The sequence below is a fragment of the Mercenaria mercenaria genome, chromosome 16 (assembly GCF_021730395.1).
Source record: "Mercenaria mercenaria strain notata chromosome 16, MADL_Memer_1, whole genome shotgun sequence".
In the NCBI taxonomy this organism is placed as follows: domain Eukaryota; kingdom Metazoa; phylum Mollusca; class Bivalvia; order Venerida; family Veneridae; genus Mercenaria; species Mercenaria mercenaria.
The window spans coordinates 7,215,038-7,359,216 of record NC_069376.1 but is presented as its reverse complement, the minus strand read 5'-3'; the positions used below and the strand labels follow the sequence as shown (position 1 = coordinate 7,359,216).

The window sequence follows — 144,179 nt, the reverse complement described above, 5'->3', positions numbered from 1 at the left end:
CCTGGAAGCATTGACCACATACCGTGGAAACATTGATCACATACCTTGGAAGCATTGACCACATACCCTGGAAGCATTGACCACATACCGTGGAAGCATTAAAGACACACCCTGGAGGCAATGACCACACACCCAGGAAGCATTGACCACATACCGTGGAAGCATTGATCACACACCCTGGAAGCATTGACCACACACCATGGAAGCATTGACACCATACCGTGGAAGCATTAAAGACACACCCTGGAGGCATTGACCACACACCCTGGAAGCATTGACCACATACCGTGGAAGCATTGACCACACACCCTGGAAGCATTGACCACACACCATGGAAGCATTGACCACATACCGTGGAAGCATTGAAGACACACCCTTGAAGCATTGACCACACACCCTGGAAGCATTGACCACATACCGTGGAAACATTGATCACATACCGTGGAAGCATTGACCACACACCCTGGAAGCATTGACCACATACCCTGGAAGCATTGACCACATACCGTGGAAGCATTAAAGACACACCCTGGAGGCATTGACCACACACCCTGGAAGCATTGACCACATACCGTGGAAGCATTGACCACATACCATGGAAGCATTGACCACATATCATGGAAGCATTTACAACTTAAAGGAAGAATATTATTTAAAATGTCTTGTTATATTAAAAATTCCTTGAGTATTGTTTCAATTGTTTAAGAGGCAAACAAAGCTTTACAAAAACACAATTGTTTATAGGAGTCAGTCTGAATTTATTTGGTTTGAAGCAACTCATCAATAAATATCTCCTTATATACTAGTATATAAAATGGAAGATAATATTAATTTAAACCCACGTACAAGTGTTTTGTTCCGAGGTCAAAGGTTTCTAGGATGACAATTCACACACACTTATATGAATTCAAAAGGTCACATTCAAGTTACATGAAGTATTTACTATTGTATAGAACGCCACAGCTGTCTTATATCAGGACATTTTATATAATCATGTCATAGCGCGATGTTAACTTTAAAACAGTATCTTATTATGTTTAAAGGCTATGTTATTATGTCAAGGGTAAAGATTAGCTATTTAGTTTCAGTCGTAGGTTGTTTTTTGAATATTACAGAAAAAGCGTTAACATAGAGATATACACGAGCTTTTAAAGAAACTACATGTTTAGGGGAGAAAATAACTGTAAACGACTTAAACATACAGTCGTCGCCCTTAAAATTATATTATCTAGCTCCATTCACTACAATTTGATACAGAAAATTATATTATATTGTACAGCTCCGTACACACTGTAATACTGAACATTACATAGTGTGTACCACCAGTCTCTACAATGTGATACTGGACATTATATTATATTATATAGCTCCGTTCACTACAGTGTGACAGTGGATATTATATAAATATTGCATTCCTGAGAGGGTGATATGAAACATGTTCACCGCGAGATATATGAATATTGACCAAGGCGCCAGCCGAGGTCTATATTCATATTTCGAGGGGTGAACATGTTTCATATCACCCTCTCAGGAATGCAATATTTATTTTATTATACCGAAAACGTATAAGGGTCAAAGCATTTACTGGAAAATCAACATAATAGAGCTAAAGTATTTAACATTAAAAAGTAATTACTAACCAAATAATGAAGACAGAATTAAAGAGTCTTACTTGTTAGCACTCATAATTTGTGGCGACTTTGCTTTGTAATAAGACTTTTTTGATAGATTTAGTCGAGACGTTTGTAAACATATCGCTGACTCCTTTAATTATTCTAATATTTCAACATTGCGTCAATCAGTAGCATTCGAAAAACGGCGATAACTTTCTGTTTTCTAAATGAAACATATAAGTGTGAGCACTCATTTTCTTAGTTAGATCATTTCCAAACTTATTGTGGTAGTTTCGATTCAATATTTGATGAAAAATTGTTTTCGAAATATTTTGCACGTAGCATAAAAAAGAAAATTCGGCCGTGTTCGCACATGCAAGAGCACCAGAAAAGGGTAATTCAATCCTAACGTATAATTATATAAGCGCCTCGTCTGAAAATTTATCAACTCCGTCTTTTAATCAATTCCAAAGTATCAATCTCTCAACGGGTGATATGAAAAAATAATATCACATGCGCAGAAAAACAAAATAACGCTGTTGCGCATGTGATATGAAATTATGGATCATATCACCTGCGCAGAAATTGAAAATTACGATTTTGCGCATGTGTTATAAAATCACTGGGGAATATGATATATTATTCAAGTTAAACTAATGGGAAATTTGCATTGGACATTTATGTGAGGTATAATAATATATATTATCCACCAACGTTCACTACAATTTGATACATTATATAAATTATTACATAGCTCCAATCACCACAATGTGATACTGAACATTATATATCACATAGCTCCGTTCACTACAATGTGATACTGAACATTATATATCACAAAGCTCCTTTCACTAAAATGTGATACTGAACATTTTATATCACATAGCTCCGTTCACTACAATGTGAAACTGAACATTATGTATTACATAGCTCCGTTCACTACAATGTGACACTGAACATGATGTTTTACATAGCTACGTTCACCAAAATGTGATACTAAACATTATATGTTACATAGCTCCGTTCACCAAATAGCTCCGTTCACCACATAGCTCCGTTCACCAAATGTGATTCTAAACGTTATATATTACATAGCTCCGTTCACCACATAGCTACGTTCACCAAAATATGATACTAAACATTATATATTACAAAGCTCCGATCACCACATAGCTCCGTTCACCACAATGTGATACTGAACATTATATATTACATAGCTCCGTTCACCACAATGTGATACTGAACATCATATATTACATAGCTCCGTTCACCACTCCGTTCACCACAATGTGATACTCAACATTATATATTACATAGCTCCGTTCACCACATAGCTCCGTTCACCACAATGTGATACTCAACATCATATATTACATAGCTCCGTTCACTACAATGTGATACTGAACATCATATATTACATAGCTCCGTTCACTACAATGTGATACTGAACATTATATATTACATAGCTCCGTTTACCACAATGTGATACTGAACATTATATATTACATAGCTCCGTTTACCATAATGTGGTACTGAACATTATATATTACATAGCTACGTTCACTACACTTCAATGCTGAACATTATAAATTACATAGTTCTATTCACTACAATGTGATACTGAACATTATATATTACATAGCTCCGTTTACCATAATGTGGTACTGAACATTATATATTACATAGCTACGTTCACTACACTTCAATGCTGAACATTATAAATTACATAGTTCTATTCACTACAATGTGATACTGTGATACTGAACATTATATATTACATAGCTCCATTCACTACAGTAAAATGCTGAACATTGTATATTATCTTGCTCCGTTCACTACAATGACTTAATATTGAAAATTTTGATATTTTCTAGTTCCACGCACAACAATATTATATTTGAGCTAAGCTCTAATTTGTCTCGGTTTACTACAAAAAATGATATTTGACATATTTTACAATCTGTCATCGTTCACTACAACATGGTATTCGATATTGCATGGAAACTGGTTCCATTGACCATATGATACAATCTGATCATGCCTACTGTAATGTGATGATTAGCATAAGCTTTAACTGGCTCCTTTCATGGCATAATTATTATGATTCTTTGGCATAGGCACGCTTCAGTATAATATATGTTAGACCTTAGAGATAAAATTGAAGTTGGCTTCTTCAACTACAAAGTAAGAGTTGGTAAAGATATAGATTGCTACCGTGCACTTCAATGAAATTTATAAACTGGAAACATTTAGAATAATATCATAATTGACATGCACAGTTTACACTGTAGTGGAAAGATAGAGCATAGACGTATTCTATGTACGATACAGAATAGGGGTGTGGTAGAAAAGGGGTTTGTCTGTTTGGACAAGCAGCGTTAAACGAAATTTAAATAAAACTTACTTAACTTCAGACATGATGTATGTTAGTATTAGAACAAAGAGTCTATTTGAGAAACTTGCTGACTGACTGGTTAAGGTAATCGGCTGGTTAATACAGGTGACAGCTAAGACAGGTTTATCTGTAATTTTTAAACATTTTCCTTTTTAACTCAGTATTACGCTGTATAAATGTGTAATGTATTTATGCATTCGTGCAAGATTATGCGCTGTACAAGTATTCCTTCGTGTCATTTAAAATACACGCAATGAAACCCGGAAGACATTTCGGTTAAAACTTTTCTTTGTGACAGTCATGTTTTAAGAATAAACGTGTTTAAAGGGAGGTGACAATAATATAAATTCTCCTTAAGTATAACCTGCTTATCTCCTTTTAGAAAGACATCTTGATTTAAGACCATTATCATCATCACGTTAAATGAACATCAAATCTTCATTTCTGTATAAGAAATCTTGAATTAATCTAACATTGTAGTCAAGAAATATTCACACTTGTCAGCAGCACATTATAAGTACATGTTTAAGGTTTGAGAATAAATAGTTTTCTTAAAAGATGACAATTAAAGCTACCTGATCACAGCTGGGGTGAAATTTTTTGAACATGAAATTGAGAAGATAAGTGAAAGTAAGTGATAAATAGTGACGTTGATTTTTTACTTAAATTCAAAGACGTATAATAATAAATTATAGCAACGGTTTACTCTATTTTGCATAACGAACTAATATTCGGAAATTTATTAGAATATCTTGCAAAAATTATTTGTCAAAAAAGTTCCTACCACCAATCAATTTCACAGTATACACATTTTAAGGATTTTTGGGTGAAAATCATTTTCGACAAAAATATGTAAATACTAGTAGGTCACTTTAAGATGCATGCCGTTGCATTACCTATATCTTTTATTGTATCTCAAACCGACACAAGTTTGGTCAAATGACAAGAACAACCTTCGTTCTGAAAGAGTATCGAACACGCAGTGGCAAGGAGCAACTGATTCAAAGTCGCATTCCTTTAACATTTTTTTCTTTCTATTTGAGTGTCGATTTAGATATTCACGTTCATTTGCATTATTATTATTATATAGCCATTTTTTTTTTTTTGCCAGTTTACTATGACCAATTTGATATGTGTAAATTGATATTCTGTATCACTGCACTACATTTCATCCGTTATTACTTCTTTCAATCTGTCAAGTTCACAAAGAGGCAAACTGACAAGATTTCCCCGTGCTATTGTCAACTTAAACAAATCAAGGTATATGTCCGAAGAATCCCGAATTGCCTAATAATAATACGTCATCTCACGGAAATTGCCGAGTGTTATTAAGGGTCAACTATCTTAAGAGAACAAAGCTAGGAAATGTCCGAAGACTGCCGAATTATCTAATGATATTACGTTATCTCACGGAAATTGCCGAGTGTCATTAAGGGTCAACTATCTTAAGAGAACAAAGCTAGGAAATGTCCGAAGACTAACGAATTATCTAATGATAATTAGAGGGTCATTAAGGGTAAACTATGTTAAGAGAACAAAGCTAGGTATATGTCCGAAGAATGCCGAATTGCCTAATAATAATACGTCATCTCACGGAAATTGCCGAGGGTCATTAAAGGTCAACTATCTAAAGAGAACAAAGCTAGGTATATGTCCGAAGAATTTTGAATACGTCATCTCACGGATATTGCCGAGGGTCATTAAAGGTCAACTATCTAAAGAGAACAAAGCTAGGTATATGTCCGAAGAATTTTGAATACGTCATCTCACGGAAATTGCCAAACGTTATTAAGGGTCAACTATCTAAAGCAAACAGAGCTAGGTATATGTCCGAAGAATGCCAAATTACTTAATAATAATACGTCATCTCACGGAAATTGTCGAGGGTCATTTATGGTTAAGTATCTTAAGGGACATTCGCCTTCACTGGTAAAGATTTGATAATGTGAAACTTTCTTTGACAAAGATATAAATGTTTTTGGCTGGTCGGTCTCCCCTCCAACATTGAAATCACTTCGCTATGGACAGCGTTAATATATATTTCTTCTTTTAATTCTGTATTTGCCGCGGATACTCAAATGATTCATTGAATCTTTGTAGAAATAAACTTTCTCGCATTATTACTTTGACAGTATGGGTATGTAATTTTAAAACTTTTGCTAAACAGATGGACGTATTATGTTAGATTAGGATTACTATTTAATAACCATATGAATAAATAAGTTACAAGACTTTTTTTTCGAACACCCCTCGTATTTCCTACAAACATTTCCGAATATATCTTTATATTAAGTTTAAAACAAAGCGATCCAAGTCGCAGTGAATCATTCAACCCGGAAGACATATAGTCCTGGATAAGGACATGCTTATAGATATAGTTAACCTTCATAGAGGTAAACATGTTTAAAGGGATAGAACAACGATGTTATTTCTCCTTATCGCATGTTATCCCAAAAGTACAATTAATTTCCCATAGGGTTACATACAAATATATCAATGCAAGGCTTTGACACAATGTTCTGAAGACAAATGCAAATACCTTCACTTTAGAAATCTATCCGAGAGAAACACAAAAATCACTTTTAAGTGACCTGTTGACCTGCTACTTTTCTCCTCACATCTGTCAGAATGAATAGTGTATTGCATTTTTACAAAGTGAAGCGGTTCAGCCTACTTTTTGTACAAATCCGCAGACAGTCATTTGCCAAAAAAAACATGATTTTCCAGCAATGTTTTACCACTTTCTCTTCATTTATATCAGATCTATAAAATTTGACCACTTTCAGAAGCTCAGGATATCTATTTACAATCAAATCCATCATGAAATGAGGGACCTCTTTTCTCTCGGATACACTTCCTTTAGTTGGGTAACGAAGGGCAGGTAACTGTACCTTATTACCTATTTAACCCAAAATCTTTGCCGAACCCAAATAATATTTCGTGGTGTTCATATCTAATATATCAGCAAACAACCGGTGAAGTTTGGACATTCTAACTCATGCATATGAAAAATGCCAGCAATATAGCTATGACAGGTGAAAACATTATTTTTGCTACAATTCTGAGAATGACAATTTCAGCATTGAAAAAACTAAAATTGCAATATCTTCTTTAAAAGTAGGAATAATTGAATGAAATAAAAAATGCTGTTCTTTCTGCATTCATGGTAATCTGAAAACACACATGATTTAATGCGTATGTTAAATTCTGCCAGAAAGTATCTTTCTGAAAAAAAGAACCCACTTTTTTTATCATTACAGTCAAATGTCAAAAGGCAGCAAATAATCAGAAAACCTGTATATGCAATATATTGTGTCATTTTAAAGAATACTTGTATGCCCATTAAGTGACAGGCAACTTTAGGGTACATGTCAAACACTGTACAATATACAGCTCCTTAAAGAATGTCATTTCTCCCAATTGAATTCACAAGTTTCTCGTTCACACCTCTTGTCACAGAGGCCTGTTTCAATATACGGGGTCCTGTGTCCTGCCAAAAATGCCACACATGTCTTATTCTGTCTAATACACAGGTTTTCACTATAAATATGGTAATTTTTAGCCACACTATTCATAACACTATTTGCTTCATTACTGATCCAACAAACCATGAAAAGAAAAGGTGAAAAATCTCGCAAGAAAACACATTTCCAGAAGGGTTATACTCCTGGAACAAAGGCTTGAAACTGCCTGTGTCCTCTTCCGATGACAATGAACCTGAAATACAGCCTTCCACTTCACGGATGAACACCGACGAGTTCTCTCTGGTGACCAAGATGTCTGCAGACGGCTCAACACTAACCACCCCTGACTGTGAGGGATTCTCCAGAGCTCCACGGCTGCTACGACCGAAACCAAACACCGACACTGACCTGAAATCAGAGGGAAAGAATTCAAAACCATGTGAAGGCATGAGACTAGCAGACAATGAAAAGATGACACAGGCATTCAACACAGCTATTCAAGGCCATATGAACTCCTCGGAATGCCAACAGCCAGACTTCGAAGTTGCTCGAGAGAAGAAATGGGGTATGTGCTGGAAGGTTACACTAAAATGCTCGAACTGTAATTATGTTGCACCTGAGCAGAAAATGTACAAGGAAGTCATCTCTCCCAAGCCTGGACCTAACCCAGCAGCTCCAAATATAGGACTGGCCACTGGTCTACAGGACACTCCGATTGGTAATACAAGGTTCCGGTATCTGGCAGCATGTATGGACATACCACCACCATCCATTCGCAGTATGCAAAAGTCTTCTAACAAAGTTGCCACAGCTGTGACAAACCTGAACAATAACGACATGAGTGAGAAGGTGCAGATGCTCAAAGAAGTAAACAGGAAACGTGGCAACGATGAGAACATAATAAATGTAGCCATGGACGGACGGTACAACTCACCGATCATTGCCAGCCGCAGGAAGCCTGGACAGAATGCCTCTCAGGCTATCGGTTTAGCATGCGAGACTATGACCTCCCAACAGTTTATTATAGCTGCCTGTGCTCAAAATAAACTGTGCTGGACAGGTGCTTGGCTGAAAGGTAAAGGAATGAATGTGACTTGTCCTGGAGGGCATGCAGACTGCACAGCAAACTATCAGACACATGCCCCTCTGTCAGAGTATGAAATGGGGAAATCTATCGGCACCCAGTTAGCACTACAAGGGACTTTGATCAAATGCGTTACAACAGACGGGGATTCCAGATCAGCTGAGGGCGTGGATGCAGCACTTAAGGCACTAAACCCAATGTGGAAGGTAGAAAGACTGGCTGATCCAACACATGTCGGACAAGCTCAATTCCGTCAGTGCTACAGAGCAAATTTCAGTACAGAGATGTTTCCCGGCTCAACCCGCAGACAGAAGCAAGATTACCAAACAGCCTTCAGTGCAGACATTAAAGCCCGTTGTAGTCTGACTCTAAAAGCACTATGGAAGGAAAAGGCCGGGGACATCAATGCTATCAAGAAGGTCTTACCAAGTGTCCTGGATGCGACTGTGGCTTGTTATGATGGAGGCTGCTCTAAGTGTGCCCGTCATTCCTACGTATGCTCTGGTTCCGACCCAAACTCCTGGTGGCAGAGGTCCAAGTTCCTGCATCACTACCAGATAACCAACCTGAATATGGACAATAATGACAGAGTTATACTACAAGAAATCATCAAAATGAAACTGAGTGTCTCTGCTATTGAAACAATGCGTCTGTTCACCAGTACACAGAAATGTGAGGCAGTGAACCGATCAATCAGTACGTCATTGCCGAAGAATGTTAACTATGGAAGGAATGTTGGTGGCCGGCTGGCATCCACTGTGCACAGACTGAATAATGGTATTGGGACTTCTGCTATACAGAAATGTGAACACTCTGGGGTGAAACTCTCAAAAAAGACTAGGTCTTATCTGAAACAAATGGACAGTAGTGAAAAGTACATGAAGGTGTACCAACAAAAACCTGAAACAATCCGCAGGAAATTACTAAACCAAGGAAGAAATCTGAAAGAACATTTAGAGTATAAAAAGACACATACCACTACATCGGACTACAGCAAAGGTCAGTTAGATCCAAGGCCATCCACATCCAGGGGAGACAATGTTGACACTCTTACTCGATGTGAGGTGATTGAGGCAAAGACTGTACCTGCAAAATGAACCAATAGTGATATATACCATTCAATAAATAAATAAATAAATAAACAAATAAATAAACAAATAAATAAATAAATAAATAAATATTTGAAACTGCATACTGTGTTGACTTTTTCTCTATGAAATGAAGATTTTTTTTTGGATACCCTATAACGACAAGTCAAGATATATACATTCAATTAATCTAAAATCTGAAAATGTAAATATAATTCCGGTGTTGTCCAGTGAGAAAGTTATTCTATAAACTGTACTTTTTCTATTGTTCTTGTCAAATCCCGATCAAGTAAAAATTCACCGAGTAAGCTAAATTAGCTGACTTATCGGGCTAAATAAGCTGATCACGAGATGTGCCGACTCTGTCTTTACGTGAAACAATGAGGATTATAATATAGCTATAATATTGTACATTACTAAGAACATATAGGTCATCTGAGTACATAAAAGTCATGTGAGTGCACAGCACTTGTGTAAGAGAATCTGCAGCCAGTGTACATACAGCACCTTGAAAGGCCACACTCTACAGGGATCAGTGTTGGTTTCATGACAATTTTAATTTCAAACATGGCTCGGACACATTCAAATAGTACGCATACCATTAAAGAATACAGTCCTTGTATGGCCTGTGCCCTACACAATGTCCAGTGTGTTTGCACCTCTGTCGCATACAGTTAATATGGTGGGGCTCAAGGGATAGATGGTCTCGGTAAATGCACAGAAGTTGGTGGCACAGGTGTGAGACGTCCCCCTCGGGTAAAACCAAGATCCTGTCGGACACCATGTAACTGAACCTATATACAGTTACAGTAGACCATCTATCCCGGCCAGGTAATTTAACATTGATAACTCCATATATATAATGGCCCTGTTTGGTGGCACCAGTCCATAGACGGCAACTGGAATCCTGGCTCGCCACAGAATTTTTTTGTAATTTTTCAGCATGCTTTTGAAAAAAGCCCTCCATTTCAGGTCTGGATTTCAAAATGAGGCTGCTACACAACATCTTTCAATATTTAGAACATTTCAAAAGTGAAAGTAACTTTTTTTTTTTTTTTTTAATTTTCCCCCTCGGCCGAGGGCATATATTCAACTTCAAACCTCATAAAACTGAAACATTTTAGCCAAAGTGATTAAATAATCAATTGTATATGTTTAGAATATATCTACAACCTGTCTATGAAGTTTCAGCTCATTCCAAGCAGAAATAAAGCTTGTATGGACACCGGTTCATTTTCTGCATTCATATCAGGCCCAAAAGTACAATTAATTTCCCATAGGGTTACATACAAATATATCAATGCAAGGCTTTGACACAATGTTCTGAAGACAAATGCAAATACCTTCTCTTTAGAAATCTATCCGAGAGAAACACAAAAATCACTTTTAAGTGACCTGTTGACCTGCTACTTTTCTCCTCACATCTGTCAGAATGAATAGTGTATTGCATTTTTACAAAGTGAAGCGGTTCAGCCTACTTTTTGTACAAATCCGCAGACAGTCATTTGCCAAAAAAAACATGATTTTCCAGCAATGTTTTACCACTTTCTCTTCATTTATATCAGATCTATAAAATTTGACCACTTTCAGAAGCTCAGGATATCTATTTACAATCAAATCCATCATGAAATGAGGGACCTCTTTTCTCTCGGATACACTTCCTTTAGTTGGGTAACGAAGGGCAGGTAACTGTACCTTATTACCATCTTGGCTGGTAAAGCAATTGTAAAATAACATTTTAAAACAGTTTGAATATTGTGCAAAAAACGACATTCTGTATACGACATAAGAATTTTAACATTTTATAGAAATCGTGAATGTCGTGCTTAAAATTCTATATGTGACAAATGTCATTCGAAAAATATGCTCTAATGTCGAGAGAAATACCCAGAAAATTACTAGAATGCAATATATTCTATAATGTTACAGTATTTTACCGACGAATGGGATAAAAGTGCGGGGGCCAAAATCCTTATTACCGTTATAGACGAGTCATTATATCAGAACAAGCCTTTAGACAGATCACTTCCAAATCAAATGTAAGCCTCACAAGTAGTCCAAATATAGATAGTGCTAATTTTTCTACCTTTCCACGTGCCCTTCCTCAACAACATCGTGTTTTCTTTTTTTTTACCCTACCGCGTTTCAGTATGTATCACCTAGTATTCTTTTCTATCGAAATTGGCATGTTAGGTAAAATGGTTAAAAGTAACACGGGCCAGTTACGCTTTTGGCTCTGGATACGTTTTTTCCTAGCTCCGTGTAGTCGGCCGGGTCTAAAATCTTACCTGAGATAACGGAATTAGACGAAATGGAAACGGTCATCCATCCAGATTCAGCTCATATTTGCGGAAAAACTAACGGTTATGAGACACTTTCTGTCCCACCATTATTTTTGTCTGATTACATGCTTTAAAAATGTACATTTGTTTTAGGCCAGTCATTTGCAAATAATACTGCACATGACGCGCAAGGTGTGCAATTATGGCCATTTTTTGCCTCATAATTTAGTGTCATGAAACCTGTGTTTTACTAGTTTTTATCACAGAAACAATAGAATCGACAGGCTGAAAATGTCACATAATGAAATGCTAAGTATATGCAATACATCCGCTCAACACTTACCTGTTATTAATCAAAATTGGATTTTTGATTTTTTTTGCACTGGTATCAGTGCAGAATGGCGGCGTAAAAATTTCATGTGAAAAGAAAAATTGAAAGTAGCGAAAAAAAAGTAAATACAGCGGGTTGCATTTGATGAGCTGTAGTTTTCTTATACAAAAGTTAATACCCCCTTTTCTTTTGGCAATTATAGAACCCGTAAGCGAACAGCAATGATCGTGACAAGATTGCGCGGATGCCCAGGATGGTCTGGATCCATGCTGGTCGCAAAGCGACAATGTTGGTTTTCTCATGGCGCGGCTCAATTATTAATTTATCTTTTCAACAGTTTCAGGCGGTCAAAACTTAGATCGATTATCACCCACATGCTTAGATCATTGGGAGAGCGCCGATCGCGGGGTCGTGAGTTCGATTATCCGGCGAACAGTATGTTCTCCGTGACGATATGATAGAAGACATTGTGTCTGAAATCATTTTCAACCTCTGTTTCATGTTTGGAATTTGGCAGTTACTCGTGGAGAACAGGTTTGTACAGGTACAGAATCAAGGAACACTGGTTGGTTTAACTGCCTGCCTTTACATAGCTGAAATAATTCTGAAAACGGCGTCAAACCCAAAACAAAAAAGAAAATAAATCAATCGATTATCAATGCATATGATTCCTAAATATGAAATCCTATATTTATATTTTACTCGCTACTGGTGCGTGTTTACATCACAAAAACCAAAGTACGCGAAAAACTCTTGTACAATTGAGTTTCTACCTACAGTGAACATTTTTACGCAGCCAAGAAAATCACATGATAGTCGCTTTTTTTCACGCACAACGTCCGTTTACGCCGCAGGTAACTTAAACGCCATCTTTGAGGTGAGAGAGGTCACGTGTACGTGGATTTCGAACGGAAGTAAGAAGTAAATACACGTGCAGTTAAATATTTCAAATATGTTTATAAATACACAACGTGCCGATCTTCCGACACAAGTAAATGTATTATTTCCTTTTACATATTTCGTAGTAATAGAAGGGAAACATGTCTATGATATAAAAGATTCGTGTTAAAGTCCGTGAAAGATTTTATGAAAACATTTCCTGATATCGTGCAGCAAAATAAAAATGACCGAGAAAGTGGGCGACTTTGCAAGCAGAAACGGAAACCTCCACAGCTGTACAGAAACCTTACATTAAAATTGAACAGTATATCTCAAAACCACAGAAACTTTTAGAAAACGAACAACATTTTTTTTTTAAATAATTCACCATTCTGTCCCGTAGAATTGGATACTTAAATATTCTAAAAGGGTTGTCTCCCTTTAAAAAAGGAATGCCATTTGTAAAGAACAAAAGTAAACGATTATCAAAAACGATGTTTAAGTTACCTAGTTATGTAATGTGTAAGTACTGGTACATTGTTGCAAGTGCACATTGAAGATGGAGACATGTGACAGCTTTTTTAAAATGGTGAGCTTTTTCAAAGGAGTTGAACTGTCCAGAAGTGTACCCCCTTCATACGTAGTTTTGCCTGAGCCAGTTTTCTCGTCGTGATCAAAAGATAATAGGTAAGGGAAAACCTCTTGGAAGCACAAAGCACTAAAAACAAGGCCCAAGGGCACGAATTTGCAAAGTAGGACTACAACAAATAGAAGCTGTAATGGTAAAAAAAAATCAGACGGGTTGCTTCAAACATCTAACAAGTTATTAATTTAAGGGTCAAAATGGGGCCGGGGGTCGGGGAAGGCGACGTCTGACTGAACGTCAAACGTTACGCTTCGCAACGTCGCGTCGTTACGTTCTATTAAAACTGTTGGAAACAAAATGGCGTCGATCGATGCAGCCTCTCCAGACGTTTTTTTTTCATTCTCGACTGGGTAACCTAAGAAGAAAAGAGAAAGAAATTGAAGGCAGAAGTGCAGACGATTTTTTTGTGTTTCAAACGAATGTCTGGAAAATGAAAAAAAAATGATAAAATTTATGATAATTCTAGTGTATGCTATAGAACCTCGGAAAAAAATTATCGAACACATTTCCCAGTGTATACAATAATTCGGCATTTAAGAAGCTTAGGCTTACAGTCTAGATCAATCCGTTGAAAATGTTCATGATTACAGGAGAAAACGTCTTTATTTTTGAGACAAAATAAAAAAAACAACAAATGATTCAATGATCTAAGCTACTGAAAGATATTCTCAACTTCGGTAGAAAAGTTACGCCCAGATCCAGCTAGATCTACTAAAACACTAGCTAGAACCAAAATACATTTCATTCAGAATCATATATTTTCATATTAGATTCCAATATCATAATTAACTTCTTTCAGTAGACGATAGAATATGTGATAGGAACAAGAAAGATAACTCGAGCGGAGCTCAATGAGCACTATAGTTTATAGAATAGAATTTGTCATCAAATATGACGCAATCGGTAAGCACGCTGTGTGAAAGAAGCATTTTTATGCTTGATATCGCAGAGGACTGAGAGATCGATTCCCATTGGAAATTTGTAAAACTATTTTTTTCTACATCTGAAGTAATTATTTACAATTTTGATTTAAAAAAAAAATGATTTCAGCACTAAATTTTGCATTTTTTTATGTTGAACCGTTTATCCGCATGCTTATATACATGTACATACTTTTATTTCTAATGGCCGGTGATATTATTTCTGTACTTATAGCCATGATGAAATATATTGGAAAAGTAAATTTGAGGACTGGAAATCTCCTTCAATCATTCGCAGGAATAAAGCGGGTAGAATAGTTCTCAAATTTAACACTGATTCAATAAATGAATAAATAAATAAATAAATAAATAAATAAATAAAAAGGACACAAGATAGAGAAATTCGTATTGTAGATCTATATATAATTTCTTTGGTGTATTTTTTGGGGGCGCCGGGATTATTTTCTTTCTACCTTAGTTTTATGCCGCCTAAAACGTTCGTTTTGCTAGTACCACATACATTTAAACTGTACTAGTAGTTTGTCTAGTAGAATGATTATATTTTTGAAAGCTAAAATTAGCATTCTAGGACAAGTGATCGGGTAAAAAGGAAAACTGTACACCAGATCCTGGTGAAACTCGTCGCTGCAACCAGCGCATGTTATATTTATACCGAAATCACTACCAAAATATCCAAAATACCACTGAAATTGTTAAAGAAAAAATCTCAATGGATTCAAAATATAGGAATGATACTTCATTGCAGTGTCCAAATAAAAAGCAATTAAATGTGTTTTATATTTCATCCATGCATAATACACTTACACACTAATATCCTCTGAGAATATTAATTTGTAACTACATTGTATTCTAGATGAATTCGTATTTTGATTTACAGGGCGTAAAGTTAGAGTTAAAGGTACTTGCTGAGCTTTTGGATGGATGTAAGAACTGCGAAAAACCCTTGAGGCTGTCCAGTTGTACAAGTGAAAGCCGGTATGGACTCTCGTAAAAGCCCGTATGGACTCTCGTGAAAGCCGGTATGGACTCTCGAGTGGCCGTACTATACCAGGCGACAGTTGCCAATACTTGAACACAATCCCAACAGGAAGTTCACATCGAGTTAAAACTACGAGGATGCCGGGATTCGATTTCAAAACTTGCACTAGGTATTTGTGAAATTTGTTATTTATTCGTAATTTTCTTTTTTTTGAACGATACTCGATTATATTTTCAATTTGTAATATTAAAAGTTTAGATCATTGACCATCAACAACACATAACACAAAATATATCAACATTTCGGGTAAAAACCACGTAGTGACTGGTTTGAGTCAAATTTCTTTGCTTTAATCGTTTTGAATATTCGATAATCAGTACAAATTTACTCTTTATATAAGCTGGATTCAGAACCTTCGCTCAGAAATGAGTATACATGTGTATATGGAAATAGAGGATATGCTTTATAAAAAAAATCACCATAATCACTGTGATGTTTCCATAAAAGTTCGAACTCATGACCTTAGACATACGTTATTTATCAATTATACGAATGTTTCCAGCCATGCTGCAGACAGGACTCGGCCCGTACCAAGTTTCCAGCCATGCTGCGTACAGGACTCGGCCCGTACCAAGTTTCCAGCCATGCTGCGTACAGTTTCCAGCCATGCTGCATACAGGACTCGGCCCGTACCAAGTTTCCAGCCATGCTGCATACAGGACTCGGACCGTACCAAGTTTCCAGCCATGCTGCATACAGGACTCGGCCCGTACCAAGATGCAAGTTTTTTTTTATCTGCTATCAATATTCCCCCGATAGACCCAAAGAACTTGAAACGCCGGGAGGAAGAGATTGGCTTATCAATAGAACAATGCGCAGAGGAATATTGCGTGTCTCTCCAAGAAGACATTAGATCAGCGAAGTATTTATACATTCTACTTATTCATTCACTAAAAATGCTAAGAAACGTATATAATGTTATACTTCATTATTAGTAATTATAATATACGTAAAATACATTTATTGACATGAAAAAAGGTTAAAATTTAAATTCCTGCGGAAAAGTTGGAAAAACATTAGGGACTGTTTCACAAGATTTAAGCGGTGCACGTGACTCGTGAGATCCGATCTAGCAAAATCCACTGGAGCCGAAATTGTAAAAAAACAATTATTATATACCTCCACTTTTTTTGTTTGTTGATCTGTTATCGAACAAAGGCCTAAATGTTTGTCAAATTTAAAGTAGAAATAAGTGAAGGCTTTTTGTGTGTTGCTAATAGAGCTGTGTCTGGTCTAATGAATGTAGTCCGGCAGCATACAATATAATAGGTACAATACGGTTTATTTTTGCTTGTTCATATTTACTTGTAAAATACATGATGTATTTTACAGAATTCATATTGGTATATAATATATGTGCTTGAACGCTTTATGCGAGTAGTTGATTAAATTCATTTTGAAAAAGTTTTCAGCAGACGTTACCTGTGTTATACACTAAAGTTGCTGATATTGTTTGTTTGTACTTTTTTGTGTTTTTTTTTGTTCATAACTGCAGAAACGACAATGGAATAAGAATGCCGTTTGATAGACCATGGCAAAGAAGAGGCAGTGGTCGTGATTATAACAGTTTGTCGGGTAAAACCTTTTTTTTTCCTACAATATCCATTTCAATAATAAAATGAAATATCAGGAAGCCGCTATGTATCTAGAATCAATATAAAATAATAACATTGTAAATAATTACTTCACAAATATTTTGTTCCATTGGAAAGTTATTAAATTGCAGAGTTTTCCGGGCATGAGACCAAAAAAGGAAATAAAGAGGTCCGTTGGACCTCGGGCAAATTGTTCTAACTAATGACCGAAGGTCGGGACCATGAAAAACATCATCTCGTTTGTTTGTAAGTTTATTCATTGGGAAGATTGCTTTGTAATGTTAGTGGGAGGATAGTGTAAGATACAGAACATGCCCCAGTTCTAGAAACATCCCTGGTTCTTTCACGTGCCAGGTGTAAATCACTCGTAAACTGGATTCTTATCCCTGTGTTAGTAACATTTACGTTGGAGGAGCGTGGACTCGAACTCATTACCCTGGTTTCGTAGTGTGTCCGCTCAATAAATATGCTCCTTGTTTGAATCTGTTATAAATCACTGGTCAATAATTCGTGTTATAAATCACTGGTCAATAATTCGTGTTATAAATCACTGGTCAATAATTCGTGTTCTTGATCGGCTGGTTAATACTTAATGACCGGTTTGTTAATAGAAAAACAATTTAAAACATTAGCGCATTTTTAATGCCATGACATCGATGACGATTTAAAGGCAAGTCATTCCATGAAAGTAAAACATGTATGCTTTTCCTTAACAGGACACGCTACGTATACTTGGCAAGAATATAACAAAATGTATCGCCTATACAGTACGATCGCTGGACTGTAAAAAGTGTTCCTCTGTAAATGAAAAAAGGGGACGCCCAGATACAGCACGATTGTCGTAAAAACCACACAGGAAGTGCAAAATCGCTAGAGGTATGCAGTGAAGTCAGTGATAAAAATAAATAAGCACAGTTCTTGCACGGCAACTGATGAAGCTGTTATAACAACAGTGTGACCTGCGTTTGAACCGGTACGCGCTCACACGCACGGACGGATATACATCGGGTGATGGCATAACGGTATGCCAGTCCTTTTTTTATTTTTATCAGAATCCAACATTGTTATTTACATGATCATGCGGCTTGTTTATATCATTTGAATATCAAATCGTTCGAATTACCATAATTTCGAAATTTTGACCCTGTATATATTTATATGTACGTATACATGTTCTAGTTTGTATATAATTATACGTGTATATACATATATAATTTTTAAACATAGATGATAACGAGCTAGAGCACAACCATTGCCAGGATACGAACGTCCGTGAAAAAAAGTCTGAAAGTCAGCGACAGAAATCATTGTCGTAAATCATTCACAAATGAAATGTACGAGCTTCAGGAATCACATATTAAACAGCTTCCCACCACAATGATAAACTACCTGGTGAATGATATAGCGTACGCTACTGAGCAAAACAAGGGAAAGCCAGATGCACTGAGAGCCTCACTTCTAGCTATTGTGCCAGATGCATTCGGTCAACATGACCAGTGTAACAAAGACTGGTGCGGATACTTGCAAAATCCAGGTAATATCCAATGCAAGTAAGTCAATTATTTGTAGATGTTTTAATTCTCGCTTGCACATGTGCTCTTGTCGATAGAGTATAATGTTATTTCTGATCAGAAGATCGAAATGTCCATTAGACAATATTTTCGCTAATTTTCGTAGGAAAATGCGTGTAGATCTTACCTTTATCAAGTTGAAAATTCTTTACCAATTAGATGTTATACACTTATTGAATGTCTGGACAGTCAATAGTGAGAACTATTGCCCGGTGTCAGAAACAGGTATTATCTTTTTCATTTTTGTCGAAACCGCTTGCGGAAGCGATTACCTAGTCATCAAAATGGCTGGTCGGTGTATTTGCATGCGTCATGTTAGATTTTGTGCGGCCTATAACTTTGACATGCATTGAGGAAATCTTGTTTATATTTGGCATGAATCTTTAACTCATTGAGATGGGGTGTCATGTACAAACTCCAGGTTCCTTTCTCAAGAGTCAATGTCACTGTTTGGGATCAAAGGACGGGTTTGTTTATTCTTTTTAGCTAATATATTTCACGGAAATAGTCAGAATAAATAGTACAAGAAACTTTAACACATAAAATGACGAGTGTGTGGGAACAGATATATTTTCAATGTCTACCCATAGAGTTGACCTTGAGAATCGTGTTACTTAGCAATTTTGTTTAGTTTTGAAGTAAGTACGATTTATATAAGTACTTTGAAGTGGCTACCAAATGCATCAAATGATATACTTTTTTTAATTGCAGAACTCTTCCATACGGCAAGGCGTTTACAGGACAAAGACTCTTTAACAATCTCACCAAATTGTTTCAAAGAAAGACAGAAGAGTCGCAATCCTTGTCACAAGCTAGGAAGTTCCAAAGGAAATGAATCCTTAAATCAAATAATATCAACAAAGGCCCCGGAAAGGAAACACTTCGGAGGCAGTTCTTCACTGAATTTCCGAGTGACATCGGGTATACCACAAAAGAATGTCGGAAGGAAATATTTATTAGAGGTAATAATACATTAAATATTGAATTATATAGAGCAAAATATTTAGAATTAAACTGTTACCATTACTGTTATAGATATCAAGGCATATAAATATAAAGTTAATGTTTGATTTTCATTTATAATACTTTTACACAAGTAACTAACTCACAGTTAAATAAACTAATGAACAAATGATTTTACGGACCTTATGTACATAAAAAATAAATTACCTATTCTCTTTGAGGATCGTTTCTGTGACCAGCAGCAGTCTAGTCTATAATCCTCAAGATTTCGATGATACTGAATCACTGTATACATTATTACGTCTATTGATCACAGAGCTGATTTAGCTCGAACTTCACACCTTCTAGTACAGATGGCGAATGATTTGATGCAAAACTCTCAGTGCGGAGATCGAACCTGCTCATCTTACTTGAAATCTGATTAACAAACTGGATACGCTTCAGTAAAACAAACCTGTTATTTAATAGAATTTTCCTCTGAAACACGTGAACAAACGAATGTTCCTCTCGCTAGAAAAATTTACGGGCAGTAATGCAGCTCGATTGACAAAAAAGCGAGCATTTGAAAAAAAAAGGAAGCAAGCAGAACGTAGTTTTAAACGGCGTAGACTCCTAAAGAAACCAAGAAAAAGAAACACTCTTAGGGCAGCAGAAGTCAGAGAATGCCCAACATATCAGACGGAAGTTGGACATTTACAAGAGGTTGATTTAAACGAGATTCCTGTTCCAACAGTTCAGAAGCCACTAAGCAGATCCACAGGGCCGCTAAAAACGGTGTGTTTACTTGATCTTGCTATGTTTGAGGGTACTAGATCTATATCTATTCTATAGATTCTACTCAATACTTATGGAAATACACTGGACGTTATGGAAGACTCATAAACTAATTAACATATGCAAGAACTTTACAATAACGGTTTTAAAAGCAGGAATTCAAATTTATTTTTACATGAAGTGACTTTTGCCTGCCATATGTATTTTTTTCTCAAAGAGTATGTGATAAACTAGTTTTTATTGGGGATACGATTTATTGTCCAGAGTAACAATCTATATCTCATGATCATGATTGGACCACAACTGAATTTAAGAATTAGGTATACAGACACTAAAAAGCAAAATGTCGCGAAACAAATGGCGGATTTAAATAGTCCTCATTTGTTTTGTTTGGTAGAGCTGTTTTCCTAATACTTTCTTTGCATTTTTGTTTCTGAATCACATGGCATATCTATATCTAGGCTTGACATGCAGGTTGCAGCTCCATTATAGAATAATAATATGACAGAATTTGTCAGTGAACCTTAGATCAAACACCACTACTACAATTTTAACCTATTTTGCAGTTTGTGTGTTTGACTGAAATTATTTTTCTCGCACAAACATGACCCCCATTGCTGTCTTGATTTTTAAGTTTTCATCAGCACGCACTAGCTGACGTATACGCTTGTTTCACATTAGATACTTTTCATGTCGTATCATTCTGTGACCTCCGACAAGTTTGACAGGCGTTCAGTTTAGATACTTTTCATGTCGTATCGTTCTGTGACCTCCGACAAGTTTGACAGGCGTTCAGTTTAGATACTTTTCATGTCGTATCGTTCTGTGACCCCCGACAAGTTTGACAGGCATTCAGTTTAGATACTTTTCATGTCGTATCGTTCTGTGACCTCCGACAAGTCTGACAGGCGTTCAGTTTAGATACTTTTCATGTCGTATCATTCTGTGACCTCCGACAAGTCTGACAGGCGTTCAGTTTAGATACTTCTCATGTCGTATCGTTCTGTGACCTCTGACAAGTCTGACAGGCGTTCAGTTTAGATACTTTTCATGTCGTATCGTTCTGTGACCTCCGACAAGTTTGACAGGCGTTCAGTTTAGATACTTTTCATGTCGTATCATTCTGTGACCTCTGACAAGTTTTGACAGGCGTTCAGTTTAGATACTTTTCATGTCGTATCGTTCTGTGACCTCCGACAAGTTTGACAGGCGTTCAGTTTAGATACTTTTCATGTCGTATCATTCTGTGACCTCCGACAAGTTTGACAGGCGTTCAGTTTAGATACTTTTCATGTCGTATCGTTCTGTGACCTCCGACAAGTTTGACAGGCGTTCAGTTTAGATACTTTTCATGTCGTATCGTTCTGTGACCTCTGACAAGTTTGACAGGCGTTCATTAGATACTTTTCATGTCGTATCGTTCTGTGACCTCCGACAAGTTTGACAGGCGTTCATTAGATACTTTTCATGTCGTATCCTTCTGTGACCTCCGACACGTTTGACAGGCGTTCATTAGATACTTTTCATGTCGTATCCTTCTGTGACCTCCGACAAGTTTGACAGGCGTTCATTAGATACTTTTCATGTCGTATCCTTCTGTGACCTCCGACAAGTTTGACAGGCGTTCATTAGATACTTTTCATGTCGTATCGTTCTGTGACCTCCGACAAGTTTGACAGGCGTTCATTAGATACTTTTCATGTCGTATCGTTCTGTGACCTCCGACAAGTTTGACAGGCGTTCAGTTTAGATACTTTTCATGTCGTATCATTCTGTGACCTCTGACAAGTTTGACAGGCGTTCATTAGATACTTTTCATGTCGTATCGTTCTGTGACCTCTGACAAGTTTGACAGGCGTTCAGTTTAGATACTTTTCATGTCGTATCGTTCTGTGACCTCCGACAAGTTTGACAGGCGTTCATTAGATACTTTTCATGTCGTATCGTTCTGTGACCTCTGACAAGTTTGACAGGCGTTCAGTTTAGATACTTTTCATGTCGTATCGTTCTGTGACCTCTGACAAGTTTGACAGGCGTTCAGTTTAGATACTATTCATGTCGTATCGTTCTGTGACCTCCGACAAGTTTGACAGGCGTTCAGTTTAGATACTTTTCATGTCGTATCGTTCTGTGACCTCCGACAAGTTTGACAGGCGTTCATTAGATACTTTTCATGTCGTATCGTTCTGTGACCTCTGACAAGTTTGACAGGCGTTCAGTTTAGATACGTTTCATGTCGTATCGTTCTGTGACCTCCGACAAGTTTGACAGGCGTTCAGTTTAGATACTTTTCATGTCGTATCGTTCTGTGACCTCCGACAAGTTTGACAGGCGTTCAGTTTAGATACTTTTCATGTCGTATCGTTCTGTGACCTCCGACAAGTTTGACAGGCGTTCAGTTTAGATACTTTTCATGTCGTATCGTTCTGTGACCTCCGACAAGTTTGACAGGCGTTCAGTTTAGATACTTTTCATGTCGTATCGTTCTGTGACCTCCGACAAGTTTGACAGGCGTTCAGTTTAGATACTTTTCATGTCGTATCGTTCTGTGACCTCTGACAAGTTTGACAGGCGTTCAGTTTAGATACTTTTCATGTCGTATCGTTCTGTGACCTCTGACAAGTTTGACAGGCGTTCAGTTTAGATACTTTTCATGTCGTATCGTTCTGTGACCTCCGACAAGTTTGACAGGCGTTCAGTTTAGATACTTTTCATGTCGTATCATTCTGTGACCTCCGACAAGTTTGACAGGCGTTCAGTTTAGATACTTTTCATGTCGTATCATTCTGTGACCTCTGACAAGTTTGACAGGCGTTCATTAGATACTTTTCATGTCGTATCATTCTGTGACCTCTGACAAGTTTGACAGGCGTTCAGTTTAGATACTATTCATGTCGTATCATTCTGTGACCTCCGACAAGTTTGACAGGCGTTCAGTTTAGATACTTTTCATGTCGTATCATTCTGTGACCTCTGACAAGTTTGACAGGCGTTCAGTTTAAATACTTTTCATGTCGTATCATTCTGTGACCTCTGACAAGTTTGACAGGCGTTCAGTTTAGATACTTTTCATGTCGTATCATTCTGTGACCTTTGACAAGTCTGACAGGCGTTCAGTTTAGATACTTTTCATGTCGTATCATTCTGTGACCTTTGACAAGTCTGACAGGCGTTCAGTTTAGATACTTCTCATGTCGTATCATTCTGTGACCTCTGACAAGTTTGACAGGCGTTCAGTTTAGATACTTTTCATGTCGTATCCTTCTGTGACCTCTGACAAGTTTGACAGGCGTTCAGTCCGTTTTTCCCGTATCTGTAACATTTCTCTTTATGTGTCGTTTCAGAGCACAATGCTTACATTGTCCAGATCGCGGCATTATATGGAGAAGAATGTTTTGAACTCTACATCTTACCGCTGAAGGAACTAAAACCCAATGGCATCAAAAGCAACCCATCTTACTGTACAAAGTAATAAATTGTATCACAGAAACGAAGTAGTCAATACGTGTCCACTGAACAGTGCCTTTAAAGATTTCATTGAGTTTTATTGTTTCCGAACTCACTATCGGTATTAACATGTTAAACATTTGTTACTGACAACATCTCAACAAGTACCAAATGCGGGTACGTCCATTTGTCCGATGTTCAAAAACGAAAGCCTTAGTGTCACTTGTTGAATCTTTCTATATAACTGTTTTGAGTTTGCCTAGACTCAACTGATTCGACTGTTCCAAAAGATAAATAATAGTAAAAACAAGCATTTGGCGGCCGTTCAACCCCGAATATGTAACAACTTCACATGCTGCATATTATCCCTACATGGTTTCATGTCTCTATTGGACGGGCGGGCGAGGGCAACACATAACTAAGGTGGACCGAGGAGGGAGGGGGTGCACAAAAAAAAGATGAGTTGCGTCACGAGAAAACAAAAATTATGTGTTTGCGACAAGCAGGGGTTCAGACCAGCCTGCGCATCCCATGCTGTTCCGCGCAAACAGTTTCTCTAATTGCAATAGGCTTTAATAGCGAACAAAGCCACTCTGTTGGTTTTCTCATAGCACGGCTCAGATTATTTCATATTGTAACATTTCAATGCAAAAGAAATCGTTTACCGCCAGCTGCACCTTAAATTATACTTCATAACACATCTTCTTGAAATATGTCCAAACATTTCATGCGAAAAAAATATACGGCTTTCTTTTTACGACGGGTTACAATGAAAATTCATATCATTTCCGACTGTAATATTTGCATATGTACATGAATATGCACTTGCTTATTTGTACTTTGTCTCGCAATTGTACAATCTTCAAAGCTGGTAACCTGAAAATTACCATATATGTTCACGTGATAAAGACAACTATGAAAGATAATAATTTCCACATACAAGAGTGAATGTAAGGATTAGAAAGTATTAGATTTTTTTTACCACGGATTGATAACTATCTAGTTGCAAACAGCATACGCCGTTTTAGTACTAAGACGTTCTCCGTATAATGTGCGTAACGTCAGAAAAAAGCGGGAAAATGCGCAACGTCACTAGACATAAATTCAGCTTCTAGTCTGCCAATATTCTCTGAGTTGAATAGCAGTCGGATAATAACCTAAAAAAGAAAAATTTCAAGATCAGAATTTCGGAAGAAATCAAATGAGGCATATGATAATTGTTTGTAAAACTGAGTTATGGTTGTTCTAGCACTAACAAGTCGCTTTACGATTGTTGCTCAACATATATAGTTCAACGTATATAGTTGAAATTGACAATATTCTAAATAAAACAGTGTAATATATTTCACTGTGATATTATCAGATGTATTTCTCTGTGAGATTATCATATGTATTCCACTGTTAGATTATTAGATGTATTCCACTGTGAGATTGCCAGATGTATTCCACTGTGAGTTTATTAGATGTATTCCACTGTGAGATCGTCGGATGTATTACACTGTGAGACTGTCAAATGTGTTCCACTGTGAGATTATCGGATGTGAGATTGTCAAATGTATTCCACTGTGAGATTATCAGATATGTTCAAGTGTGAAATTATCAGATATATTCCACTGTGAGATTATCATATGTATTCCACTGAGAGATTATCAGATGTATTCCACTGTGACATTATCAGATCCACTGTGAGATGATCAGATGTATTTCACTGTGGGATTTATTCCACTGTGAGATTATCAGATGTATTCCACTGTGAGATTATCAGATGTATTCCACTGTGAGATTATTAGATGTATTCCACTGTGAGATAATCAGATATGTTCCACTGTGAGATTATAAGATGTATTCCACTGTGAGATAATCATATGTATTCCACTGTGAGATTATTAGATGTATAACGTTATGAAATTCTCATTAAGTAAAATAATTTGAATCGAGAAATATACTATAAAGAACAAAGTGCGACCATAATTTTCATCTTGTTTTAAGCAAATAATTTAAAATTCATACACAATATATGAAGGAACGTCATATCTAAAACTAATAATTAATTTGCTACTTTTCTTTCAGACACTGACGAAAGCAGATATTTTAAAGACAGCCAGATTACTACGAGTCTGGTGCCGTACTACTTTTGTTAATGGTTACGTTCCCACTAGTAGGACACTAAGTAGCTTACAAGTGTGTTTGATGCCATTGAGTGACTGCATTTGGACAAAAGCCATAGGTAAGTAATTATCATGTATTAATAAACCATTCGCCCGGCCTATAACATCTTTCACGGTGGGGAAACCACGTGACTAACTTGGGTAACGTGCACGCAAAAGTGCTAAAAATAGGCCCGCTTCAGGTATGTTTTTTCACTATACTTTTTTGATCCGCATGTTTTAAAACGAGGATTACGTGCATAATACCCCGCAATAAAAAGCCTCTCTTTCAGAGGATATATGTAACTTGAGGAAAACTCTCTCCCGTTTTTACGTAATCCTTGCCCAACGATTCGAAAAGATGCCAAATATTTGTAACGAACACGGCTGTTCACAAGTTACGCCTAGCACAGATTTGCATGAGAATTTCCGCTGGACTTTAAGTTTAAAATAAAGGGCTTGTCAGTGTCCAAAGTCCTGTACCAAAATACATTAACATGACTATTCAGGGAATATTCAAGATATCGTAAGACAAGGGTTTGCGGTGGTTAACGTACCGTTGCGGTTTTTTCTGGAGGTGACGTAACACGTCATTTTTTTCCCCTGAAGGGTAAACGTTATAACGTCAATGTACTATTTATCATGCATGTTGACCATCTTTGGTCTTTAAAATGACTGAATTGTTAAAACAGTTTTGACATTGTTTAAAAAAGATGCAAATGATGGGAATAGGCTGTGTTTTCTTTCGGATAGGTTAGTAAGTATATACAGAAATGCTTCAGTGAAAATGTTGTAGCGTCGGTCCTCATCTAGCTTGGAAATAATTACACGTTTACAGCTCTTGTATAATTATACAATAAAAGAGGTTAGATGGATAAAAATTTTGAAATTATTTTGCTCTAAATCCATCTTTATGCGCATCTGACCAACCTGACCATGTATCTTTGAAGTGAAAAAAAGTTGGCACAGTTGCTCGGGTGATGAGAAGCTAGTACTTGTTCTTTCCATGTAACGATAGTTAGTTTCGTTCTTTACAGATACCCCGCACAACCATATGATTCTGACGTTTTGAATGAGAACAAACAAAAAAGAAGTATTAATTATGCATTTGGTATAATTGTTGCAACCTGAGAGTAACAGCAGTAAAATATTATCTATTTATAGCACGGAGAATGGCGAAAATATTTGCCAGGAGTGCGAAATGTCTTTTCGGAGAAAAAGTAATTTAAAGCGCACCGAGAAGAGACATAGTGGGAGCGTGTAACCTACCCACTGTTTTGGGAAAAAAAAACTTTTTTTGGGAACGACCCATTTTCAAAAATAAAACAACAGAAAAAAACTTGTTTACTTTTCTTTTTGACATGTGTATATTTTGTTTATAAATTGATTTTACTTGGATTCCAATCAGTTTCTTATACATACAGAGAGGTAAGTAAAAAGGGTGTCAGTACGAGTTATGATTCCTTATCGCACTGCACTATCTTTCATTGACCTGTAGTAATGTACAAAGTATCAAATCACCCTTCAAAGTTTTTGGCTTGGGCTTCAGTCAAGCTTCTGCGTTTCCTTTCATGCAACAAAGGGAGGTGATTCAAAAATGGGGTCAGCTAACGTAAATGGCTTCTTGACACTGCACTTTGCTTCACTGACCTCTATCACTTGTATCAAGTATCAAGACAATCCTTTATCATGGTTATGACATTGGCCCCAGACAAGTTTTTTCCTAGATAAAGGGAGGTTTTCAAAAAATAAGTCAGTTAGTAGTTATGGTTCTTTGTCACTGTACTTCCTTACATTGGACCTCTATTTATGTGCAAAGTTTCAAGTCAATCCTTTATATAATTTCGACTTGGGCTCCATATTACTAAGCATCTATATAACGATAAGGGGAGGTAATTTAAAATGTGGAACATTACACTGCGGTTCCTATCTCAATGTGATAAAGTATCTTCAAATTCTTCAAATAGTTTTTGACTTGGACTTCAGGACAAGTCTGTTTTATAAGGATTAAGGGGAGGAGATAATTGAAAAATGGGACCACCTAGAGTTCATGGTTCTTTGGATCTGCCACATCCCCATCTACTGTGTTCGATCATTGTATGAAGTAAAAAATTAGCAGACCTTTATTTAGTTTACTTGAGTTAGGCGTCCGGACAAGGAAGCGTGACGGGACGCAGACGGGGCGACCTCGGACAGATAGACGGACGAGGGAAAAAGGTTGATCCCTATATGGCGCAGATACTTTGTAGTAGGCGACACAAAATCTGTCGAAGTTCAACTGGACTTTGGTTAAAAAAAAAAATTAAACTTGGTTGACGACATTTTTCTAACTTTTTTGTGCGAGCCAATATAGCTTAGTTTGAGTAAAATAGTTATTGTTAATTACTCGGTTAATGTTATATAGGTATTTGATTGTTGTGAATGAAACTGCCTAAACATTATTACCGAGGCTGTTTTCTTTATAAGCTTTGATGGTTAACTGACGCATGTATAGAATCTATATTTATCAAGCTTATGTCAGCATTGTATAAATTTAATAACCCTGGAATGACTATGTCTCCTTAGATAGGCAAAATTTAGGTCAATACTGATATGGTGTTTCCATAAAAGTTTTTTTTGAAGGAGGTTCTAAATGAATAACTAGCTGACAATCAAACTGTCACTAACCCACCAGAAAGAATGAACATTACTCCCGCACGATAATGTGAATACGACTAGTTGTTTATATTATTGGCTGATTGTTATGGGTCAACATTTTTTTTGGCATGATAGAACCTCCCATCAAACAGTTTGTCAATGATTCAAATAAAGGTGCATGCTGTCTTTTTTAAACAAAAAAGATGTCTGAATGGTAACGTTTGAATACAAGAAAAATATGGTGATCAAGCATGCTTCGTTCCAGTTATCGTTCAGAATTTATACTAATTTCAGCATCATTTACAATATAAAAATGTTTTACAGATTCAGGGTCATCAAGGAAGATTTGAACATATGGATTTGATTTTAAACCCTTGCGACCAGACGGACATGGTTTATGCCCTTGAAACCTAATTAAATTTTGTTAGTTGGAGAAAAAAAAGTTGACATTAAATGGCAACTGACTAACAAATGTGTTCGGGGTTCAAATAACATCACGATGAGACCATAAAAACTCCTCAATTGCTATTCATTTTCACTGTAGCATTTCTGTATATACTAAACCACGAAAGAAAAACAGCCTGTTCCCAGCATCTGCATCATTTTTGTTTTAACAATATCAAAATGTTTACAGTTCAGTCATTTTAAAGACAAAGATGTTCTACATGCATGATAAATAGTTTTGACGTGGTACGTTACCCTCTGGGGAAAAATGACGTGGATACGTCAACCTCCTGAAACCGCAACAGTGTCGTTACAGCACCTTTGTGTTTCGATATCGTTAATGATTACCTGAATAGTCATGGTTAAATATTTGGGACAGGACTGTGGACTGATGACAGCTTTATTTTGTTAAACCTGACATCACAGCGTAAAATTCTGTCTGCAGAATCTGTGCTAGGTGCGCGTTACTTGTGAACTTGACGGTGTTCTCGTTACCACAAATATTTTGCATCTGTCGATCGGTTGGGCAAGAAGGATTACGTAAAAACGGGAAGGGAGTTGCATCAAGTTACATATATCCGGATTGAAAGAGCTTTTTATTGCGGGGTTTATGCACGATATCTTGTTTTTGAAAAAACAATGGCGAGATCAAAAAGTTATAGTGAAAAATCAAAAAACATACCTGACGCGGGCCTTAGTTTTTAGCACTTTTGCTCGTGCATCGTTATCCGATGTAGTCACGTGGTTTCCCCACCGTGATCTTTGTCGTGGGTAAGATTTATGATAAATAACATGGTGAAGCTTTATTTTGTTTCTCAATTGGTTATCTGATTTTATTCAAATGTTCCTCTAAAAGCTTGATAAACGCTGTAATATTTACTTTGTGGCAGTTCTTCTTTTCACCAAACATGGAGAGATAAAACATTTAAGGTTATAGGTTACGGAACCCGTTATTATAATAATCATTCCCTCCCCCCACCACCCCCCCCCCCCCCCCCCCCCCCCCCCCTCCCTCCCCCCCCCCCCCCCCCCCTCCCCCCCGCCCCCCCCCCCACCACTTTGTACACGATTTCGGTACTCCTCGGTTATTATGGAAAAGTCTGTTCAGCTACATGCACGACCGAAGAATTGCCGAAATTGCGTCACGGCAGTATACGTAATTGGACGGAATTGCGGAGTGTCATTACGTTCACCATTACCTTAACTTCAAAGGAATCTCACATCTTTTCGTACTTTGAATACACTGAAACCTAATTTGACAAACTTACTTAGAATACGTTTGTGCCTCAGTGAAGAGGTCGGACTATTTTGATTTTTTTCGTTTATTTCTTAAGGCGTCGGAATTGCTTTCCTAAAATTCATTATTTTTATGATATGAAATTGTAATTTGGATATATCGCTTTTTGTAAAGTAAAAATATGTTTGGTATCTTTAGCTAATAACAAGACTAATTTTATGTATCTTCTTAACTGTGTTATTCTGTGCTGACTTGATCTGAATATGGGCATGATGTTTTTATTTTTCGAAAGAAAGGCGCTGTGGAGGCGCTAAGTCTGTTTAAGTGATTGCGACGTCTGACTTCATTACATAGTTAAGTGGTTTGGAAAGGTTTTATCGTTTTCTGATATCTAGGATGGTGTAGTGCCGCCACAAGTACCGATGAAGTTTAACATTGTCAACGTCACAAATAGTGAAACAGCATAGAGACGTATTACTTCCACAGCCATTTATTTTTCGTTTACGTTGCGGACGTCAATAGGATTAGGAAACGTGGCCCAAATACGAACGCCGAGGAAAATATTCTCAACATTTGCCTGTTCGGCTTGAGATGTGTAAGTCGTGGCTATTTGATTTATCTTTAAGATATAAATTACACCTAGAAAAACGAATACAACTACGGGTTAAGATGACATTAGTTAACTGCAACTACTGAGGAAAACATGTAATTGTAGGATTATAAATCGTTGGATTATAAAACCCAAGTATTTGGAAATATTATTGCGTTTAAACTAGGATGTAGCAATACCATAGAACCATAGTCCTTTGAATTCTTTTAAACGGTGTGTTCTTAAAATTCGTAGAGCAGCATACATAATTTATCCCATTGTGTGAAAATGAATAAACAAGGGACCTGCTGTTCAGTTGTCGTAAATATTTATCACGTGACAATGCTTCTACAAACGGTTTATTATAATTATTATTTGAAAGGGGTCAACTGGTGACTGCTTGACAAGAATTTGTGAATAAGATGACCATAGATAATATGCAAGAATCATGATAATTCATTGGTTTTGTTGGCGATATGATAAGTTTTACACTGTAATAACTTACTTTTCTGTAAAAAAATCTGTAATACTAAAATTTTGTCATGTATTTTATATTAGATTTTTCAGTAAATAATACAATTTCAAATGAAACCCTAAAATATATGAGCATTGCCAGGCATCAACATTGATAGTTTTTTTGTAGCCTGTCATATTGAACTTACTTATCTGTGGGAACGGGATACCATAATTGTGGCTCGTACCGCTGAGGTGAAATGGGCGGTCAGTGAGGTTGTGGGTCGGGGCCGTTTTATTCTATCGGAAGATATATGTGCATACCAGCTTTGGTGTTATTTAGGTAAAGAGGATATATTTGCGGATTGATCACGGTGACTAGAATTGACGGGGAAAAAAATCGTCTCTTTGTACTTGCACTTAAATCATACAGTGCTATAAAAGAAGACAGGTCCACTTGTGCTGGAAAGAAATCTGAATACTCACCAGAATTTTCGGACAAAAAAATCATGGATGAAACACAAGGTAAATTTTAAGCGGGGAAACTGAGGTAAGTATGATATTTTTACAATAAATCCATCTGTCGTGAAATTAAGTTCTCATTTTCAAAATTATTCCGCACTTTCAGGAAAACTTATACAGGGTTTGTTTTAACATTCTTGAAAATAAACAAAAATAACCACAGAGATGTAAAACTATCAAGTTTGTCGTCATTTATTGCTAGCATAGATTTTTTCTTTTAAAAAAAGTATTTTAGGAAAAACTGTTTAGGATACGATTGAATCTTGTCTTTTCCAAGACATTTTCTGATCATTGTTTGGACAAAAATCAGGACTTGTACACCGTTTACTAAGGCTTTTCTTCAAAGAGAATATTAATAATGAACAAATTCAAATTTGATAATAAGCGTGTAGCATTTTCACAGCTAAACTTACGAAACACGTTTCATAATAAAATATAGTGTTTTTCCATAATTCATGGAATACGTTAAGATTTCTGGTCCGAGTTATTTTATTTGACGCAGTGAATTATTTTTCATCTAAAACAACATGTTGAATTGTTGATTCTGTATTGGGGACAACAGCTCGACAATGTGGGCGAATCTAACTGGCGCAGAAGAATGACTAGCAACACGTACCGCAGATTGGGAGATGAGCCGACATATAGGCCTATAGCAATATTAATACAGCGTTTCAAAGTACCATACTCAGTGAAAGTAACTTTATTTACAAACATATACACTATTGAAACATTTCATATTTTGGATGATATATTTAAGGGTGCATGGTGTTCCTATGATAGTGCGCCCGGCTCGAGTGCGGGAGGTCGTGGGTCCGATCCCTGGTGCGTCATAATTGTTATGTAGCTTCCCTTCTTGGCACTAAGAGGACTGTCAGTTATTGACTTAGTGGGGATAACCAGGTTACGTGTTTACGGCGTCGTAATATTCAGTGAGTCAGATTCTATAAAGTTGGGATGTACAAGTAAGTGATGCGTCCGTCTGCCAAGTTATAGAAAACAATGACAAATCACATTTCGTCAAACCTTCGTTATTTGTTTTTATATAGCAGTTCATTTAATGAAGGTATAACATTGAGACAAATAGGAATTTTATTATCTTATCCTATAATATTGTTTTTAGTCGTTTCAGACCTATGTTTTTACAGGATATAAGCGATAAGGCACTTCAGTTTTGTATAATTATATCCCGTTTTTCTCAGAAAATGAGATAGATCAAAGAGGATCAGATGAAAGAGAAAGTAAAAATTTAGGAAAAAAAAGTTTTTCTAGTTAAAATTAAATCTAGCCAGACTATGGTTGTATGAACAGTTCCCAAGTTTTTGAAACCCAAAGTTTTAGAACTTCCTCCTTCAGTTTTCAGCTATATTAAAACAGTGCACTAGTTCGTTTCCGGCGGGGAAACTAACATACCATTTCTGGGAAAATCAGACGATGGGGCGCCCAATTGTAGTCGTCCACGTTCCTTGGAAGACTGTATGATACAGCGCCACATGTTAAGGTGAGAACAAACGTCACTGTTCAGTCTCGTAGAAGTCGTCTGCAAATAAAGTATTAGCAAGGTATACAAATATGACATTTTTTGCTGATTACGAGTTCCTTTCACTTCGAATTAAGTTGATGCAAAGATTTTTTATACGGGGGGAAAACCGAAGGAATAAGATTTTTCTGTCTATAGTAATGTGTACGTGTACGTGTATATATGTCAAAGTAAACTATATTACCGTTTCAGCTTGCAGGAATATGTTCTTACCTTAATTCCCGGAAACTGCTGCATCGCGGTGATAATTTTCAGGGTGACGTTCGACAAAATTAAAGTTTCTTACGAACAAACTTCAGCAGGACAAGTTATTCTTGTTCCTGTCTAGTATTCTAACGAGTTGAAAATTCGCGGTATTAGATGGAAATCGGGCTTTATTCGCGTCTCTAGTAATTTTTTTTTTTTTTTTTATTGGATTCACTCAAGCGTCCCGCTTATAGTTTCCAATATTGATAATTGAATTATAAATGTGCATTATAGTAGTGTTTGAAAGAACAAAATCATCGCCAGTTTTAATTTTTAATGTGAAAAGCCAAGTATTTTACAACTTGAATCCCCGTGCACCGTACGTCTTTACAAGTCGGGCTTTGTTCTTTTCACTGTATTGAACAATCGTAAACGTGCCTACTTCGTCACCTACCGGCACATCGAAGGCCATATGTGGCAATAGTTACCAGACCATGCCGAGATTTAAAACAACATGATGGAACTACACATAATTCCTGGCTTTTTTTGAGTTTGGGTCATTCAGTACATGTATTACGGACGCTGAATTCCTATTCAATAATCACTTTGACGCATTAAAATGCGATTAAAACTGTTTTACCGTTTTCATTCCATAAGACCGCGTAATCAGATAAAAAAAATCGCGACAGTTTTATGCACGCGCGGCGGGTTAAGTGAATTTTTATTTCTCGGGAAATGAAAGTATTGATGCGGTACGTTCCGACACGAACGGAACAAATTATTTGGTTGGCCTTAGGGAAGTGCACTATTACGACTCGCTACATGACAGCGGGGCTGTCTATGTCCAAAAATTTTCGAATCTCAGTGTTACCCCTGCTACCTTTCTATTGCAGGCAGGAAAATGGTTTAAAATTGGCGGCCTGAAAATTCACGTGAAAAGAAAAATTGAAAGAAGCGGAAGGGAAGAAAATACAGTTGGTTGCATTTAACGAACTGTAGTTTCTGATATAAAAGTCTACAATCCTTTTCTTTGTGTTTTTGTTTTTTTTTCTAAAGCGTTAAAGGTCTTTATGAAATGGTACGTTTCGAAAATTTGATAATCTAGATAAATGCTCGGAAGAACTGTTATGAAGTAAGAAATTTTCTACAAAAACAGCCTAAATTTAGTGGTGTTCAGCCTTTAAAATAATCCACACCCGTCAGATGTTGGAATATTTCTCAAAATTGGATATAAAAATTATATATACAGTCCAAATAGATGCTGAAGCAGATGCAAATATTCATGCTCTGACCGGGACTCGAAACGGACTCCGCAACTAAGAGCCAGGTTTGCTTTAACAGCAGAGGTTATAGTTAGCAATGTAAGTAACACCTTCATTCTTACCAGTCTTCATTTACGTGAATGGAAAAATATGTTGTATAACAAATGACAAGTGCGGAGTTACTCCGTGTTATCGCGTGTCTGTGTTGAATTTGTAGTGCTTGTTGAGAAAAATATACTAACTGTCTTAACATTTTCAATCGGGGTCAAACTGCCTAATTTTCTCTGGGTGAACGCCGATTCGCCCGGGCGTGAGTTTTCGAACTTCGAGCGTGCAGTATGTTCTCTGTGCGATTATGATGGAAAACTCAGAAGACATTGTGCAGAATCATACGTTTCTTTCACTATGATCATGTGGGGAGTTTTGCAGTATTTGGTGGAGATCGGTTTGTACATGTTACAGATGAATTCCAGGAAACACTTGTTAGGTTAATTGCCTGCTTTACCTAGCTGAATTAATCGTGGAAAATTCAGCGTCAAACCAAAGCAAATAAGAAAATAAAAAATAAAAACTATTATCAAGCAACATGGATTCATAAATTACGAATCCATTATTTTGTTGTTTTACTCGCTTGGTGGTTTTACATAATAAGACTCAAAGTTACGCGAAGAACACAGTAAGTGGAGTTTCTACCTACAATGAAACATTAATTACGCAGCCACGAAAAGTCACAGGATAGTCGCGATTTTCACGCTTAACCACGGTTGCAGTTAAATATTTTAATTTGTATAATACCAGCGCGCGGAATTTCCTACTACAAGAAATGTATTATTTCTTGTACAATTTTGTAGTAACAGAGGGAAACATGTATGTTATAAAAGCTTCGTGCTCTAAAGTCCGTGAAAGATTTTATGAAAATCATTTTCTCGATATCGTGCAGCAAAAATAAAAGTGACCGGGAAAGTGGCATCTTTGCAAACAGAAACGGAAAATGTCACAGTGCACTGAAACCTTACATTAAATTGAACAATATATCTCAAAAACCACGAATTTTTAGAACACGGAACAACATTTTTTAAAAATAACCTATATGTTACAGACATTTTGAACAATCTGTACCGTAGAAAACTGGATACTTAAACTATTCTTAAAAGGTTGTCCCCCTTTTTTAAAACAGGAATGCCATTTGTAAGAAATAAAAGTAAACGAAATTCAAGTAGTATGTAATGGTGTAAGCTGTGGGTACTTGTTGCAAGTGCCATAAGACCGGAGACATGTAACAGCTTTTAAAAATGGGTGAGTTATTTTAAAGGAGTTGAACTGTCCCAGAAATGTGCCCCCTTCATAAGTCCCTTATCGGAATATACACGTGACCGGAAAAGAAGAAAAATCCGGAGGACACGTACTGGTCCAGTGCCTAAATCCGGACACCATTAAAAATCGTTTTGCGGTCGTGATGTTTTACTGGAATGAACCTGTTCGGACACAGCGAAACGCTTTGTGAACAGTTCGTCAACAAAACAGCTGTGTGAATGTAAGTATTTCCGGAGAATATTTACCTTCAAATATCCGCCACCGCTAAAAGTAAACATTGTGTGTGCGGGGCGAATGACGGTCATACAGCGCACGCCAGTTATTTGAGATTGCGACAAGGTACTAATTTAATGAGAAAACAAGTATTCCTGTTTGCCGACGACTCTTTTTCTTAGTTGATCAAAACTGATGGTAAAACATGTTTTACATTTCTGTACTACCCTCAGTATTTATATAAGAAAATTTAACCGATTTCTGTTATATAATAATATTAATTCAATAGAGAAGAAAATGCCAGCATTTTTGACAAGGGAAGACAATTCATAAGATAAACTCGGCGTTGACCGTGCCGTACGTCGTGAGTCTGTATAGTGGCATATAGTTGCATCAAAGAGTTATAAAACGAATCAACAGAATCTGCATGTGGGTAAACATTAATTTCCGCATACGACAGATTTGATTGCATTTTATATTATGTTATATTTGGCAGTTATACAATTAAATTAGGAAACTAGTCATATGATCACGTGATTAACAGGTAATAAAACTCAATCGAGCGGAGAGGGATGTCTGTATACAAAATTTACAGGACTGAATTCTATTGCTTTGTTTCAAACAAAGTCTGTTCATTTTTATTGTTTGGAGCACTGATTCTTTGCATTTTCTAACGAAATAGTGTTCCGAAATATTTAAAGCACTCTGAAGGTCGATTTTGCAGCTTTTACTGGCCCACTTCGGATGATTTTTTATGATGAAATAGCAATTTACGATTTTGTGTGTTTTTGCATAGAGTTTTATAATGAAACTAAAATTACTACTTTGAAATGTGAGGCCACGTGCGGTTTCGGAATTGCAAAAGTTCTGAGTCATAAAATCACCAAAAAGTGTCCGGGGGTTTTAGGCACTGGCCAGTATGGTGGGCTTATTCTGCCACGAGATAGTAGGTAGCTATCGCGATCACTTAAAAAAATATTGTTGTTAAAAGCGAAGGTTTTTCTGAAAATATTTTCTCAATAGTGGAAGGTTTCCTAAAATATTATTGCGATACTTTACATTATTTTCTCAAAACCTTTTGTTTTAGTGCCCACAACTGCCGTTTATTATCTAGATAAGCTTTCGCGATACTTTCAGAAATTATCGTGATATTTCGAACTTTAGAAAAGTTTATGTTAATGCCTAAAGTTTTCCCGGAAATAGAAAACATATCGCGGAAAAAAATAATTTATTGTGATAATGTTTTCAGGAACAAAATGCACAATTTGCTGGAAATGTGAAAATATTATCGAGATAGTTACCGAGCATCCTCGTGGCAGTTCCAAGCATTATCGCCGAAATTTTGCGCTCTAAAACATTTGCCGAAAATAAGTCCTGGCTTCCAAAACTCTAAATGCCGCTTATATATATTTTTTTATAGTTGCGGCTTTACCAAATCCAGTATATAAACCGAGAGCGCTGAAGATCTTAAGCTAGCAGAAAATAGAAAAATATTTAGAAAATATTATGTATTGCTGAAATATGTTCACAAAAAAGCAGACATTTCCTGGAAAGTTTACAAATATCTGATAGTACTAGCTTTCCTGTGGCAGAAATATGCCACAATAGATATCGAGCTCATTGAAAAATTGAACAATGCTGTTCAACACTTCATTGACTTTTACCATGTGGTCATTACAGTCTTAAAGGCCACCACTATGACGTATTTTGATGCCCGAATATTAATGTATCGTTGTTTGAAGGAAGGAAACATTTAACTTCGGTCGGAAAGGGTTTTGTTTGCTGACACCTTTCATTCTGTTGGAAACAATTTGTTCACCCTTCCACTACACAAGATATAGGCAGCAAAACTACTGCCTTCTTGTTCTTCTTGCTTCTTGCCATTATACCTTCTGTCTTCTGTCTTCTTGCCTTTTTAAGCTTTTTGTCTTCCTGCCTTCTTGTTTTTCCTGACTTCTTGTTTCTTATGCCTTCTTGTCTTATTGCCCCTTCCTGTCTTCCTGCCTTCTTGTTTCTTGTCTTCTTGCTTCCTCCTCCTTTGCCTTCTTGGCTCTTGTTCTCCTCTTGCCTTCTTGCTTCCTGCCTTCTTGTTTTCTGCTTTCTTGTCTTCTTGCACTCTTGTCTTCTTGCCTCTTGCCTTCCTGTCTTCCTGCCTTCTGCCCTCTTGTCGTCTTGGGCCTTCTTGTCTTCTTGCCCGTCTTGGCTTCCTGCTCTCCTTGCTTCTTGTTTTTGCTTCTTGTCCTCTTGCCTTCTTGCCTTCTTGCCTGCAGCCTTCTGTCTTCTTGCCTTCTTGTCTTCTTGGCAACAGAACGATACTCATAATCCACTTTGTCAGAATGATTTAGGATTAACATTTGTTTGATGTATTATTTACATATCTTTTCTGCAAAACATCATTAGGAGGCAAGCTCCACAACCTTTTAAATTTTAAATGTCAAAACTACAACTGAATAAACCAATCCCTAACCTTCCATCCAAACCCCCACCAATCCATAATTTATTCACTTTCATTCTACCCAACAAACCCCCCCCCAAACCCAACCCCTCCAACCACAAAACCCCCACCACCCACCCCCAAACACACCCCCCCACACACCCCCCAACCCCCAAAACCCCAACCACACACCTATAAACACCATCACCCAAAAAAACCCACCTCAAACCCACCAACCCCCCCCCCCAAACAACACAAAAACCAAACTCTACACCCAAAACAACCCAATCAAACCACATCAAAACAATCAACCCCAACCCACATAACCACCCCCCCCACACAAACCCCCCCACACCCCACCCAAACCAACCCACCCTAACCTCTTCACCCCCCTACCACATACCCCACCCACCCCCTCACCCCACCACTCCCCCCCCCACTCCCAACACCCACCCACCACCCCCACTCCACTCACACCACCCACAAACCCATCCACAACCCCCCACCTAACCCTACAACCCCCAAACATATTCCCCACTCCCACACCACACCACCCCCCCCACTCCCCCATCCCCATCCACAACCAATTACCCCATCTCACCCATTCACCCCCACTACCCTCCCCCCCTCTATCCCACAACCCCCATAAAATCTCCATTACAAATAAACAACCTACCAAAACCCTCTACAATATAAACAAAATACCACCACCTTTAAAAACCCTCAATTATACCTTCCCCTAAAACTACAAAAAAAAACAATTTCAACATAAACAAACCATACCAAAGACTAAATCAGATAAATTCTAAATTCTTCCATACCATTCGTGATATCATCTCATACAATAATATAACATGCAGTGTAGTCGCTGCCGTAACTATTCTTAGTTATAAGTTCATTTCTTTTGGTTTAGATAACATTCAGCTAATCCTGTTGTACTTATACGCCATCGCATACTGGGACCGCAACCACACTCTGGGCCACAAAACCACAGCCATGCCCCCCCCTCGTCAATTATCATCTCTAATTATATATTACGCCCGGACTATAGCATCTTTGTCGTGGTAAAATATGATAAACATGGTTCAGCTGGTAAGTTAGTCCTCAAATAGATTATTGGATTTTATTCAAAATTAATATGCCTTTAAAAGCTTTAATGAAGCACTGTATGTCATATTCTTAAAGTTCATTCACTTTTTGATAGTCTTTCTCGCAACATGGTGGAATATACATTTCGAAGTTTTAGGTTGCAGAACCGTTTTAGATACTCGAGGCAGTAATATCTTTGTATGCGATTTCTGGATTTCCTATGTATTTACTGAACGTATATGCACGTTTAGCTACATGTACGATCGGAAGAAGGAAGAGGGGAGAATGCCGGAGTTACCGTCACGGCAAATAAGTAATTAGACGGAAATTAACCGTTAGTGTCATTACGTCACCATTACTTAAACTTAAAGGAATCTAAAATTTTTTCAGTACGTTTTTTGGGGGAATACACTGTAATTGAAATTATGAAACTCATAACATGTATAACGCCAGTTGTTTCAAAAAATGTAGTTGCTAGACCTAAGTAGGGGGTTGAAGAAATACGTTTATAAGCGGATACCCTCCGTACTTTTCCCCCTTTTGGGTAATATCGGCACATCTATATAATATGTAGGTCATTACAACAATAACTATAGATCACGGTCTGTTGTCAGGGTGAAGAGGACGGACAAAATCTGATTTGATTTTTCTTTATCTTTGTAAGGCGTAATGCTTTCTAAAATTCATTATTAATATGAGATGATAATATTGTTTAATTTGGTATCTCGCTTTTTTTGAATGTAATAAATAATGTTTGGTCATCTGTAAAGGAAAACATTACCTTATAATGTATTTTTAACACTGTTCTTCTGTGCAAACTTGATCTGAAATTTTGGCATAATGATTTTTCAACAAAAATGCACTCTGAAAGCGCCTAAGTTGTTTAACATAATTGCGACGTGTGCTTTTTACTATTATGTTGTATGGAAATGTGCTTTTCATTTTTACTGGTGTTTTAGGCTGGTTAGATAGTGCTGCCACAAGTTTCGATGAAGCTTACGTTGCCAGCGTCACAAAATAGTTGATCCAGCATAAATACTTATTGCAATCACAGCATTTTTTACGTTTATGTTGCTGACGGTCATATGCTTAGGAAACGTGTCACCAAATAACTTACGCCGAAAAACTACTCTCCATATTTGCTGTTTGCTTGGTTGTAAGTAGCACTAAAGTTTTGATTTATCTTTAATAGATTTACCAAGATAAACGAACAAAAATCCGGAAATATACAAATTCTAGGCTAAATATTGAAACGGTATCCGTAAATGTTGATTAATCTTTGAATAGCACCAATAATTGAGAAACATAACAAAATAAAAAAAGACTTGGAATGTAGCCTTACTGTTGAATAAGACTAGGAAGGTAGCCAACAAGGCCATAGTTCTTTGACTGTTCTGAACCATTTTCTTAAAAATTCTAGAGTTACACTGGTATGAGTTCATTATTTGGGGCTTGTATTTGTTGTTTTCTAAATATAGTTTACATCGGGATAGTCCACACACGTTCTAATCATTTCGGAAAACACTACTTACTTAGAAGGGGGTGGGTGCTTGAGATTGTGCGTTAGACGAGGGAATATGCGCATGTTTTATAAGTGAATTTGATTAACATTTTCTACAGTTTCATTATCACAGTCTACTAAACTGTAAGATGTCATATTAAAAATGATGAAGATAGCATCATGATCGTTTTCTAATTGGCGGAGGTAAAACCTAAAAATTATTTGGAAAGAGTTGATATGTTTGTCTAAATATATTTTATAGGGCTGCGGAAAGAGAGTACTGCAATCTTCGGATGGTAAACGTCTCTTTTAAAAGGATGCGGGTGTGTATCATGCGGACAGTTTGACTTACCAAGAAAATAAAAAAAACCACTTTCCTCATCTGCCCGAAGAAATCCTGCACACTGACTGCCAGCGACCTTCCTACGCTTCTGGGTGTACACTAATGGAACATGGTTTATCCGAAGGTACTTGAATACACAGTTTTATGAGCCGAGTTTGTTTTAGTTTTACAATCGGCATTTCCGTGTGTTTCCGTAATCTCGTTGTTGATTTCGGATCTTTCTGTCATGATGGGAATATCTTGAGTAACGCTGCAGTTGTATATGACGTAATCAATGAATGTCATTTTCTGTCAGTTCATCAAAGTTGTTAAGTTTTTTTTAAGAAATTTAATTGCGTTTAAAACTACGTTATTTGACTTCATTATAAATCGAAAATTTTGGTTTCTATTCATTGCTCGAAGTTCTTATCGATATGTTTCAAATTGTAATACAAGAAAAGAATTTTTTGTATAATGCTAACATACCTTTATTCTTCCGTACGCTCCATTTAGTATGCTCGTTTTTTTCAAAGCATGGAAAAATTTTGTAAAAAATAATATTGGATTTTTATTTTTGAAGTTATGATTACATTTTTGATGGGATTCAGATTCTTGTTTATTACCTCTAAAACGCTCAAAAAACGCTCTCCGTTGACCCGAACAATATTTTTTACCCACTCAACACCTACTTCCCATTTGGACACCCCCCGCCCCGGGAGAAAAAAATTGACTGGGCTCGCTCTGTCACCAATCTTCCGATAGCCAGTTGGATGGCTTCCTCTCACAAGAGTTCTAACATCCTGGAACGAAGGGTCTGCATCCGTCGTGAGGGGGTTAGAGATTCGAAGTCAAAGGCCTTAATTATAACGACTTGGCTAAGGAGGCCAGTCTGAATTGCGGCTGTTCTCAAAAATACTAGATACTAGTTATAAAAACCACTGGCACCAGACCAGAAAGAAAATGCCTCTGTACATGTTATATCCTACCCCTAGGTATTCTATAAGAACCATCGGACATGTACGAGGATACAATATACTATCCCATTTCCGATCGTATATTACGCCACTTAAAAACGCACAGGTTCGGCCGAACGAATGCGTACTAGTATATTGAACAAAACGATAATGTATCTCCATCGTGCACCGGTCACATTGTCGCAATATTCCATATTGAGAGATTGCTCCACATATTTTTAGCTTTCGTCAATTACAAAAAAAACTTGCGTGAACGCCACTAATGAAAACATCCGGTCTAGAGGTCCAGCACTGTGCACATGTTAGGGAATGTAAACAAAACAAAAACAGAATGCAAACTATTCACAGTTATAGCAATTATAAAAAACTCGAATTGATGAATGAAAATTCATTCTGTATGTGATTTGAATTTGAAATCATACATTGGTAAACATCTGTTTTGTTTATTATTTAATCCATTTTGAACATTTATCCTGACCAAAATATACACATTTTTAGCATACACGTGTAAGGTAAAATGACGTTGACATACATTTTCACATCTGCCAATCAGAATGGTTTTATAATCTAGAAGAACTTTCACCAGAGACAGTTCAAGCAAGTTTTTTGTTGTTACGTTGTGGGAAATGAACTGTAAATTAAAATAAGCGTTGTTTCTTTCTAAGGACAAGAACGTATTGAGAAGAAATGTGACCGGTACGCAATGGAAGAAAATTTATTCGCGTGTTTAATATCATACTGATCACATTTACAGAACTGCGTGTTTGTTTTGAGTTATGAAATGCCGCGACTGAAATGGAGTTAGTATATTTTCCCGTTCCACGGGACCATGGGTCTTAATAGAATTACACAGGGGGTAGGGTTATAACATGTTGTTTCAGAGGGGCTTTTTTTTTTTATGGTCTGGTGCAGTGATAAAAACCTGAATTATGTGTGTGTCAGTTGTAGTTAATGTAAAAGCGTTTCTTTCATCTCTTTAAAATTCTTGTGTTTAAAGGTAGTGTTTACTTCTATGCCAAGCGAGTTTTTTTTTAAATTTGACGAAGCTTTATGTTGTTTCGGTGTGTGTAATTATAAAATGTGTGTAACTAAAATGATAGAGACGCATAATTATTATGATGTAGGTTTTAACAGATGTTTCCCGGAGTGGCCTTGTCAAGCAATATATAACTTCATTTGATACAGAAAAACTTGCTGAATAAGTTCCCAGCGTTCAGAAGGCATTTACAGGTATGTTCAGTTATATTTTAGCAGAGATTGCAGTATGTGTATTGATATTAATTACAAAAGTCTCTAAAGAAAAAGACAAGAATGCTTATCTTAATTAAGAAATTGTTCCTCACTGGGTGGTACTTTTACAAAAATATTAGCGTTATTTTCTTTGTGTTAGCTGTAACAGTCACACGTCATTTTATGGTCATATGGGACTTTCCGGCTCTAAGGAATATCCCAGGTACCCACTCCAAGCATTACTTTGTGCTGAGGTGGACAATCTTGATAGAACCTCGCACATCCACAAAGTCCACGTTAATGATTTTTACTCACATGAAAGACTTCTATCCACACGAGGTTAGAACCTATATCGTCGCTCGAGATGGCAAGTAAAGTCACCGACCGTAGGCCACTCGGGCATGTAGGCCCGTTCCCCTTTAGGCATTTATTAAACTCTGAATCGTGTGGCGAGAATTAATTCGACTTTTGTCAGTAGCAAATGTTGACGTTCAAACAGAAATAAAAGGCACGACCAGAAAACTCTTTAGATTTTTTATCCAAAAAACTGACCAAGGTACTTTCACACAAAATATCATGTAAAAATGTAATTCTTGTACGGAAAACTGAAGCAAAAAATAAAAATACTTTTTTCGCCATTCTCTGTTTGTAAAAGAAAAAGCAAATTTGATTTGCTATAAATTGATATTAATGAAGACTTTTCCCTCTATAAAATATGAACAGCTATTAGCTTTTATATTTTTTAACTTTAAAAATGAAATTGAAATGCCTGCTGTGTAAGAGAACCTTTTTTTTTTCAGGATATCTTTCGTGGTTTATTATGCATGCAGGTACGCCCCTGGTGACACATTGCTACATCCGGGTATATACTGACAGCTCTCTATCTAATTGCTATTGGGTTCATTGGAGAATTGTTACAGTAAAAAATATTTTGGTATAGCGTTATGAGTGTAAGTTTATTGCTTATTGGTGTGGATTCAATTAACCGTGGGTATTTCATGTAAAGTTAAAATATTAACTTTGTATTAAATCCTTTTTCATTTTGAAATTAAAAATTAGTTACACAATTATGTCCGGTTACAATCCTTCAGTACACACACATCTTATAGATATGTCACATATTCCACAGGACACTTGCTTTTGGCGGTGTTAAATTATTACTATTGTGGAAACTTAAATAATAAATGAATGAAACCCCTCAATAAAATCAAACTTAAAAATAAAATTATAATTCAAAGAATTCTTTAGATGAAAAAAATTAGTCATCATATTTGAAATACAGTTCAATCATTTTGCAGGATTTAAAAATAAATATTGATTTCTCTATAATGCTCTGTGTGGGATATTGATTTCTCTATAATGCTGTGTGGGGGTATTGATTTCTCTATAATGCTGTGTGGGGTAATGATTTCTATGTGGTGTAATTGATTTCTCTTTAATGCTGCGTGGTGTATTGATTTCTCTATAATGCGTGCTGGTGTATTGTTTTCTCTGTCATGCTGTTGTGGGATTTGATGGAAACTTCTTTGGTTCTCCCGGAAGAAAAATATGAAGTTCTATTGTTTATTTTTTAAGTAAAGATGATTTAATTAGGCGTGATCTCAATGACCTAGACTGCTCGAGAAAGTACGTGCTACTACGGGCTGTTTGTACTAGGTATGTGTGGATAGGAGTAACACTTATTTAAAGAAACTTTTTTGAATAGAATAAACGTAAAAAATGAATGTAATAGGTTACCACTAATTTAAAGAAACATTGAATACATAATCGTAAAAATGAACGTGATAGTGTTACGCGTAATAAAGAAACTTTGAATACATAAACGTAAAAAAAAAAATGAATGTCATTTAATTAGATTATTTAGTATTTATCTTCTTAAAACATATAACTTCAAGATGTACTGAAGGTTTCTTCGTTTGACACAGACTAGACTAAGTGGTGGCGATTTCCTGCTAGCACGGGACCGCAGAATAGAGAGAAAGATGAGCCGACCTCTATGACATTCTAATAATGCTCTGCCGCAAGCTTCTGGTGACACAAATACAGCGTCCAAAGACAGATCAGTGAAAAGTAAAGACTTTCTTTAATTTAACATATTATCAAGTCATTTCATGTTTTTGCTAATATATCTAAGCGATAATTGTAACAATGCGTTAAGGGAGCATATTGCTAATTTTTCACAGTTCATAAGAAATGCGGAAGGGGTGCATAATTACAGAAATTGATGGTGGGAAAATAAAATACATTCCTAAATGTTATAATCTGATGCTGACACCTGTAATATTCAGTATTTTGTGGATAAGGTTGTACGGGTAGTTTACTATGACTGTAATAGGAAAAACAGAGGAGGTCTTTGTGAAAAGTACATTAACACAAAATTATTAAGATTTTGTATAAGGAACAAAAACAGGTTATTTTTTTGACAATACAGTGTTGTCTAAAAATGTTGAAGGGATAGATATTTTTCGTTTCATACACACCAGGATTTGTCTTTAAACATGTAAAAAATTTAACGCCACGTCATTTTCCAGCTCGGGATGGACGCAGATTTCTCATTGAAAAATGTAAACAAAAAAAAAGTCCCAGAGTGGGATTAGCATTGAAGGGCATAAACATGAACGCATTCTACACATGAAATTACCTTAGGATCACGATATCTAAGATGCTACACAGTGTCAGGCGGGTTAAAATTCATAATGGCGATCACTTGAAAATTCATCTTGAAAAGGTGGTCTAATATTTAGTTTGTTTACATGGTTTTTAATTTTTCCACGACTTTCTCGGCGATTCACTGCAAGAATGTAATACTGCGCCGGACGACCGAAAGGTAAAACTCTAATAAAAACGGGAGACAATTTAGGTGTCAGCACGTGTACGATTTTTTAAAAAACATGTTCGATGATTATATTTCTTATCTAAATATGAAATTCCTATTCAGATATTCGTCTTTAATATTAGAAAATCATTAATTTTGTGGACATTTGTCAAAAATATTACTTACCTTGGACTACTTGCGCATCAAACGGTTTTTCCGCTTCAGTTGTGTGCACCTTTCCGTTATATTTTTGTCAACAATAACAAAAACAAAATGGAATCATATAAAGTCAATTATTTAAACCGAACTGCTAATTTAAATCAGTGTAAGTAAAGTGTTGGTACAGCTGTATACCTGTTCGTTACGTTATGGAGATAAAGTTTATCTTGAACAGCATAATCCGTAATTACGTATAGATGAGATTGCATTTACAATATTAGACCCCATTATTTTTACTGTGGAATGACTGCCATTCTCGTGCAACTAGTGCTAAACAGATGTTTATGAAATAGTATGGTGGAGAATTCAAGGGACAAATTATTCAAATGACATTAACGGTGAGGGCTACTGATTTATTCGCCGTTTTGATCATTGTCATGCCGCTGTGATATTAGTAAACTTTTGTGAACAGAGTTAGAATGTTACTTTTGCACATGATACAAATTGATTGGGACTCTCAACCGCAAATTTTCATACCTTACTCTGTTATTTTTGGAAGTTTTTAAGACAATACATTTTCAAAATGTTTGTTTGAATGTGTTTTGACATTTAATTGCATTGTAGTTCATGATTACCAAGTTAAAAATTAATGATCGCAACAATTTCTAGGGCCCTTATTGTAAGCCACTAGACTTCTTGTAACGATAATGTTTAATGTAATTAAGTGGGAATATACTCTTTTAGTTTTGAATGTGGCATTCCTTGACCCACGTTTATCTTTTCTTATGCACTACTTTGTAAACAAATAAATAATGTGTTTTTTGTTACATTGCGAAATGAAAAATGCAAGGACAGTGCCATTATTCACATTCTTTCTTTAAATTAGAATCTGTAGGGACATGATAAATTTTTGGGACAAGGTGAAGCACTATTATTTTCGCCAACCAATATCAAAGTCTTAATTGTTGACTTTTGAATGGTACACATAAGTCTTAAGTAATTCAAACAATAAACGTTCTTGTTTCAGTTTTCTCATTTTTATTTTAGTGAGCAATCCTTTGTTGTACTCTTATAACAGTTGATGAATACTAGTATCCATTTCATGTACCAAAAACCTTGTGTACTTTTTTGAGGTTAATATTATCATACCCCAACACTTTTTTCTAAATTTCAAAGTAATGCGTCCCCTTAAAATCTTTTTTGGATTTTTAAAAAATAGTCAGTGTAAACAGCAGTATGTTATTACCAAAGCCTTTACTGTAGAAACATTTTTTCATCTCTCGGTTCTTTAAAAGACATGGGTAACGAAGTATTTACCGAGACTCGAAAAAAAGGAGGATTGAAGGAAAGAGGAAATTACCAGACTGAGAATTACATAGAATTTTCTGATGTTACGATGACATGTTAGAATTCTTGAGCTGTGAGTGAGGAAGAGGGGGTAAAACGTGGTTTAGGATCGCCAACTACATGAGATTTGGTGCAAACTATCTATTGCAAAACTTTGCGTAGGGTTTAGTATGCAGCAACTGTATATGGTCTTGCGCGAATATGCGAGAATTTAGTGCGAGACTATGCGAATATCGCGAACTATGGAAGATTTTTAGTGCGCACTATGCGAGATTCAGTGGGCACTCTGCGAGATTTAGTGCGAAACTATGCGATGATTCTAGTTGGAGCCTATGCGTAGATTTAGGTGCGCATGCTACTGCGAGATTTAGTTATGTGTGGAACTGGATGCGTGGGAATTTAAAGTGGCGCGCATCTCTGCGAAATTTAGAGGCGAACTATGCGAGATTTAGTGCGAACTATGCGCGAGATTTAGTGGAACTATGCGAGATTTAGTGCGCACTCGCGAGATTTAGTGTGAACGCTATGGCGAGGATTTAGTGCGCACTCTGCTCGAGATTTAGTGTAAACTATGGAGATTTTCGTGTGGAACTATGCGAGATTTAGTGCGCACCTCTGGCGAGGTAACAATGGGTATTGTGTAAGCTGAGGTTGACGCGCACTACGTGATTTTCTTTTAATTTAATCAAAATTAACATCTTGTCGATAACGCCCGCTGACAAAACAAATGATTTTGAAAGACGTATTTATATATTTTATCAGATTTTATGTGAGAAATACTTTTATTCGTGGATTTCCACTTGTCCTTGTGTGTTTCGGCTTTTTGTTGATAACGCCAATCGGCTAGTAATTATATAGGTCATGCGCGCAACTTTTTAAAGAAGAAGTCTGTTGCCTCACGTTCAGAGGACTTATCACTTTAATTGCTTTTTTTAATCCATTCTTATTGAATGAAATGAATTTTATAATTTGGAATGATCTCGCTTTATGAATGTCAGATATGCTTTTTAATATTTCTTATAAAATTTTTATTTCTTTGTGAAAAAATATTTCTGAATATTGGCAAATGTTTTTCAGATATGAATGTTGCTACAGAAAGTACACTGTTGAATGGCACTTACTGTTTTTAAAACGTATGAATCGTGACTCATGATTTTGTAATGGGTTTTTATGTTTTTAGGTAGAACGGGGTTTTCATCATTTTTGCGGGGTTCTAGGCATGAGTTAGATACTAACTAGCCACGAGAATCAGCTAACGTTGCCAACGTTACAGATAGTGTGAGATACACAGCATAAGACGTATTGGAATCTACAGCGATATTTTACGTTTACAGTCACTTTTTGAGACGTCTAATATGGCGATTCGCGGGAACGTATCACCAAATTACTAATGGATAGAATTGACATGGCGTAAGTTTTTACAGAGCTTTCTAAGGAATCGAAGGAGGGTGATGACATAGTCGGGAAAGTTTCCGTGAGATTAAGTAATTCTCCGTGTGTGTGATTTATGCGGAATAGTTCTTCTGTCAGGAGATAGGTAATTACAGTAGAGGGCTGCGGCACCCGGGAATGTTGCCAAATTTAGTTTCATGAGAGCTATTTTAGTTCACCTGAGCCAAAGGGCTTGCGGATGGGGGAGGGAGTGTTTTTAGATCCGTCCGTCGCGGTGTATTCGGTCTGTGTCGAGTCCGTCCGGTCAACATGTCTAAAAATAAAATTTCTTCTTGAAACTCCAGATGGGGCAGAATTTACACCTATACTTCAACAGGTAGAGATGGTTCCTAGGGTAGAACGCCACCTCCGTCCTTCAATACATTAGTTCAAAGCGATATTTAATTTTCCTTGACAGACTAGAACATGCGCTTGATATCTGTAACATATAAGATGATCTGGCTGATAGGAAAATCGAGACCATTTATTTAGTAGATACAAACATGCATGCTTACGTAAATTTTGGTTGTGTATTTGACCCTTTCGTTCCACTTTGGTCAGGGAAATTTTAGCCGGTAGACTTAGACTTTGATTTAAATTAACTTTCTGTTGTTTTTACGATGAAATAATGGTGTATTTTTAGTTCTTTTAATTATTGGACCACAGGTAAGTGTCCAAGGACACATTTTGTCTTTGTCGCGTTACAACACAGTTGTTTTTTGTTGTTTTTTCAACAGTGATCAAGATGCTATAAATACAGTTTATCAGCATTTGAAAGATAATGGGCAAAGAGTGTATATCTTCAGGACGATTTTCAAACGTATAATTTTCTTTCTGATATGTTATATAGGATGTAAACTTACATACGTTCTGTTGAGTTGATGTTATAGTATGTATTGTGAACTTACATACGTTTCTCTTTAGTATGTTTTTATAGATGTAAACTTACATACGGTTCGTAGGTGTAGTATGCTATATGATGGTAACTTACATCGGTGTCTGGTTAGGTAGTTAGGATTTTTAGATGTAACTTACATAGCGGTTCATGTTAGTATGTTAGTATAGTGATTGTAACATGTGCAGTACGTGTCGTTAGTATGTCTATTATAGGATGTAACTTACATAACTGTATCTTGTTAGTATTTGGTTATATAGATTGGTGAAACTTACGGCTATACGGTCTGTTAGGTTATGGCTATGATAGATGTTATCTTACGATACGGTTTGTTGGAGTATGTGTCAGTCGTTATTTTGATATGAATGCTGATCTGTGTTGAGCTATGACTGTATGTTTTGGTGTGGAAATGGTTCCTAGACAGTGTATGGATCGGGTTGTGGAACTCCTTGTTATAGCTAGTTATGTTTGTGAAATAGTGTTTCCGTAGACGCTATGTCCCCCGCCCCACCAGGAGGCGGTGTTATAGCACTCGTGCGTTACAGTGCCTGAGTATGTTTTGGATGGAAACATGTTCCGGGCGTAGACGGTGGTAAAGAACTCTTAGGTTTACATGCAGTAAGTGTTATGTGAAAAATTGTTCCTGGACTAGTAGAGCAGTGGTAATACTCTGTTTAATGCAGTAGTGTTTTTGTGAATAGAATGGTGCCTGAGACAGAAGACTGTGATGTAACTCTGTTACAATGCAGTATGGTTTGTGGGAAATGGTATTCTAATGCAGTTGAGGACGGGTGCTAGAGACTTTATGTTACATGCAGTATGTTTTGTAAAAATGTTTACGTAAGACGATGTAGCTTCCTGCTGCGTATACTCTTGCTAGTGTGCTATGCATGGTATGTTGGTATGAAAAAGTGTTCCTAGGCAAAGTGAGACTGTTGGTACTCTGATTGACAGTGCAGTTGATTTGTTTGCTGGAATAATGTTCTAGACAGTGAGACGTGGTAACTCTTTTACATAATGTCTTGGTTCATTTTTAGGTAAAGATGATAGTGCATTTGTGCGTGAACTGCGAATAGTGACGTGGATAGGTGCCTCGTTGACACGCGGAAAATCGTGTTATTTTGTACGTGCCGCTGGTAGTTACTGTGATAGTTGACAAGATAGAGTTACACGTGCTGAAAGAAACAATGGAATTATGATGGAGATGACTCAGGAGGAATTCAAAAAACAAATGAATGGGTAAAAAATACAAGATGACGATTCTCAATATTTTTGGTACGACCCCCCCCCCCCCCCCCCTCCCCCCCCCCCCCCCCCCCCCCCCCCCCCCCCCCCAAAGTGAAAGTATATAATGGCAAAAAACTAAGAGTGAATTTCAGTCTTAAGTTAAGATTAAAGGCAAGTGTTATAACTGGGCAAATTATACAAGTGCATCCCAATCTTAAGGTAAACATAAAGCAATGTATAATGGCAAAAAATACCACGTGACATTCAAATTTAAGGTTAAAACATAAAGTAGGCAATGTAATAATGGGCAATAATACAAGTGACATCAGATACTTAGTTAAAATATATAGCAATGTGATAATGGGTAAAATATCAAGTGACCATTCAATTCTTACGGTAGCATAAAGTAATATATAATGGGTGAAAATATACAAGTGAACATTCAGTCTTAAGGTAGCATAAGTAATTATAAAATGGGAAAAATACAAGTGACTTTCAGTTTTTTGGGGAAGTATAAAGTAACATATTTTGGGTAAAATAAAAGTACATTCAGTCTTTGGGTAATTAAAAAAGTAACATATAAGGGGTTAAAATACAAGGGCATTCAATTTTGGGAAAAGCAAAAAGTAATATATAATGGGTAAAATAAAAGTGGCATTAAATCTTAAGGTAAGTTTTAAGTTTTGCAATACAATCCCCAGCAAAAAAAGTCCCAATTTCAAAATTGTTCCGAACTTTAAAAAAAATTTTTAAACTTTTTTTTAATTTAAAATAAATAAGGTATCACAGATGTAACAACCACCAGGACTATCATCTTTATCTCTATCATAGATATTTGTTTAAAAGATTTTTTTGAACTGCTTTGTAATTGCATTTGACCTTTTCTAACAATTTCTGACAACTTTTTTCCACGTAAGGTCATTGAGGTTTAAAGGGAGGCTATGCCAAGAACATATACTCGCTTTTTTATTTTGTTTAAAGGGGACAACAAATGCTTCGCCTAATTCTATTAGATTTTCAACTTGATTTTTTTAAAAACCATAAGAAATTTTCTTTCCTCAAGGGCTAAATTGTGTCTTTTTTGACAAAAGCTCGACGAATGGGACCACAGACGGAAAAATGAGCCGAGGGCTAGAGCATTCGAATTTTCCCCGCTCCACAATAGGGGCTAGTAGGGCGTTCAAAACAGTCAGGTAAATAAGACTTTTTTAAATCTTTACTTTAATCAAAGTTTTCATATATTAATGAATATCAAGTGTTGTTACATACAAAACTTTTGGGAATTTTCAAAATTTTCTAGTTGAAACACTGTGAACGATATAGCCACAACTGTTTTTTTTTTCGAATTTGTTTTATTAGGGACAAATCTAAACTAAAATTTCTTTTTTATTGAGTAACGATATTAATGTTGACAAGTTAAAATTTGCCCCCCTTTTACATCATGTTCTTTAAAATACAAAAAAGGGTCTCAAAAAATTATCTCCCTTGAAAACTGTTTTTCTTTTTTTAGTTTCGTGTTTTTTAACGTGGAAAAGGGCTTAAAAAATTTTTTAGGGTCAAATTAAAGAATTACGTTTGTATTCAGGCAACGAGTGCCAATCCTATATAAAATGGCGGTTTCGTCAGTTGAACATTCATAGATTTTTTAAACCCCCAGAGAAGTTATCTTGTATGTCTTGACTAAAATTTTAGCTATACCTTTAACCTTGTTATACAGACATGTTACAAAAAAATTTAAACATTATTGCTTTTTGCCAATGTTTAATTGTAAATTGTAAATTTCAAATAAGGGGGTTTTTCCCCCTTGCAGGTTTTAAACAAAAAAATGTGAAATTTATGCCCCTTTCCTTCTCAAAAATGTAACGCGAGAAGAATATGGACACTTTATTAAATTTGACTAAAAAAATAAGAATCTTTTTTTTTCAAAAGACGAACAGTTGACGGATTTTCATTTCTTCATCAAATTCCGCCAGTACGTCAAGGCTACGTTGTTTTCGGTGTTCTATAAGGGCTTCTTAGAAACATCAGACAGTTGGGGCCCCCTTGGAGTCGGGCATTCCAGTTTTGAGCGCCTCTAGTAGTCGTGCATTTCCGGAAGCTGGTGATACAGCGCCATCTTAAAAAAAAAATCGGGTTCACTGTCAAACCCCCCGAGGAAATGACAGGTTTTTAAGATCTACAGTTCCTTGTGATAAATTTATGTAACATGGTCTGCCTTCCACCCGCATTGAAATTATAAAAATGGTTAAATTTTTTGTATTTTCACACCCTAAAGAAATCAGTGGCTTTAAAAGACCGCTAAAAAAAAATTTATCTTCTTTTTTTCAATGATGGAAAAAACCTATGCATGAAAGATATTAGATCTACAAAAAATTTTTATTTAAAAATTGATATTGACTTATTTAAAGCCAAAAAATTTTTTTAAAAAGTCTTAATATTTTATTTTTTATATACCTATACAATTCGTAAAAAATCGCTTGAAATTTTCACAATCGATATGAACAGACAGACAAAAATTCCGTATTGTCCTTTTTTAAACCCGTATTGTACCTTCCGTATTGAATCGCAGGACTATTTTCAAAAAATTAAGATGACCCGAACTTTTTTTTAAAAAAAGCGCACATAAAAACTCACTAATTTCCATTTAATATCGAAAAACTTTAAAGGTTTCGTTCAAGAACAAAAAAAGAACAAAATGGAAAAAGGTATAAATAAAAGGGTCATTATAAAGTACATAGTATGGGACTTTGTTTTCGGCTTTCGTGATTTTGAAGGGTCGGTCACTCTCGGCGCTTGCGGCCTCGAAAAACCGATCTAGCAAATCCCTGACCGAATACTGCATCCTAGATAAATCTACTGTTATAAAAACCCCATTGATTCTTAAAATTTGCTGAAAAGAGTTTGTCTGAATAAGTTTGCAGATGAATTTTGAAAAACACATTTATTGGGGAAAGGACCTCAATATGCCACTGAAACTTTAGTAAGCGTATTTTACTGTATTATAAAATGTTTTTCATGAAATTTTTGTGGGTGAAAAAAGTGGGTCAATAATCTTGGTGAACTTTAAGTTTCCTTAAACCGTAAAACGTTGAAATATAACACTGATAAAATAAAAGTGCTTTTCTCCTTTAAACTTTATTACCAAAAAAAAACTCAATTGTACATCCATAAAAAAAACCCCAAACGGTTTGTATACATGGAGGGATCCAAACGGAAGGGAAAGAAGCATTTTTATAAATATTCCGAGACAAAATACAATAATATCCTACCCGCCCAAACCCTTAAAACCCGGCAAGTCTTTTTTTATAATACAAAAACCGGCTGACCCATTTAAACGAGCTCAGTCCATAAAAAAAAACAAACGTTTTTTTAAACAGGACGGACCCAAACGAAAGAGGAAGAAGCATTTAAAAGAAATACCCAATGCAAAAACATACATATCCATAGACCTAACCACCCTATGAAACGGGCCACATTTTTTTTAAGTGAAGAAAACGGCTGACCCCTTTAAACACTGTAGTTGTTTTGGCAGTTTGTTTTAAACATTTTTTTAAAGTAAACAATATTTCATCAAAATTAAACGCTATATTGGAGCGTCCTGACCTGAAAATTTCCCCCGACGTACGTCAACTTCCATAATACGTTGAGATTTTGATTGGAGTATATGGAAAAAACATTTTTGCTAAACGGAGCAATTTTTTTAAATTCCCGGGAAAAAAGATTTTACAAACCAATTTAATATTCGTCAATGTTGTCGTAAATTTTCATAACTTCTTTTGGTAAACATTTTTTTTTGTATATTTAGAGATATAAAAGCCAGTGGTTTTTCGCTGAAAACAATCATTTTTTTTTGATGTTTTGATTGATGTTTTTGTTTTGGTTTGTTTTTTTGTGTGTGTTCAAGTGGAAATTTTAAACATTTATTTTTTCTTTTTTGATATATATTTTATTTTGAAATTTTCGGCGAAATGAACACAAAATTAATTAGCAATTCTTGCCCCAAGCGGGGGTAAATAAAAATTCCCGAACTCTCCCCCTCTTTCCTAGGGGGAAATTTTTTTTCTAAAATACGTCTGTAGGTGACGTCAAATAATATTTGGGACCAAATCTATAGATCATGTGACCCTGATATTTTGACCCGATGGGCAAGAAGTATGATATTCACGCCCGCCTGTATAAAACAGTTTTTTTCCTAACCCCCGGGACATCTTGGATAAAAACACCGCTAACGCTCATTTTGTCTTTTCCCAAAATGACTCTCGGGGAGTAAAATTTCACTGGTAGATTGTAAGATCCTTAAATCTGTAAACCCCTCTACAATTAATTACAATTTCAGTCCATTTTATTTTTCTTAACTTAAACAAAAAAAAAAAATCTTTTTTCATATTTCATTCCCTTTTTTAAACGGTTAATTATAATTTTCGATATTTAGTTCATTAAACTTTGAAAAACACTACGGACTTTAAAAATGGAACAACTGTGAATATTTAGGAAATGTTCTCTCTGACACATGAGGCTTTGTTAAAACAGCGGCCCCTTTTAAAGGGAAAAAGGGCATATATGGTCCCAAAAAATTTTTCCCTGGGGAAGTCGAAAGAAGCCCCAAATTTATCCTATTTTGGGCCAATCGTGTATTCAATCACACCTTTTACTGCTAGAATTCAATCGATGTTTTTTTATGTTATACCCCATAAGACATTTTTTTTACTCATGGACCTCTTTATCGCATTCTCTTTTCATTTTTTTGGTATTTATGATAAACTTTTATGAGAAAAAGAGTAGAAAGAAACGTATTCAATAAAGATACATTAAGACGACATGAAGTTGGCGATTTAATTGAAACAATGACGAAGGATTGAATTACCGCCTTCAAACCTTTCAGATCAGATATTTTGAAAAATTAACTCAAAGATATCTAAAGAGCACAAAGGTTACGTAAGCAGCAAGGGGGACTCTGAAAAAACATTGAAAAATTCAAAGATTATTTTTTTTCAAAGGGAAGGGATGTACCTACTATAATCATTTCTGGGTCAGAATGATGTTTGCCGACTTATCTATCCCGGGGACAACGGAACATCTCTGAAGATAACAGACAGGGGGGAGAATCAGAGAAAAGTGATAACAATTTAGGGAATAGCTGGTTGTAAAACAATTTGAGATTTACTAAATGAATAAAATCTTCATTTGCGCATCCTGTGTTCTCTTTGAAAAGGGAAGGGTAATTTAAGTTGTGGAGTTTCAATCAACGACAACTTCTTGGGCGACAGTATGGACATAGTGTTTTATAAAAAAACGTCTTCTCATTTATTGGAATTTTTTTTTAACCTGTCTTAAACTGATCCGGGGGAAAAAAATCTAAACTGCGGGGGTGTTCCTGGCTCCCTGGGGGGGGGGTTCATGGTTATTTTTCATAAATACTAGATCATTTAAGATAATTTAACCTTTTTAAAAAACAGATTTTTTTGTGATACTTTGTTCAAGCAGGGGGAATAAAAGTCTAACAGAAAAGGGAAACCCTTCTTATAATAAAGCAAATTACAAAAAGAGAATTTTGAACGGGAACCATCTCAGATCAGTTATCTCTCTTGCAGTATTTGAAATTTTTGGCAAATTAAACCGGCTAGGTCTACGGAAATCTTTTATCGAATTTAAAGGGTTGCGATTAAAACCGTGAATTAAGACACATTATTTGTCTTCATGTTTATTACGTTAGACATACAATTACCTTTTTCCCCAATTCTTACAGGTGAAAACGACAGTTTTGTAAAGTTAAAAACATGCCGGGGGGCCAGTTAATTATTTTTAAAACCCCGCTCGACTTTGTTTTTTTTGAGTGCCTTTCCAGTCGAAATCTTAGTAATCTGCCTAAAGCTAAACGCACCAGGTCAGCGACTTGTGCTTTTCAATAATTCAGAAACGAGATAAGACGAATCATGTAACGTAAATTGCCGTCTGCAACACCCACGAAATGGCGGGAAATGTAACATACAGTTCAAACGTATTATACTAAATCTGCTACGGTAATTTATATCCGAATTATAGCTCCCCTTTGGGGAATAATGAATTATTTTACCGTTAAAAATGCATTTAAGGGTCCATTACAGACCAAAATTGGGGCAGTGCGCTCAATCACCGTTTCATAATGGTTCCGGATGTTTTGGAGCGTTCCGATTGTGTCTTGTAGTAACCTCATTATGGCTGGTGAAAGGTTTCTAATTATTTATTTTTTCAGATCAATTCTAAAATAATTATAGCATTGTTCATGAAAAGGCGATACAAATGATAACATTTTTTGGAAAGTATGAAAACAGCAAGAAAAATATTAGGAGAAGGTATATAAGAAAAAGGTCAATACACGCACTAGCCGCGATGACACATCTACTTTTATAATGACGCTATAGAGCAAAAATACTCTTGGTGTTTCATTATGATATAAAAATTATCAAGACATATATAAACCCCTTATTATGCGAGAGTCTTTTCATCTTGCATTTTTTAGATGATTTGAATTTGTAATATAATTCGAGGTTCTGTCCATCATAATATATGAATTCAATAAACAAAGACACGAATATACCATTTTTTTATCACACGTGATCTTTTCTGCTGACACATCAAATTTGTGTTTCTTTGTTATAGACACATCACGTCGACCAACGTTTTCTATACCCGAAATGAGGCCGGCTTAAAAATGTTTCCGTGCCGCAGAAGTCAAAATAGATCCCTTCAATGGACTGGTTTGTTTTATATAAATTTGTATAGTAAAATCGTTCAGCGGCGTGACATATACAATCCTGTAAAGTTCCTCTATCTGTTTCTGATTGTTTTGTGGTCAAGGCCGTTTTTTCAACAGTATTTCGGTCATGTAACGGCGGGCAGTTAAACTAACCAGTGCTCCCATATTCTGTACCAGTCCACGCCTGTACTCTGCAAGTAACTGCCAACTTCCCAACATGAATAAGAGGCGGAGGATAAATGATTTCAGAGACATTGTCTTTTATCAAATCGTCACGGAGAACATACTTCCCGTCCGGGAATTGAAGTCACGAACCAGCGATTCATAGACCAACGCTATCTCTGTTGAGCGAACCCTGGTGTGTGTGTGGGGTGGGGGGGGGGGGGGGGGGGGGAGGTTCTTCTGTTACTGAGGATAAGATGTATGAGTCAAATGTTTAAAGTTGCACGAATGATGACAAATGTAAGTCGATAGACGCCGAACAATCCACATATACAAAGTTTAGGTGAGCTTGAAATGATGCGGATTGTCACGTAATAATTCTCTTTTTTATCTTTAGTTACACAAGGACGAACGTTATGACATTCAGTATTGTCACAACACCACATGTGTTCTCAAAAGAAACCAAGTACAAAAAACTTAGTGTCATGATAAAAATCACCTTATTTGCTAGATCTCAATATTTATAATTGACGGACTCTGGACTAACAAGATGTCCTCTGGTGAAACACATTAAAATGACTAAAATTACGTCTAAAAGAATGCTTATCCTTTAACAGAGACCTTCTACCACTGCAAGAACACTGTAATTGCAGGATATATACAACAGATAACAAAAGTCAAAACTCAGTTACATCTATTTATTACTTCTATATTTCTATATATTGTGAAAAAAAGAACTTGCACAATTTTAACATATCATATTGCAAAATATTACCTTTTTTGTGACATAGAACCTTTACAAGGTCATGTATCAAAGTGGTCTTAAAAATGAAACAAAATAAACAAGCATATAAGAATGTGAAAGAAATCAAAACTGTAATTGTATAAAATCATTATACATTTCATGATATATTATCACAAAACTGATACAGCACAGCCGTGCATATATCATGCTTATGATCTGAAACATTGAAACTGTATTCGTACACGGTCGACAAAAAAGAAATAGATATGATTTATCATGATAAAGATAATGTATATGCATTAAGTGTATAAAAAATGGCATTATCTATTAGCTGAGAATTCAACTCGTTCAAAAACTCCAGTATTGAACCCGCGCTGATTTGATATCCTCTATTTGAATATGTTCATCATAAATGTAGACATCAGATAAATGTTGTGATAACATTTTGCATGGAAATAGTGTAATAGGCATAAGACACCAATTCAACATAAACTCCTTTACATATATATAGAACAAAACTATTTACAAGTACTTATATAACATACACATGCATGGATCATATAACTTAGTATTCAATAATCAGAAGAATATATCAGCTATGGAAGGTAATATCCGCCATAATATAAATTGCTAAAATACACAGTCATTGGAGACTGGTGATTACAATTTCCTGACCCTGAATAGAAACTTCTAACTTCCAACTGGTTAAATTGAATGTTGTAATATCTGACATCTACAATGAAGAGATATTACCTATTTTTTTCAAATAGGTATTAAGTTCAAACGCTTTGAGATGAAGGTAAATGTTTCCATTAATTTTCTCAAGAAAAAAAAATAGATGTATTGACAATATTTTAAGCAGAAGCGTAAAGATGTGTCCATTTAACATTTTTAATAAAGGGACATTTTGTGATGAAGAAAAAGTAACTCTTCCTAAACATGGAGAACTGAAACATCAACGGGACATAATATTTATAGGTTATCAACTTTGTACTGGATATATGCGCAAGTTCTGCAGCGGTAATATTGCGCGACTTAGGAGCGCAATATCTTCGATTTGATATATCTTATATTATATATATCTTCTTTGATTTTAATTACCCTCACCCGACTGAGTCCGCCTGTGATTATTTTTAGCAATTATCATAAACGGGAATAATAAACAGGTATTTGAAAATATGCAAACTTACTTTTTTAAGTTGCAACATTCAAGTTAACAACATTGAAAGTCGAGGTTGCCATTCGTGTGCATTCGACTTGTCTCTACCAATATTGTATAGCAATTTGTATTATGGCAGACAATACCCTCCATAATCATCTATAGTCACAGCATCAGTGTGCAATATGACATTTAAGGTAGTTGTGCACCTTTGGTAAACCAGACTGCTGCCTGAGTCAAGGCACATGTATTCAGGTATCGAACATTATCATGTGAATCAGAACTACAACGTTTTAGCAGATGACGGAGGACCATCAGTAATGATCACAATTCCTCTCCCCGAACACTTTGTGCTCAAGAGGATTAAATAAAAACATGACCCAAAGTTTTCTATTTGCCGAAATTCAATGCTTTTTGTATGTGTCTACACGTAAGTTTTAATCAAAACGAATATACCCAAACGCACACGACTACCTTAAAACAAAAATGCATTCCATCAGAAGTTAACCTATATTTAACGTATATCTATATATGATTGCATATTTCATCATCATCATCATCATCATCGTCATCATCATCATCATAAACAACAACAACAGCAACAAAATTTTCAATGGAATCCATTTTCAATGAAGCGTGTGGCATTCAATTATTGAACAAACAATATCTCATCTATATACAGTAATAAAAAAAATTAACATTTTCTATGTTAAATAACTTAAGTATCTTTCATTGAAAGCTTAAGCTTCTTCATTTCCCTAACATACCCATCATTCAATTCAACTCGCCCAATAATCTAACTACTGATGCTGCAATTTTCATGATATCCTCTCCATTAACATGTTCATCATACATGTATATGATATAGATCTAGACATAAAATACTGTATAAACAGTTACAACGTAAATAAAGCAATTTACATAAGTCATACATCAACTCATTATATACATATTATATAACAAAACTATGTACAAGACATCAAAACATTGCAAATCCGCATATTTCACTACTTAATATATGGTTTCACGTAACTTTGAACTCCACTGACAGTAGCAAATAGCAATAGTCACTACATAAAATATTGTATGAACTGTATTTAATATGACATTTCATGCAGTTCTGCGCCTATGATAACCAGACTACTGCCCGACGTCATCAAATTATTGTATGAACTGTATTGAATATGACATTTCATGCAGTTCTGCGCCTATGATAACCCGACTACTGCCCGACATATGTCATCATAAATTATTGTATGAACTGTATTTAATTAATATGGCATTTCATGCAGTTGTGCACCTATGATATTCAAGAGTACTGCCCGGCATATGACATCATAAATTATTGTATGAACTGTATTTAATATGGCATTTCCTGTAATTCTGTTGCTATGATGACCCAGACCACTACCCGGTCCCGGTATACGTCATCAAAAATATACATAATAAAGCCAATACGCGGGTTAAACAGACAACTTTACTTTTCTGTTGAATAAGTATAACAAAAATGCTAACACTGCCTTACAAAGTGTATTATTAAGCTTTAGAAAAAACGGTTGTTAAGTATGAATTCCTCTGTGATTTAGATAAACGGTTGTTAAGTATGAATTCCTCTGTGATTTAGATAAACGGTTGTTAAGTATGAATTCCTCTGTGATTTAGATAAACGGTTTCTGTGATTTAGATAAACGGTTGTTAAGTATGAATTCCTCTGTGATTTAGATAAACGGTTGTTAAGTATGAATTCCTCTGTGAAGAATTAATCAAAACGGAAGGCAAGTTTGTTGTTTTTATGACAAGACAACTCAAGCAAAATTCCGACACATACAAGGTTACATTCTACCAATTCATTTCATTCTTTATTTTCATATAAACCATAAAGTCATATATTGTCATTTAGTATGACATGTCTTTTTATCAAAAATAGAAAATACTGATATGTTACATAAAAGAAAAATATACAGTTCTGAGAAATACCACCCTTTAAAATGGCCCCAAGAAAATAGCCGTTTAGCTATTGCACACGTATAAACATTTTTCTTAAAGAATAAAACATATTCCAGGAAATTTACAGTGAAATTGCTCCATACAACAAGCAATAAAAGTAACCAAAAATATAATTTTCACATCCTGATATGACTCATTACACCAGATTTCATAAACAGCAAGGAACTATATTTTGGACAAGTAACACTGAGTAGACACTTCCGGTTTGGTGTAATCAGTCCTTAAAGGAAAACTTTCTATACGCAAAAAGTGTTATTTTCACTAACATTGTACCAGTAACCTAAATGTATGAAAAAAATACCAGTTTCAGTTTGATACAATCAATGTTCAAGGTTTTTACGTAACGCCTTTTTCAGTAACGTATGCAAGACTGCCAAATTTCCTTAGAAAAACCTGTTGCAAAATAATTTATGACAACTTCTCCTTCCTGAGGCTTATTCTTGCCATATTCTATCATTTGTTTACAGTAAACTGCACTCAGATCACACACTTTTACTGTGAAATATACCTGAACTTAACCCTGACACCTAAAATTTAACATTATTTAGTCAGTAAACATGCATTTTTAGAACAAAATACACCATAAACAGTGAAACTGAAATATATTTAGTTTTTTCTACACTTTCTCTGCAAAATTGCACTGAAATTTTCATTTTCTATCATAATATGGCCAAACTAGCCCATTAACAGCCATACCTAAACACGTTTCACATTTTACCCCTGCTCATTTTCTTGGTTACATTCTACCAATTCAGTTCATTCTTTACCTCATATAAACAATTCAGACCTTATATTCAACTCTGTAGAGCATTTCAATGATATGACAACAATATATACTCATGAAGTACGATACACTTTCTTATTAAAGATAGAATAATATCAACATGTTATGTTATATACAGGAAAAATAATCTTTTCTGAAAAAACATCATCCTCTAAATTGTCCCATGAAAACAGCTGTTAGCAATAACGTGTATGTAGACATTTTGTCAAAAAATAAAAACTTAATTTCAAGCAAATTCACAATGAAAATGCTCTGGATATTTTTCACAATACAATAAGCAATAAAAAACTAAGACAAAATACATCCTCATATGACTCATTGTACCAGATTCCATAAACAGCAAGGAACTACATTTGGATTACTTCACATGTTACACTGAGTACTACTTCCGGTTTAATGTAATCAGTCCTACATGCTATTTTCTTTTTGAATTAGGTGTTAAAATAGTAGTGAATAAGAACAATAACAACTACAAAACCAAAAATAAAAAACTCGTGTTTTAATATTTATAATACGATAAAACATCTTTTTTAGTAAGTCCAGTCTTTTCAAAGGGAAGTAAATCTGCTGAAATATTATATATAGTACAACGTCAAAGGAAGAGAAGAAAGCAGATACAAAACAGATAATATAAACCCTTTTGAACTGCAAGTACATGTATGACCTTAAATTTTAAGCTAAGACTCTGCTAAATGAGCAGGACAAGTCAATCATTAAGGTAGCGTTTTACCTTTAATGAAAATTTATTTAGTAAATTTCTAAAATGCTTAAATTTTTTGTCATTTAAGAAATAATTTAAATCGGCGTTTGTTATTTTAATGTCCTTTAAATCCTTGAACAGATAAAACAATATAATACAGACATCGTGCATACATGGTCAAAACATTTAGGTCACTATGTGGAATACAATGTTTAACAAATTATCAAGAGGCAGTGACTAGGTAGCCGGTTCCGGCCACCATGACCCTCATCTTTAACCTACTGACCAAACAAACAAGAGCTATCACAGGAGACAACGTGCTCGACTATTTCGATGCTGGATAGTGAAACATGGGCACATCTGAGGAAACTAAAGCTGTCACTGGAGAGTTTAATGACTCCAATTGTGGATGAAGATATTGCACAATAGCCTGAGTCTATGTCAAAAATATCAACTTAAAGTAATGAGGGGTAAAGATAAAATGTATCAAAACACTATATAAGTATATCCTAAGCAAAAAGGGACATAATTCATTAAATATTGGTGCCGGAGTTATGCAGCTTGTATCATATAGTGTTGGTGTGGGTGATGATACTGAACAACTATTTCAAGTTTGAATCAAATCCGTTCAGTAATAACAGAGACAAAGTGAAAGTGCATCAAAACTTTAACCCTAAAATTCTAAGTAAAAAGGGAATAATTCATGAAAAATTGGTGCCAGAGTTAAGCACCGTGCGTCATATGGTGTGGGTGATGATGTTGAACAACTATTTTAAGTTTGAATCAAATCCATTCAGTAATAACAGAGACAGAGTGAAAGTGCATCAAAACTTTAACCAAAAATTTTTTAGTAAAAAGGGGAAAAAATTCATGAAAAATTGGTCCCAGAGTTATGCACCTTGTGTCATATGATAAGGGAAAATGATGTTGAATAATTCAACATTTCAATATTAAAAAGGAGAGCCATTCTAACCATTTAATTATGCGTAATATCAATATCTAATTGACAGCTGCTTTATCTATAAAAGTAACAAGAGGGCCATCTATAAAAGTAACAAGAGGGCCAAGATGGTCCTTGGTCGCTCACCTGAGAAACAATTCATAACAGTGTAACATGTGTGCCCTATCTATTCATGGAAACAAATATTCTGGCCAATTTTCATAAGACTGGACCAAACAAGAGATCACAAAGTGATCTTGGCGCCTACCAATGTGCCATTTTGAGTGTTCCAAATTTCAAGACTTAATGACTAGTTCAAGGTCAAATTTTATTCTGTACACAACACTGTGCATGTGGTCCAAATTCGAAAGCTGTAGCTGAGAAATGTGAAAGTAGGTTACTAGATAAATTTCAAGGACAAAGTTCTTTGTACATAAAACTATGCATGTGCATCAAGTTTTGAAGGCTTTATAGTTTGAGAAATTGAATTTCAAAGTAGGTCGCTAGGTCAATCTTAAGGTCAAAGTTTATTCGGTACACAAAACTATGCAAGTGGTCCAAATTGAAGGCTGTAGCTTGAGAAATGCGAAACTTGTCTCTAGGCCAAAATCAAGGTCAAATTACACTTCAGAACACAAATCTATGCATGTGGTCCAAATTTAAAGCCTGTACCTTCAAAAATGTGGAACTAGGTCACTAGGTCAATGTCAAGGTCAAAGTTTGTTTCGGTACACAATCTTATGCATGTGGTCTAAATTTAAAGCCTGTAACTACAGAAATGTGAAAGTAGGTCACTAGGTCAATCTTAAGGTCAAAGTTTATTTCGGTTCACAAAACTATGCAAGTTGTCCAAATTTGAAGGCTGTAGCTCGAGAAATATGAAAGTAGGTCACTAGGTCAAAATCAAGGTCAAATTTTATTTCGGAACACAGAACTATGCATGTGGTTCAAATTTGAAGCCTGTACCTTCAAAAATGTGAAAGTAGGTCACTAGGTCACTGTAAAGGTCAAGGATTGTTTCGGTACACAAAACTATGAATGTGGTCTAAATTTGAAGGCTGTAGCTTGAAAATGTGAAAGTAGGTCACTAGGTCAAAATCAAGGTCAAATTTCATTTCAGAACATGAAACTATGCAAGTGGTCCAAATTTGAAGCCTGTACCTTCAAAAATGTGAAAGTAGGTCACTAGGTCAATGTCAAGGTCAAAGTTTTTTTCAGTGCACAAAACTATGCATGTGGTCCAAATTTGAAGGCTGTAGCTACAGAAATGTGAAAGTAGGTAACTAGGTCAAAATCAAGGTAAACTCATGTCAAGGTTCACTTTGTCACTCAAAACCATACATGTGGTCCAAATCTGAATATTGTAGGTTACTGACAAAAAGATTTTAAAATCTTTTCCCTATACAAGTCTATATGAACCATGTGACCCCCAGGGCGGGGCCATATTTAACCCTAGGGGGATAATATGAACAAACTTGGTAGAGAACCACTAGATGATACTACATTACAAATGCCAAAGCCCTAGGCTTTGTGGTTTGGACAAGAAGATTTTCAAAGTTTTTCCCTATATAAGTCTATGTAAACCATGTGACCCCCGGGGCGGGGCTATATCTGACCCTAGGGGGGATAATTTAAACAGTCTTAGTAGAAGACCACTGATGTCACATACAAAATATCAAAGCCCTAGGCCCTGTGGTTTTGAACAAGAGGTTTTTCAAAGTTTTTCCCTATATAAGTCTATATAAACCATGTGACCCCCGGGGCGGAGCCATATTAGACCCCAGAGAAATAATTTGAATCATCTTGGTAGAGGACCACTGGATGATGCTTACTAAATATCAGAGCCCTAGGCTCTGTGGTTTTGGACAATAAGATTTTCAAAATTTTTCCCTATATAAATCTATGTAAATTATAGAAATAAACAAAGGGCCATAACTCATTCAAAAATTGTTGAACCAGTTTGATTTTCAGGGGGAAACACAACTAGGGTACCAATACATCATTCTGACAAAGTTTGGTCAAAATCCCCTTGGTAGTTTCTGAGGAGATGCGATAACGAAAAATTGTTAACGGAAGGACGGACGGACGGACGGAATGAACGGACGGAAGGACGACGGACCACGGACGCAGAGTGATTTGAATAGCCCACCATCTGATGATGGTGGGCTAAAAATGTGGTCTCTTGAGTTTAAAAAAAATATTTACATTGATACGACCTAGTGACCTACTTTTTGACCTCACAGACCCATATTCAACCTTGACCAAATTTCATGAAGTTCAGTTGAAAAATATAGCCTCTATTGCATACACAAGGGTTTTCTTTGATTTGACCTAGGGACCTACTTTTTAATCCCAGATGACCCATATTCGAACTCAACCTAGATTTCATGAAGGCAATATGACCAAATTTTATGAAGATCAATTGAAAAATATAGCTTCTATCGCATTCACGAAGTTTTTCTTTAATTTGACCTAGTGACCTACTTATTGATCACAAGAGACCCATTTTTAAACTCGAATCTGATTTCATTAAGGCAATCATTCCGACTAAATTTCATGAAGATCAGTTTAAAAATACAGCCTCTATCGCATACACAAGGTTTTTGTTTGAATTAATCTAGTGACCTAGTTTTTGACCCCAGATGACCCATGTTCGAGCTCAACCTAGATTTTATCAAGGCAATTACTCTGACTAAATTTCATGAAGATCAACTGAAAAATACAGCCTCTATCGCATACACAAGCTAAGTGTTGACAGACAGGCAAACGACAGACAGACAGACGGACGCCGGACATCAAGCGATCACAAAAGCTCACCTGAGCATTGTTCAGGTGAGCTAAAAACCTTATGGAACTTTAAGACGTTAGGTAACCCAATTTGAAGATAACCTACATTACATAGAACAAATTTTCTCGCAAAGTGCTATGAAAATCCGGTAGAAAACGTATTAATTTGGTACATCTATGATTTGACCTAGTGACAAAGTGTTTGAACTGAAATGATCAGGTTTTAAAGACCTAAATATTGTAGATGTAAACATTCTGGAAACGTTAATAAATAAAAAAAATAGAAAATGGAGCATCTGGAAATTTAATTATGTTTTCAATTAATTCTACATATTTTTATGGTTTATTTGAAATAGTGGAACTCTTGTCTGAGATTTCATCAAGGTCAACATTTTGACGTTTCATTAAAAGAGGTCCTTAAATTGTTGACACCAGGCGAGAACGGAAATAGGACGATCGCAATAGCTCACTTTAAGCATTTTATGCTCTCAGATGTGCAAACAATAATACCAATGTTTAGATCAAAACCACAGTTACATACTATTAATATGTATTCTTTTCATAAAAAAAAACATAAAAAGTAAAACTCAAAACAACTTATATACTGAGCCGTGCCATGAGAAAACCAACACAGTGGGCTGCTTCAAAGCATATAGCTATTAGGGAAACCGTTAGCGAACAGCATAGATCCTGACCAGACTGCGTGGATGGCTCATAAATACACATAACAAGTAAAACTCAAAAAAGTTCATATATAATACAAAATAGCTAAAACTTCAGACAATATATCTACCATAGTCTGTCAACTGTATATACACAAGGCAACTGCTATAATTCAGATAGCAAACACATATCTTCCTTAAAAATAGACCTATATACAATATTACAATAATATATGTAAGCTGATAGTCCTGTTTATCATATAGTCCGTAGTCCCCCTTTCTAGTAAATCCAATTTTTGTTGGTGAAAATATTATTTTTTGTAACATCTATTCATATAAATGTAGAAATACATGTACTAAGTTAAACTTTAAACAATTTTAATCAGATATATAAAATAAACATTCCATTCAGTAAGTAACTCCAACAATTTAACCATACAAGTATTCTCACGTAGGAGAGTTTTCAGCTGTTGTTTAATCAAAGACTTTTTTCACAATCATATGAAACAACAAGAATCTGCGTTCAATAAACACTTGATGTCCCCGGTGGCATCTTTGTCGATACAAACCAACCTAAGTCCAAAACGAGGTCAAGGTCACACTGAGGTCAGGTAATGTTTGAAGATGAGGAATGGTCACAGGTTTCATCTGTACTAGTATTAATTCATTGTTGTAAGCGGTATTAATAATGCTAGATGAAACGGTCCCCATTGGTTAACCAAGAGATGGCCCATATAAAATTCCAAAATGAGGTCAAGGTCAAACTGAGGTCAGGTTATGTTTGAAGATGAGTAATGGTCACAGGTTACATCTGTATTAGTATCAATTCATTCTTGTAAGCGGCATTGATGCTAGACGAAACGGTCCCATTTGGTTAACCAGGAGATGGCCCATATAAAGCACAAAATGAGGTCAAGGTCAAGGTCAAACTGAGGTCAGGTGATGTCTGAAGATGAGGAGTGTCCACAGGTTACATCTGCATTAGTATAAAGTCATTCTAGTAAGGGGTATTGATGCTAGACGAAACGGTTCCATTTGGTTAACCTCGTACGGACGGACAAAAGGACGAACGGACAGGACGATCACTATATGCCTCCCGCATCAGTAGATGCCGGGGGCATAAAAATAATTCCTAGTTTTAACTTTTTTATCAAAATTATGAAAAGTCCGCTACGTACTTTACAAGGTCTTCGTTTATACATAACTGATATTCACGGTCCAACTTTTAGTAACATCGATCTATCGGAAAATCGATAAATTTGCCTATATAAATAAAGAAGGAAAAAATTACTTAAATAGAAAAAGTTCTATTTGGAAATCAAAAATTCGATACCCCACAAATTAAAGTTTAATTTATTCCGGATATTATGAATATTTTTTTTTTAAATATTTTAATATTTGGTTGGTCCTTTTTTACTTTAAATAGACCCACCTCAGTTCATATAGATTCTGTATGAAACGGGTAAAAAAAAACTGACTTTTCAAATATAACAGATAAAATGAGATATTTTCCGCAAATAATCAAAAATTCGATACCCCTAAAAATGTAGAAAAATTATTCCATTTTCGTTATGTGTAATTTGTTTTAAATTTAATAATGGTTTGTTTGGTCCTTTTTGCATTTTAGTGTGTACAGTGAACATTTCTTAAAAAATCAGGCTTTTTCCGCCCTTATCCGTAAGTACTCGGAAGCTGTTACGGAAAATAGTGTCGTCTGCTAGCCTGACTTTGTCGGTACAAGTTGTTATAGCTCAAAGCCTATAAACTGTAGGCAACTTCACATTGACAAAAGAAAACTGAGATTGTAATAAGACAAATTAAAACAAATTAATTGTTGAACTCAGAAACGCCGAAACCTAGATCTGCTGTCGTTTAAAATAACGCTATTGAGGATTTAGTGTTCATTTCGCATTTATAAAATATACAAATGCTTTTAATTTTCATCGCAAAAAAAACAAAAAACTTAAAGCATCTTATTCTCATGTGTTTCCCGTAAAATATAGTTTGTCAGTAACTGAGTTTCAAAGCATTCTTAAGAAATATAGCGATGATTAATTTCCAGATACCTATATTACCTATATCATTTATTGCCGCTGGTGACTTTTTTATTGCCGCGGCGGTCCAGGTCCGATCTCCGACGCGGTCATCTTTTTTTCTTCATATGTGATTTTTTTAATAATTATGAAACAAAAAAAAAATCATTTTCTATTATTCATAATATGACCAAACTTTAATTTGAAAGATAGCCTTGGTGGACTAATAATTCTGCTTCTTTCCGAACCTCCTTTGTATATATTATTCTGTATTCTTAAACTAATGCATGTTTTTGGTAAATTCTTTAATCATTCGTTTAAGAAATTGCGATATCTATTGTTTGTTTTAGTCTCAAGATTGCACACAATCATATCAAGCATAAAATAATTTAATTGTAACAAATATCTTAAAATTACCCTTTGACTTTTATTGTGTATTACAATATTGCCTACGGGTAAACAGTATCCGTTCAGTGTTGTTTCAAGCTGGGTCATAAAAGATATGTTACCCCACTTACTACAAGTGATAGGTATTTTTATGGTTTTATGGTTTTTGCGTTGTAATATATATATTTCACTTCCTTCTGTCTTTATATAGTCTTTTCCCTTTCTTTCAGGAACTTTGTTTTTACGATTTTTACCCTTATTTCATGAATCGTATGACAGTAGGAAGAATCAGTACAAATTTAGAATTCACATCGTTAATAGAGTTGTTCCGTAAATATTTACTGAGTAAAGATCTTGGCCCAAATTTCACGAAAAAACTTAAGTTATTATTATCTGCTATTCTAAAATTGAGATATTGATGAAGTTATTGTTATTTATTGTTGATTTTTTCCTGTAACGATATATTTATAGTTAATGTATACAATGGTAGTAGTATTTGTCAGCAGTACTTATTCAAGTCACGCAAATATGATATTTCTATTTAGGCACGATATAAGAAACTTAATCCTTACTATGCTAAATTACAATAATAAACTTGTCTATCTTTCAATTTGGACAGTACTATTTATTATGAAAAGGGTTACCAAAAAGTTACTGGCTGAATGGCAGACAGTGCAGATGATGATCAGTCTGCACATCCGTGCAGACTGATCATGATCTACACCGATCGCAAAGGAAGAACCAATCGTGTCCAGCATGGTAAGGGTTAAGTATTTCCTTTTAAAAGTATAAGTCTTGTTTCTATACTTCTTTTTCTTTAAAGCGACTGGCCTCCAGATCGTTTGACAAAAAAAAAATACTTTTTGGATACCTTGAAAAAAAAAAGCTATATTTCTTATGAAGGCTCCAAAACTTAATTACTGACAAACTTTATGTTACGGAAATACATGAGAATTTTGCTGTTTTTACTACCTTTTACGATGAAAATCGAAAAGCGTTAGTGATTTAGAATTTTGAAAATATTTTAGAAACAAAAGCTCATATTCTAATGTTCATAATATGTGAAAGAAAGCGCGTATAGAGGAAGTATGTACGCTTTCTAAATATTTTAGATAACATATCCACTTATACTTTTATTTGACAATTAATATAAAGTATTATATAAATTTTCGACTTGTTCCGATTTTCACTTTAATAATCATTAAAACTTCATTCGGCTGTTAATTATCGATTTTTGCCCCCGTGTTACTACAACAACAACAATTAGTACGGAAATCAACGAATCCGTCCGGTAGCGATGATATTGGATTATCGGTTTTATTGATTTTTATGATAGGTAGATCTGTCCCGCTTTATCGGTTTAGAGATGTTACTAAAAGTTGGTAATGGCCGGTAACGGTCATATGTTCTTACTTGTGAAATTATGAATGCCGTCCGCCAGAAACAATTAATTTTCTACAGAGAGTACATATAATATCCCTTTTTAGAGGACTCCAACTTGAAAATATTAGATGTTTTTGTATATGGCTACGGACTATGCAAACAAATACTGATTTTGGAAACGACATAAAAAACATGCCTCACAATATATTTGTTTCTTAGAACAAAATACATTTAATATTTAAACAATTCAAACAAAATCTATTTTCCTCGCCGTGGTATGTCAAACATAGCAAATTTCATTGTACATTGTGTATTCCATAAAACGGCCATTTCCAGACATTTTAAGACTAAATGTCCTAAAATAACAATTATACATTGTTAGCAATTATCAAGCTTTTTTTTTTTAAAAAAAAATGTTGACTTCTGACAGCGCGCGTGACTATTTGAAACTCTTTCACATAATGATAATACTAACTAACGTACATACATTTGTACAAAACTTTAATCCAAAACCGATTTGCGACAAGTAAAAATAAGACAGTTCTTTACCAACTAATTTAAGTAAAACAATATGATTTGTCTCTGGTAATGAAAAGTAATAATTGAAAGCAGTTTTTCTCACAGACCTCTAGGTATAATACGGTTATACTCCTGCAAGTTTTTGTTGTCCAATGGCCGGAAACAAGAGGTCATGCCATTGAAGTATGTTATGGTGTGTGTAGGCAAGCCACCGGAAGTTCTAGAAGCATTGCGGCAATTTGTAAATTCACGTATAATATGGCGATGTATACGTAGCCTTGATACAGGAAGTACGTCTATGGTTTTGAGGTGTTGGCGTCGATCATTTAACTGAAGTATAGAGGAAAACTGGACCTGAAAAAGACATTGAAAATTATATAATTAACGTTTTTAATACCATTTACTATTGTCTTGCTGCGTATATGTAACAATGTAAAGATCATAATCAATTTCAAAATATTATCTTGCATTGCTTCACAAAAGCATTAGATAAGTTTAAATATAGCTCGCATAAGATATTCAAGTCCTAGCCAAATGAACGTTTGACATTCGACATTAAAACTTCGCGGAATATCGAGCTATCCAGACATTTGACGTTCAACATTCAATTTTTACGTTTTTTTCAATGGCGCTCATATAATGTTGTTTTTTTAAAAATGCGACTGCCACAATTTTCATTATGGACACAAAGTATATCAATCTATTGTTAAATCCTATTTCTTTTAATTGCTTTTTCCCATACTTGTCAAAGGTCTGAATATTGATGCAATAACAGAACATTTTATTCATTCCATTCTTTTTTATTACCTCCCTTTAAAGCTCTTACTGTAAACATTCATGTGCAGAATTCAAAGTAGCATTTAATTTAATTTAATTTAGCATATTATTATGTATATCATCGATTTGTAAAGCTGTTTCATCTGTTATCAATATAACATTTAAAGCCTTATAGAATTTTAAATATGAGTCACTAAATTTATCGTTTGAATGTCGTGGTAGTTAGTTAATATATTGTATTTACTGAATGACAAGTCATTAGTTAACCGAATGACATGTAGAAAGTGAAAATTTCATAATGGTGAGAAACAAGACAAGTGTGTGAAAAGCAGGCTTGTAGTTGTAAAAGGCAGAATAAATTACTCATTTTTACTAAAGGAATGAATGTCATATTTTTTGTTTTACACACTTGTAAAACCCGAAACCGTAGTACACATATCCGATAACAGCCGTAGATATGTATACGAGGTTTCGGGTTTTGCAAGCGTGTTCAACAAAAAGTATGACATTTATGACTTTTTTATATGTCGATCTACAAATAATTTCACATCTTTGTACTGGCAGTATAAATAAAAAGTTAAAAAAGTAGTCCAACATCGGGAGCAGCACAAAAGTTATCCGAATTAGTGTGTTTTACACACTTGTAAAAAAAATTGTTAGCCGATCAAATTGAAGGAAACGGCCCAAAAATGAAACAGCTGGTAATTAAGCGATGACTGGATTTGACAGAATAGTTGCAATATGAAACAGACGGTACTCCTAAAGTGATCAATGAGTTGAAAAGAAAACAAGTTTCTTGAAACAGTTTGTCTTGTGAGAACAGTAGGGTAGAGGAAACAAATATGAATGCAAGAGAAAAAAAGACGTGACTTGTTGAGCTTATCAGATCAAACCGTAGGAGCGACGCTTTGCGAAAAAAGATGGAGAAATATGTTATGTTCAGAAACTGTTTCCGGTATCCCGACCTACCCTAAATTTTTGGACCGACCCTAAATGTTTTATGGCCTTGGAAATAATTTTTGTTCAACATTTTAACAAAAAGATGCAAAACTGCACTTTTTATGCTTTAATCATGGCCAGTGATGTTAGAAATCAACTTACTGATACTCTAAAGACATAACCCCCTTATTTGTAATCATTTTTTGACAAAAAAAAAAATAGTTTCCGAAAAGTCTCCCTTAATAAAAAAAATTCCAAAAAAAAAAAAAATTCCGACCTACCTACCCTATTGTTTTTGAGCATGTTACCGGAAACAAAGAATTTTTTAAGGCCAAACGGCACTATAGGAGACGCTCAAATCAATCACGAGAACAAGCTACCGGAAATATATTCATCGAATCGACCAACACCGGATGTCGGCCTACACGAGAGTTACCGAGACCTGCCAGACGAGCACTAAGCTGATACAAGGTCAGAGACCACCAATTCAAAAAAGTACAGGGAACTTACTGGGAATGAGGTAAGTGTATACCTGGGAATAAGGTAACGTCTGTGCGTTCTAATTGGTCAGTCATGTAAACAAACCCATGAAGTGATTATTTTTTCAAAATTGATATATTTTCACTGCATTTACAGTATTTTATTGTACATGTTGACAAAATTTGCTACATTTTATGTGTTTTGAAAAAAGTTTTATCAAACGAATTTCTCCCGCCATGTCAATGATGTAAAGAGGGGGTCATCTCATTCACACGAAAATTACTTAAATAAAGTATCACTATTCATATGTTTTTCGTGCGATATTTTGGTAGAACTAAGGTAGTTCTTGAAAAATTTGTAATTAGATATAAATTTTTCGATGTATGGAAGGCCGTACACGCCATAATGTTACAATGTAAGTCTATGGGAAAACAATTGGTGGTCTCTAACCTAAAATAGAGCTAAAACATGACTTTCGTCAGAAGCCGTCACAGGTAATGTAAATGGCCACAAATCTGTTGTAAATGATGTAGAAAGACGTTTTCGTGCAAAAATAAGCGTGAAATTTGAATTTTTGTTAAATTTTGGCCTCTTTTTTAACAGCTATCCCCCATTTTTATCTGAGCTTTAGGGCCAAAAGGGTACATTTTTATCTCTGTAATGTTAGAGAATGATCAAAATTTTTAGACTTTATTTCTATTTTTTTACGGAATGAATCGTTTTTCAGCTTCCAAGTCAAATCAAGTGCAGATAACTGAATTTTTCACGAAAAATTGCAATCTGACGACGACAGGGCCCAAGTCTGGGCATCTAAATCGACAGGGGGTGACCTCAGTAAACTGTCCATATCTTTCTTAAAACTGAACATTTCTTGATGAAACTTTGTAAGACATTTGGTATTGTATCATGTTTCACAATATCTATGTAAAATTGGAAAATATTATATGAAACATTCATCTATAGGTCAGAGACCACAAATTCAAAACAGTATAGGGAACTTACTGGGAATGAGGTAAGTGTATAACTGGGAATAAGGTAACGTCTGTGCGTTCTGATTGGTCAGTCATGTAAACAAACCCAGGAAGTGATTATTTTTTCAAAATTGATATATTTTCACTGCATTTACAGTATTTTATTGTACATTTTGACAATATTTGCTACATTTTATGTGTTTTGAAAAAAAGTTTTATCAAACGAATTTCTCCCGTCATGTCAATGATGTAAACAGGGGGTCATCTCAGTCACTCGAAAATTACTTAAATAAAGTATCACTATTCATATGTTTTTCGTGCGATATTTTGGTAGAACTAAGGTAGTTCTTGAAAAATTTGTAATTAGATATACATGTTACGATGTATGGAAGGTCGTACATAATGTTACAATGTAAGTCTATGGGAAAACAATTGGTCGTCTCTTACCACAAGGCAGTCTAAAAGACAGCTAAATCCCCCGCCAATGCTATTGATAGTGAAAGTATAAACATTTGACCTTTAGCTGTGACCTTCACTTTGAACTGACATGACTGACTCATACATTCTGCACAACGTCTTGATGAGGTGATCATTTGACCCAAGTTTCATGAAAATCCTTCAAGGGAATTAGGAGATAAAGAGCTCAAACCTTTGATCTTGAGTTGTGACCTTGACCTTGAATTGACATGGCTGACTCATGAGTTCTTGATAAGGTGTTCATTTAACCCAAGTTTCATGAAAATCCTTTAAGGGGTTTAGAAGATACAGAGTGGACAAAAAATGGAAGGCTTAAACCTTCCACCCTAAAGTTGTGACCTTGACCTTGAGCCGGCATGGCTGACTCATAAGTTCAGCACATCGCTTTGATGAGGTGATCATTTGACCAAAGTTTTATAAAATTCAAGGGGTTTAAGAGATATTGAGCGGACACAAAATGAAAGTTTAAAACATTTGACCCTGAGTTTTGACCTTGACCTTGAGCCGGTATGGCTGATTGATGAGTTCTGCACATTGCCTTGATGAGATGATCATCTGACCCAAGTTTCGTATGAATCCTTCAAGGGAATTAGGAGCAGGAGGACACAAAATGGAAGGCTTAAACTTTTCACCCTAAGTTTTGACCTTGTCCTTGAGCTGACATGGCTGACTCATAGGTTCTGCACATCCTCTTGATGAGGTGATCATTTGACCCAAGTTTTATTAAATTCCTTCAAGGGGTTTAGGAGATATAGAGCGGACACAAAATGGAAGGCTCAAACCTTTGACCTTGAGTTGTGACCTTGACCTTGAGCTGCCAAGGCTGACTCGTTAGTTCTGCACATCGTCTTCATGATGTGATCATTTGACCCAAGTTTAAAAAATATCCTTCAAGGGGTTTAGGAGATATGGAGCGGACACGAGTGTTACGGACAGACGGACGGACGGAAGGACAGAATGACGAACGGAAGGACAGACGGAGATCATTCCTATAACCCCCACCACTTGTGGCGGGGGATTAATAAAAAGTATAACTATGTTAAAACATACGAACTTGTAAACTAGTGTTGAAACGCGTTCGTGATTAAAAGTACAGAAGATATATAATTTCATAGGCTTTAAATTATGTTATAATAATGTGCATTTACTTTATGAGAAGACACTAAACGACTTTTCAAATACCATATATATTAAATACAGCTGGTATTTTTTAATGTTGATACAGATTGCTTAGATTTAGATACTTATAATTAAAGATATTAGCTCCGCAGTATCAAATGTAAAAGAAATTGTAAAACATTCAATGAATAAGTTACTTCCATAAAATCAGACGCGTACGTAGACATATTCTTAATGAATGTAGTTGTTCTGGTTCAAGTGTGCGTTTGATGTAATATGTCGGATATGCCGAAGTAATTCGCCGGATATGCCTCCTTGATCCAGTAATTCGCCGGATATGCCTCCTTGGTCCAGTAATTCGCCGGATATGCCTCCTTGGTCCAGTAATTCGCCGGATATGTCTCTTCGGTCCGCTTGATTGTAGTCAATATCAATATAGTGCCATTTCTCCGCCTTGTTAAGGTCATTTCTTATGGCAGATATATGCTTTGTTGGTGTTTAATTGAAAAGAGAAATGTCTGCGGATGATTTTAAGCTTTGATTATATTCTTTTCAAGTAGCTGCTTGGTAAAAGTGGAGGACATTTAGTCTTTTAAGGAAATCTTTAAATTTTATCACTGAGAGAAACTCAAGAAAGAATACAAAATATGTATGATGTGTCTGTGATATATACCAAAGAGCAATCTAATTCTTTTACTGGTATATATATTATTTCTAAGTTAAAAGGGACCAGTTTGATGAAAAAACTACAGTAAAGTCACATGTCCTATGAGGTCAATTTAATGGTGCAAAAGGTTTAAATTAATTTTGAACACGGTTTTTCCAATAATACGTGAGAAACGAGCATACATGTCATTCTTTAAATTAAGCGAAATTTGTTAGTTTAAAAAGGGTATAACTATTAAAACAATACAAGCTACAGTGATGTTACAGACATAATATCGACAAAAAAAGCTAGACTTATTAACATGCAACTTGTCCTGTGAGGTCAGTTGTTGATGCAAAATGTGTGTGTGCAGTTTAAAAGCATTTGTTTAAGTCTTAAGAGAAACCTGCATATATGCAGAACTTATATGGTGCATGGTATTGAGACCGACGCCGACGGAAATCAAGCTTAGGTAACTAAACTACTGTAAAGCGGGTTATATTCGCGGAGGTTTAATTTTCGCTATATTCGCGGTCAACATTGATAGCGCAAAATCTAAACTCCGCGATTTTTGTTACCGCCAATATACAGATTTCACCAAGAAAACCGCTCTATTACAAACTTTACTCATCAGCATTATTGACTTGTTTTTTGTTACTTTAAATTGGGTGCGTCAAATTGCAACGTACGGTGTCAGTGCGTGCAGGGGATACATTCACCACCTTCAGTAATATTTCTAGTTTTATATATAAATAGACGTATTTTGAAGAAATAAATATGATAAAAGATCGACTATAATCTTTAACCAAGATAAAACTATGAACATCAAAACTGACACATTGTCGATAATTAATGGCTATTTCATGATCTAACAAAGGAGGATGACACCAGTTGTTGATAAGTTGATGTCATTTTGAAAAATACCATTCGGAGATATTGAAAATTGCTTTCTATCAATTCATAAAAGTATTTAAATTTTGAAAAGGAAATAAATCTAATTTCTATACTGTTACCCATCATGAAAAAAATGGCCGTCTTTCATCATTTCCTTAATTGAAATAATTAAACGCGTTTTACAATTATAAGACCATCACTTAGTCCCTGCGACTATGACCTGGACCACTTTACCTCAAAAATATAAATATTTCGTTTATTGACCACAGACAATTATACAATAAAATTTGACACCAGTGGTCCAAAGTCATTCTCTATTATCGATGTGAAAACATTTTCAATCTCAAGGTCACTGCCAGTGGCACCAGAACAGAAAGAAAATGCCTCTGTACATGTTATACCCTACCCCTAGGTAATCAATGTGAAACCGTTTTCAGTCTCAAGGTCACTGCAATTATGATCTTTGATCTATTAACCCTTTATACAACAGGGGTCACCTTCTGACCACAGGCAATCATCCTTTAAAGTTCTTTATCAAAATGTACGTTTTCAGTCTCAAGAAAATTGCGACATTGACCTTTGACCTATTGACCTTGAAATGTTAAACAAAACGTATCATCTTCTGACCACAGGTAATTATCCTTTGAAATTTGACGCCTATTGGTTATAGTGTTTAAGACTCAGCTGTGACTGAATGTCTTGTAAACACCGGTTCAGTTATCAATGGGAAACCGTTTTCAGTGTCAAGGTCACTGCGACCTTGATCTTTGATCTATTGATATTTAAAACGACTGGGGTCATTTACTGACCACAGGCTATCATCCTATGAAGTCTGAATTCTGTAAGCCGAAGTTATTTTTTTTAGTTACCGATGTGAAACTGTTTTCAGTCTCTGTGACATTGACCTTGGACCTTTTGACCCTTGACTCAACAGGTGCCATTTAATGTATACATGTCATCATCCTATGAAGTCTGACGTCTGTAGGTCAGTCTTTCAACAGTTACAAATGTGAAACCATTTTCAGTTTCAAGGTCACTGCTACCTTTACCTTTGACCTACTGGAGCTTAAAAGAAAAGGGATCTTTTAATGTCCACATGCAATCATCCTGTCAAGTTTGACGCCTGTAGGCCAAAGAATTTTATAGTAACTAACGTGAAACCGTTTTCAGTCTCAAGGTCATTGCGATTATGATTTTTAGCCTATTAACCCTTTATACTACCGGGGTCATCTATTGACCACTGGCAACGATCCTATAAAATGTGTCGCATATAGGTTAAAATCTTTCTCAGTTATTGATCAGGATACGTTTGCAGTCGAAGTTGACTGCGGCCTATAGCTTTGACCTACTGACCCTTAAATACACAGGGTCATCTACTGACCAGAGACACTCATCCTTTAATGTTTGGCACATTTAGGTTAAAATCTTTTCTAGTTATTATTAGGATACGTTTTCAGTTTCAAAATGTCTGCGACCTTGACCTTTGACCTATTGACCGGTAAAACCACAGGGGTCATCTTCTGACCAAAGGCAATTATCCTATAATGTTTGTCGCATGAAGGTTATTTTTTTTCAGTTATTAATCAGGATACGTTTTCAGTATTAAGGTCACTGCGACTTTGACCTTTGACCTATTGTCCTATAAAACTACAGGGGTCATCATCTGACCACACTCACTCTTCCTTTGGCGAATGTAGGTAAACATCTTTTTCAGTTATTAATCAGGATACGTTTTCAGTCTAAAGATGACTGCGACCTTGACCTTTGACCTATCAACCCTTAAATCTACAGGAGTCATCTTTTGACCTTAGTCAACCATTCTATAAAGTTTGGCACAATTATTTATTAAAGATTGAATTCTTTTTTCAGTCATTAGTCAGGATACGTTCTCAGTCTCAAGATGCCTGTGACCTTGACCTTTGACCTACTGATCCTTAAAACTACAGGGGTCATCTTCTGACCACATGCAATCATCCTATAAAGTTTGGTGCATGTAGGTTAAAAACTTTTTCGGCTGTTAATCATGATACTTTTTTCAGTCTATAGGTCACTGTGACCTTGACCTTTGACCTGTTGACCGGTAAAACAACAGGGGTCATCTTCTGAACTCAAACAATTATCCTTAGAAGTTTGACGCCTTTTAGGTTAAATTTTTTTTCAGACTCAACTGAGACTAAGAATTTTTTGTAAGCATCGGGTCAGTTATCAATGGGAAACCATGTTCATTCTCAAGGTCACTGTGACCTTGACCTTTGACCTATTGACCTTTAATACAATAGGGGTTATTTACTGACCACAAGCAATCATCCTATTAAGTCTGACTTCTGTTGGCCAAAGTATTTTTCAGTTATCGATCTAAAACCGTCTTCAGTCTCCAGGTCATTGTGACCTTGACCTTTGACCTTTTGGCCCTTGAAATGACGGGGTCATTGACTGACCACAGACAATCATCCTATGACATCTGACGTATGTTGACCAAAGTGTTTTAGTTATCCATGGTAAAGAGCGTGTAGTTTTCTTTTGTTCTTAATCGGAAAGAGACGGACATACAGACGGACGGACTTTCCTACATATGAATATTTATGTGGCTACTCTTTTGTTCTCTCTATTTTTCTTTTAGCCATGTAAGAGAAAAATAGCCACATAAAAGCCTTACCGAATGAATGACATTAAAGAAAAAGTACAGTTACCTATTGTTCCTATAGCCACCTAAGTATGCAAAAGTGAGCTCGGACAGACAGACAGACGGACGGACCGTCTTCAGTCTCCAGGTCATTGTGACCTTGACCTTTGACCTCTTGACCCTTGAAATGATAGGGGTCATTAACTGACCATAGACAATCATCCTATGACGTCTGACGTATGTTGACCAAAGTGTTTCAGTTATCCATGGTAAAGAGTTTTCTTTTGTTCTTAATCGGAAAGGGATGGACAGACAGACGGACGGACAGACGGATGGTCCGACTAGTAGATGCAGGCCCGGTGTGGTGTGGGAGTGGAGTGGGTTGGGGGCTTATAAAACTTTAAATATACTCCATTTCTCAAGATGTAAAATAATAACTATCGTCAATTTGGGAACAGAGATCAATGAACGATTTCTGTTCTCAAGGAAACATTTTTCACAAAGATGGCCCCTTTTTACATGACGGGGCTCAATTCTATAAAACTGTTAAAAATATATATTTAAGTTTAGAATATAATAAATAAAAGCAAATAAAATAACTTACTTGTATATTAATCCATGTATAAGAACGTCCATCCTTTCCTACGAATTGGCTCCAACAATTAATTTTCCACACGCGACTGTCACTATTTTTAATTATCTACACATATGTATGTCACAAAAATGTTATATGTCTGTGTGTAAAGGTGTAATATGTGTTTTATGAATAATGTTTATATACATTGACACTATATGTCTGAGTTTATATAGTAACTTAACTTTCAACTTTTGTTTCAAACACAAACTCCCAGCTATATCCTCCGGTATAACTCGGAAATTCTGAGATGAGTGTATATATTGTTTAACGTGTTCAAACTCTGTTTCCGGTTCTATCTCACACCTCTCTATTGTTACTGTGACTTTGTGTGAAAGTTTCTCCACTACCTTAACGAGATCACGCAATGTTGAAGCAGACATGTTTACATTCCACAAATAAACACTTTCAATATTCGCCATTTCAGGAGGCAGCGACCTTTCACCTAGATTGATACACGACAACTTCACGTGTTTCACTTGACTATTAACTTTCAATTGTGACACTTTAGGTATCTCGAACAATTCTAACTTCCTTAGATCTGAATGCTGACTAAAATCTAAACTGAAAGTACACGAACGCTTGTGCTCGATACACCGTAAGTGCCACAAACTAATCTCCGTCATTGTTTTTCTGTTTATAATATAATTCAGAAAGTCATTCAGTACATCGTGGCTCATCTCGAAACCTGAGATATAAATTGCTTGTAACAGAGAATTATTCTGTAATGTTTCCAACATTTCACGGCTCCAAGAACCATGTAGAACAGACGATTTAACAGTGACACATTTCGGAGACTTGTCCAACAGTACAGGAAGCTCTGCGTTTTCTTCTTCACCGTAGTAGTATATTTTATTGATCTGGAACAGTTCGTGCAATTCACAACAATCAATAATTTCACGTAAACTACGACCACTGTATGTGTTGATATGTATTGACGCCATGTTGTTTTTATTGTTTACCGCGAGCCGTGCTAAATTTGTAAAGTATTTTTCTTCTTTACAATCTTTACGAAAGAAAAAATATTGGCAGAAAAGTTTGAGTTCCTTATCGCTCGTGTTTTCTTTCATACAAGAAATGTACATGTCTTGTATGTCTTTCAGAGGTTCACAGACCTCATCAGTCGTGGATCTATATTTGCTCGTTGTCTTATCTTCGCTGATAACAGAAAGAAATTCCTGTGATATTGAAGAAATGGTTTCTGCATTCATTCCGCTGATGAAAACAAGCACTGTCGACATATCAAGAATACTTTGCAAACTTTTGCATTTGTTTCGAACAATGTTTTTGACATCACTTTCATTTTGACAGCTAATGCACAATGCACAAAAAAATTCGTGCACAGTTTTGTGTGAAAAAGAAAATTTCGAGATTTGTTTTGTTAGTGTCTTTTCTGTGCTTTGTGTTAATATTCCCGAGTCAAGACTTAATTTCAGAAACTCCGGGGATAGATGTTTCTCTGTCATTGACTGGCTAAACACAAGGGTGTTTTATTTGTTTTCACTGAATAACGTTTCAAATGCTAATTGTCCTAAAGCTTGCAGAAATGTGTAGTGTTCCTTACAATGTTCATGTTCACCGAAGCACTGTGGGATATCACTCTGGGACTGTTCGCGCGACTGTTGCATGTCGGGATATTTTTTAAACGTTCGTTTAAGAAGCAGTTCAACAAATTGACAATATAACTCAGTTCTAGATGCTCCTAGCTCTATTCCATCACACCATAAACACAAAAGATACATAAGTAAGAGCGGAATAGTTTCCAAATCCGAAATACCTCTATCACTGATAGAGCGATCAAAGTCTGGAATGTGATTTTTTATGTCAGTTTTACCACATAACAGTGAGATCACAGTCCTTTTTAAACTTTTAGCAGACGTTTTACTAAGTCCAATAAGTTCCAACTTTCGCTCTATTTCACTTGAACGTATCTTACTAACGCCCAACTTCCACGGTCTAGTTGTTGTGAGAATTGTACATTTCCTCCTAGCTTTCCTGTGTGGAATGTCACTTTTTCCTTGTTTACAGGCAGGTGTTACGTGTGTGAATTCGTCCAAACCATCCAAAATTATCAGACATTTTTCCCTAGAAAGAATGTTTTCAAAATCACTAGTTGAAATAGTGTGTGCTAGATCTTGAATTATTTGTTTTTTGATCATCTCATCAATGTCCCATTCTTCAGAACAATCACGTAAAGACAACAGAAACACAAATTCAAATTTCGACATTGTACTAATATCTCCCTCTTTAAAGTATTTCTTTTCATTTTGAATACATTTTTTGGCTTGACACCACGTCAAAACCAGTCGTTTACTTAATGCTGTTTTCCCAAACCCAGCATCCGCAGTAAGGTAAATTTCATGACATGGTTCATTTTTCTTGTAGAAAACATCATGCAATGACGTAACCTTTGATCTAATTTCTTTGCCACCTCCACGCGTCCTCTGAATTTCCACTGACTCTATGTCTGGCATGACGTAAAACTTAAGGAGAGGCGTGTCATTTTCTTCCATTAAAGGTGACATAGGTAGAGTATGGTGCATTTTCCTGTAGAGACCTATCAAATCTTCCTTCAGGTCTGAAATATAAAAAGAAACGTCGTTTGTTATTTCAAATTCGTGTTTAACAGATTCATTTTCTAGAAGAACACATATACAGCCAGTCTACATAGTTTTTGTGTAAAGGGTAAACATAAGTAAATTGTTGTTGATGTGTAGATTGCAGAGTTTATTATCCTTATCATTATACAGTTGTCCGTCGTCGCTTATTTTTGACTGTAATACTATACAATTATTGCCTTTAAGTGTGGTCGATATGTTGATTTATCGACCTGATAATAGCGATATCTATATAAAATTGACCTATTTCCAATGCCCGCAGCACACATCAGGACCCATTTTAAATGTCTGTAACCTACATTTTCTTGAAGAATATTGTCAGTGCTAAATAAAAATCAAAAGAAAGGTAGGGGTCATGTTTGATGCAAGAAAAATAATTTCAGTTAACACACAAACTGCAAAATCAGCTAAAAGATGAGACCCTGAATTATACTGGGGGTGTATGATCTAAGTTTCCATAAATCTTTTTGTCATGTTGTTAATTCATTATGAAAATGCTACCTACATGTCAAACATAGATCTGTCATGTGATTTCAGCAAAAGAAAACTGCAAAGAAAATAAGGAAAATAGCTCTACAGAGCAAAAAAACTGAGGACTATTTGTCTCCGCCATTATGCGACTACCTTTTTTTTTCGCGCCATTTTCCTATTTAGTGTTTGTATGCCTCGAACGAGGGCGCAGCCCGAGGTTGATATCGCTTTTATCAGGTCGATAATTCCACATATAGACCGAATCTAAAAGGCAACAATTCTATTATAATTATTAAATCCAGCCTACTTTTATAAGTATAAAAAGTAAATACAAATATTTGCAGCCTTTGGTAATTTTTCGTTGTAAATTATGTACGACATCGCATTGTCTTGACGTCAAAGCATTTGTTGTTTACTTATGACGTCACGTTTATTCTTCGACCTCCCGATCCTGATGCACGATCGGTCGATACCACGGTCTAGTATGTATATCAAAATTTCGGATTGTTGACATTTTAACACAGCTTACAATATTAAATCTTATATATGTATGAACCCGTTTACGTTTGTGGCAACGTTAAATTTCGCAACGCCGCTAAATGTCGCAAACACCGTTAAATGTCGCAAGGTTGACGTTAAATGTCGCAACCAACGCTAAATGTCGCAAAATCGTCTGCCGCTAAATGTCGCACCTTTAACGTTAAATGTCGCAAAAAATTGCCCACCGTTATATGTCGCAACACCAACGCTAAATGTCGCCCAGCAAAATATGGTAAGTTAAACAGTCTTTATAACTTAGATATAAGACTGGGTAATGCATGCTTGATTTGGGAAGGGCTGAATTGACCTTTCACTCTAATTTGCACGTTTGCTTTTCAGTGGTTCCGCACCATACATACGTTATATATTTAATATCTAAAGGTTTGAGCACTAACGTGGTACTCGCCACAGTACTAGATTTACTTCAGGTCTGAACTATGTAATTCTATAGAGTCCTGTTTAGCTGATGAGACATTAAGCTCGCGCTCCGTATTGTCGCGCGTTGTATCGCATGTCTTTAGTCGACCTGAATTTCGTTACACAACAAGCCGGGGGCCAGAAATTGTTGATGGAGGATGGGAGGGGGGTGGGGGAGGGCACAAGTTTAAAACTAAAGCGTCACCGGCGACGTGCGGTAGGTATGAGGTTCCTCTGTCCGTATCTGTGGGAAAGTTTTTTATATACAGGTATGAAATGTTGGCCTGTGGTGCATTTTTGTCTATTTGTAGTGGGGCACTCCCCTTATTTTAGGTGGTTAGGGTCTTTTCCCATTGACAATTTTGAAATACAAATATGGAATGCTGGACTTTTATTGCATTTTTTGTTCAAAATTTCGGTGTATGGGAGGGGTTATCCCTGTCATTTTCGAGGGCTCAGGGTCTCTCCCCGGGAAAGTTTGAAAAACAGGTATAAAATGGTTGCCTCTGGTGCATTTTTTCTCTCTTAATTTTAAGGTACTGGCGGGGTACTCTCCCTATTTTAAGGGGTCAAGGGTTCTTCCCCTGGGGAATTTTGAAATATAAGTATAAAATGTTCGCCTCTGGGGCGTTTTGGGTCTACATTATGAGAAAACGTTATTTCCAAAATAGTTGGGTGTAACTTTGATGAGTATAAGTCACTAGTTAGCCGACATGGGTGGGGTTTGGGGTGGGGGAATCGGCTCGGGCAACAATCCAGGCCTGTTACACAACAGGATGTTCAACTACGCGACACGAAGACTGTTTTGTACCAGCTGTAGAAAACGAAGACTTTCTATTAATCAGCCATGGGTTCTATTTTCTTTGTTTGGAGGTTTACATTTAAAGTCATAAGGTAACTATCAAGCTTCAGTGGCGGAGAAAGATCCTATGTGGCCCTCTGTACATATTGTCAAGTAAAGCGGGAATTTTTAAAATTATTTTACTTTTAGTCTCTTAAAATTGTTTGGTTTAGTCTCATTCCCCTCATTATCCTACTTTTCCGCCTACCCACAAATAACCCTCTCTCTCTCTCTCCCCACCCCACTTCAAAAATGTAAATATTTATATTTTCTATTAATTGTCTTGGTGCTGTGTGCCTGTGTCTTAGATTTCTGTGTCGTTATTCACCCCGTCCCCAACCCATACCCAACCCCCACAAACATACAATACTATTACCAAATCGTATTTAGTTAGAAGAAACCTCAGAATATTTCTGTCCTAAAACACTGACCCTATTACAAAATAATTTCACAAATATTTTTCTTGCGTGATTGTTCAAGCAAGGTGTGGAACTCAGGTGAGCGATCTAGGGCCAACAAGGCCCTCTTGTTGCTACACGTAACAGCACTTATCATTAAGATAATTATTTGTATTACATAAACCTGTTATGTTTTCTTCCCTCAAAAAAATATACACAAGGAATTGATAGTCATAGTGTCAAATAGGAAGTGTGACATTTAGCGTTGGTGTTGCGACATATAACGGTGGGCAAATTTTTGCGACATTTAACGTTAAAGGTGCGACATTTAGCGGCAGACGATTTTGCGACATTTAGCGGTGGTTGCGACATTTAACGTCAACCTTGCGACATTTAACGGTGGTTGCGACATTTAGCGGCGTTGCGACATTTAACGTTGCCACAACGTTTACTTAAGTAAAAAGAGATAATAATATTCTCGCTGAAATTGGCGGCACGCTTTCTTATATTTATCGTAATTTCTAAATTATTACTTTATGATTATTTGATTCCAAACCTCATGTTTTTATTTCGATGTAAATGAGATGTGAAACCAAAATTTGTAGTCCTGTTTGGCGCCATATAACCTATACTGTGTTGGTGTGCCGTAAAACCCAAATAAATAAATAAAGACAAAAAAATGCCGGGCTACTTGGCCGCTAGACTGCCAGAATGGAATTTTCATAGTTACGAAAATTTTATGCGTTTCATTTAGCATAAATAAACCATAAATTGTTTTCTTAATTTCTTTTTAAAAGGTATACTGTAATAAGAAGCCGTGCAAATTCTTAATGTATCTCTCTATAAACCTCTCAGTAAGCTTTCTGTGCTTAGTCAGCTTTTATGTTTGTATCCAGAGTTTCTTTTATATTATTCGTATTTTCAAAAGCATTATCTAGAAATAAATAAAATAGCCTGGCAATCCGCTAGCCACTGTAATTGAAAGGTTTTTCGTTATGTACCTTATTGAGCAAAAATAAACCACTAATTTAAATGCTTCTGTTATTAAGTCTACTCTCATAGGCTGCGTTGCAAATTTCAAATGATAAGCAAAGTTCCTTTAGTGGTGTTTTGCGTTTTAACATTCGTATTCGCATTTTCTTTATATTTATCGTATATTCTAATTCATATTTTACAAAAAGTAGGCTAGTCTGCCGGACAACTAGATCGCCATATAGTGCTAGGCCCATGCTAGGCCTATTTGTCGGAAACTTCTGGCGGCCAGATCGCTAGGGCGTCAACTTCTGCAAGATTTAATTGGATACTTTTCATATTTATTTTTGTTCGATTTTTTTTTTTGTCCGAACTAGTTTGAATAAATTAAATTTATGAAAATGAGATATAATGGATTTCGGCGTGTATTGATAGTAAACAGCAGATAAGGTGTAGGTAATCCAGACTAAAAATTGAAATGATTTAAGACCTACACAATGTGAATATTGTATGCTTTTGTACAATGAAGAATTTGATTAAACCTATTTCTCAAAACATAAAATTACAAAAACATACTAGAAAAAGTACTGTCATGTTAGACTTATTTGAACAACTGTTAACTCACGCCAGTTTTCACAGTGATAGTCCATTAGAAATAACAATTCTGATGATGACTTCGCCAAAAGAAAATGTTCTACAGTGCAGATTTAAATGAAACTTTAACAGTTGTAAATCAACATATTTATTTTATACGGTCAAGTAAGATGTATCTGTCCATGTGCTTTTTTTGAGCAGCCGCACAGTTCTAGCGGATAGGATACAAGGAAGTTTAAATGAGTGTGTAAACAGTTTGTATTATTTGAACAGTAGAAATAAAATTTATAATTGTTACATGTACATAGGTAGGCCGGTTTCCTCTTTAGGCTGTATCCTATTTCATAGGCCATATAATAAAGATTTTAAGTCACATCTTTCACAAATCATATTTTTCAAATCGTGAGGAGTGTGAGTGGCAAAATAAGGAGCTTGCACTCAATTAATTTTCTCACACGATTGGAGTCCGAATTTCTATGTGCAATTCGTTAAAGATCGTACATTAACAGTATTCAGTAAACTGACCTCGAAAATCATGTACAGATGGGATGACTATACAAGAATTATGAATAGAAGTCGTTTAAAAGTGCTTATTATAAATGACGGATGTTTCATGATAAATCTGCGTAAATGCATTTGCACATCAGTGCAGGACATTATTTTGCTCGAGCGTTCATTTTTTTCTGAAATTAGATTTCATTTCTATATATCAAATTTCCTAACAACTATAAAACTGTCGGAAGAATGCTTAATCTTCCACTTTTAATAAAGGTGGTTAATCAGATTTTGGTCAACTTTCAGATTTTTTTAAAACTTTACCAACTGATAATTTACACTTATTTGTGTTTATCAAGTTCTTAATACACATCAGATTTTCACTGGAAGAATTTTTAAACTATGATTTTCCTATCCTGGTTGCCAAACCAAGATAGCATTATTTTAGCATAAGTATAAATTTAATAAACATACATTGCCTAAGGAATGTTATGAATATAAGCACTACTGTATTAGAGTTGTAAAAGATTTGCATTGACAAGAACATATTTTGCCAAATTCATTAGAAATGCAAGTTTATAAAATTATTATTACCTCCCTTTGTATATCTTGGTTGCGCAACCCAGATAGATTTAAAATAAATCAATTCCAAAGGTACACTTTGTTTCAAAACTTGCCTTTTGTTTCAGGTAGTTGTAATATTCAAATATATATCAAATGCAAATGTAAAACTAGAAATTATATTGAAATTAAAAGAAATAATCCACTTTTTAAACACTTTTGTATTAAATGGAGATAATTGCAAAATTTCTTAAGAAGTAATAAATCATACATTTCCAATAGGTATCTAACTTTATGTAATGGGTCTTTTTGTTCCTTAAATAAATCTCTAACAGAATATATAAATACTGAAAAATGTCAGAAAATGTTCCTCAAATGTGATTGACCACCTTTAATAGACTGAGTGGATAAAATAATTTGTATCTGTTTAGCAGCCGACATGTCCAAATGACACTGTTTAGTGTAAAAGCAATGCACTTTTCCGATGTTCAGAAGTTAAAAAAAGTGTTTCTTTTTTTTCTATGTTACTTCCTCTATAAAATAAACATACCTTTACTCCAAATTGATTGTTTTAAGAACAAAAATCCTTCGATAAATATTTTTGCTCTGGATCTTCTGACTGATCACGCCACAACTAGCGTCCCAAATGAAATAAACAGCAGATTTATAAATAGCGACGCGTGTCAGGTGTCAAAATCTATGGAAGCATAATACAGACAATGAAACCTGAAATAACTGTTCGAACATTGCGTTCTCGGTTGAAAGACAGTTCTATACTTATCATTTTTATTATATTCGTTCATTTGCTTACAAAACCGCTCTTACATTTTCACAGTATATAAACGAACTGAACCCCAACCGGATCTTGCGAGCATATTTCAGGATCCGATTGACGAAAATAGGTGGGACTATCTAAATAATTATAAACAACTTGTTGCAATGGTGCTGAGGCGGTATGTAAACGATTGTATCATATCAAGAAATACTTTATCCTTCCGGATAAATTCAGTCTTTACCAGCTTTCGTCCTATAATTTACGATAAAACGCTGTACTCTTCTCAACGTGTTACATTTATTTCAACACTCGCCGATTACACAAGGAATTTTATGCATAAAATCGTTTATCTATACCAATACTCGTGTTTAAGGTGTTTTTTTAATGTATTTCCTTTACTAAACCGGCGACATATACCTACCAGGCCATGTTTGTTATGTAGAAAATTATGGAAAGTAAACAAGGCAACTGTTTGAATACTGAACCCGTCTTGCAAATATCAATCTAATGATCTGTACTTCACTTGTGAGTTCACTGAACCATATCTTGCGAGTCACGTAGGGGGATTTCCATTGCCTTTATATCCACCTTCTGTCTTTTATCGTACCGAATGTGAATTTATTGTGTCAACAACAATTATATGGCGCATCTAAAGTTGTTTTCGGGTACTATATGTACTATTAGTAATGTTAAGCATTCAGCTGCACATAGAATGACTGGTTATTGCCTAAACACATCTCTACCTGGCAACAAAAATATTTACATGAAGCTGATAATTAATTATGGAAAGAGAAATTAGATCTTGATACGATATAATAACTACTAGTAACATGTCTCCTCTGCGTTTGCAACAATTGTTCTTTTGTATTTTAGCTCGACGATTCAATGAATAGTCTGAGCTATTCTACTCACGTGTTCATGCATCGTGGTTGATGTTGACGCCGGCGTAATGCTTTGCTTAATGTTTTGCATGAAACTTTATCTCTCCAAGAAAACTGAAGGCATTTGGTAGAAACTACGCACATGTCTTCGGGGTCAACAGTATCTTGCCATCAAGGCCCATAACTCCAGCATTTGATTGACTGATCCCTTTTCTACATAGAAATGCTGGTTAAAGTTTTGCGTGCCACTTCATGTCTTCAGTACTGCTGAAGGTAATTCGTTGAAACGATCGAAGGGCAGTGTCATACCATTATTAACTTTGTCAGGCATATTTACTGAATTACACCGCTTTTTGTAGTTATAAAATATCTATCCGAGATATATTAAAGACTACTACAGGCTTTGTTTGGACGACTTTATTTCAGTTTTTCAGCCAAATGAGATATTTTTCTAGACAAGTCAGTGATGGCACAGCGAAAGTAATGACAGAATCTTCTGGTCGATGAAGGAATCTTCCGTTCCGCGAGTAATGTTGTAAATTTTATGTACAGTTCCATTTAATTTTCTGATTTAAGGTAGTCTAAAACATCAGGGATCTGTTGAATAATATTTTCAATTGTGAACATATCAGATTCTTCGCATGGGTCTGTGCTCAGGACAAAGCAAGGGTCTGTTTGCGTTGAAGATGTGGATTCTAGCAAAGTCATATTCTGGAAAGCAAGCTGCATAGTATCTTCATCTTCACTTGAACTCTCAATATCCTCAGATTCTTCCAGCAATTTGTGAACATCTTTCACTGGTGTTTTTGGTTTTGGAGCTTTTTAATGGGCGAAACGTCTTCTAGCCTTGAAACTCTCACTGTTTTTTGTGTCATCATTTGGAATTAAAGTCCTTTTAGTGTGTTTTAAATTGTTTGGAAATATCTTTGAAGTCCTTTGAGTATGAAATAATTTCCTTTCTTTTTAAGTCGAATTTAGAAATTTTGATCTTTAGATTGTTTACTTCATGGGTTTCCAAATTGTGAAAAATGATTTCGCCAAAGTTTGTTGTCCGGAACTTGCAGTTTATGCAGCTGAATTCTTCCATTTTGTCTGAAAATAAACAAAAAATGCTTTAAATAATAAATGTCTTCTCCAGAGAGACGTAAAGCATCTTTGAAAATACTCCCAAGACATGATACAGATAGATCGCGTAAACTCGCAAGTGAGGTTCAGAATCACCGGCAAGAAACGTACAGTATGCCTATTTTACACCCTGTCTTTAAATCTTGTTTTTATGTTCAAAATTGTTCCGTCATATAACAAATAAACCTAGTACCTTTTGTAATTAATTAATTGCAGCGGTACAAACTCAAAACTATGTCTTCAACCAATCTAAACTTGATAAATCCCAATTTTCTTTCGTATGTAGTGCCGATTTCGTTCTAGCCTGCGGCGAGTTTCATGAATTTTATTGTCTTAATGCTAAAATGATTATGTTGCGTATCATAGGTCAATAATAAAGTTTGTTGGCTACAATATACATACAGATTGACTTACTTACCGTTCAACAGTATCCTCATGAACACGATTTTTTAACTCAACTGTCTCGACGCAAAATGGCTAACACTGAAATCCGCTCTAAAGATCCGGTTGGGGTTCAGTTCGTTTATATACTGTGATTTTACGCGTATAACTTTTTAAAACACGTATGGAGAAGATTTTACCTTCACCGTGATTTTCGCTTCTGTAAAGTTGCAGTTGTGTTTATCTCTTGCTTACCGGGCAGGATTTCCCAGTGTTTTCTTCTTTGCTGATACGTGTTGAGTGCAAAACTAAATGTAATCTATATTATTAGGTTACATCTTTATTTCAAACCATAATAAAACAAGGCTGTCAGGCTGTCAAAAAATACGCCCGTTATCATACTTGGCCTAATTCGAGGGCCATAATCAAGGAGTTCTTATGGCCATTTGGCTGGTTATCGTACTTGTCCGAGATATATATATATATATACAAATATTGTCAGCAAGTTTGGTGAAGACCGGATGAAAACTGTTTGATTTAGAGAGCGGACATGTTTTGGACGACGACCGCCCGCCCGACCAACTCTTTCCGAAAACGAGAGTAGAGTAAATATTTAGCCATATTAAGGCTAATATACTTGCATCCTCTTTATTTTCCGGCAAGAATGGTTACCTGTTTTTACCAAATTAGTTTTAAATATAACTTTAAAGTAAAGTTTTAAAACGTTTTGGCATAATAAAAGGCAGAAACAAGAGTCTTTGTGCTTTTTTTGTGTTTTCGTTTTTCAGCAAAGGACGATTCTGATTTTGTCAAAGTTTATCAAATCTTATCAATCTTAACCAAATATTAAACAATTTTAATCTTTTAATCTATCTTAAACAGTATAGGAACAAAGATAATACAATCTTTGATTGTGTCTGAAAAGAAAAACAAAGGTAATATGAAATACATTTGTTATTCTTTTAAAGTAAAGTTATGCCAGCATATAATATATAGGCCTATGTGGTAGGGATCTATGATGGCAAAGTAGTAAAGTACAATCAGAGAAAACAGGTTTACAAGAAATAGGAAGATCAAGTACAGCTCGTTTAAATGGGTCAGCCGTATTGATGTACTTATAAAATAGACTTGCCCGGTTTATAGGTTGGTCAGGGCTACGGATATGTATTGTACTAATAAACTTTGATAATGTGGCAGTTGACCTCAATACAATCGACACTGTTTATTTTCCAATACAGGTAAATCCAATACTTGCTTTATAATGGATCTATGACGGATTATCTTTGAACACCCCTGGACTTATTGGACTCAACTGCCACGTTATCAAAGCTTATTAGTATTTTGCCATCGAAATATTTCTATAAAATACTTATTCCCCTTCCGTTTGGAACCGTCCATGCTTTTAAACACGTTTGTTTATTTTATGGACTGTAGTGATGATGTTCAGTAAACATATTGTCCAATTTATTTGACCTGTCAGAATATGGACCCGGCTTTTATTATATTCTGTTCGAGCCTATATAAGATTAACATGAAAGCCGGGAACATGTTTTGACAGGTCAATTAAATAGCACAATACAGACGGCGACAGACAACGGTAAACAAACAACAGGTAAACAGGTGAATTTTAGTTAAAAGCTCTAACGCGAAATTTAGGCGTCACGTACACAGGAAACGCGTGTAGAACTTTAATTATTTAATAGTTTTGCATCAAACTTTCAGTATCGATAAAGAACAGATATACCTAGAATTCTAGGGCATTTTTAGTAATACATTAACATAAAATTAAGCAAAATTATATAAAAACGGTCGATTTTAAATAAAACTAACTATAAAATTTCATACAGCGCGATTGTAAATAACTATTTTATTTATGGTAAAGTAATTTATACCGCTACGACCATTAAATATAGACTTTTGGCCAGAAAGTGCAAAAAACAGATTAGAAAAACATTAAGAAATGACAATTTTGTTTTTGAATGTTAACGTTGCACCGACACATGATAGGTCATGTGGCGACTTTCCAATTTTAACGGTGGAGGAAGACCCAAGGTGCCACTCCGTGCATTATTTAATCACGAGCGGCCACCTAGGTTTAACCACTGATCTTCCGTAAGTCAGCTGGATAGCTTTATCACATGAAGAATTCAACGCCCCGAGTGACGCTCGAACCCGCATTGATTTGAAGTCAGCGGCCTTAACCACTCGGCCACGGAGGCCCTATAAGAGGAATTAAGCCAATAAGAGCTGAAATAAGACTTTCCTCGAAACACATCACAATTAGTCGTCATAGTGGTAAATCGTTTGTATTTGTTAAAAAATGATGTTTCCAATGCAAAATAACCATAAAATTTGAAGAAAAAAAAGAATTTTGACAATATTTTGAGTAGATGCGCCTATATTTGCAGCGATTTTGGCGATTAAACTGTCAATATTTTGTCTCCAGAATGTGAGAAAATGCACAAAATGCATCCATTTGAGTCATATTCATGACGGAATGAATGGTATTTTTTTTTTTTTTTTTGGTTGGGTTTAACGTCGCACCAGATATGTCGACTTGAATGATATTTTAGTTTCCAAAGGAAAGATAATGCATACAGGTGAATCTTTGCCAAAATTTACTATAAATCGAGCATAGGGCCTAAATTTAGTCCGGTAAATGGATAGGGGTGGCTTCAATTGAATGCCAATATTTTTCTAAAATCTCCGAATTTTCACAATGAAACTTGGAAATATGTTTAGTATACAGTAACGTCTTTCTTGAAAATAGAATGAAATGGCATGAAATTTGATAAAAAATATTTCTTACAGGAATAAGGTCAGTAATTCGGTCGAGCATGTGCTCCCGTGGTGTAGTCGAAAGAAGTCCATAATAAATAGATCCTAATTTTCCCATTTGTTTTGTGTAAGTTCGTGTAGAATGAGTGCTTTAATTACACCTTTTCATAACTAGAATAAAATCCATTTCACAACCCGGTGTGTAAGATGGCTATCGTGCTGTAAATGACATAACACGAACTACATTTATGTAGAAGATTTATGTAGTAATTCATATTTAATTTAAAAAAAAAAACGGATTAAAAATCCAGTAACTTGACGGTTCCTCTTTGTTCCTGAGTATATTTCACGATTCAAAACACGTTATTTTATCAAAAATTCATAACGTTACGCTGCAACTGATAAAACAAAACCGGAACTAAACATTGTTACTTGTCTTTCAAACGTCATGATGTCTTTCCTGCTTACTGTCGTTGGTTTCCCGCGCTTTGTTTAAATACGCAACTACAAGAAAAAAATTCTGAAAAAGAAAGCCGTTAAATTGATTTTATTTTTATTTCTTGAAATCGGTATGCAAGAAAATGATTCTCATGCTGGTTAAATAGTCGCAGGTGGAAATATTCGGCTCTCGGGTAATTGTTTAGGCGGTAACTCGGCAGGAGCCTCGTCATCACACTGAGGCAAGCATGTAGCACCTTCCAAATGTAAAGCAAGAAAAATTAGACTGAGGGTGTATAGAATGACATCACACTGACACAATTTTCGTTGTATTGCGACTTTCCAGTTTGATGATGGAGGAGACCCCGTGTTCCCTTTTGTGCATTATTCAATGAAAGAGACAAGATGTCATGCGCAGGATATTATATGCGCGCACGAGATAAAATGTCACAATTCACAAATCACAATTTTACATGTCATGCGCTAGAGACAAGACGCCATGCTCTCGATATTAAACGTCGTGGGCTCGTGATTAGATGATTTAATCTAAAATAAATGTCTTTTCTCTAAACCGAACATCGCATAACACAGTGCTTGTATCCTTAAAATATTCACACTGTAAAGTTCGTTCTCGTTTGCAGACAGGCATTTGTCTATAAAGAATAAATACATTACAAGTCAACATTCAAAATTTGTATCTATTTCCCAACAGGTTGAAATGCGTAAATTGGCAATTTTCGTGACCACCGTGAGCAGTGTATACAAGTGATAGCAGAAGGTCACAGAAAGTATAAACAATAATGAACTCATTGTCATTATATTTTGATAAAAATGAAAATGTACTTTAGGAAATGAAATTTTAGTGTACGTTTCAGTGCTACTGTATATGCACATACATGTATTTCTAAATATCGTATCTGTGTAAACTCCCGAGTTGTTGAAATTTAGAATACGACAGATTGTGCAATTTCATTGAACACGCTTAGAATGCACTTGTAAAACACATTCTCGCATACCAGAGGTCTACCGTGGTTCCCCGGATGAACCTCTGGCACATTTCGCCGATATTTGTGGTTTGGTTACATTACAGGTAAAACGTTTCAGCCAATCAGCGTCGTTTCGCGACAAAATGTAGCGAACCAATCAAAATTGTCCGTGAAAAGCGTGACCGCGTCCTTTCATATCGATGCCGAATTACGAGGAATATTATTATTTCTTCAGGTAAATTTCTTAACATCGAATAACAGAAATAAATCTTTATTAATCGCAATCATGGAATATCGCCTCTATCCATCGTTAGCAACTACCTTGCTTACATATTGTTTGAAATTTCAATTCGGCGTGCCAAATAGTGGCGAACATTGATTGGCTGAAACTTCTCCCGGTAGTAATTACGAGTGCGCATGCTCACCAGATAAACGACAGAAATAAATCAGAGGTTCGTCTCGGGATTTTGACGAACAACTGATGGATGAGAATGGTAAAACATTAATCTGATAGGTTATACTTGCAGCTATGTTTAGCGTGAAAGTATTTTTTAACATTCCTAGAAGTTCACAGCACGTTAGTGTAATAGTTTGGGATCGCGTCAATATTGCGTGGAACAACCTATATCGAATGCTTAATCAAATCAAATTTTGTCCTTTTTTTTGCTACGAAAATGACTTAATGCAGATATTGCTTGTGTTCTTTTATTCAATAGCCAGTTTTGATTTATTCTAAAACAAAGTTGAGATACTCTAACTAGGAAAAACAAGAGATCACAGAGTGATCTTGGCGCCCACCAATGTGCCATTTTTGAGTGTTCCAAATTTCAAGACTTACTGACTAGCTCAAGGTCAAATTTTATTTTCGTACACAACACTGTGCATGTGGTCCAAATTCGAAAGCTAAGCTAAGTTTGAGAAATGTGAAAGTAGGTCACTAGGTCAATGTCAAGGTCAAAGTTTATTTCGGTACACAGTCCTATGCATGTGGTCTAAATTTAAAGCCTGTAGCTACAGAAATGTGAAAGTAGGTCACTAGGTCAATCTTAAGTTCAAAGTTCTTTTCAGTACACAAAACTTTGCAAGAGATCCAAATTTGAAGGCTGTAGTTGGAGAAATGTAAAAGTAGGTCACTAGGTCAAAATCAAGGTCAAATTTTATTTCGGAATACAAAACTATGCATGTGGTCCAAATTTGAAGCCTGTACCTTCAAAATTGTGGAAGTAGGTCACTAGGTCAATGTAAAGGTCAAAGTTCATTTCGGTACAAAAAACTATGCATGTGGTCCAAATTTGAAGGCTATTGCTTGAGAAATGTAAAAGTAGGTCACTAGGTCAAAATCAAAGTCAAATATTTTTTCGGAATACAAAACTATGCACGTGGTCCAAATTTGAAGCCTGTACCTTAAAAATAAGAAAGTAGGTCACTAGGTCAATGTAAAGGTCAAAGTTCATTTCGGTACACAAAACTATGCAAGTGGTCCAAATTTGAAGGCTGTAGCTTGAAAAATGTAAAAGTAGGTCACTAGGTCAAAATCAATGTCAAATCTTATTTCGGAATACAAAACTATGCATGTGGTCCAAATTTGAAGGCTGTACCTTCAAAAATGTGAAAGTAGGTCACTAGGTCAATGTGAAAGTCAATGTTTTTTTCGGTACACAAAACTATGCATGTTATCCAAATTTGAAGGCTGTAGCTTGAAAAATGTAAAAGTAGGTCACTAGGTCAAAATCAAGGTCAAATTTTATTTCGGAATACAAAACTTTGCAAATAGTCCAAATTTGAAGCCTGTACCTTCAAAAATGTGAAAGTAGGTCACTGGGTCAAAATCAAGGTCAAAGTTTTTTCCAGTGCATAAAACTATGCAGGTGGTCCAAATTTGAAAGCTGTAGCTACAGAAATGTGAAAGTAGGTCACTAGGTCAAAATCAAGGTCAACTCATGTCAAGGTTCATTTTGCCACTCAAAAATATACATGTGGTCCAAATTTGAAGGCTGTAGCTACAGAAATGTGGAAGTAGGTCAGTAGATCAAAATCAAGGTCAACTCATGTCAAGGTTAATGTTGCCACTCAAAAATATACATTTGTTCCAAATTTGAATGTTGTAGTTATTGACAAGAACATTTTAATAGCTTTTCCCTATAAAAGTCAATATGAACCTTGTGATCCCCGGGGCGAGGTCATTTTTGACCCTAGGAGGATAATTTGAACAAATTTGGTAGAGAACCACTAGATGATGCTACATAACAAGTATCAAAGCCCTAGGCTTTGTCGTTTGGACAAGAAGATTTTCAAAGTTTTCCTTATATAAGTCTATGTAAACCATATGACCCCCAGGGCGGGGCCATATTTGACCCTAGGGGTATAATTTGAACAATCTTAGTTGAAGACCACTAGATGATGTCACATACAAAATATCAAAGCCCTAGGCCCTGTGGTTTTGGATGAGTTGTTATTCAAAGTTTTTCCCTATATAAGTCTATATAAAGCATGTGGCCCCCAGGGCGGGGCCATATTTGACCCCAGAGAAATAATTTGAATCATCTTGGTAGAGGACCACTAGATGATGCTTCAAACCAAATATCAAAGCACTAGGCTCTGTGGTTTTGGACAAGAATGTTTTCAAAGTTTTTCCCTATATAAATCTATGTAAACCGACGGAATGACGGACGGACGGACCACGGACGCAGAGTGATTTTAATAGCCCACCATCTGATGATGGTGGGCTAAAAATCATTTCAGAGAGTAACAAGAGCCATGTTAGACATGGCTAATCCCCCCGCCGGGCATATTATAACTGAAGGATAAAGTTTCTGGCAAGTTAGTGTCTGAAAGTATTAATTTTGGGGAAAGCTTTGAAGAACCGTTTAGTTGTGGTCCGCATCAGGGCTTTTAAAGATGTGGAAGAAAGAATAATAAGTCAGTGATGAGGTGGTTTACAGCTAAATTTTATTAATTTTCATGAACAGTATAGCTATGATGTTTTTTCTATATGGCTACTGTAAAAAGAAGGAATTGAAAGCTAACAGGGAACAAGAGTGCCAGAATGTCACAATATACGCCCGTCACAGCAAATTTCTTTACTCTAGCAGCTGTATTTGCAAATGGAATTTTAATTTTGTGGTTGTTTAGTAATCATTGTAAGTCTTTTGTTTTTCTAAGTCCACAAAAAAACTCCTTACCAGGTAGAGATACCTTAAAATACACCTAAAATCGGAGAGTAACATCTATGTTGTACCACAGAAAAGTGGTCTTGTTATTTATAGTAACAACTAAGGGAATTTAATCTTTAAAAAAAAAAATTGTAAGTCCACACAAAATCTTTACAATGTAGAGATTGGTCAAAATTCACCTCAAAATTGGATGTAGCATGCATGTTGTACTACAGAAAAGTGGACTCGATTTTTCCCTACGACTAGCAATGAAAAAGTTACAATAAAAGCTATTTAAAGTAACAACAAAGGGAAGTAATTCTAAAGAAGGGAACTGCGCATGACACTTCGTCTCATGATGGTGTATAATTGTGCCAAGTTACATCAAAATCCCTCCATGCATGAAGAAGAAATGCTTCGGACAAAGTCATTCTTGTATCTGACCTTTGGCCTCTAAGTGTGACCTTGACCTTAGACCTAGGGACCTGGATCTTGCGCATGTCCCTCCGCCTCGTAGTGGTGAACATTTGTGCCGAGATATATCAAAATCCCTCTATGCATGAAGAACAAATGCTCCTCACAAGGTTTTCATTCTTGTATCCTTTGACCTCTACGTGTGACCTTGACCTTAGACCTAGGGACCTGGTTCTTGCGCATGACACTCCGCCTCGTGGTGGTGAACATTTGTGCCAAGATATATCAAAATCCGTCCATACATGAAGAAGATATGCTCGGGACAATTTTTTAAAGAAAATATGATAAAGGGGAATAATAAAAAAATAGGCAAGGTAGAGTTATTGTTCTTGCACAATGCACTTCCTCCCAATGTGTTCTGTCAGTGTATGAAGTTTGTAGAAAATCCCTCCAGTACTTTTGGAGTTATGCTCCGGACAAATCTTTTTTAAGAAAATAAGATAAAGGAAAATAACTCAAAAAATAGGCAAGGTAGAGTTATTGTTCTTGCACACTGCATTTTCTCTCAATGTGTTCTATCAGTGTATGAAGATTGAAGAAAATCCCTCCAGTACTTTTAAAGTTATGCTCCGGACGAAGATCGTTGCGGACGGACGGACAGACGGATGCACACATGCACGCACGGCTTTGGCAGGGGGATAAATAAAGCAGACAAAAGTCAGTCATAATTAAAATAACAATGTGCCATTTCTGAGTGTTCCAAATTTCTAGACTTATTAACTAGATCAAGGTCAAATTTCATTTCCGTACACAACACTGTGCATGTAGTCCAAATCCGAAAGCTTTACATTGAGAAATGTGAAAGTAGGTCACTAAGTCAATGTCAAGGTCAAAGTTTGTTTCGGTATACAATCCTATGCATGTGGTCTAAATTTGAAGCCTGTAGCTTGAGAAATGTAAAAGTAGGTCACTAGGTCAAAATCAAGGTCAAATTTTATTTTCGAATACAAAACTATGCATGTGGTCCAAATTTGAAGCCTGTACCTTAAAAATGTGAAAGTATGTCACTAGGTCAATGTGAAGGTCAAATTTTTTTTTCAGTACACAAAACTATGCACGTGGTCCAAATTTGAAGGCTGTAGCTTGAGAAATGTGAAAGTAGGTACTAGGTCAATCTTAAGGTCAAAGTTCATTTCGGTACACAAAACTATGCAAGTGGTCTAAATTTGAAGGCTGTAGCTTGAGAAATGTAACAGTAGGTCACTAGGTCAAAATCAAGGTCAAATTTTATTTTGGAATACAAAACTATGCATGTGGTCCAAATTTGAAGCCTCCACCTTAAAAATGTGAAAGTAGGTCACTAGGTCAATGTAAAGGTCAAATTTTGTTTCAGTACACAAAACTTTGCATGTGGTCCAAATTTGAAGGTTGTAGCTTGAAAAATGTAAAAGTAGGTCACTAGGTCAAAATCAAGGTCAAATTTTATTTCGGAATACAAAAACTATGCATGTGGACCAAATTTGAAGCCTGTACCTTAAAAATGTGAAAGAAGGTCACTACGTCAATTTAAATGTCAAAGTTCATTTCTGTACACAAAACTATGCAAGTGGTCCAAATTTAAAGGCTGTAGCTTGAGAAATGTAAAAGTAGGTCACTAGGTCAAAATCTAGGTCAAATTTTATTTCGGAATACAAAACTATGCATGTGGTCCAAATTTGAAGCCTGTACTTTAAAAAATGTGAAAGTAGGTCACTAGGTCAATGTAAAGGTCAAAGTTTTTTTCAGTACACAAAACTATGCATGTGGTCCAAATTTAAAGGCTATAGCTTGAGAAATGTGAAAGTAGGTCACTAGGTCAAAATCAATGTCAAATTATATTTTGAAACACAGAACTATGCATATGGTCCAAATCTGACGCCTGTACCTTCAAAAATGTGAAAGTAGGTCACTAGGTCAAAATCAAGGTCAATTTTTTTCCAGTGCACAAAACCATGCATGTGGTCCAAATTTGAAGCATGTACCTTATAAATGTGAAAGTAGGTCACTAGGTCAATGTAAATGTCAAAGTTCATTTCAGTACACAAAACTATGCATGTGGTCCAAATTTGATGGCTGTAGCTTGAGAAATGTAAAAGTAGGTCACTAGGTCAAAATCAAGGTCAAATTTTATTTCGGAATACAAAACTATGCATGTGGTCCAAATTTGAAGCCTGTACCTTAAAAAATGTGAAAGTAGGTCACTAGGTCAATGTAAAAGTCAAAGTTTTTTTCAGTACACAAAACTATGCATGTGGTCCAAATTTAAAGGCTGTAGCTTGAGAAATGTGAAAGTAGGTCACTAGGTCAAAATCAATGTCAAATATTATTTTGAAACACAGAACTATGCATATGGTCAACATCTGACGCCTGTACCTTAAAAAATGTGAAAGTAGGTCACTAGGTCAAAATCAAGGTCAATTTTTTCCAGTGCACAAAACTATGCATGTGGTCTAAATTTGAAGCCTGTACCTTATAAATGTGAAAGTAGGTCACTAGGTCCATGTAAAGGTCAAAGTTCATTTCAGTACACAAAACTATGCATGTGGTCCAAATTTGATGGCTGTAGCTTGAGAAATGTAAAAGTAGGTCACTAGGTCAAAATCAAGGTCAAATTTTATTTTGGAATACAAAACTATGCATGTGGTCCAAATTTGAAGCCTGTACCTTCAAAAATGTGAAAGTAGGTCACTAGGTCATTGTGAAGGTCAAAGTTTTTTTCAGTACACAAAACTATGCATGTGGTCCAAATTTGAAGGTTGTAGCTTGAGAAATGTGAAAGTAGGTCACTAGGTCAAAATCAATTTGAAGGCTGTAGCTACAGAAATGTGAAATAGGTCTCTAGGTCAAAATCAAGGTCAACTTATGTCAGGGTTCATTTTGCCACTCAAAAATATACATGTGGTCCAAATTTGAAGGCTGTAGCTACAGAAATGTGGAAGTAGGTCACTAGATCAAAATCAAGGTCAACTCATGTCAAGGTTAATCTTGCCACTCAAAAATATACATGTGTTCCAAATTTGAATGTTGTAGTTATTGACAAGAACATTTTAATAAGCTTTTCCCTATAAAAGTCAATATGAACCTTGTTAACCCCGGGGCGTGGTCATTTTTGACCCTAGGATGATAATTTGAACAAATTTGGTAGAGAACCACTAGAAGATGCTACATTACAAGTATCAAAGCCTTAGGCTTTGTCGTTTGGACAAGAAGATTTTCAAAGTTTTCCTTATATAAGTCTAATTTGAATCATCTTGGTAGAGGACCAGTAGATGATGCTTCAAACCAAATATCAAAGCACTAGACTCTGTGGTTTTGGACAAGAAGGATGTAAAATGTAGAAATAAACAAAGGGCCATAACTCACTCATAAATTGTTGAACCAGTCTGATTTTCAGAGGGACACAATTATGGTACCAATACATCATTCTGACAAAGTTTGGTCAAAATCCCCCAGTAGTTTCTGAGGAGATGCGATAACGAGAAATTGTTAACGGACGGACGGACGGACGTTCTAACGAAACGGTATTTAGGTGACATCCCCATTGTTCTCTCTATTGTTCTAACAGTCACATAAAAAGAATAAGGTCACATAATCAGAATGGAATGAATGACATCAAAGAGAAAGTACCGTTATGCAGTCACTTAACCATGATTTCGCGGGCACGGACTGACGGAATGACGGACGGACGGACCACAGACGCAGAGTGATTTTAATAGCCCACCATCTGATAATGGTGGGCTAAAAATCATTTCAGAAAGTAATAAAGCAGACAAAAGTCAGTCATAAAATAACAAGAGATCACAGAGTGATCTTGGCGCCCACCAATGTTCCATTTTTGAGTGTTCCTAATTTCTAGACTTATTGACTAGCTCAAGGTCAAATTTCATTTCCGTACACAACACTGTGCATGTAGTCCAAATTTTGAAAGATGTAGCTTGAGAAATGTGAAAGTAGGTCACTAGGTCAATGTCAAGGTCAAAGTTTGTTTCGGTATACAATCCCATGCATGTGGTTTAAATTTGAAGCCTGTAGCTTGAGAAATGTAAAAGTAGGTCACTAGGTCAAAATCAAGGTCAAATTTTATTTCCGAATACAAAACTATGCATGTGGTCCAAATTTGAAGCCTGTACCTAAAAAATGTGAAAGTAGGTCACTAGATCAATGTGAATGTCAAATTTTTTTTTCAGTACACAAAACTATGCATGTGGTCCAAATTTGAAGGCTGTAGCTTGAGAAATGTGAAAGTAGGCACTAGGCCAATCTTAAGGTCAAAGTTCATTTCGGTACACAAAACTATGCAAGTGGTCTAAATTTGAAGCCTGTAGCTTGAGAAATGTAAAAGTAGGTCACTAGGTCAAAATCAAGGTCAGATTTTATTTTGGAATACAAAATTATGCATGTGGTCAAAATTTGAAGCCTGTACCTTAAAAATGTGAAAGTAGGTCACTAGGTCAATGTAAATGTCAAAGTTCATTTCAGTACACAAAACTATGCAAGTGGTCTAAATTTGAAGGCTGTAGCTTGAGAAATGTAAAAGTAGGTCACTAGGTCAAAATCAAGGTCAAATTTTATTTCGGAATACACAAAACTATGCATGTGGACCAAATTTGAAGCCTGTACCTTCAAAAATATGAAAGTAGGTCACTAGGTCAATGTAAAGGTCAAATTTTGTTTCAGTACACAAAACTATGCATGTGGTCCAATTTGAAGGTTGTAGCTTGAAAAATGTAAAAGTAGGTCACTAGGTCAAAATCAAGGTCAAATTTTATTTCGGAATACAAAAACTATGCATGTGGACCAAATTTGAAGCCTGTACCTTAAAAATGTGAAAGAAGGTCACTACGTCAATGTAAATGTCAAAGTTCATTTCTGTACACAAAACTATGCAAGTGGTCCAAATTTAAAGGCTGTAGCTTGAGAAATGGAAAAGTAGGTCACTAGGTCAAAATCAAGGTCAAATTTTATTTCGGAATACAACACTATGCATGTGGTCCAAATTTGAAGCCTGTACCTTAAAAAATGTGAAAGTAGGTCACTAGGTCAATGTAAAGGTCAAAGTTTTTTTCAGTATAAAAAAACTATACATGTGGTCCAAATTTAAAGGCTGTAGCTTGAGAAAGGTGAAAGTAGGTCACTAGGTCAAAATCAATGTCAAATTTTATTTTAAAACACAGAACTATGCATATGGTCCAAATCTGACGCCTGTACCTTCAAAAATGTGAAAGTAGGTCACTAGGTCAAAATCAAGGTCAATTTTTTTCGAGTGCACAAAACTATGCATGTGGTCCAAATTTGAAGCCTGTACCTTATAAATGTGAAAGTAGGTCACTAGGTCAATGTAAAGGTCAAAGTTCATTTCAGTACACAAAACTATGCATGTGGTCCAAATTTAATGGCTGTAGCTTGAGAAATGTAAAAGTAGGTCACTAGGTCAAAATCAAGGTCAAATTTTATTTTGGAATACAAAACTATGCATGTGGTCCAAATTTGAAGCCTGTACCATCAAAAATGTGAAAGTAGGTCACTAGGTCATTGTGAAGGTCAAAGTTTTTTTCAGTACACAAAACTATGCATGTGGTCCAAATTTGAAGGTTGTAGCTTGAGAAATGTGAAAGTAGGTCACTAGGTCAAAATCAATTTGAAGGCTGTAGCTACAGAAATGTGAAATAGGTCTCTAGGTCAAAATCAAGGTCAACTCATGTCTGGGTTCATTTTGCCACTCAAAAATATACATGTGGTCCAAATTTGAAGGCTGTAGCTACAGAAATGTGGAAGTAGGTCAGTAGATCAAAATCAAGGTCAACTCATGTCAAGGTTAATCTTGCCACTCAAAAATATACATGTGTTCCAAATTTGAATGTTGTAGTTATTGACAAGAACATTTTAATAAGCTTTTCCCTATAAAAGTCAATATGAACCTTGTGACCCCAAGGGCGTGGTCATTTTTGACCCTAGGATGATAATTTGAACAAATTTGGTAGAGAACCACTAGAAGATGCTACATTACAAGTATCAAAGCCTTAGGCTTTGTCGTTTGGACAAGAAGATTTTCAAAGTTTTCCTTATATAAGTCTAATTTGAATCATCTTGGTAGAGGACCAGTAGATGATGCTTCAAACCAAATATCAAAGCACAAGACTCTGTGGTTTTGGACAAGAAGGATGTAAAATGTAGAAATAAACAAAGGGCCATAACTCACTCATAAATTGTTGAACCAGTCTGATTTTCAGAGGGACACAACTATGGTACCAATACATCATTCTGACAAAGTTTGGTCAAAATCCCCCAGTAGTTTCTGAGGAGATGCGATAACGAGAAATTGTTAACGGACGGACGGACGGACAGACGGACGTTCTAACGAAACGGTATTTATGTGACACCCCCATTGTTCTCTCTATTGTTCTAACAGTCACATAAAAAGAATAAGGTCACATAATCAAAACGGAATGAATGACATCAAAGAGAAAGTACCGTTATGCAGTCACTTAACCATCATTTCGCGGGCACGGACTGACGGAATGACGGACGGACGGACCACAGACGCAGAGTGATTTTAATAGTCCACCATCTGATAATGGTGGGCTAAAAATCATTTCAGAAAGTAATAAAGCAGACAAAAGTCAGTCATAAAATAACAAGAGATCACAGAGTGATCTTGGCGCCCACCAATGTTCCATTTTTGAGTGTTCCTAATTTCTAGACTTATTGACTAGCTCAAGGTCAAATTTCATTTCCGTACACAACACTGTGCATGTAGTCCAAATCCGAAAGCTGTAGCTTGAGAAATGTGAAAGTAGGTCACTAGGTCAATGTCAAGGTCAAAGTTTGTTTCGGTATACAATCCTATGCATTTGGTTTAAATTTGAAGCCTGTAGCTTGAGAAATGTAAAAGTAGGTCACTAGGTCAAAATCAAGGTCAAATTTTATTTTTGAATACAAACCTATGCATGTGGTCCAAATTTGAAGCCTGTACCTTAAAAATGTGAAAGTAGGTCACTAGGTCAATGTGAAGGTCAAATTTTTTTTTCAGTACACAAAACTATGCATGTGGTCCAAATTTGAAGGCTGTAGCTTGAGAAATGTGAAAGTAGGCACTAGGTCAATCTTAAGGTCAAAGTTCATTTCGGTACACAAAACTATGCAAGTGGTCTAAATTTGAAGGCTGTAGCTTGAGAAATGTAAAAGTAGGTCACTAGGTCAAAATCAAGGTCAGATTTTATTTTGGAATACAAAATTATGCATGTGGTCCAAATTTGAAGCCTGTACCTTAAAAATGTGAAAGTAGGTCACTAGGTCAATGTACATGTCAAAGTTCATTTCAGTACACAAAACTATGCAAGTGGTCTGAATTTGAAGGCTGTAGCTTGAAAAATGTAAAAGTAGGTCACTAGGTCAAAATCAAGGTCAAATTTTTTTTGCGAATACAAAACTATGCATGTGGTCCAAATTTGAAGCCTGTACCTTCAAAAATATGAAATTAGGTCACTAGGTCAATGTAAAGGTCAAATTTTGTTTCAGTACACAAAACTATGCATGTGGTCCAAATTTGAAGGTTGTAGCTTGAAAAATGTAAAAGTAGGTCACTAGGTCAAAATCAACGTCAAATTTTATTTCGGAATATAAAAACTATGCATGTGGTCCAAATTTGAAGCCTGTACCTTAAAAATATGAAAGTAGGTCACTAGGTCAATCTAAATGTCAAAGTTCATTTCTGTACACAAAACTATGCATGTGGTCCAAATTTGAAGGCTGTAGCTTGAGAAATGTGAAAGTAGGTCACTAGGTCAAAATCTAGGTCAAATTTTATTTCGGAATACAAAACTATGCATGTGGTCCAAATTTGAAGCCTGTACCTTAAAAAATGTGAAAGTAGGTCACTAGGTCAATGTAAAGGTCAAAGTTTTTTTCAGTACACAAAACTATGCACGTGGTCCAAATTTGAAGGCTGTAGCTTGAGAAATGTGAAAGTAGGTCACTAGGTCAAAATCAAGGTCAAATTTTATTTCGGAATACAAAACTATGCCTGTGGTCCAAATTTGAAGCCTGTACCTTAAAAAATGTGAAAGTAGGTCACTAGGTCAATGTAAAGGTCAAAGTTTTTTACAGTACACAAAACTATGCAAGTGGTCCAAATTTGAAGGCTGTAGCTTAAGAAATGTGAAAGAAGGTCACTAGGTCAAAATCAATGTCAAATTTAATTTTGAAACACAGAACTATGCATATGGTCTAAATTTGACGCCTGTACCTTCAAAAATGTGAATGTAGGTCAATAGGTCAAAATCAAGGTCAATACTTTTTCCAGTGCACAAAACTATGCCTGTGGTCAAAATTTGAAGCCTGTACCTTTAAAAATGTGAAAGTAGGTCACTAGGTCAATGTAAAGGTCAAAGTTCATTTCAGTACACAAAACTATGCAAGTGGTCCAAATTTGATGGCTGTAGCTTGAGAAATGTAAAAGTAGGTCATTAGGTCAAAATCAAGGTCAAATTTTATTTTGGAATACAAAACTATGCATGTGGTCCAAATTTGAAGCCTGTACCTTTAAAAATGTGAAAGTAGTCACTAGGTCAATGTGAAGGTCAAAGCTTTCTTTAAAGTACACAAAACTATGCATGTGGTTCAAATTTGAAGGCTGTAGCTTGAGAAATGTGAAAGTAGGTCACTAGGTCAAAATCAAGGTCAAATTTTATTTCGGAATACAAAACTATGCCTGTGGTCCAAATTTGAAGCCTGTACCTTAAAAAATGTGAAAGTAGGTCACTAGATCAAAATCATGGTCAAAGTTTTTTCCAATGCACAAAACTATGGTTGTGGTCCAAATTTGAAGGTTGTAGCTACAGAAATGTGAAAGTAGGTCACTAGGTCAAAATCAAGGTCAACTCATGTCAAGGTTCATCTTGCCACTCAAAAATATACATGTGGTCCAAATTTGAAGGCTGTATCTACAGAAATGTGGAAGTAGGTCACTAGGTCAAAATCAAGGTCAACTCATGTCAAGGTTCATCTTGCCGCTTAAAAATATAAATGTGGTCCAAATTTAAATGTTGTAGTTATTGACCAGAACATTTTAAAAGCTTTTCCCTATATAAGTCTATATGAACCATGTGACCCCCGGGGCGGGGCCACTTTAGACCCTAGGGTCATAATTTGAACAGTGTTTCCCTATATAAGTCTATGTAAACTATATGACCCCCAGGGCGGGGCCATATTTGACCCTATGGGTATAATTTGAACAATCTTAGTTGAACCACAAGATGATGTCACATACAAAATATCAAAGCCCTAGACCCTGTGGTTTTGGACAAGAGGTTTTCCAATTTTTTTCCCTATATAAGTCTATATAAACCATGTGACCCCCAGGGCGGGGCCATACTTGACCCAAGAGATATAATTTGAATAATCTTGGTAGAGGACCACTAGATGATGCTTCAAACCAAATATCAAAGCCCTAGGCTCTGTGGTTTTGGACAAGAGGGTTTTCCCTCTATAAATCTATGTAAAATATAGAAATAAACAAAGGGCCATAACTCACTCATAAATTGTTGAACCAGTCTGATTTTCAGGGGGACACAATTAGGGCACCAATACATCATTCTGACTAAGTTTGGTCAAAATCCCCCCGGTAGTTTCTGAGGAGATGCGATAACGAGAAATTGTTAACGGACGGACTGACGGAATGACGGACGGACCACGGACGCCAAGTGATTTTTATAGCCCACCATCTGATGATGGTGGGCTAAAAAGATATCCGGCATAATTTTTGCGATTCTTTACGTAACATGGCATGAAATAGATGCACGTTATCCGTTGAGCCGCAACTTTGCAAAAGACCAAAATACAAGACCAACAGACATCGTGCACGCCAGCACTATAGCACGCTCGACAGACTAAAGTAGGACAAAGACAAATGCGTACATCGTTACATCGTTTTGGTTCTTTTTAACTTGTCGTGTCGTCGAGCGTCCGTGGTGTGTAAGGCGGGGGATAGGGCAACAACACGAGAAGACGACATAATAACATAATAACATTCTATCGTGGCGGGGCGTAACGCGACAGTAAACGACAGAACAAGGACACGACAAATTATTTTGTTGTTGTTACGCCTTCCGGTTAAAATGCTCATCATTCATAGGGCATTTCGTTTCCAATCAATTTCTCTATAATGTGCTCGAAACCGCATTAAAAAATAACCGCCGGTTACGGAACTACATATGGAGTATCATTATTTATTGAACACCCCTCGTATAAGCCTGCCTGGCTAATTTAGCCTAGCTCCTTGCGAGGGGACAGCCTGCCTTTTAAACGTCTCCGGTGTATAACGTCGATACACATCAAGCCGTCTTTTCTAGGATGAACCAGTATAACCCTCTAAGTATGGTGGGAGACACTCAAGACAGTCTTAGAAATTTGCAGTGCCTAAACCGGGATTTTAAACCCGGACCTCTATATAAAAGACATGCGTGTAACCACTAGACCATCAGACCACCTTTAATTTATTCGTCATTATCATGAATCATCGTTTATTCATTACCATTACTGGATGTGATGTAATCACCCTTTTCATTATCATTTATCAATGTTATCATTTTTTCTGCATCAATCACACTTAATATTAACCTTCATCTTCATTGCTCATTCATCATTCATTAACCATAATCATTTTGTATATTTTAATCACCATCATCATTACTGTCATCAGTTATCATTTTTAGCATTCATCCCCATCATTCATCCAATCATCGTTCATCATCATCATCATCAACAACAACGAAATCATCATCATCAATACTTACTATCATACAGTCACCATAATTTCAATTCATTGCTCTCACTATTCATTACATATATATATTTTTTTTTTTTGGGGGGGGGGTGGTTTAACATTGCAGCTACATAGTTCTAGGACATATTGCGACATTCCAGCTTTGTTGGTAGAGGGAGATCCCACGACCCTTCTGTGCATTATTTAATCACGGAGTGGAGGGACACATGAGTAGAACAAGGGATCTTCGATTAGCCAGCTGGTTGGCCTCCTGACAAGAAGAATTCAATGCCACGAGAAAGGCTCGCACTCACATCGGTGAGGCGCAAGTTATAGTGATCTTAACAATTCGGCCGCGTAGGCCCCTGAAGTATGTAGTATACCTCGTCACCAAACAACTAAGCCTATCTGACGTTATATATTCCTTGTGAAAATTAACTGGTGCCTTAAACAGGTTTTAGTCAGCTTAACACTCGACATGCCAATGTCACATAATTCTAAATGCAAGCAGCACACCAGACAAGACTGACTAAGGGGAAGACTCAAACAAAGGATAATAGAATTTTTTTATTTCACAGATTAAGCTTTTATATTTATTTCAGCTGTAATATATCAAGTACCATTCTTTAATTTCAGTTTCCATGTGTTGGGAAAATAGCAGTAAATTCTATATCGTTAATTTCTCAATGTGCTGAAAGTACTTTTCTTTAATTTTAGTTTCCATTTGTTTTGGCATTAACAGTTGAAATCTCCATCTATATTTTTTAGTTCTTCTATGTATGGAAAAAGCAAGAATATGTAACATCCATCTATTGATTTCAGCTGCTCTTAATACATACAAGATCTCGTCGAACACGAAATGCGCCCCCGCCACTGATGCATTCAGTAACTGCTAAAGGAACAGAAATTATATGCTCACTGTAAACAAAACAAATGTTCTACTGTTCTGGTTCAATGCGACATTGACCTTTGATCTATTGACCTCAAAATTAACTGCTGGTCATTATGAACTTCCCCATTATGTTTGGTAATCCTAGGCCCAAGCGTTCTCAAGGTATCGTCTGGAAAGGGTATAACTGTTCATGGTCAATGTTACCTTGACCTTTGGCCTACTGACCTCAAACTCAATAGGGGCTATCTACTAGTCATGACCAACCTCATTAAGATTCATGATCCTAGGCACAAGCGCTCTCAAGTAGTTGTCTGGAAACGGTTTAAATGTTCTGGGTCAATGTAAACTTGACCTTTGACCTACTGACCTCAAAATTAACAGAGTCATCTGCTGGTCATGATGAACCTCTCTAGCATCATTCATGTCCCTTGACCCAAGCGTTCTCAAGTTATTTTCCAGAGAAACCGTATAACTGTTCCTGGCCAATGTGACCTTGAATTTTGACTTAATGACCTCAACATCAATAGGGGTCATCTGCTGGGCATGATCAATCTCCATTTAAGTTTTCCTGACTCAGGCCCAAGAGTTCTTTAGTTATCGCCATTTTTCTGTTCCTGGTAACTGTGACCTTGACCTTTGACCTACTGATCTAAAAATCATTACGGGTCATCAGCTTGTAATGACCAACCTCCCTATCAACTTTCATGATCCCAGGCCCAAGTAATCTTGAGTTATCATCCAGAAACCGTTTAACTGTTCTGGGTCACTGCGGCCTTGATCTTTGACATACTGATCTCAAACTCAACAGAGGTCATCTGCTGGTCATGATAAACCTCTTTATCAATTTTCATGATCCTAATTTAAAGCGTTCTTGAGTTATCATCCTGAAACCGTTTAACAGTTCAGGATCACTGTGACCTTGACCTTTAACATACTAACCTCAAAATCAAAAGAGGTCATCTACTGGTTATGACCAGCCTCCTTATCAATCTTCATGATCCTAGGCCCAAGAATTCTTGCGTTATCATCCGGAAGCCGTTTAACTGTTTAGGGTCACTGTGACCTTGACCTTTGACATACAGATCTCAAAATCAATAGAGGTCATCTGCTGGTGATGAACAACCTTCCTATCAATTTTCATGATCCTAGGTCCAATTATTTTTGAGTCATCATCCGGAAACGGATTGATTAACATACCGACCGACGGACCGACCGACCGACCGACCGACCCACAGACATTTGCAAAACAATATACCTCTCCTTCTTGGAAGGGGGCATAATATGACTTTTATTATTTAGTTTCTCTTTGTAAAGTTAGTGCAAATTATTCAAAAATTCTATCTATATTGTAGTTACTCCCTCTATAGGATGCTGAAGAAAATTAAACGCTAATGCATTGATTTCAGTTCCATTGAAAACAATGACTTTTCTTAAAGACGTATCTGAATTACAACATGTTTTGTTATTCAATTCGCAAATTAAGATAATTATTGCGCTTCCGTATTAACATATCTATCTCGAAATAATTTTTGTCGACAACTCTTTAAACAACCAAACTGCACACACTGTTTTATTTGACAATTGTAAAATTATCTCTACAGTGCGAGAAGAAAAAATGTCGAAATTTTATGAAAATGTTGTCGCAGCACGCGTTTTTATTGCAAACTGTTGATATGTTTAACACGTAACACGTGGTCCAAAAACACTGTCTGACAACAATGTTCAAAAAGCACCTTTTCAACGATTTGACTTTACAAAAATCTCAATATCTACCTCACTGTACCGGTAAGGGGAAGAAACACTGTGTTGGAATTTGTCTTCATATATATTTACCCTTGCTCCATTACGGACTCCTGCAGGATTTGTGTTTATTTCGAGTTCACATATTTTTCGTAAATGAAAAGCTGACATGTCATGCTAAAGCTGAGGTATTTTCAAATCGTTCAAGAAAGTTGAAAATTGACTTTTATTTAAAAAATCACGCTTATAAATTTAGACGGGGTGATCCTTACCTATATACTAATCCAAATTCTACATTCGTTGCAAGATATGCCTGTTTACATTCATTTCCTTTCTTTCCGGGAAAAGCTGAAAGTTGTATGACGTCACTAACGTTGTCGTCAAAAACATACATTGCTGGCCGTCCTGAGCTTATCTTGCATTTATCGTGACTTCTTAGAAGAAACAAATATCTTTCGTGTTTAATGTAGCTTCATTTTTTTAAAATCTTTTATGCATCTAATACGTTATTTTATTTGTTTAAGGTATAGGTCCATGTTTCGGAGAAAAAAGTTCGAACGTCATTAAATCATAGAAAGAAAGCATTGTTTTACATGGAAATTTAACAGCGTATAAAACATTTAAATTATTCTACAAAGCCATTGTCAATTTACTGAAATATGTATTGAATTCCGGAAAGGGACTGCATGAAGGGGCCACACTTCCGGACAGTTCAGCGCCTTTAAAAACTCACCATTTTTAAAAGCTGTTGTACACGTCTTCGTTTTGATGCATTTGCATCATCGTGCGAGTGTTTAAACTTTACATAACTAGGTAAAACATCGTTTTTGACAATTGTTTACATTTATTTCGTTACAAATGGCATTTTTATTTAAAGGGGGACAACTCATTAAGAATATTTTAAGTATCCAACTCTGTGGGACAGAACAGTAAAACATGTATTACACAGATAAGTTGTGTGTCAAGTTTTTGTTCATTCGTTAAAAAATCTGTTGTTTTGTGATATACTGCTAAACCTTAAACAATATCCAACAAAAGTAGGCAATCATCTGAATTTTTTATGGAAAACTCATTCTGCTTGCAATTATCATTTTTATGGATAATGTTGAACAGATAGAAAGCTGAAACTGTGTGCCTTAAATACCTTAAATATTTTAAAATATCACTATGTTAACAAATTTAGAGTATAGTGCTAGTATATAAGTACCATCTTATCACCTGAATCAGAAAAATAGGAATAATTACAAATCAAACTGTCAACATCTTTGTAATGTTTCCTTGTACCGAGCTATATTCTCCAAAATGTATCAATTACCCTAGTCAGTCATCTATTTTCACACATTCCGTATGGCGTAAATGTAGGTTTACATTTAACCCGCAAAACTTTAAATTCTATAAATATTTGGCAAAAATGGCTGTTTAAAAATGTCTTAGATAAAGAATGCTCAGACTTACATGTTTTGTGGTAAAACAAAGACTTGATTTTAACGCTACAATGTTTTATTGCAGAATTTGATTAAACCCTTACTAAAAATTCAAGTTGTATTTAGAAAATTATGCAAATAGATGAGATAGGGTCGTGCGGTCGATATTTTGCAACACTGATCTGAAAAAAATATCTCAATAAGTTTTCATAATAAGGGTCTACAGGAAAATCTGAAGTTTTGCGCACAGATTTTTTTTCATCAATGTGGGAAAGTCGTAATTAAACTTATGACCTTAAATATGGTTAAATAAAATGTATAGGACAGTGTACTTATTTCTGAAATATTTACACATAATTTAAGAAACTTGAGTATTTAAGGACAATTTTTTGGAATTATTTAACTTTATAATATTTTAACTTTAGACAGACAGTACCGTTTAGGTAATAAATTTACTTACAGTATGTCTCTGGTCTGTAAAATAATTTTCATTTCCGTTCAAATGCAGCATGGGGGCAAGTTAATTTGAAAATTGCACACATCTGCGCTGATACCAGTGCGAAAAAAACAATGAAAATCCAATTTTGATAAATTCAAGGCAAGTTTTGAGCGAATGTATGGCATAGACTTAGCACTTCATTGTGTGACACTTTCAGCCTGCCGATTCTGTTGCTTCTGTGATTAAAGCGAGTAAAACGCAGGTTTCAGGACACAAAATTTTGAGGCAAAAAATGGCCAAAAAATGCACACCTTGCGCGACCTGTACCGTATTATCTACAAATGACTGACCTAAAACACATGCATATTTTTAAAGCATGTGACCAGACAAAAATAATGGTGGGAAGAAAAGTGTCTCATAACCGTTTATTTTTCCGCTATTTTGAGCTGAATCTGGATGGATGAATGACCGTTTCCATTTCGTCTGAATTCCGTTACCTCAGGTAAGACTTTAGACCCGGCCGTCTACACGGAGCTAGGAAAATCGATTCAAGTACATGTACTTTACACAATAACTACACGTACGCAGGAATCCTCAGTTCTATAAACATCATAAATAACCAGTTGAATATAAATGCCTTTAAAGTGCATCTGTCTATTTTATTTAAAACACGTACCCGGGCCAAATGCGAAACTGGCCCATGCCACTGAAGTACATTCACGGCCAGTGGTGCAAAAAGGGAAGCTATAATTACTATTCGAAATACATTCAACCGAACAGTTTTATTCCACTTACATTTCATTTAGGAATAAGAATGATTCAATGTAGTTTACACATTTTATACAGTTTACTGTTTTCTCTGATCTGTTTACATTATAACGAATATTTATTTTCATGCTTTCATAAAAACAAATTGCTTGCTGTTATGCTCCTTAATTTTCCGTTAAGTAAGTTTGTAGGGTTACTGTACTGGAGGACTATGTGCTAGAATGGTTATGGCCATTTATTGTTTACAGTCATTTTCATTATTATTTTTATAATAACTTCTTTTTTTACCTTGTGGGGATGCTTTTAACTAATCGGTTATTTTCTTCTTTTATGCAAACTGGTGAAGATCAACGAATTTTTATGTTTCTAACATGCTTACATGTTCAAATAAAACAGATACTTTATGATGATATTAGGATTTAATTCGGTTTGCAGAGAGGAGCGTATAAAAATCAGACAGTCAGTTTCTCACAAAATGTTGTATATAATAACCAAATCTTTAAAACGTTCCTTTGGAAGCAAAGAATGCAACAAAGAAGAAGAATAGCAGACTAGGTTTGATTGAACTTGTTCATGAGAGATAATGAAATATGCCAAAAAATACACTTACCATTTTTTAATTTGTTGTATATATCTTCTTTGCTTTCTGTTTTAGTCTTCTTAATCTGCACTAATACTTCATCTCTGGCTCCCGCTATTTGTTCTGCAACTTCACCAGCTTTTGATGCAATTGCTTTCACATGAGTACTGGTTTCCGCCTTCATCGTCTTAATTCCTTTAGTGGCCTCTCTTTTCAACCTTTTAGATTTTTGACCAGCCACTTCTGCTAACTTTTTCTTAACAGTATGTCCTTCTGCAACTATATCTTCTTTTTGTTTTTCACCTTCAGCTTGTACGTCTTTAACCGATTTCTGTTTTTGCTTTTCTATTTCATCCACTGCAGATTTACATGCTTGATCTAGCTGAGACATTGACGCTTTTCCATGACTGTCAATAGCACTGACATATCTTTTGGTCATTTGGATAAGTTTTTGCTTTTGCTTTTCAGCATCCTTCTTGTAATCATCTTTTGCAGTCATTATTTCCTCTTGAACTACTTTACCAACATCATCCAGCACTTTCCGGACATCGTCTTTACCAACGACTAAGGTATCATTTTGAAGCTAAAATATTTTAAAAATGATTATAGCCAGATATCGAAAGATGGTGATTTTTATCTAACTTTATTACAATTTTTGATAGATACAATTGCAGATAAATATTTATAACAATACCCTCTGGAAAATCATATACTGGATGATAAAATGTTTGAAAATTTATTTTACGTACTTGAAACAACAAATAAACATAAATAATGCAAAACACTAGGTTGGAGATTTTCTTCAGAAAAGCGTATGTTTCCCAATACTTTTTCATCTATAGGATAATGAATAGATATACCATTTCTGTCAATAGCAGAAATACAATTTGCTAGTGAAAGACGCAAGTCCTGTCTAATTCAAATAAAGCCAACTCGATATGGCTCTTAATCGCATACTTGAGTTTCAGAGCTTAAATAGTTTTAAGGGTGTGCAACTCTGAAAGACGACTATAATATGCTTCAAGTGGCAACGAAATATATCGGAAAAAGGAATAAAAAATAAATGTTTGGTGGAGGGAGTGCATGATCGGGAAGGTGCGGTCGACTGGCTAGAGGAGAGAGGATGGGGTAGAGTAAAACTTAGCATGTTGATGAATATTTATTAAAGGTTTGAAAAAAAATAAACAGAAAAAAACTGGTGGTGGGGAGCTATACAGGGTGATCAAGGTGGTTGGGATGACCGGGTTTTGGTAAATAACTTCACATGTTGATTTTTTTTGTTGTTGTTGGATTTAACGTCGCTCCGACACATAATAGGTCATATAGCGACTTTCCAGCTTTAATGGAGGAAGAAGACCCCAGGTGCCCCTCCTCCGTGCATTATTTCATCACATGCGGGAACCTGGTTAGAACCACCGACCTTCCGTAAGCCAGCTGGATTGTTTCCTCACACGAAGAATTCAACGCCCCGAGTGAGGCTCGAACCCACATCGATGAGGGACAAGTGATTTGAAGTCAGCGACCTTAACCACTCGGCCACGGAGACCCCCTCACATGCTGATAATAAATTGTACCTGTACAAGTAAATGTAAAGCAAGAGGCCCCTTGACAAATATTATCTAAGCTCTGAGTCTTATGGCTTGAAAGAATATATATTTTTAAAGATTTTTAAGGACTACCCACACAATTCTACTTTACCTAGGTCATGTGGTTTTGTACACGATTTTCAAGGTTAACGTCATATGCAAACGAGCGCATTCTTTCCAACACCATATGATCACAGGGCGGGACGATATTTGACACTAGGGGAACAATTTGAACATTCTGGGTAGAGAACCTCTAGATGATGTCACATACCAAAAAATCAGTGGTTTTGGACAAGAAGATTTTCGAAGTTTTTCTTATACATTATTAGTCTATATAAAGCATGTGACCTCCAGAGCGGAACCATATTTGACACTAGAGAGATAATCTGAACAGCTTGGTAGAGAACCACTGTATGACACTAAGTTGCAAATATCAGCCATTTGATCCGTAATTTTGGAGGAAAAGATCTAACGACTTTGTGAGCTAACACCCAAGGCTCTTTGTGGCTCTAAAATAATGTTTGACAACAGTACGTGCGAAACACGCTTTATGATGTGTGGTGTATGAAATTGTAAATGTTTTACGATTATTCCACACCAAACTATCGTCAGTTGCTAAATATCTCTTTTTAAATAAATAAATGAATAAATCAATAAATCAATAAAAACAAAAGAAAACTAGAATTGTCACAGGAGTGACGAATTATACCCCCATATTATGGCATTGTCACAGGACTAAGCTAATGTTAAGCCAAACTTGCTTGACCTATGACCTCCTGACCTAAATATCAATACAAGTCATTTGTTAATCATTATCAACATTCCTATGAGGTTTCGTGATCCTTCGCCTCAACGTTCTCAAATTTTTTTCGGAAAAGTTTCCATGTTCCAGGCCACTCTGACCTTTGACCTTTGGAACTCGTAATCAATAGGAGCCATCTGTTGGTCATGACCTACCTCCCTAATAAGTTTTGTTATCCTATTCCTTTTAAATATTCCGGTCACTGTGACCTTGACCTGTGACCCTTTGACCGCAAAATCAAAAGGGGTCATCAGCTGGTCATAGCCAACCTCCCTACAGGCTAAAGTATTCTCAAGTTATCAATTGGAAACTGTTTAACTATTTTGTGTCATTGTGATCTTGACCGTTGACCTACTAACCTTAAAGTCAAACTTCACCTGTATTTTATCATGTTACACCCTTGTATAAAAATATGACCCTAGACAAAAGCGCTCTCAAGTTATCGTCCGAAAACCGTTTAACTGTTTCGAGTCAATGTAACCTTGACCTTTGACCTACTGATCTCAAGTCGAACTTGACCTACACTTCATGATGATACATCTGTGTACAAAAATCATGATCCTAGACCCACAAGTTCTAAAGTTATCACCCTGAAACCATTTAACTGTTCTGAGTCACTGCGACCTTGATCTTTGACCCCAACTTGACCTGTATTTTATGATAATACACCTGTGTACCAAAATGTATGATCCTAGGTATAAGCGTTCTCAAGTTATCATCCGGAAACTGTTTAACGGTTCAAGGTCACTGTGACCTTGACCTTTGACCTACCAATCGCAAAGTCAAAGTTGACCTGCATTTCATGATGATTCACCTGGGTACCAAAATGCATGGTCCTAGACCCAAAAATTCTCAAGTTATCATCCAGATCATTTAACTGTTCAGTGTCACTGTGACCTTTACCTTTGATCTACTAACTTCAAAGTATGACCTGCATCTTATGATAATACACCTGTGAGCAAAAAATCATGATCCTAGATCCAAGCGTTCTGAAGTTATCATCCGGAAACCATTTAACTCTTCCGAGTTACTGTGACCTTGACCTTTGACCTACTGACCCAAAGTCAATCTTTCTTTACCTGCATTTTCTGATGATACACCTGTGTACCAAAATGTATGATCCTAGGACTAAGCGTTCTCAAGTTATCATCCGGAAACCGTTTAACTGTTAAGGGTCACTATGACCTTGACCTTCGACCTATTGACCCAATAGCCAAACTTGACCTGCATTTTCTGATGTTACACCTGTGTACAAAAGTTATTTAAATCGGTCAAGTCTTTCAAGAGTTATCATCCGGAAACCATAAAACAAACGGACCGATCGACAGACAAGCTCACTCCTATATAACCCCCCACCCCCCACCCCCGAACCCCGCCCCACCACCACCACCCTCCGCCCCCAGACTTCGTTTTGTGGGGTCATAAAAACATTTTGTCCTGAAATTAAAAGGCCAAAGGCGGGTTCTACATGTTTCCTATGCATATAGCCCCTCTGAAGCTAATCAACCACACAAAGCAACTCACAAAACGTTACATTTTAGTTAATCTATTAAATAATACCTGATGTACATTTTTGACGTTTACTTTACAGTTAGACAAATGTAATCTGCATTTTATTGTCATATAATATACATATTTAACCCGTATAACTCGCTTAAAATCTAATATTTAGAGAGAAACAAAGTTTCCTCTTTTAACGGGTTAAATCCATTTTATAACAAATGATAAATAAGGAGAGTACAATAATGCTTATATTTCTTCAAAGTCAGGAAGAAAAGTATATTTTGTAAGCATATTTTTGAGAAAAGTGTCATCATCTTTGTTTACGTTTGCTAATGTTTTGATAAATCAAAGCTATACTTTGGTGGAAATGTTCGTATGCTCAAAGGTTTGATGTAGAAAATGTATCTGATATCAGAAAGATACATAAGCAAAAGTCATTTTATTACTCTTGCCAAAACTGTTTCGTGACGAATAAACCCGCTACCTTTAAGGAATCAAATTGCAGAAAAACCTGTCAGTTTAATAAATTCACAAGTCGCACTGAAAAAAAAAACAACAAAAAAAAAACGCAGTTTTAAAAAAAGAGCTTGGGGTATTTAGAATTAATAAATTTATATGATTGCATGATTCGACTTAATTGTTACTATATTCTTTTTTTACAATACATATGTATACACATACACATGTGTATGATAAATTGTGTTTAAGGTATCCGGCCCACAGTGATTCGTGCATATTACTATGGTAATCTTATTTTCTTATTCTTGTTTAGCAGACACAACTCTTTCATATGGTATATTACGAAAAATCTTAGGGTCGTCAGGCGTCGGAATGTTACCTATTTGCGGATCGGGTACCTAAACATTTCCAAAGTATTTTAATCATTGTGCGTAATTTCAAAAGTATGGCAGAATGTGTTGCGTTAGAAGAGTTATCATATAACATGCATGCATGGTACACAATCATGTTGCATATAAGAGGTATACATACATACAGTCAACACAATTACTGATCTAGCATCGTCTTTAATAATCAATGCACCAGAAAAAAATCTAAAGATAAGCAAAAGTACTCTCAGCTGGCATAATGTTTACGCTGCTCTCATCATGTCTATACAGCTTCCTGAAGATCAAACAATTAGCTCTTGAAGAGTAATTAGAATTTTTGTTTGTTTGTTTGTTTTGGGTTTAACTCCGTTGTTCAACAGTATTTCAGCCATGTAACGGCGGGAAGTTAACCAAACCAGTGTTCCTGGATTCTGTACCAGTACAAATCTGTTCTCCGCAAGTAACTGCCAACTTCTCCATGTGAATAAGAGGCGGAGGACAAATGATTTCGGACACAATGTCGTTTATCAAATAGCCACGGAAGAACACTCGCACTGCCCGAAGATCGAACTCACGATCCAACGATCCGTAGACAAAAGCTCTACCTGCTGTCCCGCCCGCTTAGCCCAGTAGGTAAGAGCGTTGGTCTACGGATCTCTGGGTCGCGAGTTCGATCCTCGGGCGGGGCGTATGTTCTCCGTGACTATTTGATAAACGACATTGTGCCTGATATCATTAGTCCTCCACCTCTGATTCATATGGGGAAGTTGGCAGTTATTTGCAGAGAACAGGTTTGTACTGGTACAAAATCGAGGAACACTGGTTAGGTTAACTGCCCGCCGTGAAATACTGTTGAAAAACGGCGTTAAACCCAAAACAAACAAACAAACTACCTGCTGAGCTAAGCGGGCGGGCCCTTTTTTGTGACGGATAGAAAAACAGGCATGGGTACCAGCTACATTACATCTCATCGCATACGAAGATGCAATAATGATTGTGTCCTTTTGTTTCTATACAACTACTAGTGAAACTTCTCGCATACGAAGATGCAATAATGATTGTGTCCTATTGTTTTTATACAACTACTAGTGAATCTTATCGCATACGAAGATGCATTAATGATCGTGTCCTATTATTTCTATACAACTACTAGTGAAACTTATAGTTTTGAAAGATTCTTCGGAATCCAAACAACTACAACAACACCAACCTGTAATAATTTCGTTTTAGCATTCTTCGCATCGGTATTAGCAGACAGATATGCTGGATCTGACAGCAAATTCTGTAAGACACTAAAATACTGTTGCAGATCTGTATCTTCCATCTCTAACTGTGGACAATGTCGAACTGCTTTGCCTACCTCTCTACCCTGTAAACAAATGTAACAAAATAATTGTTTCAGAAACAAAATACATCATGTATATAAATAATTCAACTCGCAAACATTTATGCATTTTTTTTCATATGTTTCTGCTGTGTTGTTTTTATGAAGTCTGCAGCAAAATGTTGTTTTTTTCTTAAAAGTTCGATAATACGATAAGTGACAAGCCTATTGTAAATAATTGGTAACGCTTGGTTTTCCATTCCATACTTCAAGGAAATTAATGTAAATCGTTAAAATATCTTTATAGTTTCCTTTAGGATTTGAGAAAGAGTGCGAAATGGTAGTGGTTATGTTGCGTATATGAAAATCAAACGATCTTGATCGTTTTACCTTTAAGTGTGACCTTGAGCTTTGAGTTTGTGACCTTGGTCGTAATAAAGAACATACATTTATAGTCCTTTTATGGCGTTTTATGTAGCATGTAATTTAATTATCAATCTATGCATGGACAAATTATTGACTGGATTAAAAAAGACGACGAAATATTTGATCTTTAAGAGTCATTTGATCTTTGCGCCATGGCCATGGATATTGGAACACATCAATTTGTTATAAGGAGTATTTATGCCAATTTATATGACTCGATTGATGGCAGTGTTACCGACCGGGTTAGTACAAGAAGGACAAAAGGAATTACTAATGAACGGATAATGCGCACACAACTGACTTCTGAATATAGAGGAAAATATATCTGACAATTTAATCTGATCAAACTCATGAAGTATTACCTGTTCAAAGATGTTGTACGGTTTGGAAAGGTCGTCGTGAATTTTCGTTTGAAATGCTTCATAGTTCAGGATAACACTGATGATTCCATTGAAATCCGTCTCTGCAGCATTCGTCGCATCCTTGTATCCGTCTGGTGGCATGAAGCATTTAGCAACTTCCCACGGATTGCTGCACCACTGGCTGGCATCAGTGTTTTTATAGGATGGACCGTAAAAACGATGAACACGTTGGATTTCTTTTTTGAAATTATGACATATCTTGTTAGGGCAGCCAAGCGGAAGATATTGCGTGGCAGAATTTCTATGGAAGTTACATATTCCACGTCTTGCATTACAAATCCTATTCATGGGGCAAACAACAACATTTTCTGTGCAACAACTAGAACACGTGGTACCAGCAGGTAGTCCATTGTTGTTGCAAATGTCACTCAAACATTTCTGCTGGAACTGTTCTATTTCATCATGAACAAAAGGCTCAATACCTTCTTTGGTAAATAACACACCTAATCCAGCCTTAATCCAATTCTTGAATTTGGCTCCTGATAGTTTAGGATCATACAATGGAGTGGCCATGTTTTGTTTAGCACATTATTGAATAATGTAATCCAAAGTGTTAAGTCCACGTTCGTTTAGTTTACTTCATTTATTATCGTTTTTGTAACATCTTTAAACTTGGAAATTCAACTTCAATGTAAGTTTAACTTGCACGAGGGGGTCATCTTAATCTGCCGTTACATTAAGACATGACAGCCGGAAATCAATTTCACTTTTTAAAAGCAATCCTGCTTAGTGTTCAGCAGTCTGAAAAAGACATAAAAAATGTTACACCAGAATATTATGTCGTAAATTCAATATATCATCATCTACGTTACTCCGATATGTAGTCAGGCAATCTAGAATAATTAATGAAACACGCAAGGATTATAGGTTATAATTGTATTGAGACATATAAGTAAGTTCTGCAGCGGAAATATTGCTCGACGCAATCATCTGATTACATACGCATACTTGATACAATGATAATTATATGTAAATGATATATATTCTTAATAATATTTAAATTAAATAATTATTTTCTTTTATTGGAGTAAAATTGAAAATTCCGACATTAAGGAACTTCTTAACAGATGAATCTGACGTCATAAATGACGTTACAGATACGATGGTCCCATTTTCCTCAAAACAGTTGCAAAAAGATATTACAGGTGTTATAATGAATGAACATACTACACAATGCCATAATGATATTTCCAGGGTATCAGGCCTGTCGGGAAGAGGTAGAAACAAGCTTAGATCTTATAAGTTATTTAAGGACACATACCAGGTTGAACATTACTGTAAGCTACACATGTCTTACCCACATAGATCAGCACTGGCCAAATTTAGATGTGGCGTCGCTCCATTAAGGCTAGAAACGGGCCGCTATGAAAACATACCAGAGCACGAAAGACTATGTCCGTTATGTAATAATGGGGTAGAAAATGAAATGCACGTGCTCTTGGAGTGTCCCATTTATGAGTCCGACAGATCTATTTTAACTAGTAAAGCTGTTGCTGTAAACAGTAATTATTGTACTATGAGCAATACAGAAAAATTTCAGTTTCTATTTACACACCCAGATATGATTAGAATAATAGCAAAAACCTGTTGTAATATAATTAAAGTTAGAAGTCTTACATTGTTCTCTAAAAATGCAAATATTTAATACAATCAATAAATAAATTTATGTAAATAACATGGATATATTTTTTAGAAAAGATGTAGTATTTTTAATATGATCGTATATTTGTTTTTAAATAACTGGAAATGTTGTAGCTCTAGTTATACAGTTAGGTTGCACAGTCTCATGTAGCTTAAGAAAGTTGCCATGTATTCTTAAGAGCTGTTATGTCTTAATTATACACGGTAATATATGTAAATATATGGAAGAGACTGTAATAAAGAATTTTATGTTTAAACGAGAGGCTGGTATTAATCAGTTTATAACTGATCTGATCTGTTATAATAATTGATTTCTTAAACCATTTTTTACCAGTTACACATTAGTGTTGTTTTGGCTTTTCAGTGTTTTAAGGGAATTGTTTCTTTTTATGGCAGTTTTTAGGTATTAAAAGGCCCAGATTAATGCCAGCTTCTCGGGTTTTTACATACAATTTTTTAAATATATATCTTAATATATAGAAATAATAAGTTAATAGTGTGTAGTATTTATAGTAGCTATTTAAGTCTCCTATGATTTTTTAATAGAATGGTTTTGCATATGATTTTATGTTCCTATAAATTGTAAGCGTGAATTGTATTTTAAAATGAGAGGTAAATAGAGTATACATATGTACATTTAATCATGTACCTGCTCGGTCACTTACTTAACATACGTACATTCATGTAATCACACAGTCTCTTACTTAACACCCAAACATGTATTATATACTCACTTGGTCACTTACTCTACATCAGTATACTCACTCAGTCGCTTACTCAACATAGGTACTTTCATGCACTCACTTGGTCAGTTACTCAACATTCGTACACTCGTACTCACTCGGTTAGTTACTCAACATTCGTACATTCATGCACTCACTCAACATATGTACATGTATTATGCACTTACGAGGTCGCTTACTCAACACTACATTCATGCACTTATTTGGTCACTTACTCAGCAGCCGTACATTTATGTACTCACTTGACCAGTTATTCAGCATTCATACATTCAGGTACTCACTCAACATCTGTACATTCACTATGTACTTATTTGGTCACTAACTCAATATCCGTACACTCATGCACTCACTTGGTCACTTCTAAACATCCATACATGCACGTAGTCACTCGGTCAGTTATTCAGCATTCATGTACACGCGCAACACCTGTGCCTGTATCCATGTACTCACTCGCTCGGTTACTCAACATTGGTGCATTCATGTACTCACTCAACACCCGTACATATATTATGTACTTACTCGGTCACTTACTCAACATCTGTACACTCCTGTTCCCACTCGGTCACTTACTCAATTGTCGTACATTCATGTACTTAATCGGTCATTTACTAAACTTTATGCATTCATGTACACACTCAACATCAGTACACATATTATGTACTCACTAAGTCAGTTGCACCACATTCATACATTCATGTACTCTCTTAACTTACTCATTTGATTTGCAACTCAGCTTCTAGCTAGTTCCACCTTGAACAGAGATTTTATTCATACTGGTTTTATAAAAGCACATTTGAATATGTATATTGTCTCTTGTAGTTCTAGTTAGAACGGTCATTTACAATACAATTGTTTTATGCTGTATGTGTATTTAAATGTTTGTAAATGAATGAGACGTAAATAAACTATAAAACTAAACTACGAAAGTTGAATATAAATATGGCCGGAAATATTGACGCTTCAGGTTCCATTAATGGTGTGTCTATAACGCAGTTTGTAATAATTAAGTGATGTATTTCTTGGAATAAACAGAACAGAACAGAACAGGACAGATAATTTATTTCGTAACTTTGGAATTGAACTTGCGTTCCTCTTCCATACATGTTTTACGTACAAACAAAAGGTCAATATATCGAGCTAAATATATACAATATAACACAATAATAAACAGTATCAAGCAAAAGAAACAATAAAACAGTATACATACACAGCAGAGGATGAACTATACCGTCAATTAAATTACAACATTTATACTCGAATTTCTTATTTTAAAAGCGTGGAACAGGTATGTGGCTAACTTGTTTACAATCACTTTATTGTTTGAGTTTAACAGTTCTACAAATGTCCACATACTTGGCTTCTTCCAATAATATTTAGGGATATATTTTCTTTTTAGTTCATTGTATTTCGGGCAAATTATCACAAAATGGTACTCATCTTCAATGTCTCTGTTTGAATTGCATAATTCACAAAGTCTATCGTTCCTTTCTAATCTATTTCTACCATACCGCCCTGTTTCGACTCTCAGATTATGTGCAAATATTCGCAGTTTTGTCAGCGGTGTACGTTTACATTTTGTTAATGAACTTAGATACTCTTCATATCCGAAGTCACACTTTACATATTTGTACAATGTACACAACACTTTGTTCGTATTCATACTCTCAACCCATTCTTGTCTAAAAGTGTCAATAAGTCTTTGCCTGAAGATATTTAGAAATTGTTTCTTTTGTATACATAATGGGTTTTCCCAAACATATCCGAAGCCAGTTGAGCACAAAAAGTTTTTGATTTGGCTACTCCAGTTAGTTTTTCCATTATTACAGTCTATCAATGATACAGAATATAAAGCATTTAAAATGCAATTATCAGTATTAACAATCTAAAACCAATATTTGATAGCTCTAACGTAACGGTTTATATATAAAGGATATCTTCCTAATTCACCGTATATGCTAGCGTTGCTGGAAGTCTGCTTAACATTAAGTATTCTTTTGCAAAACTCTAGATGAATGCGTTCTAATTCTTTAGGCTTGACCACACCCCACACTTCACAAGAGTAATTTAAAATGGATGCAACAAAAGCGTCAAAAAGTTGACAATATACACTAGGTTTAAAGTCAAAGTGTTTAATATTGTTTAACAGGAAATTCATCGCCTTAAGCCCTTTGCCGCACAGTACATTCTGATTTGCATTAAACGAACCGGACGAGCTAAACACAACACCCAGATAATTAAAATTTGACACTGTCTCTAATTCAGTTCTATTGTAATTTCAGTGATCGTTTCTTCTTAGTCTACCGCCCTTTTTAAACACCCTTATCTTGGTCTTTTCAGTATTCACTTCAATGCCCCATAAATTAAATATTCGTTCAGTAAATCTAAATTCCGCTGTAAATCTTCTGGACTTTCACCAACGATTGTCATATCATCAGCATACATAAGTAGCATTAGCGTAACGTCTTGCAAGGTTATACCGTTAAGATTGCCTTGTAAATACATTTCAATGTCTTCAATAAACAGTGCATAGAACAAAGGAGAAGTAACGTCCCCTTGTTTTAAACCGATTGCAATATTAATAAAATCCGAATATTGATCACAGTGTTTTACCTCGCTTCTCACATCTGAATACATAGCTCTTAGTAAGCGGAGCATTTTCCCGGAGATTCCTAGTTTAAACAATTTGTATCACAGGGCATTTCTGTCAATAGAGTCAAATATTTTCTTCATGTCTTCCATTGCAACATATAGTCTTTTACCACTGTTTAACATGTTCTCAACCAAAGTATGCAGGCCGAAAATAGCATCAACCGTTGAAAATCCTGCGCGAAATCCAAACTGCGCGTCAGTATTAATCTGATATTTTTTCCGGCCAGGAGTTTAAGGTAATATGCGCCACCTAACGAATTTTAACGGACCGTTATGAAATTTTGCCATATCAAAATTGACGATATTTCCGATTGACTGGTATTTTTTCCATTTTTCTGTTATTTTCCATTTTGCTGCTGTAAATCTTCAAACATGACCACTAACGTCATTTTTTCAGCAGAGCGCAAAACGACGTATTTGACGGATTTTTCGAGTATCGTTTTTATATACAATTAAAATACGGCAAAAAATCTTCAATTTCAAGTTTGTATTAAAATTATCTCTCCAATGATATATAATTTGTCATGTTTATTTCGATGTCACATCAGAGGCAATCGATTTATGAACGCAAAACACGTAAAACTGACGTTGAGTTTCACCCGAAATTTCGCGTAAAAACGCCTATATCTAAAAAACCGTCAGATAGTTTTTTGAATAACTTTCAAGAGAAGTACAAAATTTCAATTGCTATCGATTTCTTAAAAGAAAAATGGGGGTCACCGATTTAGATTTCGCTCTTTTTATCGTGGCGCTTCCCCTACCCCAATCAAGTTTTATTTCGGAATTCTGTTTTACTCAAGAAAAATGGCATCAAAATGTTGCGAAAATAAAAGCTATATAAATGATAACTTATTATTTGACGTCACGTTACATCAAAATGACGTTATCAGTAAACAATATCAACAATACTGACAACGACAGGCTAAAGATTTCTGAAATGGAATAAAATGGAAAGATCAAAAGGGAAATTCGTTTCCAAAAAACAAGGATTGAAAAAGGAAATATGTTTGAAAAATAGAAAGAATACAACATATGTTTATGAAAATGTACCAGAAAGGAGAATAGTAGATTTAAGACACTTTGGAAGGAGGTTTGATTTAGGCTGTACATGTGGGTCTTCGTTCCGATTGTTGTATAATGACTTTAAGAATTCATTATACTTATAAGATAAGCATTATGGTCAGTTATAAGTCACACACAAAAGAATTTCGGAATGCTACTTAAAATAATTTCAGCACTTGGTCATATGAGAAAGTGACAGGTCATAATATCTCGCCCAGGTTAACTACCCTCTGTCCACGTCATGATTGTTGTTTTTGTTCAGTTACTAATTGTTTTGACAAGCTGACTAAATAGGAATTATGACATGTTTATTTTCTAATGGTCATTTGCGTGTGTGCTCCGAGAAAAACATTTTAGTCATCCGATAGACAGTTTTCCTTAAATACAGCATACTTTGAGGCAGAGCTTTAGTATCATTCTGGTACTCAGTTAGGTTAGATATGTATGTTCGATACACGCAAAATGAATAAGTTAGGTTAGCGTCGAGGCAACTAACGTTGAAGAATAGAAGTTCTGTTAATAACTGAGGAAATGTTAGTGAACTATGTTAGTGAATTATGAAGAAAGACATTGATGTATATATTATCTTAGAACTTAGTACAATATTAAATAGTAGTTATCATACAGAACAGAGTTGTTGTTGTTGTAGCTAGAATAGTGAACTTTAGACCCTGTTACACCACACGATTTTCAGACATCAAAAGTGAATTAATACGAGGGTTATTTTCAGTTAAAAAGTTAGAGTGTTCTAAGTGCAAAAAGGTAACTAATATTTCAACATCTGGAGCTTCGCATCAAAAGAAGGATGACCCTACTCATTATCCATATACAGTGAACGTAAAGGCAGCACTCGGTGAGTACTTGCGTTTTGTTTTTCCTAAATATTTTCATAACCTCAAAAAAAAAAAGAAACCAACAACGAATGTTTACTTGCCCGAACATAACTTTATGCGATACGCTCGAACCTGCAGTCTTTAATTTATCATTTTCTAAAAAGGGGATGTCGCAGGGAGAGAAAACTGTGTAGTCGAACCCTGAACCCTTCTCTTACAGAGCGAGTGTTCTACCAACTAAGCTTACTGGCTGCCTGACACATCCACTCCCAGAACTGGGCCAAGTCCGTTATACACGTACACAAACTGGTATCGGAAGTACATAATAATGCAAGCGTCATGGGACTTACTAATGAAGTATGCTACACTCGCATGTTGGACGCCACATATCACAGAATGAGTAAAAACGTGCAGTTAGTCCGGTGTTAGGAGGAAACTCTGTATTGTACCAAGAATAGTATAGCCTTATGCGTAAATTGCCCTTTCTTCCTGCAATTAACACTTACACGTACACTCGTACGCGCGTGCTTTTTTCCCCTTTACTAGTGCAATTTATTTTGTTGTTTGTATACAGAAAATACGTAGATCAGTCTGTATTGAAAACAACATATCAAAACAACTTCTGAAGATAGTCAAAACTAATCAAGATATGAATACTTTACTTTGTGATAACCGTTAGAGTTCTTAAAAATGACATCAAATATGAGAAGTTTTGCCTCATATCTAAAGACGAATCAAAACCCTTGTTACGGAAAAGATTGTATCAAATAGAAGGGACATTAATTAGAAAAGATATATTCATTTTCAAATTGTAAGTATAAGTCAAAATTCTAATATTATCAGGAACCCGAAATGGAAGAATGAATTTTCTGTTAAAACAGGAAGACAAAACTTTTTTAGAAAATACATAAAGTATTTCAAACAACCGTGATTTGATACACAAATAAAATGTTATAGAATCAAAATGTCTTTAGTCCATTTTTGCTTTGAAATTATGTTCTCGGAACTTGTAATTTTTAGGTATGATTCATACTGGGATAGGACACTCTCAAAACAAGAGCGGGTACAGGCGGAACTTAGAAAAACATGTGAAGAACGTATGGAGTTGACAACAGAACACATAGCTGAAGAGAAAGCGCGTGATTTATGCGCACAGACTCAAAAACAAGAGCCGGTACAACCGGAACTTAGAACACCAGTGCCGGAAATGCAACTGTCAAGTTCCTGTGAAGATGACCAAATATCATTTGAGGAAGCAATGGAAATATTAGAAAATGCAGCTGGTATTTATTTTATTATATGATTTGTATATAAAATGCTGTTTTCGATAATCGTTCTCATTGTAATAAAGTTCTATTTAACAATAGATTAATAATATCTGTCATATGTTTACGAATCGGATAGAAATATCCGTCCCGAGGGCACCTGCGCATTGGGCGGTAATGAGGCTTGCCGAATTACCGCCCATGCGCAGGTGGCCGAGGGACGGATATTTCCATCCAATTCATATTTTTTCTTGCATATCGTATACATGTTAGCATTTTATTCTGGCAGATTATTTTTCTTGCATACCGTATTTTACAAAAGGTAGAAATACTTTCTCTTTAGCACTTTAGTTTTATAGTTTGTAGCGTAACGTTATGTTTTTACGATAAACTAACATATTTTGAATCGAGAAAATACTATAAGGAACGGACAGAAACTATCAAGGTACCTGCTTTTTCATTTTTTTTACATAAACTATATATTATCAGTGCATGAACCACTAGTTGTCATTAACAGCACGAGAGTCATCTGGCATGGGGGGGGGGGGGGGGGGGGGGGTGCCAGATGGGTTTTGCCGGCATGGGTAAAATCACCGGAAACCCCAGTCCGGTGTGCAAGAAAAGCCTGACTGGTAGAATAAAAATGACTCTTAACGTTTACGTTTACCAACATTAATTTTCAGGTGTTCTTTTACATATACCACTCATCAATGTTTATCCACACAATGTCACACAATCCCATCAAACCATCAAATTTAAATCTGAATCAAAATGATTTTCTTTTTAATTGTTGCAGACGACACTGATGATCGTTTGGTATATGAGCAGATGGAACTCTTGAAAAACTGTGACATGGAGAATTCTGTAATTGTTTTCTATGACATTGAAACGACCTCTCTTGACGCAAGTGCGGAAATTGTACAATTGTCAGCCTGTACCGACAGTAGTTGTTTCAACCGGTACATTTTGCCACACAGGGATTTTAACCGTAAATCATCAGAAATTACAGGTTTGACTGTTGAGATGATAAACGGACTTCGCAGCTTGTGCAAAGCAGGAAAGACACTACCCTCCACAACATTACATGCTGCTCTGAATGAATTCATTGATTGGCTCAATTCCTTGAAGTATGAAAAAGTAATTTTAGCCGCTCATAACGGAAAATCATTCGACATGCGGCTTTTAATCCAGGCTGTTCAAAAAGAAGGTAGACTGAACGCGCTCTCTGTCTCTGTGTATGGATTTGTAGACACACTACATATGTTTAGATCCGTAAGGACAGACAAGCAGTCATTATCACTAGCAAACTATTATAGACGGGTTTTTCACGAAAGCTTCGATGCACATGATTCAAGTGCAGATGTTTCCGCACTTATGCGTTTGTTTAACCATGAAAAATTGAACAACAAAATAAATGAATTTATACTTAAATTCAGACAAGCTGTATCATACCTAGAAAATGTTAAAGTTGTGAAAGGCAATAGAAATGAAATACAATCATTAATGTGTGGTGACAAAAAAGTAATCTCAAAATTCATGGCCCACAAAATTGCAGAAAGCGGCCTTCCGTATAATCATCTAAAACTGGCGTTTTTGACAGATTCATTTGATGGCTTAAAACATGTGTTGAGCGAGAAAGTGAATGGCAGACCAAGAGTAACAAACAGAGTGTCTGTAATAGAATCAATGAATTTGCATTTTAAAGCTGTAACTTTATAGTTTGTGTCAAAAATATGAAAATGATATTCACGCAAATTTTGATGAATAAGCAAAATTAATGTATGCAAAACTGGTATGAAGGATTTCAAAGCCTTATTCCTTTGGAAAAAAAGGGTTATGCATTTTACAGGGACACTCTGTCAAATTTGTTGTATTGTATTTGTATGTCATGTATATAAACCCAAAACATCCTTTTTATGATGTGCTAGCGTAATCGTTCATCTGCTTAAAGAATGTCATTGAATAAGATATTCATTTTATCATTATTGTGAATTTATTTATATCCAACAATATCAGTAATAATTAAAGCTGAAACAAAATAATTTACGAAGTAACAACAGAAACGTCATTATTTCTTCATTTGGGGTAGGGGAAGCGCCACGGTAAATAGAGCGAAATCTAAATCGGTGACCCCCATTTTTCTTTTAAGGAATCGATAGCAATTGAAATTTTGTACTTCTCTTGAAAGTTATTCAAAAAACTATCTGACGGTTTTTTAGATATAGGCGTTTTTACGCGAAATTTCGGATGAAACTCAACGTCAGTTTTACGTGTTTTGCGTTCATAAATCGCTCGCCTCTGATGTGACATCGAAATAAACATGACAAATTATATATCATTGGAGAGATAATTTTAATACAAACTTGAAAATGAAGATTTTTTGCCGTATTTTAATTGTATTTAAAAACGATACTCGAAAAACCCGTCAAATACGTCATTTTGCGCTCTGCTGAAAAAATGACGTTAGTGGTCATGTTTGAAGATTAATAGCAGCAAAATGGAAAATAATAGAAAAATGGAAAAATACCAGTCAATCGGAAATATCGTCAATTTTGATATGGCAAAATTTCATAACGGTCCGTTAAAATTCGTTAGGTGGCGCATATTACCTTAATCGATTGTTCAAAACAGAAGTAAACAGTTTTGCAAAACAACTAATTAAGGTGATACCTCGGTAATCATTTGTCTCATTTTCATCACCTTTCTTATACAATGGAACAATAAGCCCCTCCATCCACTGATCTGGAAAGTATCCACTGTCAAATATTTTATTGAAAATATCGACGATATGTCCTAGTAATATATCACCAGCTTCGATGAAATATTCATTGATTATGTTGTCTATAGAGCAAGCCTTTTCCCGTTTTAAAGATTTAATGGCTTTCACGACCTCTTCAGCACTTATTTTACAGTCTAATTCTTCATAAATGGCGTCATCAGGGTCTAATTGTCTGTTACAAAATTCTTCCGACTCAGCATTACTAGTAATGTTAATGTTTTCTGATAGCTCCTTAAAATACTTATAAAACTCATTAACATCTATATTTTCGCCCTTTTTGAGTTTCTTCTTTGTGAAATATTTCCAGAACTCTTTTGGTCTCTTTTTTCGCAGAGCTTCAATTTCTTTAATTTTGCGTTTCGAATAACTAGTTTTCTTTATCTTTATGCATGTTTTATATTCCCGTCTTTTTAAGTTAAGAGTATTTCTATTTTCAGCACTCTTAACTGCATTAAATGCACTGCATTAAATGCACACAATGCAGCAGTGTATTCCATTTTTTGTCATAACATTCCTCATCAAACCAGTCTGACCTTCTCACTTGGTTTGCTTTATTAGTGAAACCAACACTCGATTTCCTCTTTGTCTTTATAAATAATGGTGCTGCAGCATTATTTATTATGTTTACAAACTCATTCACACACGTATTAATGCCTATTTTATCATTTATAATGTAACTTTGAACGACTGAATTCAGCTTAGGTAATTGTGATATCAATGATCCTCGAAATACATCTCTCTTATCTTTATCCCATCGTACATATGAGTAACCGTTATGTACTTGTTGATCCGATTGATCTCTTAATCTTTCACACGCCGCCGAAAATGATAACGGTGCATGGTCCGAGAACTCATTAAAATCTAGTACTTGAAAAGAAATTCTAAGCTTAAAATCGTCTTGCTTACATAATAAGTAGTCAATTAAGCTGCAGCCTGTTTCGTTCTTAAAAGTAAAGGAACCGCTATTTTCAAGTCTACCGTTACATATCCGTACACCTGTAGTTTTACACATGTCAAGTAATTGCAATCCAAAAGCGTTACTGATCAAATCTACAGAATGTCTTAATAATGGTGTATCTGGCACATAATTATTATCATTAATGAATGGGATATTTGCATCACACGAGATATAATCTTGTTTAAGTCCGACCCTAGCATTAAAATCTCCAGCAACTAAAGCCGATCCTAACAAGTGGTAATCATAAATATCTGCTTCCAGAATATCAAAAGATTACAATTAATACAATTATATGCAGGGGAGTTTTCGCCCCATAAATACACACCGCATAAATATATATCATTTTGAAAAGAAAAAAAATCTTTGTCTAACTTTATCCATACAATAGTATCGTAGTGATTTTTAACAATCGAAATACCGTTTTTTAAGCATTCCTTATAATATAATACAATCCCGCCAGAGTTTCTTCGTGCCTTTTTGTTTTGAAATTTCCTATAGAAATTATGACATATATAACCCTTAAAATCAATATTACTCTTTTGGTTAGTCCATGATTCCAACAGAAAAACAATGTCGTAATCAGATATAAACGTTTCAAAACACTCATCTTCTAATTTATCCCTGGTTAATCCATGACAATTCCACACACACACTTTAAGCTCACCCTCCTGTGCGACCTATTCAACTTTTCCATATTTACCCTCCGTGTATACTTTGCCGTTCACAATTAACTTATTGTATTTGATGTAAGCGTCTTGTTTGTCCTTTCGTGCCTTCAACATGATTGGAATAAGAGTTCTGCGCTGAGCCCCGACCTCTGCAGGATACTGGTCATGCATATAATACCCAGATTTTGCAATAATGTTGTCTCGTAACGTCTTTACTCTCATCTTATTTTCATAGGTACTGAAGACCACTATCACATTTTTTGTCTTTCCAGCAATTTTGCGACCTAACCTCTGAACACGTTTAACACCAAGTGTTCTGCGGTCTGTTGTTTGCATCTTTAGTGTGTCTTCCATAAACTTATTAACAAGTTCTAACGTTTTTTCTTGGGTCTCGTCTTCTTCTTCAGCAATCCCGCCTACAATCAAATTATTCATCATAGATTTTGCCTCCAAACTCGATACAGTTTCACGAAGTTTGTCGCCTTGCTCCTTTAAATGCAGTACTTCTTGCCTGGCTCTATCAATGTCAAATTCATTTGATTCTACTCTGCTATCTATAAGGTCGATTCTTTCTACATTTTGAGCCACACGTGTATCAAGATCTTTCCATAGTTTATTCATCTTATCATCCACATTATTGACTTTCTCTTCTAAACTTTCCAGTTTTTCAAGCCTTTTTGTCACTTCTGAGAATTTTGACGTTAAAAAGTTCATGATGTCATCCTTAGTAACATTTCTTGCACCATCATTTTGACCGCCATTCGGGGATCTTGGATTTGATGTGATATTGCACATGTTAACTGGCACAGGAGACGATCCGTTATTGATCATATTTGGCATACTCCCGTACATTTGACCTATCGGCGCCGACATATTATAAACTAATCCCGTATTCTGGCCGTTAGGGGCAATCATTGTCGCCTGTTGTTGACCGCTTTGTTGTAACTGATTCATACTATTTAATCCGTTCGGCTGGCAGATAATTGCGCTATTATCACAATCCCCCGCGGTCAAAAATTGCATGAACGAGCCACCTAGTGTATTGTCCCACACTGGACTTCCCGCCGTTTTTGGCTCTTTGTTACCTTTGTCTGTTTTTGATTCACTACTTGTACTACTGTTTTTTCTCTTTTTCTGATCGTTTTTCGGCATTATATCACCATAGTTCCTTAGCCACTAATATATCCAAGCACTATGTATCAACTTTCCGAGATATGATATGTATAACCATTTAAAATCCGTAAAAACATATCTCACATAATTTTATGACTTCTCACACTTTCTATTGACCTTCTATTAAATAAACATGATAAATGATTTCTAAGTGGTGACGCCTCTAATTAAGTCAAAGATAAGAAAGGACGTGTGTTTGTTGAAGAAGGTGGGGTAAGTGTTGGGTTAGCGCAAAAAGGCACAAATGGCATATTGAGAATGAAATCACTTTATAACGAGAATGAGAGTGGATCGAATTGTTGGACGAAAATTATTTTAGAATTAATGCTTGTATAACACTGAATAAATACTAGAATTTAGTAGAAGAAACTTTTTTTCTGTTTAACTTAAGCTGCGCCTGTATGATACCTTGAACATTAATATATAAATATATTCGATCCAGATATGATTAAATAGATCTACACATTTTATATCAACAACAGTATGTGAAGAAAACTATACTGCATTATAAATATAAATTATAATAGATCTTCTTAAAAGTAAGAATAATAAAGACGCTTGATTTGATCACGTGATCGATTCTGAAACCGACACTTGTTTTGATCATGTGTCCTATTCTGAAATCCAAAAACTAGTTTCAATACGCTCAAAAAAATGTATTCATGATTCTGCGTGAAAATAGCAACTACTAAGGAATTGCAACGCCACTGATAAGCCGATAGATTATTGATTTTTTTCATCATCGTGCCTCGGCCCTAATGGCTGCCAGGTATTGGAACACTAATGTTTCACTTGGCATGGCAACAGAGGTCTAAATTGAAGCTAGTTTCTGTTTAAATTTCATTGTGGATGTATTTTTTACATTTTGGTATGAAAAATTGGAGACCATGTTGTATTTGGTGAATTGAAGCTCGATTTTAGTATGAGTAGTACTTCCATGTTACAGCAGTATGATTTTGATGTCAGTTTACAGTAAGCAAATGTGACCAGATAAATCTCTCTTAGAAGATAAATGACACCTACTTTTCTCTTCATTTTATATCAGTTTTATCATAACTCTATAAAATGAGGTAAGGATTTGTTCTCTGAAATGAGTCTAGGTATGTATCGTAGCTCTTTAGTAAAGGTCAGTTTTATAAAGAATATATAAGGAAACTATTTAGCTGATTGTGACCTATAAGAAAATGTGGGCAAAACAATGAGATTTGTCCAGATATTGATATAAATGAACTAGTTTGGTCAGATTTAGGTAAAGAATGAGCATTTCATTGAAATTTTGCTGCAAACATTGATAAAACACCAAAAATCGCATTTTCACTGTTTTGGGTATATTTAAAAAAAAATGCACATGTAATACACTCTAAATTTTGCCAATCTATACCTTTCAGAGGGGACATTTGGTGTATTTTAAAGTGTTAGTGTGTTATTTGCTTGCAAATTATAGTGAAAATTCTTGAAATAGGACAAAAACCAGCTCTGGCTAGAAGAACTGATTAAAAATTATGTTGCGACATCAATTTTGAAGGAAAATTGGCACAGGGACCCGCGTTACTGAAAATGCCATAAAACCTGGAAAACTAATTTAATCAAGCTGAAACTTGGTATTTTTCATGCAGATATGTTACTGGTAGTATACAAAATTGAGACTATTACAGAATAACAGTTTTTCTTACAGGCCTAACTAAACTAAAGGAACCAGCGTGGCAGCCATCTGGTCTAGTCGCGTAATGGCTGCCAGGTATTTGTATTAGTGACCTAAGTTTTAATTTGGCATGGCAACAGGGGTCTAAATTGAAGCTAGTTTCTGTTTAAACTTCATTGTGGATGTATTTTTGACATTTGGTATGAAAAATGGGAGAGCAGGTTGTATTTGGTGAAGTGAAGCTCAATTTTAGTATGAGTAGTACTTCCAGGTTACAGCAGTGTGATTTTGATGTCCGTTTACAGTAAGCAAATGTGACCAGAGAAATCTCTCTTAGATGATACATGACATCTACTTTTCTCTAATACACAATTGCATGGTGCATATCCATATTGGCGGACTCTTTGTGAAATATGCTTTATCGGCGGTTTCTTGCGTCGGCACCGGCGACTCTTGCTATCAACAGGTAGTCATTAGCCTAGAGCCTCTCTGTGCGTAATGCAGAGAGCCTGCCTGTGCATCAAAAAAAGAAAAAAAGGAGAAACAAGAGGGCCATGATGGCCCTATATCGCTCACCTGTTATCATTGCACTTGAGGACAAGAAGGCCCTTAGAAAAAATATCTATGTCCAAAGGGCAGGAACAACAAAGGGAAGAAATTAAACCAAAAAGGAAAAAATAATCTTACAAGGTACAGATATGTCAAAATACACCTAAAAATTGGTGGTACCATCCATGTTGTACCACAGAAAAGTGGTCTCGGTTTTTCCCTACGGCCAATAATAAAAAAGTTACTAAAAACAAGCTATTTATAGTAACGTAAAAGGGAAGTAATTAAAAAAAATGATTGTAAGTTAACAAAAAAAGGATCTGCCAAATAAATCTGTTGACATAAATGAAATTTCAGATCAGTATCTTCATTAGTTACGGAGATATACCCATTTTAATTTGAAATAAAGGGAGATAATTTGACATAAAATCAGTCCATAGTTATCTACCCTCATTGACTCAGTCCAACTAATGACAATAATGAAATTTCAAATAAGTCCTGTAAGTACTTACTGATATAAATCCATTTTGATTACAATCAGGGGAGTTAATCAGATATAAAATAACTCTGGAACCTACGAATGGATCTGATTTGTCATGGAATCCAAGATTTATTGTTGTTGAAGATATTTTGGAAGTTTATATCAAATAAAACCATAAATGAAGTCTCTATATGGCTGCAAAAGCCAAAATAGCAAATTTTGGACCTTTAAGGGGCCATAACTCTGGATCCCATGAAGGAATCTGGCCAGTTCAAGAACCAAGATCTCGTGGTGATACAAGTTTTGTGCAAGATTGGTTAAAATCAAATCATAAATGAAGCTGCTATTGTGCAGACAAGATCAAAATAGCTAATTTTGGCCCTTTCAGGGGCCATAACTCTAGAATCCATTAAGGGATCTGGCCGGTTCAAGAAAGGAACCGAGATCTTATGGTGACACAAGTGTTGTGCAAGTTTGAATTAAATTCAAATCATAAATGAAGCTGCCATGGTGCAGACAAGGTCAAAATAGCTAATTCTGGCCCTTTCAGGGGCCATCACTCTGGAACCCATTATGGAATCTGGCCAGTTCAAGAAAGGAACCGAGATCTTATGGTGATACAAGTTGTGTGCCAGTTTGGTAAAAATCAAATTATAAATAAAGCTGCTATTATGCAGACAAGGTCAAAATAGCTAATTTTGGCACTTTCAGGGGCATAGCTCTGGGACCTGTAATTGGATCTGGCCAGTTCAAGAAAGGAATCGAGATCTTATGGTGATACAAGTTGTGTGCAAGTTTGGTTAAAATAAAATCATAAATGAAACCACTATCGTGTAGACAAGGTCAAAATAGCTAATTCTGGCCTTTTCAGGGGCTATAACTCTGGAACAAATAATGGAATCTGACCAGTTCAAGAAAGGAACCGAGATCTTATGGTGATACAAGTTGTGTGCCAGTTTGGTAAAAATCAAATTATAAATAAAGCTGCTATTATGCAGACAAGGTCAAAATAGCTAATTTTGGCACTTTCAGGGGCATAACTCTGGAACCTGTAATTGGATCTGGCCAGTTCAAGAAAGGAATCGAGATCTTATGGTGATACAAGTTGTGTGCAAGTTTGGTTAAAATAAAATCATAAATGAAACCACTATCGTGCAGAAAAGAAATTGTTGACGGACGCACGGACGGACGTTCTAACGTAACGGTATTTATGTGACACCCCCATTGTTCTCTCTATTGTTCTAACAGTCACATAAAAAGAAAAAGGTCACATAAACAGAACGGAATGAATGACATCAAAGAGAAAGTACCGTTATGCAGTCACTTAACCATCATTTCGCGGGCACGCACGAGACGGACGCACGGACGGACTGACGACGGACGACGGACGAAGGGTGATCACAAAAGCTCACCTTGTCACTATGTGACAGGTGAGCTAAAAATGGTATGCAGAGGGACCGCTGGTGCCACGACAAAACCGAAAGTAAGTCGTTTTGAAAAATTCCATTAACATTTCGGCCTATTTATCTTTATTATTTGGAAGAATATTGATAAATGAATACAAATAGTGCGCTTGATATGTATGATATCAAAGTAAAAACTGGTTAAAGACTGTGTAAAAAGTCGGGCTAGTGGTCCATGTCAGTACACAGTCAACAAATTTCATGAAGTTGCGAGCAAAATCGCTGATAATTAAAAAGTAAACACTATAAAATATAGAAAAGACAATCTTATGTCAAGTGCTCTGCTTAATTTTGAGCAGCATACCTATGATCATGGATGGTAGCTCCATGTTTCGCCTCCCATACCAACCTGGGCACTGTTTATAGCAAAAAATAGCCGGTGCCGACGCAAAGAAACCGCAATACAGCAGAGTTCGCAAAGAGTGCGTCGATATGGATATGTACTGTGAATTGGAGAGAGCATCCTAAATATATGTCATCTAGGGAAGGTTTGAATCCATGGAAATGCTGTCAAAAGTTATGGCATCAGAATCTTGAAGTAAACATTCATTCCCAGATTTTTATTTAAAAAAATGCCATATACGCGGATCAAACTGGTATTTATCTGCAGGAAAATTATCGTTTAACGTAAAAAGTGCGCTAAATACTGTTATAATTGCGTGTACTTCATCATTTTTCAGACCGAGTAATTTCTGCTATGGGAGGTAATCCACCACTCCGCAGTGATAACTTGCCACAGGTGCCCGTTATATTTTGGCCTCATTTTCTTGGTAATTATCCCTACAGATATACATTTATGTTACCAGTTTAATGTATTTCATCTATCTGGGGGTGCAAATGGTTTCTGATTGTGATATTTGAAGACAGAACCACCAGAAATCTTGTTCTTTTACCACGGGCGTTTCGTATCCTAATTTACTCGAACCTAACTGCATACGCCAGTTCGGTACATTCATTGATATGACGAATCACGGTTTTCATAGTGTTTAATGTATTTCTTATATCATGATATTGATAGTTTGAAATACAAGTGTACATTAAATAACCTAAAATTGAAAAATACAATGTTATTTTGATTAACAAACATAATAAACAATATGAAAAATAATATCATCATATATCATGTTTTTAAGGAAACAGTTACTGAGTTTTAGCAATAGTTGGAATGGAAAAAAGGTAGATCTATAAAATATTTTATGTGTGTTAACTAATGACGACTCCTTATCAAAATGATGCTTATTTGTAACCAAAACATTCCTGA

At 35.7% G+C, this 144,179-nt stretch overlaps 3 protein-coding genes and 1 long non-coding RNA gene across 4 annotated transcripts; 2 read left to right on the top strand and 2 right to left on the bottom strand.

Annotated features, from left to right (window-relative positions):
• The first annotated feature begins 19,755 nt into the window (after positions 1-19,755).
• On the top strand, positions 19,756-26,287 carry LOC128549443 (uncharacterized). The gene is made up of 3 exons (XR_008367638.1): positions 19,756-19,890; positions 24,010-24,159; positions 26,183-26,287. It is a non-coding gene; the product is annotated as an uncharacterized LOC128549443 (long non-coding RNA).
• Positions 26,288-38,468: 12,181 nt separating this feature from the next.
• Positions 38,469-41,579, bottom strand: LOC128549819 (uncharacterized). The gene is made up of 3 exons (XM_053527483.1): positions 41,519-41,579; positions 39,821-39,832; positions 38,469-38,950 (listed from the first exon to the last, which is right to left on the bottom strand). The coding sequence occupies exons 1-3, from the start codon at positions 41,577-41,579 to the stop codon at positions 38,469-38,471; spliced, it is 555 nt and encodes a 184-aa protein (XP_053383458.1).
• Positions 41,580-73,046: 31,467 nt separating this feature from the next.
• LOC123539757 (uncharacterized) lies at positions 73,047-125,692 on the bottom strand. Its single transcript, XM_053526087.1, has 5 exons — positions 124,953-125,692; positions 124,051-124,209; positions 118,153-118,705; positions 82,612-85,219; positions 73,047-73,435 (listed from the first exon to the last, which is right to left on the bottom strand). Exons 1-4 carry the CDS (start codon positions 125,523-125,525, stop codon positions 84,132-84,134), a joined length of 2,373 nt encoding a protein of 790 aa, XP_053382062.1. The 5' UTR covers positions 125,526-125,692; the 3' UTR covers positions 73,047-73,435; positions 82,612-84,131.
• Positions 125,693-130,992: 5,300 nt separating this feature from the next.
• On the top strand, positions 130,993-134,924 carry LOC128549818 (uncharacterized). The gene is made up of 3 exons (XM_053527482.1): positions 130,993-131,135; positions 132,961-133,223; positions 134,002-134,924. The coding sequence occupies exons 1-3, from the start codon at positions 130,993-130,995 to the stop codon at positions 134,922-134,924; spliced, it is 1,329 nt and encodes a 442-aa protein (XP_053383457.1).
• Positions 134,925-144,179: the final 9,255 nt, after the last annotated feature.

Excerpts from the sequence above, each read along its gene's own strand:
- LOC128549819 (XM_053527483.1), bottom strand. The coding sequence starts at position 41,579 with ATGGTTCAGAACAGTCAAAGAACTATGGCCTTGTTGGCTACCTTCCTA.
- LOC123539757 (XM_053526087.1), bottom strand. The coding sequence starts at position 125,525 with ATGGCCACTCCATTGTATGATCCTAAACTATCAGGAGCCAAATTCAAG. Across the intron at positions 124,210-124,952 it reads CGTACAACATCTTTGAACAG|GGTAGAGAGGTAGGCAAAGC; the intron begins GTAATACTTCAT and ends ATTTGTTTACAG. Across the intron at positions 85,220-118,152 it reads ATACAACAAATTAAAAAATG|ACCTGAAGGAAGATTTGATA; the intron begins GTAAGTGTATTT and ends TTTATATTTCAG.
- LOC128549818 (XM_053527482.1), top strand. The coding sequence starts at position 130,993 with ATGGAAAGATCAAAAGGGAAATTCGTTTCCAAAAAACAAGGATTGAAA. Across the intron at positions 131,136-132,960 it reads TTAAGACACTTTGGAAGGAG|GTATGATTCATACTGGGATA; the intron begins GTTTGATTTAGG and ends TGTAATTTTTAG. Across the intron at positions 133,224-134,001 it reads AATATTAGAAAATGCAGCTG|ACGACACTGATGATCGTTTG; the intron begins GTATTTATTTTA and ends TAATTGTTGCAG.